The sequence below is a fragment of the Marmota marmota genome, unplaced genomic scaffold (assembly GCF_001458135.2).
Source record: "Marmota marmota marmota unplaced genomic scaffold, marMar, whole genome shotgun sequence".
Classification (NCBI taxonomy): domain Eukaryota; kingdom Metazoa; phylum Chordata; class Mammalia; order Rodentia; family Sciuridae; genus Marmota; species Marmota marmota.
The window spans coordinates 27915-136789 of NW_026000058.1; the positions used below are offsets into that span (position 1 = coordinate 27915).

The following is a 108875-nucleotide window of genomic DNA, read 5'->3' on the forward strand; positions in this document are numbered from 1 at the left end:
GCTCTGGGATCTGTGTAGCACAAGCCTACCTAGACACCCCTGAGGAGTCTGTGTAGTGCAAGACAAAGTTTGCCCTGGCAGTACTCAAAAGGAAGGGGTCTGGGAGCTGCAGGCCCCCAGGGATTCTGGGTAGTATAGTCTTGCCCTCTGCCTCCATAGCCCTCACTGTGGAAGCCTCTGAGAGTTCCAGGCCACGTGGACACAGGGCACCTCCAAGAATTCTAGGTGGTGTAGTTCAGCTCCCTACCCTGCAGCCCTCACTATTGCAGATCCTGGGAACTGCAATTCCCCCTGAAGACTCTGGATAAGGTAATCCAGTGTTTTGCCTGCATGCCCCTACTGCAAGGGCCATGAGAACTGAAGGCCACATGCTTGCCTTGGTACTGAAGACCTCACTGTGGAAGCCTCCTGGATTTGCAGGCAGCACACTAACCAGTGTGTCCCCAGGAATTATAGGTAGTGTAATCTGACCTGCATAATGCACAGCTCTCACTTGGGAGGCCTCTGGGAGTTGCAGGCTGCATACTAACGGGCAACACACCCCACCAAGGATTCTAGATACTGTAGTTAAGCTCTCAGTCCAACAGTCCTCACAACAGAGGATCCTGAGAGCTACTGGCACAGAGATTTGTGGGTAATTTAGTCCTGTGTTTTTCCAACTCACTGCTGAAAATTCTGAAACTAAAATTCCCCCTTAGGATTGTGGGTAATGCAGTTCAATGGTTTGCTCACTCACCACAGAGCATTCTGGGAGCTGTGGTCCCTGAGGGTTCTAGATAATGCAGTCTAGTGTTTTGCCTGCACATTATTGCTGAGGATCACAGGAGCTGAAGTCCCCATGCTTTCCCTGGGACACTGGAGATTCCAGGTAGTGTGCTCTACCAATTCAACCATCACGAGGACCAGAGGAGAGTCCCTGTGTGTGGAAAGGTGTGCTGATGAGAAGGAGTCTTGAGGGAGGACAGTGACATGAATCCTGGGTTGAAAATGCTCTTCCTGTTGTATAAACCATGTATTTATCAGTTGTGGACAAACTGCTGTTGACCCCCATGCCATGATCCCTGGGATGCCTGAGTACAGAATCACAGAGAATCAGGAGAAAGAGCCTTAAATGTCTCACTGACATTGAGGTTTGCTGCTGAAGAGCTAAAGGCCCAAAGGAAGGGCCTTTTGCCCATTGTTTGAAGCTGGAGAACTGCACAGTAAGAGCTAAATCCCAGGTCTCACAAGCAGAAGGCCAGGGTTTCCCATTTCTCCACATTCTCTCAATCCCCCCCACAGCTCTGCAAGCTTTCTATTGGGAGAAGAGGAAAAAGAAAAGCTAATGCCTGTCCTCTCTCTCCCACCATCGTTAGCATGAAAGACAGTCCACTTCTTCTCCCTTCCCTCTGCCCTCCTTCGCACCCCCTGTAGCTAAGAATAGACAAATACTCAGCAGCACCATACTTAGAATTCACCCTGAACTGTAAAATGTTGATGCCAGGTGCCTGAGATTTCCTCACTGGGAACAGGGAAAGGGAACTGATGAGAGATGGGAGGGGAGGGGCCTGCAGATCAGCTGGGTCCTCACAGGCTTGCTTCCCCTGTGCAAGCTTTGCAAAGTCTGATGCCAGCTGTTGGATCGGCCTTGAGTTGTTTGAACTCAGTGGTTGACCATTGATAGAAACAAATACATTAAGCTTATGAGCTTTCACAGTAATATTTTATTATCTTCTATTTATAGACCACACTGGTTTCTATTGATATAAATACACAATCGTAGGACTAAATTAATCGTTGGCCACAGACCTGCACACTAAGACCCACAGACACAGAAGTGTCACTGTGATGAAGCTTAGAAACTACTGCAGGTTCCAGGACCCTGGAGGGTGCCCACTGTGAGAGCTGCAGGTTACCTCTGCCTTGCCCACATTAGAGCAGAGTGAGCAAGTCTTCAGAAGCTGAAGGCTTTGTCAGGATGGGACTGGAATTCTGTGGACTGGATGTGAGCTCTGGAATCAGACGTCTGCATCTAAATCCTGACTGCACTAGTGAAACATGTCCACCTCTTAACATTTCTCTGTACTTTGGTTTCTCAGCTGTGAAACAGGATGGTATGAAGCCTTTGATACGTAACCCTGAGGCTGCTGGTCACTCAGGGAGCCTACTTACTGCAAAGACCTGCAGACAGTCTTGGTCCAGTGACCTTTCTCTGTTCCATCCTGGTACACCTGCCCTTCCTGACCTGCACTCCATCCTCGGGGATACTTCAGAGTCGCCGGGCAGGTGGTGGTCAGGGTGAGACCCAATGAGTATCTCCTTTCTGTTCCTCTGCTCTTTTACATATATATGTATGATATATAAATATATATCATACATATATATGTTATAGGTGGACACAATATCTTTATTTTATTTTTATGTGGTGCTGAGGATCGAATCCAGTGCCTCATGTGTGTTAGCAAGAGCTCTACCACTGAGCCACAACCCCAGCCCAGGCTCCTCCACTCTTTGACCCCAATAACTCTGTGGGTCTCCTGTTTGTCTAGGTCTAAATGTAGGCTTCCTATCTGGGAGACAGCTAGGACCAGAAAACAAATGGCTTTATTGGGTCAGAATAAGAATGACAGTTCTTTCTTCCCACTTGGGGCTTTAGTGACTCAGGAAGGAAGAATGATTTCCTGCTTTGGATTCTGTATGGGATTAGAGTTTTCTCAGGATTAGGAGAGTCCAGGACTTGAGGATGTCAGGGTTCCCTTCACCCTGGCACCTTCTCCTGTGTGGGTTGTGCTCAGGGCAGTCGCGTGGCCCACAGTCACATGGGTCAAGAAAGCCCCAAACAGTAGACCATTTGTCATCTTCTGAAATGGCAGAGATTAAAAAAAAAGAAAGAGTTCAGCTTGAGGCAGGTGCTCTCCAAGATCACTGGCAGATGTGTAACTTAGTGTCACTCACCAGAGGAATTATTTGAAAACATCTTTAACACATTTTTGCTTCATTAATTTTTTTTCTCATTGATCAATTACCAAGTTATTGGAATGGTTACCACTATACTATGTTCATAACAAATATTATATAGCTCTTTAGGATTAAGATTTTGAAGACTATATAATGACATAGATATAAAATCTGGTGGTTCAATATTAGATTAACAAATAAGGAATCAAGTCCATCTATAATGTAGTTGCGCCTAAAATAAACCAAAATGCTCTCAGCTATTATCTCTAATCTGACCAGTGGATTTACTGTTGATTTTGTTGTTGTTGTTTTCCTTATACTTTTTCATACTTCACAAACATTCTACCCTAAAATATGTATTTATTATTTAATTAGAAAATATTATAAAGTGGCGCACACCTGTAATTCCAACGACTTGAGAAGCTGAGACAGGAGGATCTTAAATTCAAGGCCAACCTGGGCAATGTAGTGAGGCCCTAAGCAACTTAGCACTACTCTGTATCTCAAAATTTAAAAAATAAATAAATAAAAAGGACTGAGGGTGTGGCTCAGCATGTAAGCACCCTGGGTTCAATCCCTTGTACCAAAAACAAACAAAAAAATGCAGAAGGAGAATCATAATGGAGACTGGTACTTTTCTTTCTTTCTGATGTGATGAAATTCAAAATGTTTTAGGAAGTTTTTATTTCTATGAAAAATAAAAGTGGAGTGACAGATGGCTTGAAGATTTAAGAAAGTGTTGATGGATGTGTTGATAGTATTGGAATGAACAAGTCCTTTATGAATGAAAAAATTTTAAAATTTGACTTAAAGAAATAAAAAAAAAATGGGGCTGGGGTTGTGGCTCAGTGGTAAGAGTGTTTACCTAACATACGTGAGGCACTGGATTCAATCCTTGGCACCACATAAAAATAAAATAAAGGTTATTGTGTCCACCTTCAATTAAAATAAATATTTTAAAAATAACGTCAATTATAATAAATAAAAAGGGCTGGGGATGTGGTTCAAGCGGTAGCGCGCTCGCCTGGCATGCGTGCGGCCCGGGTTCGATCCTCAGCACCACATACAAACAAAGATGTTGTGTCCGCAGAGAACTAAAGAATAAATATTAAAAATAAAAATTAAAAAAATAATAATAATAATAAATAAAAAAAATTGTAAAAAAGAAATGACTCAAAACAAGTCAAAAGCAAAACCATTGATCCAGGAGAAATTTTGTAGCAAACATAATGGCCAACAGTGTTCTTGATTTACAAAGGATTACCTAAACCACTAAGGAAAATGAGGGATTTACCACTGGAAAACAGGGACAAATCCTTGTCACAGGGGCCTGGCCCTCTGGACTGAAAGCTCACACAGCGGTGGATGGCAGAGGACAAGGTCTGGAGATGGTGTGGTAGAGGTGTGGACCCAAGGAGAGGCTCCCTTCCCCTGGGGTCCTGGCAATCTGCAAAGGGCAGCAGAGAGGTAGGTTTCTGATCAGACAGGACTGCCTGAGAGAAGCTGTGATGCTGGCGTGAGAGAGGAGGAGAGAAACTGGAAAGGCAAGGCTGTGGCCTGGACAGGTATCCACTGTGCTGCCGAAGGAGCACCAGGTGAGGAGGGCCACAGGTAACCTAAGGAGAGCTCTGAAAGACAGAGGCCTCCCTCTCAACAGCAACCTCAGAGTATGGCCCAGGACTTCACTAGCAGAGCAGCAGAGGGTCACAGAGAGTGGAATTCCCAGCCTCGGTTGATGCTTAATGAGTTCAACTTCTTGAACAGAAAGAGGTGGGACCTTGAGTCTCAGGATGGGGACATCTGGTCAATGCACTCAGAGATCTTGACTCTCCAAGCTTTCCTGGATCATCTCCTGTCCAAAGTCAGCACTTTCCCTTACTCAAAGACCCTCATCAACCCATCTTTGAGACCTACCCTCATCCTTTTCTGGGACCAGGTTGGTAGTTAAAGTAAGTCTCAACACCAACTGGCCTGCAGAATGCTGAGTCCACTGGAGGAGTGTCTTCAGGACCCAGCTGTGTATCCAGAAGGAGCTAAAGAGTGCTTAAAGGAGTGGATCCTAAGATGCTAGGCTAAGGGCACAGAACTTAAGAGTTTTTGCTTGCTTTATTTTTTTTTTTTTTGATTGTTGTTTATTTTTGTTTTTTAATAAGGAAAAATACTTCTGTGATTCAGGATTCAGCAAGGACCTTGGAGACAGAACCACATGGTAAGAACAGCTTCTGGAGGCTTGGACAAGTAATAGGCTACACAAAGCAAAGCTGCCAGACAGAAGGCACTAAGAAAGCAGCATGCTGGAGTGGACACGCTGCCACATGCTGCCTGCTCTCAGGAGGGCTCAGCCTAGTACAGTCCATGTAGCAAGCTGATAAAGAACACAGAGGCACTGACCTCTCTGAGAAGTCTGGGGATGGCTCCTCCCATTAGGCTGGGCAGACACAGGAGATGCTGCTGCAGAGTGGGCTGACTGATAGCAAAGGGATCGGCAGGGCCCTGAAGTCAGAGTCCAGACGGCAGCACTACATTGCGAGAAGCAAGATCATCCCCTTTATTGTTATCCCCAGCAAAAACAGACAGGTAGACTGACCAGATTCAGCACTCCCAGAATGAGATATTTGGACAAATTAAAAAAGTGTTTTCAGAGGCCAAGGACACTTGCTCCCATCCCCTACCAGTCTCCAAACCTGTTTTTAAACTTGGAGCCCATGGACCTTGGAGAGGCCAGCTCTGCCTGAATAAGCCCCTTGCGAGGGTAGCAAAGTGCATGATAGTGACTCCCAGACTTTCTGCCGAGGGCTTTTGATCACTTCCTGGAGTAGCTGCACAAGAGACCAAGGTGTCTGAGAACAGAAAATGGACTGAAGTGACGCTCGGGCCTCATGTGGCTCGCTCCCACACTCCCAGTGGAGTGGGTCATGTGGAGTCCGTCATAGACAGTCCTTCAGGCCTGTCAATGGCTGGTAGTGGCTTCTTTGGTGACTAGATGTATGGTTGAGAGGACATATTTGTGGTGCAATGCCCACACTTGATCCTTAGTCAGTGGGGTAAGGGCAAAACTGGCAAGTGAGGGAAGATCATGCATGGGCCCTGCACCTCTCTCTGACCACCACTCCTAACCAGGCCAGTCCAATCACACCATGCTGTGCTCCTGGAGGGATGGCAAAGATGACCATCACTCCAAGGCAGAGGCTGCCTTTTGTCCACATGTGACTCTCCAGCCTGCTCCCTGCAGAAGTCAAATATATGGTGTCCTAACTCAAGCCAGGTTCTACCCAGCAGCCTCCCACTTCCTGGAGGTAGAGCATGGCATTCTTGAGAAAGATGCTTACACACCAAGAATGTGGAAGTCCAGCTTTATGGGCAGCCCTGAGTAGACACAGCTCTGCAGCAAGTCCAGGCTGCAGTCCACCCATCCCAACTTGACAGACTCTGGGCTGGAGGTGTCTATGGTAGGAAAACATGCTGTATGTGTGGTTCATATCATCTCCAACAGCATAGGCCCTTAGGGTTTAGGCACAAGCTGTTGGTACAAAGAAGAGACATCATTTTAGAAGCCGCTTGGGCAGTCTACTAGGCCATGGTAGAGAGGTTACCTCTGACTACAGAAATGCAGCCAGAAATGTCCATGATAGGCTGCAGGTTTGTGGAACATTCTGGTTCACAAGGGGGATGAACCCATGAGCAGCCTTTTGTAAATCGCAAGTGGTCCGCTGGCAGATGGGCATAAAATGGGAACAGGACACATGTAGGCTGCTTGAGGGCACAGATGACCAAAGTGCCCTCTGCTGCTGCATCAGCTCTTCTTCCAGTCACTTCTGTGGCCACTCAGGGGACAGGAGGAGCCTTTTTATTTTCCACTGGTAGAAGAGAATGAAAGATGACCTTGGGTCCTGGATAATGTAGTGGGTTGGGTATGGCCATGTGTGTGTGTGTGTGTGTGTGTGTGCGTGTTTTGTACCAGAAGCATTTGAATATGGCTTAATTTGGAAAAGGGTCTTTGTAGAGACAATGAATTTAAAGATCTTAAGATGAGATCATCTTGGATGCCCCTGGTGGGGCTATGTCCAAGTGCCAGGCTCTGCAGACTGAGCAATGTCCTATGCCTGCGTAGCTTCCAGGTGAGGAGGCCAAGCCCTCCACGTGCACACTTGGTTCATAAGCAGAGGCAACTTTCTGATCAGGGAGCTTACTGCCAGTGTAAGTTGTTATTCTTCGTTCATTAATGGAAATTGCAGGCTTGTATTCATTTTCTAGGAATGCTATAAAAACATTACATAAACCTGATGGTTTGAGCAACAGAAATGTATTTTTTGTTGTTTGCATTCCTCTTTCCTGTATTATTTCATTCTATATAAGATCTTCATATAACTGTTTACAACTGATTTAAATTCTTCTGACAAGGTATGACGTGAATGTCTACATGTGTAGAACTATCTTCATATCCATGTTACAATTAATGAAGAATCTGTGATTCTTTTATAAGAGAAAATATAGCAATTATTACTTTTTACCACAGAGACTTTGGCTGAAGTACTCTGTCAAAATAAGCAGTGCCATATATTTAGTGTGTTCAATCTTAAATTGCTGAAGGGAAATAAAAAGCAAAAACCAAACTATAGTGTGATTGTCTTGCAGACTATGAGTTAGAATGTTCTAATGTATCACATAAAAGGGTATTTGGAAATAATACAAGAAAGTAACATCAATCTGTACCAGTGTACAATATTTAAAGTTAAAACATTCAGTAAAGAAATTTTGTAGTGCCACATTAATTGAATCACATTTGTGCTATATAGTGATATTGATCAATATCTTTAAGAACTATCAGCTGTGTCAGAAATATCTCTTCTGCACTATATATTGCTTAGTCATATCCCTTTCCACATATCAGTACTGAGATTATTTGTATTGTTCAAAAATACTGTTTCAAGGGCTGGGAACGTGGCTCAAGCAGTAGCGCACTTGCCTGGCATGCGCAGGGCACTGGGTTTGATCCTCAACACCACATAAAAATAAAAATAAAGATATTGTGTCCACCTAAAACTAAAAAATGAATATTAAAAAATACTATTTCAATACTTAAATGTTTATATATTCTTAAACAAATTACATTTATTGGATTGTTTTTCACTTTGTGGCCACTCTGGCATAATAAATAAGAATATCCGGTAAATAAAACTTGCAGTACAATTTACTCAGTGGTTAGTTTGGTCCACCCCACCCCTTCTATTATTCATTTTTTTATCCCCAAATGCCCCCATATCCTCAAAATTGAACCATATAATTAAAAACATTATGGTTCACATCATGGAAAAAAGATGTTTTGGGGTGACAATTACCACCAAAAGTAATTATATTCAAATAATCTGACATATCATGCCTTAGCAATTACAAAACCATAGTTTTGACATATGGCAATTTATAAGTTAGGTAAATATGAAATGCTAAAAGATGTGAATAACTGTTCTGTTTAAGAGAGTATTCTTTTTAAGAGTGTTGCAAAACTCAGGTAATGACTATTTCTTTTAGTTAACCACAGTATAGCTTGCTAAATTATAAAGTTCAAATCCAAGGAAAGTAATTATTTTATTAAGTTACAAAACTTTGGCAAATCAATAAAGTACTCTCTAATACAATAAACTATTATATATGTTGGGAGTCATATACTAGATTTAGTGATGGTTTTCACTCCAAAATTATCTTTAAGTACCAAATCAAAACACTGGTTGTTAGCACATCAAGTTATTTTATAGAATTTAATGTCTTTTAAAACTACACAATTTCTCTTTTTAGAGTGAGACTCTTCATGTATGCTGTTCTAGTCTGAATTAGCAAGGTGAGTGTATGTATATAAGGGGAGGCTCTTCATTCTTGGTTCTGAGGTTGGTTCAAAATCAGGTAGAGTTGCAATGTCGGAAAAGTGTTAAAATTGTGGTTTGAGGGGGCTGGGGATGTGGCTCAAGCGGCAGCGCGCTCTCCTGGCATGCGTGCGGCCCGGGTTCGAGCCTCAGCACCACATACAAACAAAGATGCTGTGTCCGCCAAAAACTAAAAAATAAATATTAAAAATTCTCTCTCTTTCTCTCTTTAAAAAAAATTGTGGTTTGAGGAGACTCAACGTCAATACCAATTCCTCCCAAGTACTCTTAAAAAATTGTTAAATTTTTACATAAATATCAGAATCATAAAAATCAGTCAGTTCAAACCACAATACCCTCAGATGATTGCTTGGATTTTAGAAGCACTGTATCTTTTTGTTTTGATCAAAACTCGCATAGCCTTACTCCGGGTTATTTTTTTTTAATTCTACCTAAAATATAGTTGTAGTTTTTAAATAACAAGTAAATACATGTCTGATTGAAGAGACCAGGGACCTGATATCATTTACTGACTTTATTATTTCTCTACAAATGCTGCCATTGCCATCGGTGTCCTTATGCTTCCACTTGCTGAGGCTATCAACAATTTGATCTCAGCAGTTAGTTTATGTATTACCCATTCCATTGCTTCTCAGATTTTTCTACCATTGGAAGATACCATGCTTGCCATTAACCCTTCCAGGTAACTGCTAAGGCTGACTCCCTGCACAGAGATGATGGCTTCCTGAGGCCAAAGTCTTTTCCGGGTCTTGAGGATATGGTTTGTATATAAGTCTGTCATCCACTGAAACCATATTTGTAAAGGAAATATTAGTAGATTTAAGTTCCATTGTTTTCTCTAGAGGATCAACCACAGAATGTTCTTGGAGATATGTTTTGATTTTTGCTGCACCAATAAAAGACTTCAGGGTGGAAGGTTGTCTCCACTTTGTGCTGAGAAGTCTGTGGTGTGCAGCTTTCCAGAGGGATCTCTATGGCTGTCCAACACATTAATTCCAACCACATTCAGGTTCACAGGGTTTGGGCATTTCTGCATTGTAGTTGTAATAGTTTCTCGCAGGTTGAAGATGCACTCCAAGGTCCAGAGCTTCATGGTGCCAGCAGCCCAAGCCCTGTCCTGGCTATGTCAGGGGACAATGAGGCACACAGGCATACTGTCCTGACCTACCAGCACTCAGTGGAACACAGAGCATGCAGGAGTGATCAGCCCCAAGAAAGGATATCCCAAAGTGCATCCCCTAAATGTGTATATTTTTCTAGTTAATGGTTTTCTAATATGTTAAGTCTTTATTTACATATTTAGTGCTTTATTATCTATAGTTTTAAGTTCCTGAATACAAAAATTTTTAATATTGATCACTACTATACATGCTTTTAATGAAACTTGTAACATAATTTATTATGAAAGCATAATTTCATTATAAAATAAAATTATTTACTGTTTCTACCTACAGAGTTTTAAGACTGAGTCCCATAAGTTGTCATTACATGGTAACTCCAGAATATACTCAAAATGATTTACCACTGAAAGAAGACCTACCAGCAAACTTTGTATTAGGCATGTATATAGATCAATTATTTCCATTCTTACCATTCTTGCTGTAATGCACTACATTTGAAGCACTGGGAAACTCTGATGTTTTATTTCCATTTATTTCCTCCATTCCTCCCCCTGCCCTGCAATATCTTGTTCATCTGTTTTAATGCTGCATAAATATGCATTGTCTCATGCCTATTTCCATTGGATGCTGTGCTGAGCTGTAGCAAGTTGATGCTTTTGTTATCTGTATACAGTTGCTTGCTTTAAATTAGTAGATCCTGAAATAGCTTTTCTTGTGTGACTAAAATAAAAGCATTTATGGAAAAATAAAGTAATGGCAGCTATCAAAGTTTTTTTCATGTTGACTAGTTTTAAATCTGGTCTTGCTATTTCTGTCATTATTTATCTCCTTATTTACATGGAATTCACAAAAATTTTACACTTTTGGTACATCTGAATCTGATAACATCTGAAACACAATATTTCACTGTTAAACACTATAGCCTCAATCTAACATTTTTAATCTTATTCTTGGGAAGTATTTAATTCAACAATCAGCCTTTATATATTTCACTTAGCAATGAACTCACAAAGAGGAATGACTTATTCTGTCCTCTTTAGGAAACCACAGCCTTCCAGAATATATAAGCAAACTGAGAAGGACACCTACAGAAAGTATAAATAGTGCTATAAAATTTATCTGCAGAAAGCAGCAAGAGAACACCAGAGAAGCAGTTACTTCCTTGAGAATTGCTATGAAGGAAAGGGGGTCACAAACCTCAGTCGGATAACAAATAATGCAATGTCCATACTCATGCACAGGGAGATTGCTGGTAGAACTCTCTATCCTACTTTTATGAATGCTCCCTACATTATAAGAGAATAGGAAAGAATTGTTCATAAACACAACCAATTATTTCTTTCTAGTGGGTTAATCCATTGATTAGGTTAAGTTTCTCAAATCCCAATCATTTCACCTCTAAACTTTCTTGCATTGTCTCACATAATGAGCTTTTGGGAGACACCTCATAGCTGATAGGTAAGTTTTATTAACTTACCTATCAACACTGTAGAGTGGAACAGAAAGAACAGAGAGAAAGAACCTTAGCTCAACAGGAAGAGGAACAGCAGGGGTATTGACAGCAACTTTTGTATTGGAATCCAGAACCAAATGGTACCTTCTGTGAGATGTCATTGGAAACAGACACATAAGCCTTCAACAAGTGTCATATAGGGTCAAACATTTGGTAACTCTGAGGATCACCCCTATATCAGGCGCAAAGAAAGACATTTACACTGTTTGCCTCCTATTTAAGAGGACACAGAGACACAGAAGGACTTGGAGTTTTATGTGAAAAGAAAAACTTAGGATGCAGGTCTGCCACTAGACAGGATCGTTCTCCCACCCTGCAGTTATTTCAAGGTGAAGGAAAGTCTGAGAGGGAATAATTTTTATTATTAATAATAATAATAATTATTATTATTATTATTAATAAATAAAATTAATTTACCTGCAGATATCTTCACTGAACTTTACTGATTTTTGCTGTAATTGAAATGTCTTCATGACAACCCACCATATTAACCTCTCTTCACCAGGGTTTTATTTGTTAACCTCTAATCAATTACTGTCTCAAAACAGGCATGTACTGACACCAAAGCAAGTCCCACTCACCCAGACTCTGTGAGCAGATTCCTGAGCAGACTCCACATAGACCCAGAGACATCTGTGCAAACTTCACTGCAGGCGTGAACTTAGCTGTCTGCCTCAGTGGTCAGCAATTGTCAATCAGGGCAGGGGTCACACCCAGGGAACATTGGGCCTGTCTATGGGCATTTTGGGTTGTTAAAAATTGTAGGGTACCATGCTAGGGTACCTATTAGACAGGAACCAAGGATGCTACCAAACACATCATCATGTACAGGGAAGCCCCTCAACAAGGGAAGGATCGGGTCTCTCATGTTAACATGCTGAGGCTCAGAAACCCTGGTCTAGATCATAAATGCTACACAGAAAGACACCAGGCCTTCTCCAGTTCATTGTTTTATCCCCAGTGCTTCAAGCACAGTGATTTTCTCATGGTAGGTGAGGAAGGAAAAAAGCGGGGGAGGGAGAGGGAGACACACCGCATATTCTCAGGAGAAACTTAAAGCCTGGGGCAGGGGAACTACTAATTTGAGCCTGATTCTTGTGCTACAGTCTCTCTGTCAAACAGTTTGACCATACTTCTAAAGTTTTCCAGTCCAAGTTTAGTTGTTGATGTCAAGCCAGACGTCCCTCCTTTAATACTCGGCACGATTCCTCCTCAGCAGTGACCTTCCTCTAGTTGAGAAAGTCGTCTTTCCTCCTTCTCTATCCCAAGCATGTACAATGAATGACTCATTGAGCACTTCACCTGCATGTACACACACACACACAAAAAAAAAAAAAACCTAAAAATTAACAAGCAGGGTCACTGGAATTCGCTGCTCCCTGCTGGAGCTGGTGACCTGGGAAGATCTCATCCCAGCTGGAAGGAAAACCTGTTGACTGTTGATCGCAAACATTCCAGAGTGGTCCGTGCAGTGCTCCACTTCCACTTACAAGTTGCCATCAGAGAAAATATAAGCTCCAGTGAGAAACAGTACCTTGCTAAGCCAGTCACTGCCCTCTGCTCTCTGAGAAGCTGTCCTTGTCCCAAGCATGCTGAGCTCTCTCCAGACAGGCATCTCTTGGTGACAGATTGAAGATCAAAGGACAGATTCTTGATAGGCATCTTCATTCTCTGCTCTGCTGGCCAAGCTTTATTTCAAACTGGAAGTTTCTCCATTAAAACAAAGAGTCCTTCTGCTCTGCAGTCACCCAGAAGTCTGTTTGGTGTCTGTGAAGCATGTGATCTGAAAGACCTTAAACACAGGCCCTGGCCTGGAAAGACCAGAGAGCAGGCTTGCTAGGAGCACCTGCAGGTTTCACTTTCTTTCAGGAGATGGAAAGTGCTTACTCTTAACCATGTCATTTACCATTGGTACTCTGTTTATTTGATTTTGGGGCTTTTTGACCCTGAAGGGTCTGCCCTCCTAGGCTGTTTGTGTGTGTGTGTGTGTGTGTGCGCGCACACGCACACACATTGGGTGTGGGTACTCAGCACATTGGGGGTGGTTTCAAAGCCAGGAGCATTCTACAACTCATCCATAATAGAACTAGATGCCTGGCCCCCTTTTAAATTTTATTTTGAGGCAGGGTCTCACTAAATGGCTCAGGTGGCCTCAAACTTGTGATCCTCCTGCCTCAGCCTTTGAGTCCCTTGGATGACAGACATTTACCTGTGCATCCAGGGTATTCCTTCCTGAAGATAGCTAATTCCTAGAGAGTCTGCCCTCTCTCCAGCATGTACCTCCTACCCAAACTGATCCAGTTCTCACACCACCAGTTTCCTCCCTTTTGGGCTCCCACCCTCTGGGACCACTATCCTAGTGCCCTAATCACACCAGGTCCAGATGCCAGAGAACCAGAGATGGGCCTTGTCCCCTATTCTCAACCATAGTGTGACTAAAGCAAGACTGCTTCCTGTTAAATGATAGGGGACAGAGAGATGTGAGTTGTGAGTACATGAAGTTAAGAGAATAATTCTATAAAGTGGTCCCATTTGTGCACCATTCAAAATCACCCTGCACCTGTTGCAGAGTCTTCAGGCTCATTTTGGAAAATTAGAGCTAGCAGGTCACACCAGAACATAAGTGACCTCTGTGCTCCTCTGCCACAAGCCATCTTCAGGCATGCCTGCAGTCTCCCTGCACTCTCAGAGCAAGATGAAGGAAGTCCCAGCTTGTCTCATTGAGGAGGCCAGGATGTTCTACCCCAAATGTGGCCTCATCACCAGGCTCCTGGTTCTGGTCACTGCATTCTTAGTTTCTGACCACATACCCTTGCCAACCTATGATATTCAGGAGCTTTGGCACCTTCTGGCACTTTTTTGCATGAAAATTTAGTCATGTAACTCCCAAATTACATCTTTTGTCATTATTACTTGTTAAGTGTTCTGGGAAGGGTTTGCACAGTGCCCCCAGGAAGCCAGGCAGTACTAGGCTGAGCACAGTCATATCTTTGCCCACTGTCCTTCTGTCCAGCTGCTGTTAAAATGTCTGCCAGAGATCAATCTCCATGGGAAGATAGAGGACCCACCAACTTCAAAGACAAGAAGAGCTTTTGAGAGCATGGGAGAGAGCCAGTACAGAGAAGGAAGCCAAGTCCTGATGGCCCCTGTCTCCCAATCTTGCACAATCATCTGAGACAGATCTGTATTGGATCAATGTCCCCAGACTGCTGGCATAAGTTTATCACTTATTAAAATGACAAAATGTCCAACTCAAATTACATTAAACACATGGTTTCAAGGAAAGAGAGTGCAAACCCCTCACTCTAGAATAACCTAGTCTCTGTGGTATGCCCATGTAGTCACAAAGACATTTTCTCACCTGGGAGATGAACCACATGACTTGATAGACTATAATGATCATATAGAAAAAGAAATCAGAGGCTTGGGTCACCTAAAAAGATCTAAAGAGCGCTACCCCACCCACTCTCATCCTGAAGACTCCGAGACTTCCCATTCTGTGGATGGAGAAGCTCAAACCAGCATATAGATTAAATTTCATTTTTCTTAGAAGAAAGATGGAGTCATCATGACTTAGAGGACTTAGGCTGTGGTGTGGGTCCTTCTCTCACAGGTGGCCACTCTGCTCCCTGCTGCTCAGCCCTTTTCCTCAACTGAGCTTCAGTCTGGCCACCTCTGGCTCCTCTCCCACTGCAGGTGGAGGATGGCATGAGGGGGTACTGCTTCCCACCTGCCCAGATTCAGCACAACTAGACAGGAGGAGAGCTGAGTAGGCACGAGAGACAGAAGGAGTCTAAGGGGACAGGGGTGCGAACAATTTAAGGGCAGAAGTTGTACCAAAGAAACAGAATTCCAAGGAAGGCTGGTCTTGTGGGATAATGATGGGAGAGAACAGAAATCCTCCCTCAACCAAAAATACTTCCTCCACCCTCACTCTTTGGTTTTACTATTTTGGGTAAGCTCTTCATATTTTATAGATTTTTATGATAGCTAAAAACTAGGAGGAACCCAAATATTGAAAAAGGAACAAGATGGCTGAATCAACCATGGTACAGCTGTTCTACAACTTCATTTGCAGACTTATGAACAATGGTTCAAAAATAGGGATGGTTTGAGTGACTCAGGTAATGCTAAATGTAAAAAATAGTAAATTGCATGTATGATGAGATTACTATTGTGTTATTTGATGCTGTATTTCTTGAGCAAAATGCCTGAAGCCTATACAACTGTGGTGGTATTAATGAGCATGTGGGGCAATGTAGAAACATCGAAAGATATAACCCAATTACAGTTCCTGTCCCACTCAGAGCCTCAGAGCTGCCTGGGACACCCAACTCTGCCCTGCATGTCCTACCCAGCTGTCATTGGAACTCAGGCCTAGAAGCTCATCCAGGTGAACCTAGCCTTCCCTGCCTCATGGGAGGTGACATTCAAGATGAATGACACCGAATTTTGCAGAATCCAAATCATCTTGATTGTTTTTCCCCTAAATATTTAGGAAATTGACATTCCTATGGGACTGAATGTGCCAATGTTGCTTAGGCATTGAGCACTGACCCTGATCTCAGTGAGTTTACAATCCAAAGTGAATATTCACAAGTGAATACTTTACTTCTGGCTTCTCCTCTAGCATTGTAATGGAAATCAAGTAACACTATAACCCAGTGTCACCAATGTATGGAGGCCTATATTCATATATAGCTAATCTAGGTATAAAAAATTTCAATGGGAGTGCTCTCTGTGGAGGCAGCCAGGATGACCAGAGTTAATTATTTTCCTACATGTAAAACAATCTCTTTGCAGACTTCTATGCAGATCATCGTGGAGCTACTTATTCATTTTGTCTCCTAGGGAAAGAACAGTGCACTACACAACCGATAATATCTCTGGTCTAAGGTTAGATTAGATTTCTGGAGAAGGATCTCCACAGCCAGGAATTGGAGATAGTCAAGATAGGTCCAGGACAAATACTCAAGTATAGAGACTCCCCTAAACCCTGTACCAGGAATTTACCACTTGAATGACCTCCATTCCAATTTCCAAAGAAATCTAAACTGTATTACTTCCCCTGGCAACCTAATAGGTGTAACTCTCCAGATTACATACTTGTGGAAATAACAGAGAAACTATTTCCACATCATTTTCAATGTTTACTGTGCACTAAATATTTCTTTTCTGATGCTACTGTTTTTGTTTTAGGTACCTGCCCCAGGTAGCCCATGTACCAGTCATCACCATACTTCTACTTCCTTTACAAGGCTTAAAAACTAATTACTTTACCAGGGATGTATTGACACAAAGAAGAGAGAGGATTTCACAAACAAATGAGGTAAAAGGAGTCTACATGTTTTTCATAATTTTACTAAACCACAAAACAATTTTCTATCGTTGAGAGCCACAGTTTAGTGGAATGACGCCTGGCATTTTGCTAGAGGGAATGGTTAAAAGGTGACCCTGCTCTGGGATTAGGGCGGCTCCAGGATGAGGGCGGATCCTGGTGTGGGGGAATAGGGTGGCTCAGATCCTGCTGGGATTAGGGCAGATCCTGCTGCCTCAGGCGCCCAGCTACTTTGGAGTTCCCGTTGAGTTCTCGCGGGGTTCCAGGAGAATTGGCGGGCAGAGCCCGGTGGAGGGAGTGTGTTCCCGGGATGTGTGTGTAGAGTGCTGGTGAGAGTTGGGAAATAAAGAGTTGCTGTTTGAACCTACAAGGCTTTGTGGCGGCTCGGTTATTTGTGCCCAGCCAAACTGCGGCACTCTATAGCACCATCAGATAAGGAATATGTTCTCAGATGCCTTCATAATACTCCAGTAAAAAATGTCATTTCTTGCAGCAGTTTAGCCTTTCCATTGCTGGTGGAATGTGATGTGATTCAATTGTAGCTTCATTCAGCCATGCTGCAGGGACAGAGTATACATGCCCTAGTGGATTGTATCAGTACCATTAGTCTGTCATGGCAATGCAACAGATGAGGTGAAACAGAAATTTATTTGAGCTAATTCCATAGTGTCCATATCAAGGTGCTTGCTGGAATGATTTCCTTTGAGCTCCGCTCTGTGACATGTCTATTGCTATCTTCTGTCTCTATGTTTGCATGACATTTTTCTGTGCTTCTCTGTGTCCTTAGTGTTGCTTTTTATAAGGAGAAAAATTTAATTGGATTAGACTTTACACCAATTAACTGGATTAACATTGTTATGCTCGAATTCGGGACCCCCAAAAGACCACCAGAGACCCAAGATCATCGATGTAAGCAGCAGAGAGGTGTTTATTGCGAGCTAGCTAGGTCCTCCGCACACACAGCAACTGATGACGCTGAGGCCCTGAGCCCAGGGTTTGCAGCAGTTTTATACACTCTCTGGGGAAGGCAGGGACTTCACATACATCATAGCATCTCTTAGCAAATCATCACACACCGCGGGAAAGTCATAAAACAACTCTAAAACATGATTAGCACATTCACTGGTGGGAACAAGTTGGGTGAGGGTGATTGGTTAGTAAAAGAGGGGGATTCCTTTTAACTGATTGTTTTAGGCCACAAGGGGAGGACGTGCTGAACTACAGGTTTCCCAACATGTTATCAACCACCATAAACTACTGGAATCCCAGGTATTTCCCTGTCTCATGCTGATTGGTGGTTGCTAGGGGGTTGCTATGGGCCCTCACCTAGCCTGACTGAGTCAGGGACACCTGGTGCTGCAGATCTCTCCTGTTATTTGTAGATAAACAACTCAGCAGGGTGGGTATGTGCCTAGGAGTGCTCTGTGGGTCTTTTCAAGGACAAGGGTCATGCCCCCTTCCTTGGACAGGCTTTGCTCTGAGGTAGAGGCTGGTTTTTCACATTAATCATGTCTTTAAAAATTATATATTTAAATAGATTCACAGTCTGAGGCACTAGGTATTTGGAACCACACTATATGAGACTTGGGGAGGGGACACAATTCAGCTAAAAACATAAACTAGTCTCCTGCTGAAGGCAGACTTCCTGGAAAGGGAATACTGAGTGAAGGTATATGCACATGTAACATTTTAATAGCTACAACCAGATTACAGCACAGAAGAGCTGCTGAAGTTACATTGCCACAGGAAATCTCTGGTTGTAGCTGCTTCTCTGCAGCCAGGCTTCCCTGGGTGTTGGCATTTAAACAATTATTTTTCTTGGTTAGTCTCTTTTCTCTGTGGCAAATAAATCACACTGTTATATTTTTTTTTCCAATTTCCCAACTGTAAATTTGAGTTACCTCAAGTTGGTAACTTGACTTGAGGTACCTCAAGTTGGTAACTCAACTAAATGATTTATCAACCATTTAGATTTTTTTCTTCCCTGAGTCAATCCAGATTTGGAGGCCTGTGTTGTGCTCTCTTGCAATTTTCCCAATGAGGAACCTGGGTTGACATAGCTCTGATACTAAAGACTTCCCTTAACATGAAAACAGGATAAACCATAGTCTCTCAAGTCAGAGGGACCTCTTAGGACATCCTCACTAGGCTCGCTGTTTAAAATGGAGAAGCAATAATATTTCTCTATATATCAGTAGCAAACCAGACTGAGAAGCTTAGAAAGAATTTCATGCAGTTCTTCCCTGGCCAGCTCTCAGTTCTGACACAAGCTGCTTGCTGAGAAGCCATTTGATACCTAGAAGCCTGTGTTCTCTCATCTCTACAATTGGAATGTTTTAGAGGTCTCAGGTGGATAATGGCTTCATGGGGGCTCTGATATAAGTAGGTGCTGTGCTTCCACAGCTGGCAAAACACCTTGAAGTTGTTGTGTAGATACTGCTTAACCTTCTCTGACACCATATCAATCATCTTTCAGAAGTTTATAACCTATTCATCATGGGCACTCATGTCCTTCACGTGCCCCAATACAATATTTCAAATCTTCCTGGTCTGACCTCCAGATTCCAATTCTCTGATCTTTCGTGTACTGCCAATAATTATATGTCGTCCTTGGTCTCCTTTTGCACTATGCCATCAACAAAAGAAATGTGCTGCAGTCCCTCTTTGCTTTGAAAACATAGAGCTGGGGCTGGGGATGTGGCTCAAGCGGTAGCGCGCTCGCCTGGCATGCATGCGGCCCGGGTTCAATCCTCAGCACCACATACAAAGATGTTGTGTCCGCCGAAAACTAAAAAATAAATATTAAAAAATTCTCTCTCTCTCTCTCTCTCCCTCCCTCTCTCACTCTATCTTTAAAAAAAAAAAAAGAAAAGAAAACATAGAGCTTAGTGGTCCTTTACATCCTTCTAGATCAGACTATTCTATAATTTAAAAACCCTGATTAAACATATCATATGTTCCATATCAACCTATATTTTCATTTGTAAAGGGTGTTGAATTAAATTCTAGCTGGTGTTTGCCTTTGAGGTAAACTGAAACATGATTCCATGGAGCCTGGAATGGGAACCCCAAGATAGCAGAGATCTATGAGAATGTTCTGTTTGTGTGGCACTATGTAATATGCAGGACTGCATTTTATATACATATATCACAAAGCCTGCTCTTTTGAATAATTGTCACTTTCCAAGTCTGATGAGAATAAGGAATGTTGCAAGAGTCTTGTGATCTGTTGGAGGTGTTTCGACTTTGGAATCAGACACAGCTCATCCTGACTCCCGGCCCACTTGCTTATTAGTTATGAGAGTCTGTCCATAGGAGGAAACATATATTAGCTGTAGCCTGGTCACTAGGTATAAACTCAAACTGCTAAATATGTTTGAATTTGATTTATTTAAACAATAGAGTCAAGACTGCTGCAGATTACAGGCTATGGGTTCCTAACCTCCTGTGACCCCATCTTCCTTTTCTTGCTGTCCAATACCTGCAATGGGAAGAACCTGAGACCAGTATGAAGTGGGAAAGAATGATCTACTTTTGGACACTTCCTGGTTGGAGCTTCCTGCTCCCACTCAGGGCATTGTTTCTTCTAATTTTGGGGCTTGAGGAGAAACATTAGTGGGAAACTGTACCGCTCAACTCTAGCATATAAAGAGATAGACCATGCCCATAAAGTCCCTGATATTAGGGGAATTAGGGGACCCATAGCTCTCAAATCTGGAATGTGGTTCCTGTGAACTGAGATATTATGGAAAGAGTCAAACTTGAGGATGTGTTAGAGTCTGTAAACAAGTCAAAATAACACCTGGCATTTTGCCAGGGGAATGTTAAAGTTCGTAAACAAGTCTGGATGGTGCCTGGCAAAATGTCAGAGGGAGTGGTTTGAGAAGTAACAAAACCGAGCCATTAGGTGTAGAGATTCCTGATTGGTTGACTGATGTATCTAGTTTATGCTAATTAGATAAGCTGTGTGGAATGTATAAATACTGCTCCTGTCCTGCAATAAAGGGCTCCTACTCCTGCTGTATCAACGTACACAAGTTATTCGTCCCCCCCCCCCCCCCGATTATTTTGCTGCAGCCGGACTGCGGCAAGGATGTAGTTCCAAAAGCACACATACTTCATTAGTAGTATTCTATTAGGTTAGTCACAGAAAGATAATATTCTGGATATTCTGAATTATGTTATTATATCAATTTCAACTGTCATTTTTAACATTATTAATGTGAATACTAGAAATATTTAAATTACCCTTGTGCCTTACATGTTGTTTTCATTGGACATTGTTATTTTAGGGGGTTTCTTCCCAGTTCAAAGTTCAATCTGTCTCCTAACAAGAACAAAGGGCAGAAAAGTTAAAAGACATTTTATAGTAACTGTCATTGCATTATTTTCATTCATGAATAATATACAGGCATATATAATCCATAAACTGAAATGACTTTACTTGCAAGGTTAGATGCAAATGTTCTGCTGGTTGGTCGAGATCCTACTTTTGAAGGAAATTTTGCCATAAAATAGCAGCAGCCTGAGGCTCTGAGGTCTAATTACCAGACTTCAAAAGGAAAAAGAAAAAAAAAAAACTGCAACCAAGAATCTGTCATTCTGGCCTTATTCGTGACTGGATTGGGTATTATTTCCTTTACTCAAAAAGAAGGTTACTGGGCTCAGACTCCAGGGACCCTCAGGCCTGAAGCCCTGTCCGTCCAGGAGCACTGAGTGAGAACTGTCCAATCCTGTGTGCAGCCAGGGAGGAGGGGGCGGGCTTTCGCAATCGGGTCCTCTGCCCGGTGTCCGAGTCACTTCCGGTTTGCAGCTAGCCGCTAGGAGCCGCTCAGACACCCCACAGGAGCACGTGCAGGAGGGGCGCTCTGCCCTAGCAAGCGGCTTGAGAAACCGCAGGCTCCCTGATTGAGGTCAGCGTTGCCAGGAAACCCAGAGGCCAGGGCTTCAGGGCAGGATCCCCCCAGTCCGGAGGCCCCTTCCCCTAGGGACGGAGATCCTTCCAGACTGCCTCCCGCCGGCTTCCTCCGAGTGAGTCACTTTAACCTAAGACGATTGGCTCCTGGAGGTCGCGAAACCTGCTCCGCTGTGGGACCGGAGGAGGCGCCCTGGATCGGCCGTCCTCGTTCCCCTGACGGAGGGGCCGAGTCCCGGAGTCCGCCATCTCTGCCGTTGTCTCCAGGCTTCGCTCTCCAGCTTCGGAGTCCGGGTTGTCTGCTGTGCAGGTCTGAAGACCCTTAGGGAGCAGCCTGGCTCCTGAGCTCCAGGGAATGGTGAGTGGGCAGGGGCGCCTGGAGCTGGGCCGGGAGGCTGGGCCGGGAGGCTGGGGAGGGAGGCTGGGGCGGGACAGGAGCTGGCAGACGGGACCGGCAGTCTCTGGAGCCGGCAGGCCCGAGCCCCCAGTCCCCCTGGCCTCCTAGGTGGGGAGGTGTCCCCCTGGCCTCCTAGGTGGGGACGTGTCCCCCTGGCCTCCTAGGTGGGGACGTGTCCCCCTGGCCTCCTAGGTGGGGAGGTGTCCCCCTGGCCTCCTAGGTGGGGACGTGTCCCCCTGGCCTCCTAGGTGGGGAGGTGTCCCACTGGCCTCCTAGGTGGGGACGTGTCCCCCTGGCCTCCTAGGTGGGGAGGTGTCCCCCTGGCCTCCTAGGTGGGGACGTGTCCCACTGGCCTCCTAGGTGGGGACGTGTCCCACTGGCCTCCTAGGTGGGGACGTGTCCCACTGGCCTCCTAGGTGGGGAGATGTCCCACGGGCCTCCTAGGTGGGGACATGTCAGTGGCACCTTCTCATCCTCTCTGGGCGTCCGCAGCCCCTGCCTTAGTACTCTCTGGCTGGTGTGCGCCTGCCACCCAGACTCTTGGCGACGCTGATGATTGACGGTGGGAGGTTGTCATAACCACATCTCCATGTTTTCCTGCAGCAGAGAAGCGCCGGTCCACAGGGACCTCGCTTCTTCCTGAGCTAGCTCGTTTTCATTTTTTTTTTTTTTTTAAGTTACCGAAAGTTGGGGATATTATACTAGTGAGCTATATCCCTGGTACTATTGATTGATTGATTGATTGATTGGGACAGGTCTAGCTAAGTTGCTGAGATTGGCCTTTTTATGGTTTGATTTATCTAGACTTTTTCTATTGTAATTAAGTATAAATTTTTACATTATATGGATTCATATATTGATTTTGCTTTCATTGTGATTCCTTGGTATTATGGTAATATAGTATAGTTTTATAATATACATGAATGTCAGGTAATGATAAGTACTTATTTTACTCTTATAATTGAAAAGTTTCTTGGCTAAAGTTATATATAACTTTGTGGATGAATTTTAGAACTTTATGCCTGGGTTACTTATTTCATTAAAAGTAAAGAATGTTGAATTTTTTTGTTATGCATTATAGCTATACATAATATTGGGTTCATTTTGACATAACAATCATACACGTATGGAATATAATTTGCTAGAAGGATCCGATACACACCAATGAGGCCACCTACAGGTGCTGCCTGGTTGGTAAGTGAGAGGTCAAAGTCACAGCAGGGAAAAGGATGCTGCTCAAATTCCTTAAAGGAAAAGGACCTTCATGATTCAGCGCAGGGACAGTAAATGCAAAACGTGGACTATCCTCAGGATGAATTGGAATGGAAAAAAAAAATCTTTAATATCTATAACCAAAACACTTCATTACCCAGATTCCCCTTTCCCTCTTCCCTTCCCTCTCTTCCATTTATTCATAGTTTTAAAATTACTGCTTTATAAATACACATAAAGCTAGAATCTACTGTGATATATTCATATATGTGACAGCAATTTTGGTGGGAATATATTTTGTAGGTTAATTTGGGAAAAATTGTCATCTTTATAATGATGAGTTTTATCATGTACACATGGATGTGCAATTGAGTCTCTGATGTGGTTCTGATGACTTTTGTTTTCTCATAAGTTCTACATACCTGAAGTCCTATCTGAGCACATATGTACCAGCATTCCAGCACCTTCCCAGATGGTGGGGGATTGTGGAGTGGAATGATCATCCAAATCTCAACTCCATGTATTGTTTTCCTGCACGAGGGGAGTGTTTTCTGTAGGGGGTCTCAGTTTTTCTTTCCTGATGAGCTTGCTTTTCTTTCTTTTTTGGGAGGATGGTATTACTGTGGATTGAACCCAGAGGTTCTTTATCATTGAGCTACATCCCTGGTACTTTTTTATTTTTCTTTTTTTATTTTGAGTCAGTTGCTGAGTATGGTCTTGAACTTGTTTCCCAGTCTCCTGAGTTGCTGGGATTACAGTTGAGTTCCATTCTGCCTGTGTCCTCCTGAATGATCTCAATGTATGGAAACAAAATGTCAAATCCAGTACTATAGAAAGAATCAAAAGCAAAGGTTTTTGTTGTTGTTGTTTATGAGCATTTCCCATGATAGAAAAGTAGAGAAGAATCACTTGACCTTTGCAATAATATGTTTGTATTCTCCCTTTGTCTCTCAAGGCCAGACAGCCTGTCAGAATGTCTTTGTGCTGAGTGTCCCCTTTGTGGAATTTATGCCAGAGGGTTCTAATTTCCCCTTCTGGTATTTTCCTGGAACTGTCTGATATGAGGATCCCTCAGCTAACACCTCTAATGTCTCCTGAGAGTCCAGTGAATATGAGTACCTGGGTCTCATCTTGTGAGCGAGCAGTCTAAATTTAGGGAACATACTTTCTCGGGGAAGTAGCTGAGTGCTCTAAAACTGGGAGAAATCCCCCGGTGTACCCTGCATCCAGAAGGCACTTTAGTTGTTTCCTTCTCTTGGCTACTGTGAATACTGCTCCAGTGAAGATGAGAATGCAACCAATTTACAGTCCCACCAGCAATGTGTGAGTGTACCTTTTTCCCTGCATCCTCACCAGCACTTGTTGTTGTTCATAATGGCTGCCATTCTTACTGGAGTGAGATGGTATCTTAGAATAGCTATCTAACATTTATCTAACATACTGACTTCAACTACTGTGGAAATGCACCCAGAATTATTATTATTATGTTAGATTTTAAAGAACTTTCAACTTCCCATGCTTTTTTTTTTTTTTTTTTAAATGGCTCCACTAAATTCATATTCTGGCACACAAGCCTTACCAGTGATCTGTGCCTTACAAGTGTTGCTTTCTTCCAAATTCATATAATTGGAGTACTAGTTATTCTTCAACTTTTTCATATTAGCCATTTTCTGTAGCTGTGCTCAGGCTGCAGAAGGTTTTTTTATTATTATTATTTGTTTAAATTAGTTACATTTGAGAGTACAATGACCTTGACATATCATACATTTGAATCAGATGGGATATAATTTCTCATTTTTCTGAGTGTACGGGTTGCAGAATCACATTGGTCATGCATTCACATACATACACACAGTAATAATAATGTCTAATTCATCCTACTGTCCTTCCTATCTTCCCATCTCCTCCCCTCCCCTCCCATCACTTCTCTTTACCTAATCTAAGGTAACACTATTTTTTTTTCCCTCACATCTTCATACATGTATTCTGTATAACGAAGGGGGTCTCCTTCCCTCTTCCATGCAATTCCCCTTCTCCCTCCCTTTCCCTCCCACCTCTTCCTTATCTAGAGGTAATCTTCTTCACATGCTCTTCCTCCCTACCCCATTTTGAGTCACCCCCCTTATATCAGAGAAGACATTCAGCATTTGTTTTTTGGGATTGGCTAACTTCACTTAGCATAATCTGCTCTAATGCCATCCATTTCCCTGCAAATGCCATGATCTTGTTATTTTTTAGTGCTGAGTCATATTCCATTGTGTATAAATGCCACATTTTTTAAAATCTATTCATCCATTGAAGGGCATCTAGGTTGGCTCCTCCGACTAGCTATTGTGAATTGTGCTGCTATAAACAATGATGTGGCTGTGTCCATGTAGTATGCTGCTTTTAGGTCCTTTGGGTATAGTGTGAGAAGAGGAACAGCTGGTCAAATGGTAGTTCTATTCCCAGCTTTCCCAGGAATCTCCATACTGCTTTCCAAATTGGCTGCACCAATTTACAGTCCCACCAGCAATGTGTTGAGTGTACCTTTTTCCCTGCATCCTCACCAGCACTTGTTGTTGTTCATAATGGCTGCCATTCTTACTGGAGTGAGATGGTATCTTAGAATAGCTTTAATTTGCATTTCTCTGACTGTAGAGATGGTGAGCATTTTTACATATATTTGTTGACTGATTGTATATCCTCTTCTGAGAAGTTTCGGTTCAGATCCTTGGTCCATTTGTTGATTGGGTTATTTATTTTTTTTTTGGTGTTTAGCTTTTTGAGTTCTTTGTATACCCTAGAGATTAGAGCTCTATCTGATGTGTGAGGGATAAAAATTTGTTCCCAGGATGTAGGCTCCCTATTCACCTCACATATTATTTCTCTTGCTGAGAAAAAACTTTTTAGTATGAATTCATCCCATTTGTTGATTCTTGGTTTTAATTCTTGTGCTATAGGTGTCTTATTAAGGATATTGGGGCCTAATCCCACGTGATGGAGATTAGGGCCAACTTTTTCTTCTATTAGACGCAGAGTCTCTGGTTTGATTTCTAGATCCTTTGATCCATTTTGAGTTGAGTTTTGTGCATGGTGAGGGATAGGGATTCAATTTCATTTTGTTGCATATGGATTTCCAGTTTTCCCAGCACCATTTGTAGAAGATGCTATCCTTTCTCCAGTGCATGCTTTTAGCACCTTTGTCTAATATAAGGTAGTTGTAGTTTTGTGGGTTAGTCTCTGTGCCCTCTATTCTGTACCATTGGTCTATCAGCCTGTTTTGGTGCCAGTACCATGCTGTTTTTGTTACTATTGCTCTGTAGTATAGTTTAAGATCTGGTATAGTGATGCCCCCTGCTTCACTCTTCCTGCTAAGGATTTCTTTAGCTATTCTGGGTCTTTTATTTTTCCAGATGAATTTCATAATTGCTCTTTCTATTTCTGTGAGGAATGCCATTGGGATTTTGATTGGAATCGCATTGAATCTGCTACAGAAGGTTTTATAGTTGATTGCTGCACTAAATTCCTGATGCAAGTTTGTTAGAATCCAGGCTGTCGTATACTCACTGAAAGAAAGGTGATGTAAACCTATTTTAGAAATAAATGGGGATCTGTACTTTTAATCTTTTTCTTTTCTCACTCCTGGTGGATGCTTGTACACCAATGTGAAGCCATTCCTTTGTGATCTAGGCAGACATGCACACACACAGTTGCCATTGCTCCCAAAGCTTGAAGGTTTAGGATATAATACATTGAATGGAAAAAGTTGAAATTGTGACAAGTTCCTTAAAGAATTGTTAGGCTTGGAGTTATTAGTGAGGTGAGCAAGGGGGAAGGGCTCAGGAAGTGCTGAACTACCACCTGGGCTGCCAGTGGTCGAATAAATTTCCCCTGTAAACCCTTTGGTGCTGGCTAGATAAAAGCTCAGCTGTTAGCAACAGAGTTTGCAGAGTATGCTGGCAAATCCCTTTTAGGGATAAACCAGGACCCTTGAGATTTAACTCCTCCCCTGAGATTCGGGAATTCTGTCTAGTTAAATGGCACATTGCTCAAGGCAGGCTAATGCCCAAGTATACTCCAACTTTTTCTACTCATCTGATGGTAAATATTTTTTTTTTTTCAGTTGTCCAATGTATGTGCCTATAACTTTAAGAGGGACTCAAAACATGAGTAGATAATTTATTTGGTGTATCCATGAATGGAGGGAGAGTCAGGAGGCTCATATTATGGTGTATTTTTAAAATTATCTCTCTTACTATCTGCTTTTTAATATTTATTTTTTAGTTTTAGGAGGACACAATATCTTTTACCTTGCAACATCAGGCTTGACAAGTCCAATCACTTAACATCTCTGTGAATATTAGTTTTTTTTGTGTGTTTGCTGTTTGTTTGTTTGTTTCTTTAGCATCTTTAAGTAGTATTGCTTTATACTTATATTTTATGTTTGTCATTGGAATGTTTTCTTCTTTGTGAAATCTTTTGAAGTTTCTCATCTGTGCTCTACTCTGTTGAGATGTATTTTGGCTCCAACAAAATGTATATTCATATATTTTGCACTATAAACACTTTATTAGAAATGGTCACTAAAAACATCTCCCACTTTAGATCTTACCTTTGAACATTGGAGATACTTACTTAAAATGACAGAAGTAAAATTCACAGAGGTGAAGTCCTAGAAATTACAGGGTAGCATCTTGGAAAGGAGGAAGTAACACAATCAAGATAACTGAAGTGGATATAAACTCCCAGAGTTTCTAGGTAAATACTAGGGCCCATAAACACTATGGTGAGATGACCGGAAACATGCACAAAGGGTGATCCAAGGCTACATGCAACTGGGTGATTTTCCAGGGGTCTAATCAAAAGTATTGGTCATACCTGCTGTCTAAAAGGGTTGTGTCCTCAGCTCTACTTCTTTGGTTTGACCCTGTTCCAGGAGATTTTGTGGATGTGGATTTCTCTAAATTTTCTCTTAAATATTTTGGAGGCAGTTTTCTACGGAGCTCTGTCCCCATCTCACTATATATTGTGGATCTTTCTCCTGTCTTGCTTCAGTTTTCAGATCTAGGGTCCCCTGTTTTTTCTTCTTTTTCCTGTGCTTGGAGCTGCATTTTCTGAAACACTGGCAAATATTGTTTGCAAGGATAAGCTTATAGGTAATCTGTCATCTTCTGTGCTGTGAGGATAGCTGCTGATGTGCCATCATGTTCTATGCAGGGTGGATTTGTCTATCTTACTTTTGAGGACTATTTAAGCAATTACATTTGTGATCATTCCTTTCAGCAGCAATAGGAAAATTTATTTTCTGTAATTTTAATTAACCATGTGACCAATGGCTAATGTGATAAATGTTAAAGCTAAGTAGTATTTGTCAAAGCTGTGCCAATCTTTAGCAAATTATGATTGAAGATTACTATCTTTTGTTGTTGTTGTTGTTGTTGTAGATGGACACAATATCTTTATTTATTTATTTATATGTGGTGCTGAGGATTGAACCCAGTGCCTCACTCATGTGAGGCAAGTGCCCTAGCACTGAACTGCAACCCCAGCCCAAAGATGATTATCCCATTGTCAGAAACAACAGTACTTTGGTCAGAGAACTTCTTCAATCTGGAGAATTAATATCCTGTCCTTCTTTCCTTAGTTTCAGCTTCTTTGAAATGTTAACTATGTGTTGTGCCCTGGGGAACATTTCCTTCTTTGGTTTAATTATGTCTCATCATTTATGTATAATAAACATTCTAAAGTTAAATGTGACTTTTTTATTTGCAATGATCTACATAAGTGGAGGTTCAATGCTGACATAAATTTCCTGATAACATTTGTTTTTAGTTTTGGAGGTGGGTGGATTTTATTTCTAATTCTATATTTTACTAGATTGAGAAAAGGGGAGTTTGATGGCCAGTTTTTCTATTATCTTTTGTGTCTGATAACATTTATGGAAGTTTGTAGTTTAATTCTCTTGATTTATGACTTATATGAACTAGACTTTTGCTGAGATTCTCGCCAGTATCTTTGACTTTGTCAAACTGAAAGTGTTGCAACTTGCTTATATCTCTTGGTATCTCAGTTTATTTTAAAGTGGATATTTCCAAAGATAGGAATTTACTATCAGAAGCTATAAGTGAGCTTATAAAAGAAGATACAAGATCAATCAGTTGTCTATCTACATAAGAAAATGAATATTAAAATGTGAAATTAAGATAATTCTAGTGAAAATAATATCAAAAGCAAATATTTAGAGACAATATTTAGAAAGATGTGAAACATTGAACATTGAGAACTAGAACACCTGGCTTGTTTATAGAAGATCTAGCATCATCCCTCAGCCCCCTCCTTGTTTTATCTCTGTGGTAATGAAATAGGGCCTAGGTGTTTGTCCAGTGTGCTGTATTGTAAAGATGACCTTAGGCCTTGGCCTGAGCAACTCCATTTTAAAACTCCACTTTGAAACCTGAAGTCTCTCCAGGCATGCCTTTGTAGCCCTCCAATATGATCATCATGAACAAGTCACTTCTTCCCACTCTGACAAGCTCAGAGTGAAGTCTCCTCCTGTTGCCCCACCCCACCATAAAGGGGAGAGGCAAGAATATCTGGGTGGGGACCACCAGACCAGTTGCTTTAACCTCAGGGCAAATGACATCACTGAGAAATCCAGTGGCAGCTGATAGGGATTGGAAGGGTGGTCAGAAGCCCCAAAATTTAGTATAAATGAAGGAGCAAATGAACAGACATTCAGCCAGCTGACAATGGTGCCCTCATGCTGGAGAGCCTGATGAGGACCTGGACTGACATCCTAACTCTTCTCATCTTTTCCTGATCCTCTGCATCTTCTTCACTGCTCTCAAACTGTACAGCCACATCTTGACCCTGGTGAGAACTGCAGCTTCTCCCTATGACCCCCTCTTCAACCAGCTGTCAGCTCCACCTCAGGAGAAGCCTGCCTTGGTTCCTGACCAGATCACCAGTCTGAGTGAGTGGGCATCTGCTGGACTTAGAGCCTAAGGCTTGAGACTGTAGAACTGGCACTTGAGCTTAGCATGCAGAGGGAATGTCTGTCATGATTAAGAATGTTTACAGTGATTAGAATTATTCTAGAATTATTTGCTGTGGCTTGATTATATCTATTGCAGTGCCTAGCACTAAGGATTGTCATTTTATTGATTAAGAACCTATAGAGTGAGATTGTATTGAGTGATATGAGTGATTAAAGCATTGAAAGAAGCATGTGGACATTTTATATATGAATGTCAGCGGAGTGCATTACAATTCTTATTACACATAGAGAGCACAATTTTTCATATCAATTTTTCATATCTCATATATTCAAAGTATATTCACATCAATTTGTGTCTTTATTCCTGTACTTTGTTTTTTTTTTTATAATCTGATATTAATCATCAGATTATTTTTTTTTTGAGAGAGAGAGAGAGAGAGAGAGAGAGAGAGAGAATTTCAATATTTATTTTTCAGTTTTCGGCGGACACAACGTCTTTGTATGTGGTGCTGAGGATCGAACCCGGGCCGCACGCGTGCCAGGTGAGCGCGCTACCTCTTGAGCCACATCCCCAGCCCCTATTCCTGTACTTTGGATAATAATGATCATCACATTCCACCATCATTAATAACACCATGCCCCCTCCCTTCCCCCTAAGTCTTCTGCTCTACCTAGAGTTCGTCTATTCCTCCCATGCTCCCCCTCCTTATCCCACTATGAGTCAGCCTCCTTATATCACAGAAAATATTCAGTGTTTTTGGTTTTTTTGGAGGGGATTGGCTAACTTAGCATTATCTTTTCTAACTCCATCCATTTACCTGCAGATGCCATGATTTTATTCTCTTTATTGTTGAGTAATAATCCATTGTGTATATATGCCACATTTTTAAAATTTATTCATCTATTGCAGGGCATCTAAGTTGGTTCCACAGTTTAGCTATTATGAATTGTGCTGCTATAAACATTGATGTGGCTATATCCCTATAGTATGCTATTTTTAAGTCCTTTTGATGTAGACCAAGGAGAGGAATAGCTGGGTCAAATGGTGGTTCCATTCCTAATTTTCCAAGAAATCTCCATACTGCTTTCTATATTGGCTGCACCAATTTGGAGTTCCACCAGTAGTGTATGAGTGTATCTTTTTTTCCCATATCCTTGCCAACACTTATTGTTGTTTGTCTTCATAATATCTGCCATTCTGACAGGAGTGAGATGAAATCTTAGAGTGATTTTGATTTGCATTTCTCTAGTTGCTAGCGATGATGAACATTTTTTCATTATTTGTTGATTGATTGTATATCATCTTCTGAGAAGTGTATGTTCAGGTCCTTGGCCCATTTATTGAGGTTTTTTTTTTTTTTTTGGTGTTTAGCTTTTTGAGTTTTTTATATACCTAGAAATTAGTGCTCTATCTGATGTGTGAGGGATAAAGATTTGCTCCCAAGATGTAGGCTCTCTATTCACTTCACAAATTGTTTCTTTTGCTGAGAAGAAACTTTTTAGTTTGAGTCTATTCCATTTATTGACTTTTGATTTTAATTCTTGCACTATAGGAGTCTTATTAAGGAAGTTGGGGCCTAATCCCACAAATTAGGGCCTAATTTGTCTTCTATAAGACGCAGGGTCTCTGGTTTTATTTCTAAACTCTTAATCCCTTTTTAGTTGAGTTTTGTGCATGGTGAGAGGTGTTTAATTTTATTTTGTTGCATATGGATTTCCAGTTTTCCCAGTACCATTTGTTGAAGAGGCTATCTTTTCTCCAATGCATGTTTTTGGCAACTTTGTCTAATATAAGGAAATTGTAATTTTGTGGGTTAGTCTCTGTGTCCTCTATTTTGTACCATTGGTCTACCAGTCTGTTTTGGTGCCAATACCATGCTGCTTTTGATACTATTGCTCTATAGTATAGTTTAAAGTCTGGTATAGTGATGCCACCTGCTTCACTCTTCCTGCTAAGGATTGCTTTAGCTATTTTGGGTCTCTTATTTTTCCAGATGAATTTCATGACTGCTTTTTCTATTTCTATGAGAAATGTCATTGGAATTTTGATCAGAATTGCATTAAATCTGTATAATGCTTTTGGAAGTATGTTCATTTTGATAATATTAATTCTGCCTACCCAAGAGCAAGATAGATTTTTTCATCTTCTAAGGTGTTCTTTGGGGTTCTGTAATTTTTATTATATAGATTCTTCATCTCTTTCATTAAGTTGATTCCCAAGGTTTTTTTTTTTTAATGCTATTGAAAATGGGGTAGTTTTTCTCATTTCCCTTTCTGAGGATTTGTCACTGATATATAGAAATGCCTTTGATTTATGGGTGTTGATTTTTATATCCTGCTACTTTGCTGAATTCATTTACTAGTTCTAGAAGTTTTTTGGGTCTTCTAGGTATAGAATTATATCATCAGCAAATAGTGCCAATTTGAGTTTTTCTTTTTCTATGTGTATCCCTTTAATTTCTTTTGTCTGTCTAATTGCCCTGGCCAGTGTTTCAAGAACTATGTTAAATAGAAGTGGTAAAAGAGGGCATCCCTGTCTTTTGCCAATTTTTAGAGGTTAATGCCTTCAATTTTTCTTCATTTAGAATGATGCTGGCCTGGGGCTTAGCATAGATAGCCTTTATGATGTTGAGATATGTTCCTGTTATATCCCTAGTTTTTCTAATGTTTTGAACAAAGAGGAGTGCTGTATTTTGTCAAATGCTTTTTCTGCATCTATTGAGATGATCATATGATTCTTATCTTTAAGTCTATTGATGTGATGAATTACATTTATTGATTTCTGTATTGAGAAAACAGCCTTTACCTCAGAGCAAAGCCTGTCCAAGGAAGGGGGCTTGACCCTTTGTCCTTGGAAAGATCCACAAAGCACTCCTAGGCACATACCCACCCTGCTGAGTTGTTTATCTACAAATAACAGGAGAGATCTGTGGAGCCAGGTGGCCCTGACTCAGTCAGGCTAGATGAGGACCCATAGCAACCCCCTAGTAACCACCAATCAGCATGAGACAGGGAAAATACCTGGGATGTCAAATGACCCTCCCAGTAGTTTATGGTGGTTGATAACATGTTGGGAAACCACGTAATTCAGCACATAATCCCTTGTGGCCTAAACCAATCAGTTCAAATGAATCCCCCTCTTATATTAACCAATCACTCTTACCCTATTTGTTCCCGCCAGTGAATGTGCTAATCATGTTTTAGAGTTGTTTTATGATTTTCCTGCAGTGTGTGATGATTTGCTAAGAGATGCTATGATGTATATGAAGTCCCTGCCTTCCCCAAAGAGTATATAAAACTGCTGCAAACCCTGGGCTCAGGGGCCTCTCAGTGTCACCAGTTGCTGTGCATGCACGGAGGACTGAGCTAGCTTGCAATAAACGCTTCTTTGCTGCTTACATCGATCTTGGTCTCTGGTATTTTGGGGGTCCCGAATTCAAGCATAACAGTATGTTGAACCAACCTTGCATCCCTGGGATGAATCCCAGTTGATCATGGTGCACTATCTTTTTGATATGTTTTTGTATTTGATTTTCCAGAGTTTTATTGGAATTTTTTGCATCTACGTTCATTAGAGATATTGGTCTGAAGTTTTCTTTTTTTGATGTGTCTTTGCCTGGTTTTAGAATCAGAGTTATATTGGCCTCATAGAATGAATTTGGAAGTGCTCCCTCTTTTTCTATTTCCTGAAGTAAATTGAAGAGTATTGGTATTAGTTCTTCTTTAAAGGTCTTGTAGAATTTGGCTGTGTATCTTTCCAGTCCTGGGCTTTTCTTGGTTGGTAGACTTTTGATGGCATCTGCTATTTCATCACTTGAAATTGATCTTTTTAAATTGTGTATATCATCCTGATTTAATTTGGGTAAATTATATGACTCTAGAAATTTGTTGATGCCTTCAATATTTTCTATTTTATTGGAGTACAGGTTTTCAAAATAATTTCTAATTATCTTCTGTATTTCTATAGTGTCTGTTGTGATATTTCCTTTTTCATCATGTATGTTAGTGATTTGAGTTTTCCCTCTCCTTCTCTTCATTGGCATGGCTAAGGGTCTGCCTGTTTTATTTATTTTTTCCAAGAACCAAGTTTTTGTTCTGTCAATTTTTCAATTTTTTTTTTTTTTTTTGGTTTCAATTTCATTGATTTCAGCTCTGATTTTTAATTATTTCCTGTCTTCTGCTGCTTTTGGTACTGATTTGTTCTTCTTTTTCTAGGGCTCTGAGATGTAATGTTGAGTCACTTATTTTTCTTCTTTTAAGGAATGAACTTCATGCAATGAACTTTCCTCTTAGAACTGCTTTCATAGTGTCCCAGAGATTTCAATATATTGTATCTGTGTTCTCATTTACCTCTAAAAATTTTTTAATCTCCTCCTTGATGTCTTTGTTCATTCAGTAGCATATTATTTAGTCTCCAGGTGTTGGAGTAGATTTTATTTCTTATTTTATTATTGATTTCTAATTTTATTCCATTATGATCTGATAGAATGCAGGGTAGCAGGGACACAGCCACATGAATGTTTATAGCAGCACAATTCACAATAGCTAAACTGTGGAGCCAACCTAGATGTCCTTCAGTGGGTGAATGGATAAAAAAAAAAGTGACATTTATACACAATAGAATATTACTCAGCACTAGAAAAGAATAAGATCATGGCATTTGCAGGGAAATGGATGGCATTAGAGAAGATAATGCTAAATGAAATTGGCCAATTCCAAAAAAAAATGCTGAATGTCTTCTCTGATATAAGAGGGTGACTCAAAATGGGGTTGGGAGGGAGAGCAAAGGAGGAAGATTACCTCTAGATAGGGAATAGGGGTAGGAGGGAAAGAGGGGGAGAAGGGGAAGAGCATGGATTGTGGAAGGAGACTGTCATCATTATACAAAATACATGTATGAAGAAGTGAATTTGGCATCAACATACCTTATATACAAACAGAGATATGATAAATTGTGGTATAAAGGTGTATTAAGAATTGTAATGCAAAAAAAAGAGAGAGAGAGTTCACATATAATGGCATAATTTGGTGTGAACATACTTTATATATACAGAGTTATGAAAAATTGTGCTGTGAATGGATAATTATGATTGTAATGCATTCCACTATTGTCATGTATGTAAGAAATAAAAATAAATAAATAAGAATGAAGGGTAGTATCTCTACTTTTTTATGTTTGCTAATAGTTGCTTTGTGGCATATTATATGATCTGTTTTAAAGAAAGATCCATGTGCTGCTGAGAAGAAAGTTTATTCTCTTGTTGAAGGATGAAATTTTCTATATATGTCAGTAAGTCTAAGTTATGGATTGTATTATTGAGTTTTATAGTTTCTTTGTTCAGATTTTGTTTGGAGGATCTATCTAGTGATGAAATAGGTGTGTTAAAGTCACCCAAATTATTGTTTTATGATCTGTTTGACTCTTGAACTTGAGAAGAATTTGTTTGATGAACATAGATGCTCCATTGTTTGGGGCATATATATTTATAATTGTTAAGTCTTTGTTGGTGTATGGTTCCCTTGAGCAGTATGTCGTGTCCTTCTTTATCCTTTTTTTTTTTTTACTTTAGTTTGAAGTCTGCTTTATTTGATAATAAGGATAGAAACCCCTGCTTGCTTCTACAGTCCAAGTGAGTGGTGTGATTTTTCCTTGAAGTCTGCTTTATTTGATATGAGGATAGAAACCCTCTGCTTGCTTCCACAGTCCAAGTGAGTGGTATGATTTTTCCCAACCCTTCACCTTCAGTCTGTGAATATCTTTTTCTATGAGATAAGTCTCTTGGAAGTAGTATATTGTTGGGTCTTTTTTTTTTTTTAATCCAATCTGTTAGTCTATGTCTTTTGATTGGTGAGTTCAGGCCATTAACATTCAGAGTTATTATTGAGACATTATTTATATTCCCAGCCATTTTTGTTTATTTTCGGTATTTAATGTGACTTGGTTTCTCCTCTGATTAGATTTTTCTTTAGTGTAATCCCTCCCTCTGCTAATTTTCATCATTTGTTTTTTTATTTCCTCTTTTTGGAATATTTTGATGAGGATGTTCTGTAGTGTAGGCTTTCTAGTTGTAAATTCTTTTATCTTTTGTTTATCATGGAAAGTTTTTACTTCATCATCAAATCTAAAGCTTACTTTTGCTTGATATAAGCTTCTTGGTTGGCATTCATTTTCTTTCAGAGCTTGATATATTTTGTTCCATGATCTCCTGGTTTTGAGGGTCTGGGTTGAAAAATCTGCTAGATATGAATTGGTCTCCCCCTCTGTGTGATCTGATTCCTCTCTCTTGCAGCTTTTAAGATTCTATCCTTATTCTGTATGCTAGGCATTTTCATTATAATATGCCTTGGTGTTGATCTGTTGTAATTTTGTACATTTGGTGTCCTGTAAGCCTCTTGTATTTGGTTTTCCAATTCATTCTTTTTTTTTTTTTTTAAATATTTATTTATTTAGTTAGTTATCAGCAGACACAACATCTTTGTTGGTATGTGGTGCTGAGGATCGAACCCCGGCTGCACGCATGCCAGACGAGTGCGCTACCGGTTGAGCCACATCCCCAGCCCCCAATTCATTCTTTATGCTTGGGAAATTTTCTGATATTAGCTCATTTAAGAGATTGTGCATTTTTTTGGTTTGAAACTCTGTGCCTTCCTCTATCCCAATAACTCTTAGATTTAGTCTTTTGATGCTGTCCCATAATTCTTGGATGTTCTGTTCATAGTTTCTTACTATCTTACTGTGTGATCAACTTTATTATTTTCCAGATTGTATACTTTGTCTTTATTATCTGACATTCTGTCTTCCAAGTGATCTAGTCTGTTGGTTATGCTTTCTATTGAGTTTTTTATTTGATTTATTGTATCTGTCATTTCAAGGGTTTCTGACCTTTTTTTTCCAGAGTCTCTGTCTCTTGAAGTAATGTTTTGCTACCTGTATTTGCTCTCTTATCTCATTGTTGGAGTTATCAATTTTTGTTCATTTAGGTCATTCTTTAATGCATAGGTCATTTTAATTATGAACCTTCTGAACTCCTTTTCTGAGATTTCATCAACTTATCTGTCTGTGGGTTATGTTATTATAGTGTTACTGCTGTTCACTGGTGAGGAGTCCTTACTTCCCTGATGCTGAAGTATAACACCAGAGAAACATGCCGAGGCAAGTTTAGAGTGGAAAGTTGAAGCTTTATTAAAGGACAGCAGAAAAGACTTCTCCCCAGAGGAACTAGGGGACCCAAGAGGTGGAATCCATGGAAGGGGGAGGTCTTTCCTTTTTTATAGCTATGGTTTTCTTTCAGATTTCCCGCATTCCTGTCCTTTGTTCTGTTATCTTGCAGTGATGAAATGTAGTGGGGAGACCTGAAAGGTGAGGGACAGATGGGCCTAGGAGTAATCTGGGCAGGACCAGCTTTTGGATTAGCATCTCTTTGTTTGCTGGGAGCTGCTTCATTAACATTTCCTTGGGATGGGCTCTGGGCCTTGGGGACTTTTTCAATTCTCCTTTTCCTGGACTCCATTCTCAATATGCCTTCATTCTTGATTTTACTCAATATTAGACCAGATTTACCTAACTACACTAACTACCTATTGAAAGACCCTCCAGGAGTGTCTTCCGTCTGAAGAGACCCGTTCCCCAAGGACCAGCGAAACCACGACGTTCGGATGCAAACAGCAAGAGGTTTATTCAGGTGCACAGGTACCCGGGGCGACAAGCTCTATGTGACTTGCGCGCCCCTGGCTTATCCTGAGGGGTTTATATAGGGCTTGCAAGCAGAAGCGTGGATACAGAAGCGAGATGCATAGTTACAGGATCCCTATTGGAGGATTTAAATGAGGTGGGGGTTATACTTTTTTTTTTTCAGTTCTCGAAAATCAGACAAAGTTGCTGACGTGACCAGTTTCTGTTCCCTTCCGGTATCTTTTGTTCTCTCTTTGACCAGATGTCTGCCCCTATACATCCTGTCCTCGTAGCGACCTCGAGCTAGCCCAAGATATCTGCCTCTGTGCATCCTGTTTTTGTAACGACCTTGAGCAAGCCCAACTGCTGAACTTGCAGACTCAGTTGCCCCACTGACCTCCTTTGACAAGCTATTTTTCAAGCCTTGTTATATCTGGCGTTACTAAGCTAAAGCTATAAGCAGCTGGGTTGGGGAGTCTTTCAGTTGCATCCTGTCCTTTAGTTCCTGTTTGCTCAAGCTTGGCCCTTCCGGGGTTATCTATATGGAACATCCTGTGGCGGCATTGTGCTAGACTTGAAATGCTACGTGCAGCTAGTGGGATTGTGACATGGGGGTGGTGTAAGAGAACATCCTGCAGCTTCAGGGCACAGGGGTTGGATTTCCTAATGTTGGGCCTGGGGCCTTAAGGTTCTTCACCTATCTTTAAATCTGGCTTCAGTAGTGTCCTAGTTTGTTTGGGGCACTTTCCTCTCTTGTTTTTTCATGTTGTCTATGTGTCTTTCTTTCTTGTAGTGTAGATCTGAGATATTATAGTTTCTTCCCTATATTCTTGTAGTACCCATGTAGATTATCTGTACCTCACCTTGATGTTGGGCTTCCAGACACTACTGGTGTCCCTCAATGAATGCTATTGCATCCTGGATCTGGGTCCTGCACAAGTTGGTGTGGGTGGATCTGGGCTGCTGGGCTTGACCTCCCTTGGTGGTCTGCTGGTCAGAAGGGGCAGTCCTGCGCCTGAGGCTAGGTTCTGGTGGGTGTCTGCCCCTCAGCTGGGGGAAGGGTGGTGTGCCCCTGGACCTGCACAGGCCAGTGTGGATGGATCTGGACCACTGGGCTTGATCTCCCACCAGGCTTGACCTCCCTTGGTAGTCTTCTGGTCGGAAGGGGCAGTCCTCTGGTGGATGTCTGCACTGCTGGGGCAGGGGTGGACCAGGCCTGTCATGCGCCTGGGATCTGCACAGGCCAGTGCATGTGTACATTCTTTATCTCTCCCCCTCGACTGCATAAGTCACATCTTTGCCCATCCCAATGTATATCATTATCCCTTTTTATTTTATTTTGGAACAGGGTCTTGCTAAATTACTGAGACTGGACTTAAAGTTGTAATCCTCTGCACTCAGCCTTCAAAGTAGCTCTGATTACATGTGTATGTCACCCCTTCTGGCAGGGATTGCATTCTTTTCTTTTAAAAACAAACAAAACAAAAAACAGGGATTGAACCCAGGGTGCTTAAACACTGATTCACATTACCAGCCCTTTTTATTTTGAGGCAGGCTACCTTTGAATTTGCAATTCTCCTGCCTCTGCCTCTTAAACCATGGGGATTACAGGCATGGATTGCCAGGCAGATTATATTTGCCTTTTATATTATTACAGATTGGTTTAGGATGAAATCTAGACCAGCAAAACTTCCTAAATTACTAAGGTGTCCCTTCAACTTTTGCTACCACTCCCACCAACAACATCCTTTTTTAAAAAGCTGAATGATAAACCAGGTGTGGTGGTACATGCTTTTTGTAATCCCAGGGATTTGGGAGGTTGAGAAAAGAGGTCCATAAGTTTGATGCTGTTACTGCTGTTGACCGGTGACGAGTCCTTGCTTCCCCAATATTGAAGTATAACACCAGAGAAGCACGCCGAGGCAAGGTCAGAGTGGAAATTAGAAGTTTATTAAAGGACAGCAGAAAAGACTTCTCCCAGAGGAAGAAGGGGGTCCCAAGAGGTGGAATCCGTGGAAGTGCGGTTGTCTCCCATTTTTATAGTTCCTTCAGTGATGGAATGTAGGTGGGAAGGCCCGAAGGGTGGGACACAGGTGGGCCAAAGAAATAATCTGGGCAGGAAGGACTTCTGAGTCAGCATCTTCAAGTTTGCTGGGGGCTGTTCATTAACACTTCTTTGGGATGGGCTCTGGGCCTTGGGCTTTTCCCAGACTTCATTCCAAGAGTTGTTCAACTTTTCCCAGAATTCATTCTCAACATGGCCTCCATTTTGGATCTTACTTGATATTAGACCTGATTTACCTAACTACACTGACTACCTAACTTTAAATCTGGCTTCAATGCCAACCTCAGCATCCTAGTGAGACCCTCTACATCTTAAAAACTCTGTCTCCAAATAATTTTTAAAAACTAAAAAAAAAAAAATTATTATATATGTATGTTTATATATTTGTGTGAATATCCACAGTTAAATATATGTGTGTATACATATTTTTATTCTGCTGTGAACATTTAGGTCACTTTTATGGAATGGCTATTCTGGATATTGTTGTAATTGAGAAACTGATGTGACTCCATTTTTGAAAAAACAGCCTCTACCTCAGAGCAGGGCCTGTCCAAAGGGGGTGGGGGAGGGATGACCCTAGTCCTTAGAAAACCCATTCCTAGACACACAGCTACCCTTCTGAGTCATTTGTCCATATCAGATGTCCTTGACTCAGCAAATGCAAGTTCCTGAAAAGACCAAAAGAATGCTTGAGGCCTAACTCGGACCATAGCAACCACCAATCAGCGTGAGACAGGGAAAATACCTGAAATACCAAGCGGCCTTCCCAGTAGTTTTGGTGATTGATTAGGCAACCCTGCAGGTTAGCTTATACACTCTTGCAACCCCTGGGGCCTAAACCAATCAGTTCCAATGTATCCATCACTTGAACTAACCAATCACCTTTACCCAACTTGTTCCTGCCAGTGAATGTGCTAATCAATGTTAAGAGTTGTTTGATTTTCCCTACCGTGTGAAATTATTTGCTGTGTGATGTTGTGACGCATAGAGTATCCCCTCAAAACCTATAAAACCTCACTGAAGTAAGGGCCAGCACTCACTCCTTGGGACGGTTGTGAGTCCAGGCTCCAGCTTGCAATAAAGACTCTTGTGTGATTGCATCAGATTCGGCTCCTGGAGGTCTACTGAGGTCCCATGAATCTGGCATTACACAATGAACTTGGTAGAGTATATATTTCTAAAGGTGTATTTCATCTTCTTTAATTACTGTAATGATTAGTACAACTTGAGTAGATTGAGGTATGTCTAGAAAATTGGTGTAGTGTTAGACCAGGATGCAAGAAAAGACCACTGACTCCAATTAAAATCAAAGCAAGCTATTATTTCGACCATCCAGGCTGCCTCTCCCACCCAAAACCATGGGAACAAGACAGCAGCCACAGCTTTTCTGCAGCCCAGCTTTATAGCCCAGAAAGTTACACAAAGAGGGGTTACAGATAACAAAACCCTTGACAAGCAGAACACTAATGGTAGTTTACTTTTTTGCTGGCCCTGACATCAGAATTTATGAAGGTCATTAGAGCCTCAGAAGGGGTCATTATCTGGCCAGGGAAGGCATCACTTAAGTTTCAGAGAGGGCTGCTATCTGGTCAGAGAGCCAGGCATGGGTGAGTTCAAGGCACGAGCAGGCATTCCAAGCAGGTTCAGAATTTGCAGTAATTTATAGTAAAGCCAAAATTATCTTTTCATGGCTTTGTGGCAAGATGGCTCCCAATTTTAAGAGAAAATCAGGTTGGGTCTATCAGTAGAACACCTGTAAATGTGTCTATTACTGTGTTTCCAGAAGATTGGGTTGGAAATTAGTGGGGAAGACCTGTCATGAATGTGTAGTACCAACCAACAGGTTTATGTTGAAAAAAAGGCAGAAGGGGATCCTATCACTGGCTTGTGATCCAAGCTTCTTGAAAGGGTCCTTTTTTCTGATGTGTCAACTGTGTTAGGACAAACAACACACACAATATGAAGGCTAGAGACAGGAAGCAAACCTCAGATCAGAAAACATTTCTTTATTCAGAATCAATTGGTGGAACCCTGGTGTGACTAATTTTGGGGACAAGAAAGGTGGTTCACTGAAGCAAGAATCTGGGTTATATAGGCTTTGTTTAGGATGGGACAGGAGGGCAGTAGCTGGGGTTTATTGTATTGGGGTCCTGTTGATCCATTAGGATGGGAATGGAGGGCAATTCCTGCTGTCCATTTTATTGGGGTCTTGCTGAACCATTAGGTGAGACAGGAATGTGAATAGGAAATTTGCTGGGGCTTATTATATTGGTTTCAGGTGACCCATTAGGTGGGGGATCAGATGCCAGTCAGGTGGAGTTCATTTTCTGTTCCTTCCCTCTGACTGAATACTGGGATTTTAAATGACAAAAGCTTAGGGAAAATGTGCTTGGACTTATTTTCCATGTCCTTTCACCTGTGAGCATCTGACTTCAGATTTTTTAACTTTTGACTGTGGGCTTGAACCTTTGGCCCCTCAAGTGTCTCTCTAGCCCTTATAGTCTCTTGGACTATAGCTGCTTTATTGACCTCCTTAGATTTCGAGGCTTCCAGTTGCTTGGACTGAACTGTTACAAGTTCCCCAGTTTTACCAGCCTGCAGGCAGAAGTTTGGGGAATTTTATCAAATAATGATGTGAATCAATCTAATAATCCCCTTCTATGTACACTTATACATTTATATATTTTATTAATTTTATTTTTCTGAAAGACCCTGATATGCATATGCTCAGCAGAATATCTGAGTCATATAGTATATCTTGTTTTTATTTTTTGAAAAATACCCATATTGTTTTCCCTGATACTGTCAGTTTATATTCCTGACAAGTGAATCCAGGAGTCTGCTGTTCTGCACATCCTCTGCAGTACACATAATCTACTATGATTTTGCTAACAGCCTTTTCCCCAGATGCTTGCCATTTCTCTAGATGATGCCCATTCTGACTAGAGGAAGATGAAATCACAGTAGAGTTTTGATTTGCATTTTCCTGGTGGCTAAAGATGTTGAAATATTTTACATAACTGTTGGCCATTTGGACTTCTTTGAGAAGTTTCTGTTTATTTGCCAAATTAATGAATGGATAATTTGTTTTTATTTTCATGTTGAGATTTTAAAAATTCACCATATATTTATATATTAATCATTTGTCAGAGTAATAAATGCCAAAACATTCTCATTCAGTATGTTGTCTCTTCATGCTGTTCATTTTTTCCCCCTTTGCCTTGCAGAAGCATTTTTATTTTGCTCCCATGCTATTTGTTCTTGATATTATTTGCTGAGATATATGAGTATTTTTGAGGAAAAGGCTGCCTACTCCTTAATGTTGTGGTGTTACCCTTAGGTTTTATTCTAGCAATTTTTAAGTTTCTGGGATTAGCCTCAGGCCTTTGATACATTTTGGGTTGACATTTACAAATGGATATCCCATTTTCCCATATAATTGGGTAAAGAGGATTTCATCTCATCAATGTATATTTGGGAACCTTTATCACTAATTAGATGAAACAAGGTTCATATGTTTGTGTAGCTCCTATTCTGTTTCATTTTTCTCTGTGTCTGTTTTGTTCCAGAACCACACTGGTTTTGTTATTATACCTCTGTAGTATAAATTGAAGTCAGGTATTGTGAGGCCTTCAGTTTACAGAATTCCTTACTTTTCTGGGTCTTTTATTATTCCATGTAATTTTTAGGATTTTTTTCTAGTTATTGAATAATATGGGTATTTTGATGAAGATTGTATTGATTCTGTAGGTGGATTTAGTTAATCTGATGTCTTGATTTAATCTCCAGATGGCTTTAGTTTATTTAATATAGTTAATGTAGGTGGCTTTAGTTTATATGTAGATGACTTTAAGTTTTTTAGTAATTTTTAAGTAATTTTTCTTGTAGAGATCTTTCCTTTCTTTGGTTAGACTTATTAGACTTGTTACTGAGCATTCTTTTTTTTTTTTTGTACTGGGGACTGAACTCAAGGACACTCAACCATTGAGCCACATCCTTAACCCTATTTTATATTTTTTTATTTAGAGATAGAGTCTCCCTGAGTTGCTTACTGTTGCTAAGGTTGGCTTTCAACTCCTGATCCTCGTGTCTCAGCCTCCGTGTGGCAACATGACTGGCTTACTAAGAATTTTTGTGTTATTTGGAATAAAATGAGTTTTCTGATTTCTTTCCCAATGAATTCATTATTGTGGGCAAAAGCTATTGGTTTTTATATCTTGATTTATTTATTATGCAACTTTGCTGAATTTGTTTATCATCACTAGAAATCTTCTGGTGGAACTTTTAGTATTTTTTAAGTTTAGAATTACATCATCTACAAACAGCGATAATTTGACTCCTTCCTTTTCTATTTGTAACCCTTTCATTTCTGCCTCTTGCCAAATGCTTCAACTAAAGTTGGAGTATTTATTGCATAGGAATAGTGGCAGTGGACATCCTTCTATTGTTCCTCATTTAGAAGAAATGCATTCAGCTCTTCCCTATTCAGTAGGATGTTGGCTTTAGGTTTGTCATATATAGACTTTCTATTGATTTGTGTTTATTGCATTCCTGTAATGAAAACAACTTTATCATGTTTTTGAATTTCATTTGAATTGCTATTATATTGAGGGGGTTTTCATGTAAGTTCATCAGTTATATTGGTGTGTCATTTTCTTTCATCAGAGAAGAGTTCTTGTCGGGATTTTTATTTTATTTTTTTTAAGTAATACTGGGGATTGAACCCAGAACAATTCTAACACTAAGCTAGAATCCCAGTTCTTTTTATTTTATTTGAGAGAAGGTCTTGCTAAGTTACTGAGGCTGGTCTTGAACTTGTGATCCTCCTGGCTCAACCTCCCCAAATTTTGGATCATGTAGGTGTGTGCAACACAGCTGGGCTTTGACTGGTTTTTAATATCATGGTGATACTGGCTTCATAGAATAAATTTGGGACAGTTTTTATTGTTCTATATCAAGGAAGAACTTGAGAAGCATTGTGTTAATTTCTCCTGATTATCTGATAGAATTCAGTATTGAATTTGCTTGTCCAGGAATGTTTGTGTTGGAAGGCTTGGTATTAGTGCTTCTGGTATATTGCTTTTTATTGTTATTTTAGGTTTTCATTATCCACTTTATTCATTTTGGGTAGGTCATAGGTATCTAGAAATTTAACCATTTCTTTTAGATTTTCCAATTATTAGAATATGAGTTTTCAAAATAGTTCCCTGACAATCCTCTAAATTGCATTGGTTTATGTGATAATGTGATCTCTTTCATCTCTAATTTTATGAATTTGAGTTTTCCCTTTTCTTTGAGTTGTTTATCTAAGAGTTTATTCATTTTGTTTAATGTTTCAAAGAACCAACTAGTTTTTTTTTCATTAATCCTTTGTATTCTTTTATTCTTTATTAATTATATCTCTGATTCTCGTTCTTTTCTTGTGCTCATCTGGAGAATAATTTGTTGTTGTTTTTATAAGACTGGGAGATTGACTTCTAGATTATTTGATTTGAATCTTTCTAGTATTTTATTTAGGAACACACAACTGCATTTTCCTTTTAGAACTGCCTTTAGAGTATCCCAGAAATTCTGGTACATTGTATTTCTGTTGTTTGATTCTGAGATTTTTAAAATTTCTCTCCTGATTTTTATGACATACACTTAAAAGTGGGTGATTCAATCTCCATGATTGTGTACTAGCTTCAATTTTTCTTGCTGTGGATTTTAGGCTATAATTATCTGATAAGCTATAAGGCATTGGTTCCACATTTTTCTATTTGTTAGGACTTTATTTATGGTCATAAATATGGTCTATTTTGGAGAGAGTTCCATGAGCAGGTGAAAATAAAGTATGATACACAAAATATCTTATAGATCCTTATTATTTCCATTTTATCTATAGTATGATTGAATGCAAGCCATTTGTTTTCTTTAAAATTAGGACTGATTTTGTAATTGAAAGGTAGATATGCTCGTGTTAAATCAGTTTCATATGATTGTAAGGAAGGCAAATGGATACAGAAGTGAAGTAAAGAGCCAAAAGCAAAAACTGCTCACCTTAGCTGCCAGCTTTATTTATATCAATAGATTACTTTAGGTCATTGGCTTCATTAGTAAATATTGTTCATTGTGTTACTAGTCAGGTTACAGACTTAGCAACATTATATGCAGCTCATTTTTCAGTTACATAATAAGTTGCAATGTGCAATGTTAGGAGCTTTGTGTAGCTCTCAAGAAAATCCATTGTATAAAGTTACTGTTATGTTGACAGGTTTAGGCTCAGTGAAACATTGTGGTGAGATCCTTTATTTCCTGGGGCTGTGTGCCTGAGATCAAGGTCAAGGCTGATAGACTCTAGCACAGAACCTCCTCATAAAGGACATTACCATAGCAGCTAGGCATTGCACATGTATTAGTTATCTTACTAGTTCCAGGGAGTAACTGCAGAGCGTTCTAAGGGTTGGAAACAAGGTGCTTGTTATCCCCCAGGAGTTTGCTCACCAGAGGAATGCTTTTCTGTATATTTCCATGGTCAGAATCCCTACATATGATCATAGTGAACTTGGAACAAAACTGTGGAAAACCTGTGGGAGTTGGATTTTGAAATAGTGAAGTTGGTAATAAAATGATCAGATGACTGTCTAAATTGGATTTTGTCATGAACATATATCTATAATATTCATAAGGACAATCTAAAAATAACATGTTAGATATCTTCTTCATGTTCTACTTATTAGTCACTTTCATTTTTCTGTTATTTATTGTCAATGTGGCTCATTTCTCATGCAGGTGACTGGCCCTTTTGTACAGCTTCTGTATTAGTACAGGAATATCAGATGTAGGTTTTGTTTGTTTTTCCCAGCACAATCTTGTGTCTAGGTGTGGTAGGTGCAAATGTAGGGCTTATGTACTAGTGTAGATTAGAGATATTGTCAATCTTGTGCTGGAGCCAATTCAAGACTGAGGAGACTGTAAAGTCCATAGTACTGAATACATGGTGAGATGGATGACACTGATCATCAGGGAAACAAGGTTTGATTTTGGGTTAGATACACAGGCAATTATAAAAGACATATGTGTAAAATATTACAAGATTGTGGTTGACCACATGGGATTCTTAGCATGTGTATTGAAAATAACTCATAATAAGAATAATAATGATGATGATTATACTAATAGAATATTACTTAATATATGAGAAAATGTCATTTTAACAATAATAATGATATAAAACAGTAAAACAATGAATATGAGAAAGAGTGACAATAGATGATTTAACAGAAAGAAATAATCAAGATTAGAAATACACATTTGTGCTGGAGATGTGTCTCAGTGGTACAGAAGTTGCCTTGCTTGTGCAAGAATCCAGGTTTAATTCCCACCACTACAAAAAAAAATTTTTAAAGAATTTTTTTCATTACAGCATTATAGTTATATGTATTAATTAGGTTTATTTTGAAAAAGTAATACATGGTTCAACTTGATTTGCTCCCTTTCAATTCTCATTACCTTCTTTTATCTCCATCCTCCCTCCCAATATTCTCCTTCCTCTACTAATCATCCTTTCATATATTTATTTATTATCAATTGGTGCTCTCTACATATACATAAAGGTGTAATTTATGGTGTTAAGTTTATATATGCACATAATATTGTTTTGTTAAAATTCTTCTCCTTTCCTGTCCCTTCTCCCTCTCACTCTCTTTCTAATCTTCCCATATCTTTATAATATCTAAGCCTCCACTTTCCCCTTATTTTGTTCTAGCTGCCACATATGAGAGAAAACATTTGATACTTGATTTTTCTGAGTTTGATTTATTTCACTTAGCATTACATTCTCCATTTCCATCCATTTACTGGCAGATGTCATAATTTCATGATCTAAATCTTCTTTATGGCTGAATAAATATCATGTGTATATGTATATGTGTGTGTGTGTGTGTGTGTGTGTGTGACATTTTCTTAATCCATCTATTGATGGGCATCTGAACTGTTTTCATAAAATGGCTATGGTGAATTGTGCTACTATATATATAAAAGTGAGTGTATCAACATATAGGTTTTGTAAATTTATATTTTATTCTAATTTGTTATTTATGACATCAGAATACATTATATTTCATATTACACACATAGAATATCTCTGGTTGTACACAAAATATAGTCACACCATTTGTGTCTTCATACATGTACTTAGGGTAATGATGTCTATCTCATTCCATCATCTTTTCTACCCTATGCCCCTCCCTTCTCCTCAAAATATAGTTTTAATCACATTGAGTTATGTATATATAAGAAACACTTGACAGATACCCAGTATTCAGGGCTATTCAGACATGTTTTTTAATACAAATATAAATAAATCATAAGTAGAAAATAATAACACTTCACTAAGGATCAAATATGTGTATGTGTGTGTATATATATATATATATATATATATATATATATATATCTATCTCCATGGCATGTTAATGTAAATATTTCTTATTATGGAAAAGAAGATTATTTATTTTTTTAATTTTTTTTTAGTTGTATTTGGACAAAATACTTTTATTTTATTTACTTATTTATATGTGGTGCTGAGGATTGAACCCAGTGCTTCACACATGCTAGGCGAGTGCTCTACTGCTAAGCCACAACCCCATCCCAGAAGATTATTTATTTTAAAAATATCACTTATGTTTGTGTTTGCCCTTTTTTACTGGCAGTGGACTTGATTCTTCTGTGCCTACTGTAAAAACTTATTTCTTTTTTATTCTGGTAAAATATACATAAAATTAAATTGACCATTACAATCATCTTTAAGAATACAATTTAGTACTAGATAGTATATTCACAGTGTTGTAAAACAATTACATCTATAAAGTTTCTGACAGTTTATATATAAAAAAGAACCAGTGCCTTCCAACACCCATTCCCAATTTCTTCCCTAAGGCCCTGGAATGACTAAAATGCATTTTTTTCAATGCATTTGCTTTGTCTTAAAAAATTTTACATAATTTGACATATGCAGTGTATGGCAAGTTCTTCTAATTTCTTTCCCTTAACATAATGCTTTCAAGGCCATCTATGTTGCATATTTTAGTATTCTAATTAAACTCTTGATGAATACAATTCTACTGTGTGGACATACCAAATTATAGTTAGCTGTCATGGTTATTATTATGACATCTGCAGTACTGTGGATAAATCCAGGTATACTCTACCACTGAGCAACACTCACAGACTTTTTTCATTTTGAAGCAGGGATTCCATAAACTTGCTCAAACTTGAGGTTTCCCTACCTATCCTCTAGAGTTCCTGGGATTCTAGGTTGCACCACTATGCCTGGCAGTTATCAGTTAATCTTCTATTAGACATATGGGTTGTTTGCAACTTTGGTTATTTTGAATAATTCAACTATAAATATTCATATACAAATTGTTTTCTAAGTACATTTTTACTTATTTTTGTACATGTCTGGGATCAATTCTGTTCATTATGTAATTCTGTGTTAGTTATTTTTTATTATTATTTACATATTTATCATTTAGAATACATGAAGGTGCTTTCCACAATACTTGCACCATTTTGCATTCTCTCAAAGATGTATGGAATATTCAATTTTTCATAGCCTTGATATTTTTTGTTTGTTCAGTTTTAGGTTTTGTATATTTTAATACTTTTTTGTTTACAGTACACAGTATAATATTTAGATTACACCACCTCCCATGTTCTTGGATGGTGAGAATCAATATTGTCATAATGGCCATACTACCAAAAGAGCTATGCAGATTCAAGGAAATCCCCATTAAAATTCCTATGATCTCTTCATAGACATAGAAAAAAAGCAGCCATGAAATTTATTTGGAAAAATAAGAGGCCCAGAATAGCTAAAGCAATCCTTAGTGAGGAGTACAAAGCCTGAAACATTATAATATCAGGCCATAAATTATAATTCAGACCTACAGTAACAACAAAAAAAATCATGATATTGCACAAAAGTACACAAGAAAGCCAATGGAACAGAATAGAAGAAACCAAGACAACCCCACATAAATACAGTTACCTCATATTAGACAAAGATGCTAAAAATGCACACTGGAGAAAAGATTGCCTCTTCAACAAATGGTGCTGGGCAAACTTAAGTCCATATGTAGTAGAATGAAAGTTAATTTGTATTTCTCACCCTGCACAAAAATCAACTCTAAGTGGACCAAAAACCTAGAAATCATACCAGAATGTATTAGAAGAAAACATAGGCCCAGCACTCCAACCCATTGGCACAGGAACTGACTTCCTGAATAAGACTCTAAAATAAATGAATGAATGATTGAATGAATGAATGAATGAATAAACAAACAAACAAATAAATAAATAAATAAGATGGCATCAAACTAAATATCTTCTTCACAGCAAAAGAAAAATAGTGTGAAGATAGAACCTATAGAATGGGAGAAAATCTTTGCCACCTGTATATGTTGTTAATTTCTAGGATATACAAAGAACTCAAAAAGCTTAATACACACACACACACACACACACATGAAAAAAACACAATCAGTAAAGGGGCAAAGGAACTGAATACACCCTTATCAAAAGAATAAATATGAATAATCAATAAATATGTGAAAAAATGTTTAACGTTTCCAGATATTAGAGAAATACAAATTAAAATGACACTGAGATTCCATCTCACTCCAGTCAGAGTGTCAAGTGTCAAGAATACAAGTAACAAATGCTAAAGAGGATGTGGAATGCTTATATACTGTTGGTGGGATTGTAGATTGTTGTAACCTCTCTGGAAAGCAGTATGGAGATTCCTGAAGGAATGGAACCACCATTTAACCCAGTTATCCCACTCCTCAGTATTTATCCAAAGGACTTAAAATCAGCATACCACAGTGACACAGCTACATTAATGTTTATAGCAGCTCAATTTACAATAGCTAAGCTATGAAACTAACTTAGGCATCCTTCAGCAGATGAATGGATAAAGAAATTGTTGCTTAGGGGAACACAATGGAATGTTATTTAGCCATAAATAAGAATGACTTTATGACTTTTGCCTGTAAATGGATGGATCTGGAAAAAATTATGCTAAGTCAAATAAACAAATTTCCCCAAAACAAAAATTCTAATTTTTTTTGCTAATAAGTGAAAGCTAAACCATGTAAAGTGTTGGAGGATAAGAAGAGAAGTTTAGTATATTAGATAATGGTGATCAAAAAGAAGGGATGCGAATAGGAATAGGAAAGACAGTAGAATGAATCTAACATAATTTTCCTATGTACACATATAAAAATAACTAAGTGAATCCCCTCATCATGCCCACCCACAAGAATAGGATCCTAATTAGAATACAATATATCCCATGCTTGTATAATTTCATCACAATGGATTCTACTGTCATATAGAACTAAGAAGAACCAATAAAATTAAATAAAATATGAAATTGTTTGAAGAGCAAGATAAGTTTATCCTGTTAGAAACATTATATAATATATACATGTATCAAAATCTTTATTGCATAAGTATGTACAATTTTTATTTTAATTATTAAAAATAAGTTTAAATTTAAAAAACAAAAATATTCAAGCAGGATTGTTGTTGCTATTTGTTATTTTAATAATATACATAAATACCATAAAACATTTGAACTCAAATTTACTAGTAAATATTTCCTTTAGTTGTCTACCTCATTTCATTTCAAAAGTTTCTCTCATACCACCAGTATTGGATTCACTAGAGAGCTTGCTACATACTCAGAAAACCCAGCTCCATCCCAGAACTATTTATTGAATCACATTCTGCATTTTAGTAAATCTCTGATTCATGGTTGTGCAATTAAAATTTGAGAATTCCCCTTCTTAGTCATCATAACTTTCTCATATGAGAGATATATATATATAATTTAGATTATGATATAAAAATAACAAATGTATAGTCTTGTGTTGATGCCTGAATTTTATATTTTATTTCATAAATGTGGAGTATATACACTCTTTTTGGACTTATGTCACTTTTTCTTCAGAGGTAGATAATGGTAACACTGTGTTTAAAAGTATCTTTATAAATAAGTAAAGTCATCACTTACATGAGAATCCTTTTACAAACTCTCAGCTCAACTTTGTTTTTTAAGAGAGAGTGAGATGAGAGAGGGAGAGAATTTTAATATTTATTTTTTAGTTTTCGGCAGACACAACATCTTTGGTTCTTTTTTATGTGGTGGTGAGGATTGAACCCGGGCCGCACGCATGTCAGGCGAGCACACTACGCTTGAGCCACATCCCCAGCCCTCAGCTCAACTTTAGTTAGATTACAAACTCTGAATTATCATATGGTCAAGTTGCTATTTATTTACCTATTCTTACTTCAGGAACTGTTGACATTCAGGGATGTGGCCATTGATTTCACTGAAGAGGAGTGGGAATGCCTGCAGCCTGCTCAGCAAAAATTATATAGTGATGTAATGTTAGAGAACTACAGAAACATGGTGTTCTTGGGTAAGTATAACTAATTTTTAATTATTGTTATTTAATTTTCTTCCCTTGAAGATATTTCTGGAAGTTCTCTGCAAGAATGAGTTTTAGATTTGTGCTTTCAAGAAAAAGGCATTGTTTGGTACAGATAAATGTTAATGATATTCCTTTGAGTCTTTAATCTCTTCCTTTCTTGGTTAGTTATATATTCTTCACTTTACATAAATGGTACTTAGAGGAATTCAGTGATGTAAAATATTGTGGCCTACATATAGCATTGGACACATTGAGAGCCCCAAATGTCAAGGAGGACGTCAAACTTCAAAGTGTTGATGGAGAAGTTATCCACCAGAAAATATTTTTTAGAAGCTTAGGTTTATTTCTCTTGTTGTCATTGAACACATATGCCCTATGTTTATCATGCTTTCAAATTCTTTAAAGTCTCCTTTTTTCTCCAGTGATGTACCAGTATATTCAAATTAACCACCAAAACCCGCCTTAGCTTATGAGGGTCAGCATGATATTATTTGTGGGCCTTTAGGAAATTGATGCATATTTTTGGAGAACTCTAGGTCAAACCATTGTAATAAATTAATGCTGAGAGCCACAGCTCAGTCGGAATGGCCCCTGGCATTTTGCCAATAGTATTGGTTGAGAGGCAAGCCACTAAGACGATGCTGGATTGATTCGGTTGTATATTAGACCTTTACTGTCCGCCTTGGCCTGCTACTTTGGAGTTCTCGAGCTACTTTGGACTTCTCGTGGGGATTCCCGGAGAGTTCCCATTGGTTGGGGAAGTGCGGGAGGAGGGATTTTGAGAGGAGGGATTTCCGGTTGGTGGTTCCTGGAGGAGCCATGTGGCATTCGGGAGAGTTCCCAGGGAGCCTGTGTGGAGTGTGCTGGTGGAGTTCAGAAATAAAGTTTGTTCCTGCTTCAGTGGCTCGTGATTTGTGCCCAGCCAGACTGCGGCAAATTAATATTATAAAGCAATCTCTCCAATATTATTTATATATTTATTCATTAAAATTTCCTTATCAGAGCTCTTTATAAATACTTGTAATGGATTTTCTGTAAAGTGAAGATCAAGGTTTATAATGAATGCTCTTTTGGGATCTATAGTCACAGTTGCAAATTGTAGTTACATAAAAAGGTTTGTAAAATAGTAAATCTGTGGATATATACAATTTTGTTTGTTAAATTTTCTTTTTCTTCCATTTTATTGAATAGGTCTTATGTTGTGGAGTAGGTTTTCTCACATAATTTAGTACTGTTTTATTTTTAATCCATATTTTATGATTAGATGGCAATTTCCATTATTTCACAAATTAGGACAATGTAAGTTTAAATTAAGATATGCATGATCCTTGTTTCTGTTGCCAATAAAATTACATGTGCTTTTACTTGCTTGCATAAATATTATACCCTTTTAATGACATTTATATTTTATCTGGATTAGTTTTTTATCCTGCCTATGAACAGAGTAGTGTAAATTTTCTATATGTTAATGTACTGGGGATAAAACCAGGCATGCTCTAATAATGAGCTATATGCCCCAGCCCCTTTCTATTTATGTTTGGAGGAAGGTTCTCATTAAGTTACTGAGGATGGCTTTGAAATTGCAATCTTTCTGCCTCAGAATTCCTAGTACCCGGATTACATGCATGCACTTTATTTATATATTTATGAGTTTTTTCTTATGTATTGGGTAAAGAGATTTCAACGATAGCTTTAAAATATTTTGCAATTATTTTTATATTTTATGTGTTATTTGAAATTTTAATTGTAATTAAATCCACAAAACAAAACTTACTGTTCACCATATCAAATATATTGTTCAGTAATGTTAATTCAAATTGTTATGTAATATATCTATAAAAAGTTTACATCTCAAAAATCAATAAATAAATTCTTATGTAAACAAAGGCTCATTTCTATCTTCTCTCCTCAGTAATGCCATTCTCATTTCTGTTCAGAAAGTTTTTGTTTGTCTGTTTGTTTGTGTTTTGTTTTGTTTTGTTTTAGGCATCTTATATAAGTAGAATTCTGCCGTATTTTTCTTTTTGGTAGGGACCTATTTCAGTTAACCTAATATACTGAAGATTTATCCTGATTATAGATTTTACAGAAATTTATGGATTTTTTTTTAACATGAAAAATATTCTGTAGTTTCTATATTACAAATTGCCTCATCCACTTATTTCAAGGAATATTTGGTTTGCTTTCTCATGGTAGCTCTTTTAGATAATACTGTAACAAACAATGGCATGCAAATGTCTTAATTTGCTACATATGCAAGAGATTATTACACTCCCAATTTAATATGCCTATCTGTTTAACTTGATGTCAGTACTACCCATTGAATATTATAGCTTTTAATGTTTTTAAATCATGACACAACATTCTCCCAATTTTGTTTATATTTTGAAATTCTGGGGGCTTTCATACAATTTTGAGATTCCATAAAATTTCTGGAATATGTTTTTCTGTTTGCAAAAAAAAGAAGTGGGAGTTTGATAGAAATTTAGATGGAGTCTCCAGCTAACTGAGGCGTACAAAGGGTTCTTAATTTTATCTTTCAATTCTGGAACAAGACCATGTTCAAGATTGTTCAACCAATTGCCACGTATTTCTGGATTTTTTTAATATTTATTTTTTAGGTGTAGATGGACACAACACAATGCCTTTATTTTTATGTGGTGCTGAGGATTGACCCGGGTCACGCCCATGCTAGGCGAGCGCTCTACCACTGAGCCATAATCCCAGCCCTTATTTCTGGATTTCTGAACATCCCTTCCACTTTTGATTTCTAACTTTATGCTATGATATTTACAAAATAATTTTACTATTTTTATACCTATTAACCTTTGTTTTATTCCTTATCAGGGTCAATCCAGTTTAATATTCCATTTGCTATTGAGAACATTTAGTATATAAGTCAAATTCATTTAATGTATTTTTCAAAGTTTTTGTTTTGTGATTACCATTTTGTTTGACTTTTTTTTTTTTTTTACAGTAAATGGAGATTGGTATCTCCTAGTATTATAGTGTTACTTTCTATTTCTGTATTTACTTTTTCCAATCTTACCTTTTTATGTCTGGAAAGTATGATATGAGTTGAAAACATGTCTATTCTCATGACAGTATTCTAGGGAAAAGTCTTTTTTATCTTTGTATAATCTACTGTGCCTCTTTTTAATTTTTTTTAATTTAAAGTATATTTTATGCCATATAACTTCTTGTTTTAAATGGTTTCTGTATCATAATTTGGCAACCCCAGCTTTTTTTTTTTTTTTGGTCACTTTTGTATGTAACACTCATATTCTTTTGCTTTCATCTACTTCTTTCCTTAGATTTAGAGTTCCCTATAGATTACATTCAGTTGAATTTCTTTCAGATTTATTATTTTTATTTTTAAAAATTTTTAATTGTTCTTTTTAGATATACCATAGTAGATATATGTATTTTGACATATTTTACATACATGGAATATAACTTTCCATTCTTGTGGTTGTATAAAATGTGGAGTTACACTGGTTGTATATTAATATATGAATATAGAAAAGTTATTTCTGATTCACTCTACTTTCTTATTCCCATCCCACTCTCTTCCCTTCATTCCCTTTTATCTAATCCAAAATGAACTTCTATTTTTGCCTACCTTATTGTGTGTAAGCACCTGCATATCAGAGAGAACATCAGCCTTATGAAATAATATTTTACTACCTCTACATTTAGCATACAATAGTCACTTCTAAATAGTCACTTCTATGCAGACTAAATTTTTCAATTACGGACTCAATTTGTCTACTACATACATAACAGTCTTGAATAAACTACACCCATGTACCAATAGTCCTAATTTGAAAATGTCTTCAAAATATAAGCATTTTGGCTCTCACCAACCTTGTGCACTATAATGCTAACATTTTCAGAAGACAATCCTTCCCAATAATTTTAACATAAAATATACAAAAGTGGTTTACTAATTATACTTTTGTCATACACTGGCAACCTCTTTGACATCTAGAAAAGCTAGATGTAGATTAGGACTTGTTGATCCTTTATATACACTAAGTACACAGCACAGTAAAACAAAACCCACAGACATAGGAACAGTGGTTACTCTTGCCTCATTGTAAGCACACTGGCATGGTGCTCCAGAGAATCAGCACACAATATGTATTACTCAACAGGGGTTTTGGCTATTTCCCCACTCCCCCACAAAAAAATTTTATATGAATTTTTTAAAAAATTACACATGTGTTATATATTACCACTTCTACTTTTGACATATATTAAGAACTTTAGAACATCTAGAAAGCTTAGATATTTCTAAAAAGGTATTTAGCATTGTCAACTGTATATATAGTGATGAGGAGTAAAATATGCATACAAAACAATGGTTACAATATGAAGAATTTCTTTTACATATAGCCAGTCTGGCACAGGACAATTTCTTCTTGTGGTCCAAGGCTTCTTCATGTCTTCTAATCCACTCAAAAGATGTGGACAAGTGCCACTCCTAGATATGGTCTAACAACTCCATTTCAAGGTCACTTCCAGAAGATATTTCTGATTTTTTAAAACAAATGGCCATTTACAAGACATTATTTTGTAACTCTATTATATGTTATCAAACATTTACATTTAGAATGTCCAGATGTGGCAAAAGTTTTAAAAGTTTCAGAGCAGCTTTTTCATATTATATACACAGGCCTTGTACAACAGGCCAGTAAATCTACCTGAAATGTGGTAGACATTTTCATCTGATCAAATATGATATGTTACCCTACAGTTTCTGTCTTTGGTAGAATAAACACCAAATACCCAAGGGTGTTCACCCTTCCACCCATCATGCTCCAGGGCTTCATTCACCTTCCAGGATGGATAAGGCCTTTGTTTACCTTGCCAGGACAAGTTGTATTCTCATGGAGCCCTCCTGGAATGGTCACAGAGAGCCCTAGTCTGTGCTGATGGGCTGCTGAATCCATCATCCACTCACCTTCTTGGGCCCTCAAAGCCCCTGCTGGCCTCCAGGCATTGGATTGGCCACCATTCCTCTTGACATGCTATGCCCCCACCACACAAAGTTGCCATTTTCTCAGTGCTCGCTTTGGCTAGGATGGACAGGATTGGGCCAGGAGATTTGGCAACCCAGAGATCCTAGGTCTGAGGTCCTACAGATCAATGCCACCATCAGGTCATCCAGGCAGGGGGAGAGCTCTCAGGTTCTTCACAGCCTTGGCCAACCAGTGGGCAGCAACATTAGGAGCTCCAGGGGTCTGCAGGGCAGAAACTATAGGCTTTCACGAGCTCCCCAGCTCCTCACTAGCCTAGAGCTGGAGCACCCCAGAGCACCTTGGGGAGCAGGCCATGCTCCATTTTTGACCACACTCTGTGGAATTGATTCAGCAATTTCTTTTTCCTCTTTAGATTAATTTTGTTAGTAAAGCTTTTCCTTTTGATTTGTGGTTTGTAATAATGCATTAATAATAAAATAAATTTTTTAAAAGTAAAGAAATTGCTACTGTTACTTTGAAAGTTGTATTCTATAATTCTTATAATTGTTTTTTCTACTTTGCTTAATGGTTTAACTTGTGGTTTATCACTTTTCATAGTGGCATGCTTGAATTTCTCTCCCACTTCCCTTATATATTTTCTATATATATATATTCCACTTCCCTTTATATATTCTATAGGTTTTTAAGTGTTCACAGGGTCTCACTATGTTGCTAAGACTGGACTTCAGCTTATAGTCTTCCTGCTCAGCCTCTCCCAGATGGCTAAGATTATAGTTTTACACACCATGAATGCCTCTTTCAGACATTTTTTTCTTGAGGAATTATTCACATTCACAATTTATGCTTATTTATATTAACAATCTTTGTCTGAATTTAGTTAACCAAATGTCTTCAAATGCTTACTTAGTGTTCTGGGTAATTCATAACTCTCACTATCCTAATGCTCAATTCCTAATATTTTTTGTTTTTGTTGTTGTTACTTTGATTAAACCATGGTTTTCTTTATCTTTATGTGCTGTACTATTGTTAATTGATTTGTCCATTAAAAAAACAGAAAACAGTAGATTATATAGTTCTTGTAGAAACAGTATGGAAATTTTAAAATAAATTATAAAAGGCAAGTATAGTGCTACAAGCTTGTAATCCTAGCTAACTGGGAAGCCAACAAAAGAATTTAATTTTGAGGCAAGTCACAGAAATTTAGGAACATCATGTCTCAAACAATTTTAAAATAGCTGTGTTGTAGTTTAGTGGTATAGCATCCCTGGGCTTAATCCCAAGCACCACACAAAAATAATTAAAAGTAGAATGATGGCTGGGGATATGGCTCAAGTGGTAACGCGCTCACCTGGCATGCGCTGGGCACTGCGTTGGATCCTGAGCACCACATAAAATAAAAAATAATGATGTTGTGTCCACCGAAAACTGAAAAATAAATATTAAAAAGAAATTCTCCCTCTCTCCCTCTCCCTCCCTCTCCTCTCTCTCTCTCTCTCTCTCTCTCTCTCTCTCCCACCCTCCTCTCTCTCTCTTTAAAAAACATAGTAGAATGACCTCATGATACAGAAATGCCAATAGTAAATATGTATCCATAAGAGATGAAATCAGCATGTTGAAGAGATAGCTCCACTATTTTATTCAGTGAAAACATTGATCTCAATATTCAAGATATGGACTCAACCTATGTGTCCATCAATGATCAAATTAGTAAAAGTGTGGTATTTATATGCCATTGCTGTTTAGACATAAAAATATCTTGTCATTTAAAGTAACATAGGATGAATATGCAGGACTTTGCATTAAGTGAAATAAGGCAGATACAGAAAGTCAGCTGCAGGAGAATTTTTTTCACATGTGGAAGTCAGAAATTCAGAGAGTAAAATTGTGGTGACCAGGTACTGTGTTTTGTGGCGTGTTGGCATATTGTGCCGCAGTCTGGCTGGGCACAAAATAACCGAGCCGCCACAAGGCACTTATAGGTTCAAACAGGAACTCCTTTATTGCCCGAACTCCCGCAAACACCACCCACTCGGCCCTTCCAGGAACACCACCCACCAGAAATCCCTCCTCCGGAACTCCCCCAACCAATGCGAACTCCCCAGGAATCCCTGTGAGAACTCCAAAGTAGCGGCTGGCTGCCCAAAGTGGACAGCAGGGGTCTAATATACAGTTGAATACACAGCTTAACATGACCATCATCATCTCTATGGCTCCATGGCTTCACCTCTCAACCACTCCCTTCTGTCAAAAATGCCATGCGTCATTCCGACTCAGCTGTGACTCTCAGAATCTCCCCACTTCTGTTTAATTAAACAACAAGCACGTGGCTTAGGGAACGTGCGTGTCTTAGGTTATCCAATACTACCTATGGTGCTTACCCCTCATCGGATGAGCTGACCTCAAGGCGTCAGCCTCCTGTCTTAGGTTGGTACCATTGCAATTGGAGCTTGCCCGTCATTGACTACCGGTCCAGCCTACTTGTGGATAGGCCTTGGCACCAGTGGGGGGTGAGGTTCTTTGCCTCACCTCTGTTGGCCCCCAAATTTTAGACCATCACAAACAGAAGGGAGGAGGATGCCAAATGCCACAACACCAAGCCAAATGACGGTTCCTTTTGGAACAATTGTACCACCGATGACACCATCAGCAAAGATACCCCAGCACTACCACAATTCGCTGCACCAACAGATAGTTCACAATGCATGCAAGTGATACATAGTCCAGGCAAGTTCTGCCAGCAGTTCAAAGCAGAGGAATCTGTTAATATGTTCATTTCCTCCTAAAGTAAATCGACTCCTTGATTGAGCATCACTTGTTGAGTTACATTATTCATTGATGCATCAGTTTATACAGTTTGTTGTGATAGCTATTGCAGAAGCTGTAGTTTGATTTTATCTTTGTCTTCACCGGCACTGGGATGAAGATAGGAATTCTGGCAATGATGGCTAAAAAAAATTATGTAACATTCCAGCAGGCACTAAAAGAAAGCAATTTTCTAAACAATTTAATATCCTGAATAGAATTAGATGTAACGAAAAGGAAAGGTGAAAGTAAACAAACATATCTGTTAACCTCCTTTTTTGTTCACATTTTAAAACAATCCTCAACAGGTGTTTACCCAATTAATAAACCATTTAAATCACGTGAATAAAAAAAATTGGATCCCTTTTTTCATGAGCGCTCCTCATATATGATATATGGACATACGCACATACAGACATACAACACAAAACAGAAGTGTGCACACATAATAAAATACATACAACACATAACATAATAGTAAAGGCCTTGTAGCTTTTCACAGGTGAAATCTCCATTGCAATGTTTAAAAACTCCACAGTCAAAAAATAGAACTGATCAGAAAAAATTTAACCAAAAAAAAAGGAAAAAGAAAAACATTAACCTAGGTCTGTATGACTCAAAAAATAAAATAGAACTTCATGATGTGGGAAAGGGCAATAATAAAATAGATATTGAAAAAACCATCCTGGGGGCTGGGGATGTGGCTCAAGCGGTAGCACGCTCGTCTGGCATGCGTGCGGCCCGGGTTCGATCCTCAGCACCACATACAAAACAAAGATGTTGTGTCTGCCAATAACTAAAAAATAAATATTAGAAAAAAAGAAAAAAGCATCCTGGTTTCATTAGCCTCCAGGTGTGGGAGAACCACTGTCACAGATGTAAGGATAGACAAACTGGAGTTCTGGATATCAGCTGTTATGGATTTGAACCAAATCATCTTTTTGGTCTGTAGAAATCGCTTTAGTTAATCTCTCTGGTATCCAAATTGGCTGCTGTTCTCCCTGTGGAAACACACAAACAGACCCCCAACTCCAGACAATCACTGGGTCAGGACCTTTCCATTGTCCTGTTAGAATATCCTTCCAAAGTACTTTAGGCTTATGTACATTTTTTGGATACATATGCCTTTCCGCAGCACTAAGTCCTGATGAATCCAAATTTAAAAAGTTTAGAGTAAAAAGGGTTATTTTAAGTTTATCTTTGGGGGATATATACCCCTTTCCAATTCCCTCTTTTTGCTTTAATAAGTACATTTTAATAGTTTGATGAGCTCTTTCAACTATGCCTTGTCCCTGTGGATTGTATGGGATTCCTGTTATATGAGTAATGCCAAATGATGAGCAAAATTGTTTAAAAGAGGTAGAAGTATAACCAGGGGCATTATCTGTTTTTAACTGTTTTGGAACACCCACAGTGGCAAAATTTTGTAAGCAATGAGCTATAACATCTTTAGTTTTTTCTCCGGCATGAAGGGAGCCCATCAAAAATCCAGAAGAAGTATCAACTGTAACATGCAAATATTTTAATTTTCCAAATTCTGGCAAGTGTGTGACGTCCATCTGCCAAATATGGTTAGGTATCAATCCTCTAGGATTGACTCCAAGATTAACTTGTGGTAAAAAGGTCACACAATTTTGACATTGTTTTATTATTTGTCTAGCTTGTTCCTTAGTTATTTTAAAACGCTTTTGTAAAGTATTAGCATTGACATGGAACTTTTTATGAAAATTTATAGCTTCTTCTAGTGTAGAGAAAATATGTATGTCATGTGTAGTTTTATCTGCTAAATCATTGCCCAAACTAAGGGCTCCAGGCAATCCTGTATGTGCCCTGATATGTCCTATAAAGAATGGATCTTTTCTGTCCCAGATTAGACTTTGTATAGTGGAAAGCAAAGAGAAAACAGTAGAAGAAGGGGAAATCCTACCAGCATCTTCAAGAGATACTATAGCATTAACTACATACTGACTATCAGAAAATAAATTAAATACAGAATCTTTAAACATCACAAAAGCTTGTAAAACTGCATTAAGCTCTACCTTTTGAGCTGATTGTTTGGGTACTAAAAATGTAAAAGTTTGATCAGGGGTAACTACTGCTGCTGTACCATTATTTGACCCATCAGTGAATATATTTGGAGCATTCATGATAGGTGTTTTTCTTGTCATTTTTGGAAAAATTACAGGATGCAATGACCAAAAAGACAATAAAGGATTAGATGGTAAGTGGTTATCAAATGAAACATTAGATTTGCACATGATTATTGCCCAAGTATTTAACTCATTAGCTAACTCATCAATTTGATTCATAGTATATGGAGTAATAATTTTATTGGGAGAAATTCCAAACACTCCCTTTGCTGCTTTTATTCCTTTGAGTATTAATTGTCCTACAGCCTCAGGATACCTAGTAAGAATAGTGTTAGGAGAATAAGATAAATGTATCCATAATAATGGACCTTCTTGCCAAAATACTCCTGTAGGAATATTTTTTGTTGGTAGTACAATAAATAATAAAGGCAAACTTATATCAATTCTATCCAAATGCATATTTTCCATATATGTTTCAATGATTTTTAATGCCTTTCTTGCTTCAGGCGTTAACATTCGGGGTGAATTTGGATCTGATGGACCTTTTAGGATATCAAATAAAGGTCCCAACTCTCCTGTTGGTATACCTAAATAAGGCCTTATCCAATTTATGTCTCCTAATAACTTTTGAAAGTCATTAAGTGATTTGAGTTGATCTACTCGTATTTGAATTTTTGGTGGACGGACCATGGTTGAGGATAATAGAACTCCTAAATAATTAATTGGAAAATTTAATTGTACTTTATCTATTGCTATCTCTAGATTATAATTTTTAATAAGTTTGTAAGTGTGGCATAACATTCTAGCAATGTGTTCTTATCTTTGTGTGCTAATAATACATCATCCGTATAGTGAAATATTTGTAGTTCAGGATTTTGATTTCTAAGTGGCTGGATTGCTTTGTTAACATTAATTTGACATATACTTGGGCTGTTAGCCATCCCTTGAGTGAGTACTTTCCATTCATATCTTTGATCAGGAACTTCATGATTCAGTGCAGGGATAGTAAATGCAAAATGTGGACTATCCTCAGGATGAATTGGAATTGAAAAAAAAAACAATCTTTAATATCTATAACTAAAACATACCAGGTTTTTGGCAAAGCACACAATTGGGGAATCCCTGATTGAGCAGGTCCCATAAACATCTCATTATTAGTGGCTCTTAAATCTTGCAATAATCTCCATTTACCAGATTTCTTTTTGATGACAAAAATGGGAGTATTATGGGGAGATACAGAAGGTTGTATATGTCCCTCCGCTAATTGTTGTTTGACCAGGTCATGGGCTGCTTGTGTCTTTTCTTTAGTCAGGGGCCATTGAGGAACCCATACTGGCCTTTCTGATTTCCAAGTAATTTTTATTGTCTCAATGACCCCTCCTGAAAACCCAATCCATGTCTGTCTGTTCCTTGATTTATTTGTATTGGTGCTGCTATACCTTGTTCTTGTTCTCCTAATCTTTTTCCTTTCCTAAAACCTTATCTAGCCATAATAGTGGGCGCATTTGGATTGATGTTATTTGTTAATGTCAAACCTAATTGATCTAGGACATCTCGTCCCCATAAATTTATAGGAAGATGATCCAGTACATATGGCTGTATAGTTCCTTCACATCCTTCAGGATCCTTCCAATCTAATACCATTGTACTTCTATGGGGATTATTTGCCACTCTGAGGCCTCGAAGCGTTTGAGTGGCTGGTTGTAACAGCCAAATTTTGGGCATTCTTGACGAGAGATGATGCTAAGGTCTACACCTGTATCCAGTAGCCCATTAAATTCATGTCCTTGAATATTTAGTTTTAGCATGGGGCGAGAATCTCAATTTAAAGAAAGCATAACCCAATCTACACCTGTGGAGCCTAATCCCCTGGAACCTCTTTCTACAGTATGACTGGAAAATTTATCATGTAGGCTGGGTATTATTAGTAACTGTGGTATTCTATCTCCTGGTGAAATTACTGATATACCCCTTGGAGAACTGGCTATAATTTTTATCATAAGTCCTTTTAGAGTAGAAGAACTTTGTCCCAATAATAAGCCTACTGTTCCTTGGGGAAGAGGTCCTTTTACCTCTGTGGGAATGATTTGAACTTCCATCTCTGGAGTTAGTACTGCTCTGGCAGAGGTGCAGGTGTCCAACCCTGCGCTCCCTCTGGTTTGTCTGATGAGGGATCTAATGGATAATGTGTCCTGGGCACTACCCTGATGGTGTTGCTGAGTTCCTCCATTGCCCCGTATATTTGTGGTTGTGGGCCCCGGAGCATTGGGCCCTCCTGTCCGTTTTTTGGTAATGGAGCCCGATGCTTTTCTCCATGGTATTGTGGGTAAACCCCCGTTTTTTGATAATGGAGTACCCTCTATGGTGGTTTGAGAACAGCATTCATTAGCCCAATATCTGCCTCTACAGCATCGTGGGCAAATACCTGGTATTCTATCCCTTTGATACCTAGTTTTGTTAAACTCTCCTCCTATTTGACAATTCCTTTTAAAATGTCCTGTTTGTTCACAATTGTAGCATGTTTTTGGCCTGGCATCTAAAGCCTGTTGTACTGCAGCTGCCAAGGCTTGCCCTTGTTCATTAATGTCTCTATATAATTTAATATATGTGTTTAAATCTTCATTTTTCCATGGTCTAATGGCCTCCTTGCACCATCAATTTGCTTGCTCAAAGGCTAGCTGTTTAATTAATGGCATTGCTTGTTCTGTGTCCCCAAAAACTCTGGTAGCTGTTTGAATAAGCCTATCTACAAATTCAGCGCAAGGTTCATTAGCTCCTTGTATTACCTTAGATAACTGACCTTGTAAATCTCCATGTCCTTGTAAAGTCTTCCATGCTCTAACTGCATCTGTAGCAATTTGCGAGTATATAGCAGGATCATATGCAGTTTGTTGCTGCTGACCCTCATAAGGTCCTTTTCCTAACAACATATCTAGATTTCTCTGAGGATAACTGGCTGCTGCATTTCGCCTAGCCGTCTCCTTGCAAAATTCCTCATTGGCAACCTTCCATAACAGGTATTGTCCTACATTTAGCACAGCTTTACACATACTAGTCCAATCTGCTTGCGTCATGTTCAAGTTGGTAATGGATTCGACCATGCTTACAGTGAAGGGTGTTTGAGGACCATAGGTTGTTACAGCCTCTTTTAGCTGCTTCACTGTTTTGAAATTTAAAGCATGGTGAATTCACTGCCCTCCTGCCACCTCAAATACAGGGCATGCTAATCTTTGAGGTTGTGTCTCAGGATCCCATCTATCAACTACGCGGGTTGATGGCCACTCAGCATATATTGTCTCTATAGGCGGAGCTGTTGGTTAGACACTTACGCCCTCTGGTGATAGAAAGGTGTTAGTAACAACCTCCCATTGTAATTTCTCTCCTGATAGCCCCTTCTTCTCTAAACTTTTTTCCTCTGACTAACTCGAGAGTCTTCCTCTTTTACTTGATTTAAAATGTCTTCTCCTTGACTAAGCAAAGAAGATTGTAACAACGTCCATATGGTAATATGCCAACTGGCAGAGTTCCTGGGCTTTCCTTTTGTATCTTAAAATCTTCACCATGATGGTTCCATTGTGATATATTTAACAACCCCTCTTTAATGAACCATGGGCTACACCTTTGTATCGTCTTAACGTATGCCCTAACTGTTCTTGATTTTACTGAGATGCCTCCTTCCTCTAGCACTTTATAATGCCCTTTCGGTTTGGTTCTTATTAATTTTTAATTTCATATTTCCATGACGAAGATACCCCTCATTAAGATAATCTAAAACAAAACTGAGACAAAATGAAACAAAAATGGAACAAAAATTCATTATATCAGCCTTTCTATCCTCCTGAAATGTCCATCTGTCCTTTCTCCCCATCTGTTCTTCAGATGCAAATAGTTTTCCTCAGATGTGAGCTGTTTTTCTTCCATCCCACCCATCTCCAGGGACTGGCAACAAAAGTGAAACAAAACAAAAGAAGAATCTTTAAATGGTTATCCATCCTCTCGCACTGCCCCCAGAATCGAGCAGTTTACCTTATCACTTACCCTCAGGCCACCATATGCCGCAGTCTGGCTGGGCACAAAATAACTGAGCCGCCTCGAGGCACTTGTAGGTTCAAACAGGAACTCCTTTATTGCCTGAACTCCCACGAACGCCACCCACTCAACGCCACCCACTCGGCCCTTCCAGGAACACCACCAACCGGAAATCCCTCTTCTGGAACTACCCCAACCAATGCGAACTCCCCAGGAATCCCCAGGAATCCCCTTGAGAACTCCACCTGAAGAGGACAGCAAGGGTCTAATATACAATTGAATACACAGCTTAACATAACCATCATCATCTCAATGGCTCGCTGGTATCACCTCTCAACCACTCCCTTCTGGCAAAAATGCCATGCATCATTCCAACTCATTCCAACTAGGCTGTGGCTCTCAGCAATATTGTTAGTCAAAGTTTACAAATTTTTATTTGAATGGGCATAAGAAGGTCAAGAGTATTTTTGTATCACATGGTGAGTGTAGTATATTATGTTCTTGGTAAATACTAATAGAATGAATGCAATACTTTGTAAGCACAAAACTGATAAATATGTGAAATAATGCATGTATTGGTTCACTTCATTTAGTCATTTCACTTTGTATATATACTTTAAAATACCATGATATACTTAGTAAATACACAAAGTTGAATTTTTCAATGAAACAAATCATCAAATAATACAAATTTAAAAATGTAAAAAACAATTTATTAGTCTTGAAGGTCATATTGGCTTTATCCCGATAATATGGATGTAGGCTCTGTAAGGTTTTTATTCCCTTCCAAACTCATTTTCATGGAGAATTTTTCTAGACATATGTGTGTATTTTTCTTATTAAAAGAGTCCAGAGTCTCTTTACTCTTGTTAAATAACTGTGGTATTATCATCCAAAATCTATCTGTTAATTCCAGGTCTCTGTGTCATGGTAGACAGAAAGCAGTTTTCAAATACTTCAAGAAAGCCCTAAATGCTTGTGTGTATCTTTTATATTTCCCCTATTCTACTGAGAATGAAAGTAGCTGGTGAAGTTTTTTCTAAATGCACAATGCTATATTGTGGAGGAGCAATGGCTGTATTGGGGAAAAGTTACATATTTTCTTCTCTCTATTATTATCCTTAGTAATATACTTCTCTTGGATACTGTGATCTCTACAATAGTTTCTGTAATTTTCACAAGGTAATTTTGTCTGTACATTTTTAACTTATATATTTCTGGGATAATGATGACCTTGGATTTACTAATCTGCTACCTCACTGATTTCTTGACATGGTGATAATTTCATATCTTACTATGAAAATATATTCATTTCAGCCTAGTAAGTAAAATAATTTTTATATTGGTTTATTTCAGGCATGGCTTCTCATCATATCCAAGAATTTTCACAAGACCAGGGCATAAAACATATACTTCAAAAAGTGATAAATGGAAAATATGGAAATTATGAACTTGACTATTCACAACAAAGAAAAATATGGAAAATTGTAAGTGAGAATGAACATCATAAATTATATTATCAAAAGTCAGTCCTTATTCACCACCATAGAATTCGTATTAGAGAGAATCCCTGCAAATTTAGAGAATGTGACAAAGCTTTTAATGAAAAATCTCACCTTATTTGCCATCAGAGAATTTATACTGGAGAGAAGCCCAACCAAAGTAAAGAATGTGGCAAAGATTTCATTAAAAAAACACAGCTTATTCACCACCAGAGAATTCATACAGGAGAGAAGCCGTACAAATGTACAGAATGTGGCAAATCTTTCATTAAAAAAAAGCACATTATTTATCACAGCAGAAATCATACTGGTGAGAAGCCCTACAAATGTACAGGATGTGACAAATCTTTTAGTAAAAAATCAAGACGATTTAGCCACGAGAGAACCCATACTAGAGAGAAGCCCTATCAATGCAAAGTATGTGGCAAAGCTTTTAATCATAAAAGTAGTCTTATTTGCCACAGCAGAGTTCATACTGGAGAGAAGCCCTACAAATGTGAAGAATGTGGCAAAGTTTATACTAAAATATCAGCCCTTAATTACCACAGAAAAATTCATACTGGAGAGAAGCCCTACAAATGTAAAGAATGTGGCAAAGCTTTTCGTAAAAAATCAAGACTTATTAACCACCAGAGAACCCATACTAGAGAGAAGCCCTACCAATGCAAAATATGTGGCAAAGCTTTTAATCAAAAAAGTAGCCTTATTCGCCACAGCAGACTTCATACTGGAGAGAAGCCCTACAAATGTAAAGAATGTGACAAAGCTTTTAATGAAAAATCATACCTTACTTACCATAGCAGAATTCATACTGGTGAGAATCCCTACAAATGTAAAGAATGTGGCAAAGCTTTTATCAAAAAAGCATACCTTATTCCCCATCAGAGGATTCATACTGGAGAGAAGCCCTACAAATGTACAGAATGTGACAAAGCTTTTAATGAAAAATCAAGCCTTGTTTGCCACAGCAGACTTCATACTGTAGAGCAGCTCTACAAATGTACAGAATGTGACAAAGGTTTTAGCAAAAAATCAGGCCTTGTTCGCCATCAGAGAATCCATACTGGAGAGAAACCCTACCAATGCAAAGTATGTGGCAAAGCTTTTAATCGAAAAACTAGCCTTATTTACCACAGCAGACTTCATACTGGAGAGAAGCCCTATGAATGTGAAGAATGTGGCAAAGGTTATATTCAAAAATCAGCCCTTAATTGCCACAGAAATATTCATACTGGAGAGAAGCCCTACAAATGTGAAGGATGTGACAAAGTTTATAGTCAAAAATCAAGCCTTATTAAGCACAGCAGAGTTCATACTGGAGAGAAGACTTAGAAATGCAAAGAATGTGGCTAGCTTTTAATCATCCATCAAACCTTACTAGACATCAGAGAATTCATATTGGAGACAACTTCTACAAATTATTATAGCAGAGAAAAATTATTCAAATGAAAAAACTGTTACAATGTGAAAATGTCTCCCACAATAGGTCACCCCTTACTCAACACCTAGAAAACATACTAGTAGGAGAGGGTCAAGTGGAAAAATTTGTTTCAAAACTCATAGACATTGCTCAAACATTACTGAACTTTGGAGAATTCATAATCGTCAGCAACCTTAAAAAGTTAAATAATGTTTCCAATCCCTTATTTAAATTTCAAATTTATTAAACATCTGAAACCTTATTCCTGTAGTGAAGGTTAAACAGCATTTTTCAAAATATGTGTCATATTTAATAGTGAAATATTTACAATAAAAACCTTGACAAATATAAAGGAAGTATACTAAAGTCCTTATCCATACCTCATAACTTGATGTACTTGAGGGTCAGTAAAAGAGAAAATAATTTAAATATAGAAAATGAGCAACTGGCTTTAATTTTTTATTAAAATGTATTAAATATTATTAGGAGATATGGAGAGATAACAAAATCATTGTAGATATTATACATCCAGAGTGCAGATAGCTCATCTTTGAAAGGATATGCATTTCTTATAAATCAACGATTACTGAATATTTGCACTTTTGAATGTTGGAGAAAATTATAAGAAATATATTTTTAAAAATTTTAATTTTTAAACTTCATTTCTTGTACTGTGGGTTAAATTTAAGGATGCTTAACCACTGAGCCACATTCTCAGTCACACACACACACACACACACACACACCCCTCCCTTCCCCGACTCTTTTAAATTTTGAGGCAAGGTCTGCTAAGTTGCCTAAAATCTCACTAAGTTGCTAAGGCTGACTTTGAACTTGTGAAAGTTTTTCCTCAGCTTGCCAATTTGCATGGATTACAGGCATGGGCCGCCTTGCCCAGTTTACAGTGCCTTTTTACCTATATTCATATTATGCATGCAACATATTAATAAATATAAGTGAATGTTAATATGTTAACACTGTCATGTATTGAATCATGTCATTATCTCAAAGGTATCACAGTTTTCCACTTGACTAAGGGATTTATGTAACAGTAAGACATACTATTGGGTAAATAGTACTGTAACATCTCTTAATTATTGTACACATTAATCAAACTTATTTGGGAAATATAATTTGCATAAATCAAATTGTTATAATTTTTCTGTTTGTATTTGTGGAGATATTAAGACAGTTATGAGAATGATATAGACTGCAGAGAAGACAGACCAAGGCAGACTCAAAGAAAACTATCCAAGCACTCCAATTAGACTTCTCTGTGTACTGAGCAAAAGTCTGCAGGCTTCCAGGTACACCAAATCTTCCTCTACCTCCCCCTTTCACTGTGTGCTCTTTGCCTCAGATGAGATTTCTGCATTCAAAGCCAGCCTTTCAGAAAATAAGGGCCACATATAAAATAAATCTGATACTTGGGAATCCTGAAGTCATCACTGGAGAATTTCTAGGGCCTAAATTTGAAGTTAATATTGAGTTGCTTTTGAAGACTATGCTTTAAGGTAGTGTCTTAATTTTACTAACTTGGCTTAAGTTAAAGATTATTTTTATTTTTGTTTTTAATTCCAATGTCATTTTGCACATGAATTAAGAGTATGTGGCAGGCAGAATAATGTCATTCCCAGGAGATCCTTTTCCCATGATAATAAACATGCCTCATTATCTTGCAAGTGACTTTGCAGATGGTATTATGTTAAAGATTCTGAGAAGGGGAGACCATCCTGGATGGCACAGGATCATCTACACAATCCAAGTAATCCCATGGGTCTTTAAAATGAAAGAAGAGACAAAGAAGTCTGGTGATGGATCAGGCACTCTGCCAGCTGTTGCTGGTTTTGAAGGTGGAGGAAGCAGCCTCCAGCCAAGAAGTGAGGGGTTTCTAGAGCCAGAAAAAGCAAGGAAGCAGGATGTGCCTGAGGTCCTCCATTGGGTGATACAATGATTGTATCCCCCAGTGATTTTAGACCAGTGGGACCCCTGGGGGACTCCTAACCTACAATTCTAACATAATTGGATGTGTTCTCAGCCATGATGTTTGTGGAAAGTTGTTACCACAGCAATGGAAAATCATCACTAGTGCTACTCCCTCTCACTTCAGCATGAGGAGATCTGGGATATGATGAACTTTGTAAATCCTGAAAGTCTTAGGGTGCTGATTTCAACATCATGTGGACATCAACACTTAAAAAATGCTTTATTGATGGTGGCAATGCTGCACAGGCTTCTCTGTGACTCTGATGGAGAATATCTAGTTGGCCTCCTCTACAACAGAGTAGAACTTAGAATGAATCAGGAGACAGGGAAGCAAGGTCCTGGCTAGAATAAGTGAAGATGCAGGCCACAAAAATAAATAATGGAGAAGGAAGTAGAATTAAGAACAAAGGGCACAAAGAAAGGGTGAACCTAAGAGCTGCAGGTGTGACTACCTCTGAGCTCTGAGCTTCAAGGCCCAGGAAGTTGCATGTGGGCCTCAAGAGAGACAGGATCTTTTGGACCAGCTGTTTGCTCTCCCCAATCTGCTCTCTGAGAGCAGTATAGTCATTGATGTGGTCTATGATATGGCAGCCATGCTTGTTGGTGAAGAAGCCACCTGTAGTATCACCCTCCAGCTTGGCAGAGCTCTTCATTCCTGGAGGATCATCTGAATCCAGCTCTGAAAAAGAAAACCACAATAATATAGGATCTGCTGTTATTTATGATAATATTCTCAGTTCCCACCAATGCAAAGAGACAGTGAAAGAGCCCAGGATCAAGAAAGGCAGCCTTCAAAAATTCTGAGTGGGTCAAGTCCATAGAGACCTTTTGGTTTCTTTATTTTTATAAACTTTCTTACATCATTGCATAATGACAAACTTGCCAGAAGACAAATTTTGTCTTCATTGACAAGTGGGCTATTCAGGAAGAATAGCATAAACATGAAAAGTTTTCTGGATAGAAAAGGCACAGACAAGCAAATCAGCTGGACACAGACAGCACATTTAAGAATGTGTACAGGAAAAAAAAAAAGAATGTGTACAGGGCAATGATGCAAAAAGAGCAATAGGACAACTGTGGCAAGAAGAAAAATGAGAAGAAAGGCAGCCACAGAAGAGTCAATGAACAGGACTGAAGGCTTTGTTGCACACAGAAAATTTTCTAAATTCACATAACACTTATAGAGGACTGACAGTTATTTGCATTAATAATTTTCCTTCATTGTGTCCAAGCCTCTTAGATGTCATATTTATACCATTTGTCCTAGTGACAATGACAGTATTTGAGCCAGGAGAAAAGAAAGCAGAGCTGTGAAGGACCAGAGGCAGAAAATTCTTACCAACATCCCAAACTGCAGAGGAAATAACTGAATCTAGGGAGGAAAGACAGCCAGTGTTCAGGACACCTCAAACACCCTGCACCCCAAATCACACACAGTCTAGCCTTCACCACACAAGATCTAAGGCACCAGGACTTCCCTGTCATGTCATCAGCATACATATGCCCCATGGAAAAGCAAAAGTCAACAGATTGATATGTTTATGTTATTTAGAATGAAAAAAGTTTGATGGACAGGTATTCCAAATGAATGTAACTTCTAGTTTAAAAACCTGTTAGGTACAATTTTAAAAACCAACTTTTTTTTCCCTATGTGCTGTCTAGTACAATGCTGTAGTGAAACCTAAATATGCACAAAATCACATGCATATAATATATATATATATATATATATATATATATATATATATATATATGTAAATGTTAAAATATTGATCAAGGGCTGGGGTGCAGTTCAGTGGCAGAATGCTTGCTTAGCATGCAGGAAGGCTTGGGTTCAATTCAATTTTGTAAAACAAAAGTTTACAAAATATAAAGCATCCCAAAAAAGGAGTTCCTGCTAAGAGAAGAGTGGGTCACAGCCAGGTTCCAGTTCAGGCCTCTGGGGGCTGGGAACAAGAGAAAGAGTAGAGACTGAGCCATGGGGCTGCATCTTAGCTGGTGCATGGGAAAACAGTGACAGGGAAGCCTTTTTAGAGGGAAGTGAAGATGTGACTCAACACCACACCGACCAAGGCAGCTCCAAAAGGGGAAGGCAACAATCTAATGTATGCTTAGCAGTTCCTGCCAGATGGATACTGTGCTTGGCAATTCACAGATGCTTCTTACTTAAAGGCCACAATAAAAAGTCCCTGAAATTGTCCAATTTCATTTGAAAATTGAAGTCATTATCTGAAAAAAAAAATGAGTATTTAGCACAACTAGAGAAAATAAGGATTAACATGACCCAAGAATTTATGGCATGAGAATTTGAAATTCTGAGCCTTGAAGGCTCAGACTTAGAGAAGAAACATGAGCAGAAGTGATAAAGGATATGGCCATACAGGCGAATGGAGAGGGTAACTGGATTGGTGCAGCAAAAAAAAGCAAAACAGAAGAAGACATAGAAGTGGAATGATGTGTCAAGAGGTTGGGGAGTGGGCCTCTGTTAACATTCAAATCAAAACTAGGAAAGCAAGATAGAGACTGGATACTGAAGAGAGCCAGAGAAGTCTGGTAAACATGCTTATCTGAAGAGGCAGGCAAGAGACTGGGGCAGAAGTGGATGTCTACCATGTGGAATGAATGTGCCTGCCACCTAGCACTGTCCCACAGCCCTGGTTTCCTTTTGTCACACACTGAGGTCCCCCTAGGTGAAGGAAAGGGAAGCCACTCTAGAGAGTGTGGCAAGGTTTGTGATACTGAGACAGCCTAGTGAGGTAGAAGGAAGACTACCTAAGAAGAAAGCACCTGATTTGGTCTTTAGGCCCTATAAACCCCAGCTTGTCTATTCATGTCTCAATGCCCCATTTGCCAATTGGAGCATGTGAAATATAAAAATATCATAAAACCTGTCCTACTATAAATAAAATTGGGGGGAAAACTGGCTCCAGGATAGTATGTGTCTCCCACTTACAGCCAAACTTCCATAGAATTTTTTTTTTGCGTTTTTTTGATTTTACAATGATTTTCTTACATATATTTCTTTTTTAAAATTAGAACTCTATAGTCATACATTGCCGGGGGCCAGCCTCAGCATGGTGTCTCGGAGGACTTCCTTGATTGGATAACAAGGAGTTGGCGAGGAACAGCGGAAAAACACAGACACAAAAGTGAAGGTGCTGAATCTGAATCTTATGTCTTGAATCATATATACTATTCTTTTTGGAATGATTACAATACTTTGTGGTTACAAGGCAGGAAGCACAGAAATTGTTATTCAAGGAAGTACAGTTTCATTTTTGAGTAAGCCTAATCAGACAAAAATAATCATTAATCCTAAGCAGCAATAAGCACTTTTAACTTTCATTTCGTGTTTTGCCTTGAGCTGTTCCACTTAGCTTAATAGTATTTAACCATGACCCAGACATTTACTCTACCCTCAAGCTGATTTATCGTATTTCAAACCTGGACTGGTGCCACAGTTATAGCAAGTGGTTAACTTGAAAGGTTTGGCTACTATTTTTAATCACTCTAATGGCAAAGAATCATACCATTCAGTCCTGCTAGCTGGTACCTGAATCCAATACCATCTACTTATTTGTTATCTAATGATTAACTTTTCCTCTCTAATTTTTAAGCATCAAGGGGTCCCCCTATGTCTGATTTGTTCCCAGTTAGTTAAATCTCTATAGCGTACCCATTTATTATTAACATTTACTATCAACCCTATATTGGGATCATATTTTCCTGTCCAGGACCAAGGGGGCAAGGTGGGAGTTGACTCTGGTCCGGGTCTACGAGGGGGATACCAAAATCTACCTCCAATCATGTAGGCTGGCCCATAGGGCCCCATGACTGTTGACATAGGCCTATATTTTTTATTATTCTTTTCCTTATGACCTACTTTAGCAGGAAGGACCTTTGGACTTTCAGGAGTAGTTACTTGAGGCTTATTTAGATTAACTTTGACAAGGTTTTCATAAACTTTCTTAACTGTTTTTTCCTTAAGGAGTTTTGCTATAATACTTAACTATTTATGAGAATTGGCTACATTATTGCAGTTGTTGCAAGCTGACCTATTTTCCAGGATTGTTATGTTTACCTGGAGAGTAATGTTAATTCCCATAGACTCAATGGTCATATGAGAGGTGAGTAATATTCCAATTACAATAAAGCCAAACAAAAAACATTCAATTCCCAGAAACATGCTCTGCTGCCCCAGAGGTCAGTCGCCTTGCGCCATCCACCTCAGGAAGGCCTTGTCATTTCCTGTGTCAGGGAAGGGGTGCAGCATTACATAGTAGTGGGTTTATTTGGACAAAATGCATGCAATTTGACTTCAGTTCATGATTCACCCCTTTCCCTCTCTTTTCCCTCCCATCCTCCCTGACCTCTCCCAATTCTCCTTCATCTACTCCACTAGACTTCCTTTTGTTCATCTATTAATTTGTATTTGATTGGTTCTTCCTACCTAAGCATAAAGATGGAGTTCCCTGTGGCATATTTATATGTGCACATAACAACTTTTTAAGAGTTCATTCTGGGGCTGGGGTTGTGGCTCAGTGGAGAGTGCTTTCCTCACATGCCTGAGTCCCTAGATTTGATCCTCAGCACCAGGTAAAAATAAATATATTGTGTCCATTTAGAATGAAAAAAAAAATCACTCTGCATTGCCTCCCCTTACCCATTCCTGCACTCTGTCTCTCGGTCTTCTCTAATACTGCTCTTTCCTTTATCTGGATGATATTCTTTTTTTTTTTTTTTTTTTTTAATATTTATTTATTTTTTTTTTTTTAGTTTTTGGCAGACACAACATCTTTGTTTGTATGTGGTGCTGAGGATCGAACCCAGGCCTCACTCATGCCAGGCAAGCGCGCTACCGCTTGAGCCACATTCCCAGCCCTCTGGATGATATTCTATCATGCCCTATTGGAATAACTTTCAGCCTCAGCTAGCAGCTACTAGCAGCTCGGAAGTGCCTGAAATATCCACCTTCCTTCAGGCCTGACAGAAGCGCCTGCAGGATGGGGTGAAACCACATCCTCAGCACTTGTGGTTAGCATTGCCAAACTGCCCCGCCAGGAAACTGAGAGTCAGGGGCTTCAGAGCATGAAACCCCTGACTCAGTAAGGGCTAAAGACCCTTCTAGATTGCTTTCTGCCATGACAGCAATATTTAGAGTTTCCTCACAGTGTGGTTACGTAAGGCAGAAGATGATTGGCTTATGGATGTTGTCTGGCTTATGTATGATTGATAGGCATGCCCCACTCAAACCCTATAACAGTTGTGTGCATTCCAAAAATAAACTGAGCTACTGGACAATGACCTGAGGTGGGTCTCCAGCCAGTTCTCTCACCAGCTCCCAGAGTCTGTGTGTTGATTCCGCATCTCTACCCCCCACCCCCACCCCGCAACAAGGTAGCCGAGTGACTGTCGACCATGAAGGGACTAGGAACACATTCACTGCCCTCCCCATTTCCTTTGTTTTACTCTAGTTTCTGCATGAGAATAAACATTCAAGCTTTGCGTTTTGTGTTTGGCTTATTTCACGTAGCATGATATTCTCATTTCTATCCATTTACCTGCAAACACCATAATTTCAATCTCTTTTATGGCTTTGTAGAACCCCAGTGTGTGTGTGTGTGTGTGTGTGTGTGTGTGAATAAACACACACATGTCATATATATGATATATATGTCAGAATTTTTAAATTTATTTATCTATTGAGGGGGATCTAGGGTTGATTCCATAATTTAGCCATTGTGAAATGTGCTGCTATAAACATTGAGGTAGCTGTCACTGTAGTATGCTGATTTTAGAAGTTTTGGCAAAATACCTAGGAATGGGCTGATGCTCATAGGATGCTTACATCTCTAGTTTTTTGATGAATCTCGATACTGCTTTCTGGAGTTATACTAGTCTGCAGTCCCACTAACAATGTACAAGTGTACCTTTTCTTCCACAACCTTGCCTGCATTTTTTGTTGTGTGTATTCTTGATCATTGCCATTCTGGAGTGAGATGAAATTTTAGTGTTGTTTTCATTTTGCATTTCCCTGATGGCTAGTGACGTTGAACCTTTTCTCATATAGCTGGCCATTTGTGTTTCTTTTGTTAAGAAGTTTCTGTTTAGTTCTATTGCTCATTTATTGATTGGGTTCTTTGGGATATTTTTGTATGAAGTATTTTGAGTTATGTATATATTCTGGGTATTAATATTGATCCCTTATCAGATGAGAAGCTGGCCAAGATTCTTTCCCATTCTGTAGGCTCTCTCTTCACACTCTTATTTCTTTCCTTCACTGGGAAGAAGTTTTGGAGTCTGACGGCATCTCATTTATTTATTCCTAGTTTTAGTTCATGCACTTTGAGTGTCCTATTAAGGAAGTAGGTGCCAGCAATTATATGATGGAGTGTTGGCCCTATGTTCTCTTGTAGCAGTTGTAAGGTTTCTGGTCTAATTCCTAAGTCTTTGGTCCATTTTGATTTGAGTTTTGTGCAGGGTGAAAAGTAGGGTTTTAGTTTCTACATATAGTTATCCAGTTGTCCCAGCACCATTTATTTAAAAGGCTCTTTATTCCAATATATATTTTAGGCACCTTTGTTAAGTATCAGAAGAATCTAAGTATGTGGCTTTGTCTCTGTCTTTTATTCTGTCCTATTGACTTTGGGTCTATTTTGGTGACAATATCATGCTGTTTTTGTTACTACAGTTCTGCAGCACTATTTATTGTCTAGTATTTGTGTTCAGCAATGGTACCAACAATAAAAATAAAATGAAACAAAAAACTAGTTCAGGAATTGGATAGTAGGAGTCAGCTATGTGAGCTAATATAGTAACACCTCAACTTGAAGTCATGGGAATTACAAGTATAATTCTTTTAAATTTAGGAATACAGTTTGTGTATGTGTATATAGCTATTTTTTAATGCCTTTATTTTATTTATTTTTATTTTTATGTGGCAATGAGGATTGAACCCAGTGCCTCACACATGCTAGGAAAGTACTCCGCCACTGAGCTACAACCCTAGCCCTAGGAATACAGTATTATTATTGAATATTTTTTTAAAAACATTTTTATTTTTACATGATAGTAGAGTATATTTTGACATATTATACATATATAGAATAAGTATAACTTGTTGAAAATAGGATCCCCCATTATTATGGTTTTACATGATGGGGAGCTACATTGTTGTGTATTTAAGGATGAAGATAGGAAAGATGTGTCCTATTCATTCTCCTGTCTTTCCTATTACCAGGCCCCCCTCCATTCTCTTCATTCCCCTTTGTCTATTCCAATGAACCTCTAATTTTCCACTCCCTTCTTGTGAGTTAGCATCCACATTCTGCCTTTGGGTTTTGAGACTGGCTTATTTCACATAGCATAAAAGCCTCCAGTTCCATCCATTTACTGGAAAATGATATAATTTCATTCTTCTTTATGGCTGAGTAGTATTCCACTGTGTATGTATACCACATTCTTCATCCATTTATCTTTTGTAGGGCACCTAGGTTGGTTCCATAGCTTGACTATTGTGAATTGAGCTGCTATTAAATACTGAAGTGGCTGGCTGTGTCACTGTAGTATGCTGATTTTAAGCCCTTTGTGTTTAAAGTGAGGAGTGGGATAATGGGGTCAAATGGTGTTTCCATTCCAAGTTTTCTGAGGAATCACCATACTGCTTTCCAGAGTGGTTGCACCAATTTGCTGTCCCACTAGAAATGTATTAAGTGAACCTCTTACCTCACATCCTTGCCATCATTTATTGTTGCTTTTATTTTTAATATTTGCCATTCTGAGTGGGGGTGAGATGAATTCTCAGTATAGTATTGATTTATATTTCTCTAATTGCTAGAGATTTTAAACAGTGCAGCCTTTGGATCAACCAAGTTCAGGCAGCTTTTCTGATCTCAGGTTTTTCTGTACTAAATCTGTGTTTCTCTGTGTCCTCCCTTCCTTTGTGGGGAATCTTTTCTGCTTTCGGTACCCATGTAGCAGGTGGGCTGGCTTCTATGTATTCTTTTTCTTTGTTTTTGTACTCAAATTTCTGATTCCCTAATCCAATTAAATGTCTAATATTATATTCTGTGAAATTCCTCTTTCATCAACCCGAGTAGCTGTACTCCTGCTGCTGTGCTCATGAGTCAAGGCTGAAATGGAATGCAGCTTTCCACCATCTCACCATCTTCTGGTCTTGCAATACAGCTTTTTATCCAGGATGATTGCTCACCAATTTTAATACTTCTGAGGTTAATGCCATCCCATCTGTGGATGTTTGATTTTATTTCTTGCACTTTAGGAGTGTACTTAAAGAATTCAGTTCCTGAGCCTGGATGTTATAGTGTTGGGCCTACATTTTCTTCTAGTAGAAGCAGGGTTTCTGGTCTACTTCCAAGGTCTTTGATATGCTTTGAGTTCAGTTTTAAGGGTTAAATTTCATTTGACTACATAAGGATTTCCAGTTTTTCTAGCACCATTTGTTGAAGAGGCTATCCTCAGCACACTACAGTGATGCAGTCACATCAATATTTTCAGCAGCACAATTCACAATAGCTAAGCTATGGAGTCAACCTGGGTTTTGGTATAATACTCAGCCATAAAGAAGAATGTCTTTATGATATTTGCCAGTAAATGGATGGATCTGGAAACTACCATGCTAAGTGAAATAAGTCAATCCCCCAAAAAACAAAGATTAAATGTTTTCTCTGATATTTGGAAGCTAACCTACACTAAGGAGGGAGAAGGGGAAGAATACAAGTTCCAAGTATTAGAAAAAGGGGAATGAAGGAAAAAGAGGAGCAATAAGGAAAGAAAATGAATGGTAAGAAAAGGAATGAGCCTTACTGTTGTGTGTATTCTTGATTATTGCCATTCTGAAGTGAGATAAGATTTTAGTGTTGTTTTCCTATGTACATATAGGAATACAACACAGAGAATCTCACCATTGTGTACATCCTCAACATATGGTCCTAATTAGAATAAGATATATTCCATGGTTGTATATGATATCAAAATGGGCTCTACCCTCATGTATAACTAAAAAAAAAAAAAAATCTAATAAAAAATTGACACTTTTTATTTGCATGTCCAAGATAACAATCCAGGTTTGAGTTAGACTTGTCCCCCATGAACACCTCAAGAAAGATCCATGTGCTAGTAACTTACAAAGGCCACATTCCCATCAGAAAGAGTCTATAGCATGGACTCAAGACAGAAGTGAGGAGGTAGGGCTGAGTGCGCTAGGTAACAGTCTAACAGAATCAGGAGGTTGGAGAGTCATGGAATGTGGGGAGTTCCTACCTTCTAATAGCCTCATGCTGGCTGAACAATTGGTTTCTTCAGAAGGTCATCACTGATGTAGACCACCACTCATCGGGCAGTTTCAGTAGTTGTGTACTCTCATGTCAATATTACCAACTTCTCTTTGCTCCCTCCTCCAAACTTAGCATATTTCACATTTCTCCTAAGCATGTATGTTGAGAATCCTCAAAGTAAAAATGGTTACCTCATTATTTCCTTAATATTAAAGTGGATCTTAAGGTTTTTCCTCAAATGATAAATGCAAAACTGCCAATCTAAAACAGTCATAATGTTCTTCTCTGAATATCCAGCCATTATTTCAAAATCCATTAAAAATACAAAACAAAGAGCACTCTATAACAGTAAAAAGTAAACCATGAGTGTTTGAAATTGTTTTCTGCATTTTATTAATGTTATTTTGTTATACTCCATTTTTACTGTGGCCTCTTTTCTCTCACTAAGACATCTGTTGTTGTACAAGACTCTGAAGGAATTCCTCACTTCCATTACAAAAGTTCCTGTTGGCCCAGGAAAATACAGGATAAATTTGGTAGAGAATGGCTGCAGATCATAGACTACATATTTAGAGTCCAAAGTTTTGCTGTACTTCTTTTCTAAGAAATAATGCTAATTTGAGCCAGCTCATGTGCTCTTTCAGAAGTTCCAAGTTCTTTCTCTACTACCACCTGGCCATTGTACAAACTCTCCCTCCTCCTCTGTCTCCTAACCTGGGATGTCTTTCCTTTCTTGGTCCCAGAGTCACAGTCATTCTTCTAGCTTATTAAGAGCAGGAGGGGCCTCAGGTTTATGTGAGGTCGGGGGAAGTCTTTGCCATTTGGTATAGGGCCACCACTTGGATCACTTGGAAACATATTTTCTCCTGAAGTTGTTAGGAGTTCTAAGTGCAATAAATATTCTCTCACAACAGGACAGTTAACCCCCCTAATGCATTGAATTCATTTGGCTTCACTTTCTGGGCAGGATCTTAACCTTGTTGGAGAATCACTGCACAAACTCATGGTTGTTAGGCTTATCCACTCTTTCTCTGTGAGGCTTCTCTTGATTTTGCTACCATCTAAATATGATCTGTGAATGGAAACATGGAGGGGAGCCATGCCTAGTATTTGTGAGCCCTCAACTGTGGGACACTCATTGGAGGAGATTTCCCAGACCCTTCTTACTATGTCCTCAGCAGATAAAGTCCAGTGCTGACTCTGCTCTTCATGGCAATCTTCCCTTCAGCAGGTTGGGCTACTGGTGTGTGCTATCAATGTACTCACCTACTGAGAACCATGGCTGAATTTGGAGCAGATATTTTAAGTTCCTTTTAGTAAGGAGTAGATACCCTTCCTAGCATTCCCCAGTGAAATGAGCACAATGCTTTACCTGTAGGAGCTCAGCAATGCATTCATTGGACTTAACACACTTATCATGCAAGTTCTCTAGATACATGGAGATCTTACATTTTATACACATGATAGAGTAAACTGAGGAGCAAAGCAGGGGAGTTAGTTTATTCTGCTTCTATGAACACAAGAGTCATCAACTGTCATCCACTTGAATGTCAGAAAGCCAGGCTTTTAGCCCCACCTTTCTCCATTTGGATTGCAAACCTGAAAATTACTTCAATTTTTTCCCCACATTTGAAATGAAGTTTGAGTAAAAACAAGAGTTTCACTTTGGGGAATGACCAATATTAGTTTGCTTTGAAGTGGATAGAGAATGCTGAGGTCTAGAGAAAAAATCACGATAATTTTCTCAAGGATGAACTGATGTGTCTTACTTTACTTGCCTCTTTCTTCCTCCAGCTTGCCAGAACCCACTCAGTATTTACTGATGTTATCAGAGCCATCTTCAGACCTTGAGAGTTTGGATTTCTATGAGCCAAACTGGAGAGAAGGTGTTGGTCTGAGAAACCACCCAGTAGGGGGATCAACCTGACTACCAACATTTTTTTGATACAGCACTGGCTATGTTCACCAATTAGCCCACTATCAATTCTTTGACTTGCTATATACCAGAATTACACTTCTGTGAAAGCTAAGACTATGTTCTACCCATCTCTGTGTTAATAGTTTCCAGTGAGGCCCAAGCACTGAGGCACCTGGCAGGGTACACTAAATGAATGCATAAAAGTGGTTGCATACCACTGTTATTAGAATGGAGTCCTTTTACAGTGTCATCTAAAGCCTTCCGGTTAGTGTCCCCTTTAATGAGTCCATGAGTGCCACATACAGAGTCCTGCACATCACTCTGCATATGTGATGAAGAGAAAACTGAAATCAGAACAGTTTGTGTTTCCCACCTATAATCCACACTGCACTTTAAGGTCTGTAACTGGGGTTCCTGTCAGTTTAAAATTTTTAATTTGTATAAAAGTTAAAGGCTGACTGAAAAAAAAAGGCTTATGGGTTGACTTACTCTTGTTCTAAAAGATAGGTCTTAGAAAAGCATCCATGTGAGGCTGGGATTGTCACTCGGGGGTGGAGCTCTCACCTAGCATGGGCGGGACCCAGGTTCAATCCTCAGCACCACATAAAAATAAAGGCATATTTTTTAAAAAGAAAGAAAGAAAGAAAAGCATCCATGATTTATGAAGACCATGTCTCCCAGAAGAAAGAGGCAGTGGAGGTGAGGGAGCTGGGGAGAAGGAAAAGCAGCTACAAAGAGGGCGATTTCAGGGACAGCACCATGTGTTTAAAAGATAATTTTCATAATATTTGGACAATGAGTTGGCTCTGCTTCAGTGTGGCAGTTACAGAGAAGAGCAGGACAGCAGCTTTGGGAACAGAAAAGTGTTCAGAGTGAAAACCACAGGAGTGGGTCAACCTCATGCATAACCAAAGTTGGATTTTACACCTCCTATCCAGTGAATACAGCCTCCTGCATTGGAAAGTTCCAGAGAACTTCTGCCTTCTAGGCCTCTTCCTATCAATATTTTGATATATTGTTGTCGTTAGTGTAGCTGCTGTTTTTGCTATGGCAGGACTGTCCATGATCTTGGGATAACACTGCAGAAAGAAGTTATTCATGTCATTCTCATTTTAGTGCTTACAAAGGAACAAGTGACTTTTTTTAAGGGGAAAAAGTCCCCAAGACTACTTAGATGATGAAATGCCCAACAGAAAACAGGCGATACAGACCAGTTTAGGCAAAGTAACCCAGCGACACCAGCAGATGGTTTTTACACTTGCAGCTATTTTGGCCTGTTGTGTGCTCCTTTTTGTCTGATAATTACCCTCCCTGAATATTCCCTGGGGGCCAGTGATTCAAGTGATGCTTTTTTCTTCATCATGATGCTCTTCACTATTTCCTACAACCAAATTTATAAAAGCGCCTTTAGATATTAGGCAGTGCTATCTACTCGGTAGCACTGGTTAAAAACACAGTGGCCTATCATGGCACAGAGAAATTCTCAGTATGAATTTAGAAAGGTTCATGCATTTTTTTAACGAAATAGCCTGCCCAGGTATCCATGAAATAAAGTGGCCCCCATCAAATGGATCTCCATAGCAGCAGCATGCTATTTGTTTAACTGGGCAAAGGGAAAAATGTCTTTTTCTCCCCACATGAACAGAAACTGGAGACAACTGGTGAACACTGGGAAGCTCCAGCTGTACCTACCTCCTGCCACATGGCTGCTTCCAAGGTTCAGTGATGTACCTCCCAAGATGACTTTCATAAAAAACCTACTCATTCCTCTTCAGGGAAGAAAGACAACCCTGTCCCATGACACTCCATACATCTGGGAACTTCACAAGACCTTCTATGCCTTCTTCTATCACTTAATCAGGAAAAATTCTCTCCATGTCACCTCTTAAGTATTCCAGTGTACCCTACACCCATCCCCCAATTCTACCACTTCAACTCCCTAAACCAAACCCTGGGAGTGACTGTATTCTATAGAAAGTACACTCATAAACATTCCCCGTTTGAATGCTACAGCTATCATGCAATGTGCATTTTAAACAATCTTTTCAGAAGAGAAAACCTAGAGAAAGGATAAATCTCCCTTGGCCCACAATTAAATCAGCCTGCAAATACTGAAAAGTCTCCTTTCTTAGGCTCTTTTCAATCTCACAAACTTGCACATGTCACACTCTCCTTCCTGAAAGTATGATAGGTACATGCTGCCTGCCATCTAAATGGCACATGCCTTCAGGTAGGAACAGTGTTGGGAAAGTATGACCTCTACCCAGTGGACGTATCTAGTGTCCTCCCACTGAGGCAGTCCTCATCATTCAAAACTACAAATAAAATGCAGACACCAGGAGATCAGGTACAAAGATCACTTGCCTAATGGAGTCTCCCATGAGCTGGGCACCTTGGAGCAGCTTCCTGTGAGCAGGGCCCCTGCCTGCTTACCTCTGCCTGCCACCTTTCAGAATGCTCTGCCAGCTTGCACTCTTCAGCCAGCGGCTCTCGATGGCCCTCAGGGTCATGCTGGGTGAGGAGGTCCTTGAGATGCCTATTGAGGAAGAAAGAAGCATCTTTCCTTCCTACAGCCTTAAGTGGGCCACTTCTGGGACCTGAACTTCAGTCAGAAAGTTAAAATCTCTAAGGTAGGGTACAAAGGGAAATTTATAATTAGAACTCAATGAACGATGGGATATTAGGATTCTGACTGAGATTTCCATGACAATATCCCTTTGAAACTTTCAAACCAGAATTCTGGTACACTTTTGAGCAAATGTGCATATATTTTTGCAATTGCCAACTCACCTCCTGCAGACTAGTAGTAAATACCCAATGTTGGTATTTCATGTACTTTCTGGGTCCTTTCCTTTTGATACTATGAAAAAATACATTTATGCATATGTGCATATCTATACATTTAATTACATATATATGTATACACACGTACTATGTATAGATAAAGCATACATTAGTATAGATATACATCTAACTGCCTTCCTTGTTATGAGATCCCTACTACAAAAGATAAAGTGGAAGGATGTCTGAATTTAACCCTGCCTTTAGACGATACATGAGAAGGTGGACGGGACCTACAAGTACAGAAAATCCCGAGACTGATTTATTCAGAGTAACTCTTCAAGTACCAGAAGGAAAACATACAAACTTATGTGGGCAATGGCATTGTTGTTTGGGTGAATGGAATTGGTAAAAATCAGCAGTTTGTGTGTATCTCTGTTACAGATGTGGCCACGTTTTTCTCTCTCATTGAGTTTAGAGACAAAGTGCTGTGCCAGCCTGCTCCCATCAACAACTTGCTCTCAGAGGATCTGCCCCAGGTGAATGTCAGAGTCTTCTTTGGTGAGGAGGTCCTTGAGATGCTGACTGAGGGAGGAGGAGGCATCCCTCCCTTCCAATACTGCTGGAGTAACTGGGTGCCAGATCACAAGCCTGAGCGTGATTTTCCTGATGCAGGGAGAAGGAACACATCAGAATGCATGCCATATTGATAAGTGATAAGGATTTGAGGGAGGTGTTTCCGAAGGTATCATGGGGAGTCCTTCAGGGCAATGCTGACTCATTTAATGCCAGAAGTCCATGAGCATTTATAGTTTACTTGAACTCTATTTTAGTGAGTTAAGAAACTAATAAGTTTTGGCACTTAATACAAGAATTTTGAAGAAAGCAAGTGGCATCCTTTGAAAACACACTTGAAATGGTGTGCGATAGGTATGTAAATACAGCAGACCAATTTTTCCCTGGATCTGGAGGGAAGATGATATATAATCAACATATCACATTAATTAGCTCAGCACCCCTCAATGATCAGAATTACCAGGGGCATTTGGCTCTTGTCCTTCATCCTTACTATCTTGTTTATTTTCTGCCAATAAAACCAGACTGGGCCAGCCATATTACACCACTCCTGCTTTACACACTGCAAACACAAGCATATAAATGTTCTCTAGATACACTGGGATATCCTGGAGAAGAACACTGAAGGAGAACTTAAACATAGGAAAAACTGGCCTTGTTTGGGGGACCAAGTGAGTAGGCAGTCTTGTTCTGATAAATTATTGATCCAGATCCCCTGTCTGAACTCTGGCAGGTCAAGCATGCACTTTTTTCCCCCAGACATCCTGTTAAAAGTGCCTAGCTGCCTTCTAAAAACATGGGTAACTTGCCTCAGCAGATACTTTGTGTGATGTTGGTTAAGATTAGAAAAGACACTGAAAGTAGATTTAGATGGAATATGCAAACTCTCACAAGGGAAAGAATTATTGGTGCTCCATGGGCACAGGATTCTTGGCCATTCATGGATGTTGCAAGTGACGGGGTGCAGCCTTCCCTTCAGAGAAAATGCCATACGTGGGCAATGAGAATTTCAGACCAGAGCTTAGAGCCAAGCAAAGATAGTACCATCTCTAAAAATATAGTGATTTTGTCATCCTTCTTGGATAGCCACAAATGTTCAAGCAATATTATTGAGAATCGACATTTAACAGGACAAGTAGAGGAGAGACAAGAGGACCCACTGCAAAAGAATTTTCTGAATAGATGATGAGGCATCTGCATGTTGAAGAACTGTCTGAGTTTCTTTGGATACATTCACTCTCCTCACCCCTGCCTGCAATGTTCCATAACTTGCATTTGGAGGTGAGTGCCAGGTGTGGCTAAAAGTAGGAAGGGTGCAAGTTACCTGACCCACCCAACGTCTGGGCTTCAGACCTGGTCCTAGTGTTTGACTCAAACCAATGAGTAGCCATGGGGCCTGCCTGCAAGGAGATCTCTCTAACCACCTAGAGGGCTGAAGTTAAAGAAAGGGAGCCTACCTGGGAAGCCACCAGGAGCTGTATTTTTCTTTTCTTTTTAGATGGACAGCTTTCTTTATTTATTTTTATGCCTTTATTTGTTTAGTCTTTTATGCAGTGCTAAGGATCGAACCCAATGCCTCACACACACTAGGCAAGCATTGTGCCACTGAGCTACAGCCCCAGTCCATTGCCTTTTACCATGTACTCACTGGCCACATCCAGAGTACAGTAAACCACATGTTCCTCAGAGAGGGAGGCTGGACTCTTGGAAGTCCTGCAGAGTTAGACAAATCATGACAGTTGGAATGAGCCCAAAACACATCTTTCAATGAGCCCATCAGCACTTCATTCATGTCCTCCACTTGCAGCTCTGTGCTGAGACCTTTATATAAGGAGAGCAGAATGCTAAAACAGGAAACACTGAACTTTACAATTACTCACCTGGTCTTGATTAAAACCTTCAAGGAAAAGCTCCAGAAGGCAGAGTGGTTATCCCTCCAAAGTGGAGGAACCAATCAGACCCCTTTGATTTTTACAAAGAGTGTGACTTCTGTGGGAGTTTGAGAAGGAAGGTGGAGTGTGAGAGGGCTTCAGGTGCTCAGTTCTCTGGTTAGGTAACATTGCTGATGAGGAAGGAGACTCCTCTTTCCCCGCATGGTTCACGCATGTCATACCACAATGACAGCCATAACAGTACAACCCCAGTGTCTTTTGCTCCACATTCCTTGAATGGTTCTGGTAAATGAAAGTTCCTAAGGCGTTATTGATTCCAAAAGATGTTGGGCATTCAGGCCTTGTTTTTTAATATTTTGATTTAATATGACTCTGGTTTGGTCTGGTCACATTTCTTGCTATGGAATTCAACAAAGCCAACAAACTCAGGCCAAACCTGTAGAAAATAACATGTCTCCTCCTCACTACCCTGCACAGGAGAGTGCAGTAGTTCACTGTGAGTGAAGGAAATCTGACTTTAACACCATGGGAAAGACTGTCTCTAGGTTACTAAGGTAAAACTAATGGAAGGTAGAAACCAAGAAAAGAACCACCAAGGGAAAATAATGGATCCCAATCCTGGTTATCAGAATGGATGGACTAAGTACATCCCACACTTTTGATTTTCCTTGGGACCTGTGATGTCATTCAAGGTGTCACCATTACATTAATTATCCATGATTTTCACATTTACCTGGAGTCCACCGGCTCTTTTGCTCCAGATTGTCTTGAGTTTCTGCAAATATATTCAGACAGAAACTTATCCTTATGTCCTGTTACCAACCCTGTACCAATTTATTCACAGGGTGAGTGTATTCTTTATGTGATGAAAGGAAACTCTGAGGAGTACACTCAAGTAAGTCTTGGGCTGTATCTTCTGAGAAATGGAAAGGTGTCCCTTTCCTTGTCACTGGTCAGATATCCCCTATTTGGTCAATTAATGGCATCATATTCTATTTTCTATTCATTATCCCAGTGATTAAGAAAAACTTGAAGACTGGCTTCTAGAAAATTTTCTTCAAGACTCAGACCTTACTCCAGAAGCTGGTGCTTCTGGGTACATTTCAGATTATATACAGGAACTGAAATGATGTGTGGGATCTATAGACCTTCCATGAGGAAAGATCTTTTGTGCTACTGAGAAAACAGGATGATTTCTCTTAAAGGGAGTGGCATATGTCAGGGTCCAGTACAGGCCTTCAGGAATAATTCTAACACATTCATGAGGGACCATACAAACAATATCTCCCATGATGCAATCTAGAGTACTAACCTATTTGTACACTCACCAATCCTCAAAGTAGACTTACTGTTCAGGATCAAAAACTAGCAAGAACATTATGGAGAGATCATCTGTTACAGCTTGGAGGAAAGAGGCCATGCAGATCTCTGCTCTGCATATGCATCAGTGGTGCCTGTGGGGCTGTTGCAGTCTCCACAACCACCCCACTTTGGTTATTCCTGTGTTCACCATCCTGAATTTTCACTGAATCCCCCAGAAATATGACTAATACAAGTATAATTCTCTTTTAATGGACTGCTCCCAAGCTGCATCCAGAGAAGAGACTTCATACTCACCCAACAGGTGAACACTGGAGCAGGGAGGTTGGTGGATGTCAGGCATTTCACAGTAACTGGAGGATGTCTTATGGCCTCATGATTGAGTCCTTCAGGGCTTCTTCCACTTCCTCCTTTTCCTTCTGTTCCTCTTTGTTTAGCCTGGTGTGATAAAGTGTATGATCAAACCAAGAAAGATTGGATGCAAGAGTCCCAGGTGGTCCTGAAAGAGGCCTAAGGGAGGGGTCACAGAAGGCAGGGGAACTACCTTCTAGGAGAAAGAAACTGGTCCACATAGGATAATGGCAGAGTGCTGCTGCTTTCAAGGCAGGACATAAAAGAAGATGCACTGACTAGAAAATGAGCTGAGGATGACGGATTCTCACGCTCCCTGTTTGATACAAGCATGACCCACAGCACATACAGAGAACACAACAGGGGCTCCAACTTTTCTAAAAATTGCATCAATTTTTACATACATCAGCAGTCAATGCCCTAGAGACATTCCAGAATTCTAGAGATTTTGTGCATTCTAGGATTCTTTTTCTACGTATTGTGAATAGATATCTTTTTTTTTCTGATTCCTTGGTATAAAATCCCTGCCAATATGCTACAGCCAACCATGCATAAACCAGATATACATCTCATCCTCAATTTATCCATACAAGAGTGTAGACAGAGATTCTGAGTTTAAAAACTTTAGGGAAGCTGATTATTTCTACCCTCATGAAGCCCAGGATAGGAAGCTCCAGAAAAGAAATGCTTGTCAAATAAATGGGTGAATTTATCATCTGTGTTACTGTAAAGCTGAAGAGGACAACTTGGGCTGCAGCCATAAAAAAGACTTGGTAAATCTAATAAGAGCAGGGAAAATCTAGCAAATTGTTGGAAATTGGCCTTTAAATTAGAAGTAATAATGTGTTATCTTTCCTATGTCAGTCAGTCAATATATCTATCTTTATATATCTGTGTGAGTGTATACATACACACACACACATCAACACAGGTATTATTTTTATATGATATTGTATAATTTGTTTTCAAACATGAATTGAAGCCAAATTTTATAGATTTTTGTTATTAAAAATGGAATTGTATTTTTGATTTCTCATTTGAAAGAACAAACAGAATTAAGTCGTATTAGTTTACACATTATTCTTTACTTACAATCTGCCAATACCAAATGAACTATTAGGTAGTAACCAAAACATCTTTATTACACTTTCCTAATTTTTCAACCATTATCTGTAAGGAAGACATTATACAGAACATAGCTACAAAAATGGAAGTTATATAAGTGAAATATTGATTAATTACATTAAAAATTAGCAAATTTATCTATGCATAGTTATTCAAAATAACTGTTTAATAATTTCTTCACTTTTTTACATCTTTTTATTAGTTACTGATGGATCTTTATTCATTTATTTGTTTATATGTGGTGCTGAGAATCAAACCCAGTGCCTCACACATGGTAGGCAAGCACACTACCAATGAGCCACAACCCCAGCCACTAATTCCTTCATTTTATATATATATATGGTTGTCCTTGATGTGTACAGAATGGTTTCTGGAATTTGCTTCAGGTACTAAAGTGCACTGATGCTCCAATCCCTTAAATCCCATGGTACAGTATTTCCATATAATATACACACACACTTCCTGGTACTTTCAGACATCTATAGATTCTGCATAAACCTAATACAAAGTAAATAGTATCTGAAGAGTTTGCATACTACATTGTTTATGGAATGACAAATAAGCCCGTACATGTTTAGTACAGCTGCAACCATGAGAGGCCCAACTACATACATAGTAAATGATCTGCAGTTGATTGAAGCCACAGATGTGAAAGCTGCAGATACAAAGGACTCAAGTTGCTTTAAGACCATTTTATGTATCTGCATTTGCTTTCATAAAAAAGAAAAGCTTTAGTTTAAGATTTTGGGGAAGTGTTACTATTTCATTATTCTAGGTCCAATGAAAATGTAAAACTAGTTTCTGGTAAAGTAGGATTGTTTTCACAATCCTTATTTTAAAATCAAAAGAAACTGATGATTTTACACTAAGATTGCTTAATGTTATTAACTACATTTGCTATCACTATATGCACCTATGAAAAAAATCCAAAAATGTGTTTAAGTAGGTTAGTTATCAGCTAGATTAAACCTTTCATTATTTTTTTTGTCTTGTCTTGACAATGTGTCTTTATATATTATTTAATGACATTAACAATCATGTTATATCTAGAAAGAAATAGTCTGGGCTTAAGCCACTTCATGAAGGTTAAGAAGACATTTTTGACATAGCAACTTGAATAAAATTGGTACTGAGATAATGAAAAAATAGTGTAGGCAGATCTTAAACAGGAGAGAAATTATAGACTATTCATGAACTATATGCAATTATAGTATATATAACCAACTTACCTGGCATAAAATTCTGAAGATGATAAACAGTAAGTAGTGTGATTACACACCAAGGGGGAAATAGGAATGAAGTTTTGCTTCATAATTAATAACTGACTGCAACAGAATCTTTAGAGCTCATAATACTATTCCCATTTTGAAAACAGAATTCAACTATTCTGTTGGGGGAGATTAATTAAGCATTGTGAAATATATAGAGCACCTATACTTAGAGTTTTAAATAAGTATTACTGATTTGATGTTTACCTGGTGAACTTCCAAGTACAAACTCCAGGAAAATGAGGAATTTGCCAATAAAATCTTAAACAACTTAATGTACACAATGTGGGGGAAATTATGAAATATAATCTAATGGGCTAATTGAGAATTTTGGTTATTGCACTGATAAAATACATACAAATTTTTTGGCTCAATTTAAAATAATTTGGCAAAAATTAGAGCAGAGGTGAAAACAAGTTGCTTTACAAGTCCTCAATAAACACTGTGACTCTGAGACAAAAGAGTAAATAATTCAAAATTATTTAGAATTTATCAAGGAGATAAATTCTAAATAAATGTCAAAGATGGTACTTTTTAAGTTTTCCAGAAATTATAATTCTAGGTCAGGAGTTTTGGACGTTTTTCCTCTACCAGAGACAACTGACTAAATATCTTTAATGAACATTTTGCTATGCTTTGGGCAGGGCATTATGCTTGGGAGTCAAAAGAGGAGAATTAATGATGGTAAATTATTTATATTTCAGAGAGAAAACCTGCCACTTATGTTGTAACTAAGAGATAAACAGCATAAAGATTTTAAATTTATGAATTTAGAATATTCCTAAGTTGCCAAACAGCAAGAAGAATTTAGGTTTAACCTTTGCCCATTTTAAGAAACTGCCAAAAACTACTGCTCCCTCTGAAACAAACATTTTTGTAGTCCTGTACATTACAAATGTATGAGCTCGACGCTTGATCAAACAGAATGTTAATCTGGTTTAATTTTACTGCTTTAAAAACTAAAATGAAAACAAATAATTGTCATTCAATCAGAGATCTACTCCTTTTTGTAAATAATTTTTGTTTTAGTATGTAGATAGATGTGTATATGTGTCACACTCACATACACACACATATGTGTATGTGTGTGTATGTGTGTGTGTGTATAGGCCTATATAAATATAAGTGTGCATCTATATTATCACACTAGTAATATATTTACTTATACATATTGTGTCCATGATGGCTCTGTACTGGCTTGGTCTGTCTCTCATCTTTCATTCACTGTTGTATTGAGATGTACAGATATCTGGGCAGGATTACTGCAATGGTTCTCAGGAAGAGAGTAAAAGTAAACTACCTGAATCAAAAAAGAACACAATTCTATGACCCTGATGATTTTATCTTAGTTCTGGAATGAAATCAATGAAGAACCTTTACATAAATTTATCAAGTACATGATATTTTGCCTTCAGCCCTTTATTGAATTACTTACAGCTCCTCTAACAATTTTATCTTTTATTAAACTATCAAATTCAGAAAGTCAAATTATTCTGCAGTAGAAATTATTGAAAATTTCAATTATATTTAGAAAAAAATGTGGCTACCTGGAGTCTTTACATTATTCTAATAGCTTTTTTCAACTCTTACATTCTAAGTTTTATGTCAGAAATCTGCCAAATTGAGAAAAAAAATGTTTGGGCTCAAATCATTCAAGTCAATTTAATGTTCTGTATTCATTATTGACAGATTGTATATCCATGTATTTGGAAGACTGAAAGCTCTTGAGAAAGTTTTCACCTGTGATAACTTCAAATGCTTTAGAAATGAGGTCCCTTTCAGTCATAATTTAAGAATTTCTAGTTGATATCACAACCGAGAAGCAAGAACATAGAAAGAACAATGAAGGAACAGAATCAGAAAGTGGGAATTAAAATTTCTTTAAATGACCATTTCAATTATATCTCACAATTTAAAGGTGGTTTAAGAAATTTGTGACAAAAATTTACTGTGTATGGCATGAAGTCTTCACTTTCTTTCTTTTTTTTATTTTTGAGAGAGAATTTTTTAATATTTATTTTTTTGGTTTTTGGTGGACACAACATCTTTTTTTATTTTTATGTGGTGCTGAGGATCAAACCCAGCGAGCGTGTTACTGCTTGAGCCACATCCCCAGCCCTTCACTTTCATACTTCAACTAGTACTTCCTGGACTTGACTCAAATTATTCCTTCCCATCTAAGTCTTTCTGATGTGGAGGTTTGAAAAAAAATCAATCATTGAGTTGCTGCTGAGACTAATAGCTACAAATCTGTGGAGAAATGAATAATTTATTCCTTTAGATGATGCAAAATTGATTTAGGGAATAATGAAACAGCAGCAGAGGCAACCCCGGATAAGGGGCAAAAATGGAATGTAGAGAAATGAGCCTTAATTCTAAATGTATTCCTAGCCTCCAATTCTTGAAACACAATGACACTAAACTCTGGAAGCTTTAAATTAATCAGAATCTAGTACAGTTGCTAATGACTAGGGCAACAACTGATCCTGGGAGAAAGCCACCATACGCATTTCACATCACTTCCAAAGTGTCCCTTATGTTTAGGGTAAACACTGCTAAATTAAACTAGACAAAATTCCAATACTTTTAGATGCTTTTGAACAATTCTCATGAAATAAGAAAACTAAGGCTGTCAGTAGACAAAAAAAAAAAAAACTACAGAAACTGAGAAAAGGCCTTTCCAGATGAATATTATCTGTAAACAATTGTGAGTATGCTATGGTTTAGATAGCTGGTGTTCCCCCAAAAGCTCATGTGCAAGACAATGCAAGAATTTTCAGAGGTGAAATGATTTAATTGTGAGAGCTTCCTGATCAGTGGATTATTCCACTGATATGGATTAATTAGGTGATAACTATAGGCAGGTAGGATGTGCCTGGAAGTGGGGTGTGCCCCTAGGGTTTATGTTTGTCCCTGGTGAGCAGAGCTCTCTTGAGATCTCCTCTTCCTGATTGCCATGTCCTGAGCTGCTTCTTGCCACCATACCCTCCACCATGATGTTCTGTTTCACCTCACTCCCAGAGATGTGGAGTCAGCTGACCATGGACTGAACCTCTGAAACCACCAGCTAAAACAAACTTTTCTACCTCTGTTCTGTTTTTGTCAGGTCAAGGTGGCACAAAGCTGACTAAAACAGAGCATAAGAAGGTAAAAGATATTTTTCATCAACAAACTATATCCTAGGGAGTTACTGGATACAAATGATTGAGATTTCTACTTGCTGAAATAGGGATATAAGTAAAGCAATCCATTTCTTTTACCCTCCATAACTACTGATGTTGGGCTCCAAGATCAGTATATCTGCAAAATATTTCTTTCTAGACAGTGAACATACAAACCAATTCTAGAAACTGCCATGGAATATCATGACTATAGCTTGTTTTGGAGACTCATTTATCAAATTTGAATGTATCATTTATTTTATAAATGATCAATAGAAAAAACTAGTTTCATATAAATAATTTCATGAGGACAAATTCAGTGGCATGAAAAATTTTCTAACCACTTTGAAAATTCAAGTAACATTACCCTTTTGTCACTTTAGCAAAACTAGGACTGTGACAAGGTAAATGAACTTTTCCTCAGACCCCAATTAAAAATGTTTTTTAGGTTTAATGATGAACCAACCTCTTATTAATTATTGAGATAATAAACTAGATAGAATTAAATACTTCAGTAGTCTTCATGCATTTAAAAGTGTCTTATTTTGATACATTATATTACATTTGGTGAAAACATAAAACATAAAAATATTACATTTATATTTGCAAAAATGTTTCCTGATAATATAGGAAAAGGATAAGTTAAGACTCTATGCTATACATTTAAAAACAAACTAGAATTGAAAGACATTGCTCAAATATGAGGAAAATAAAGGTATGAAAAACTTATTTACATGAACACAACAGAGGTGACTTCAAAAATCAAAATATCCATTGCCTGTGGAGCCTATTAAGAAGATAGATACTAGCAATTTGAAGAACAATGTGTGTTTATTTAAGGAAATATGTCCAGCTCTTCATCTAAGGCAGTTTCAAGTGCAACAGGGGTCAAAAGAATCATATAATATAAAATATAACACTTTCTTATAATAAATAGCCAGAGGTATAAAAATTACAAAAGTGCATGCCACACACTCTAAAAGGAATTTAAGGAACTTGATGAGGATTTCATATTTATTTTTTAAAAAAAAACAAGATTTAATAAAGGGATGGACTCAAACTAAAAAGCTTCTTCTCAGCAAAAGAAACAATCAGTGAAGTGAAGACAGAGCCTACATTTGGGGAACAAATTTTTGCCACAGGAATAATCTCCAGGGTGCATAAAGGACTCAAAAACCTTAATACCAAAAAATAAAAAAACAAACAATAAATGGACTAATGAGTTGAACAGATACTTCTCAGAAGAAGATATACATTTGATCAACAAATATATGAAAAATATATGAAAAAAAGTTCAACATCAACATTAAAGAAATGCAAATCAAAACTACTCTAAGATTTCATCTCACACCAGTCAGAATGGTAGTTATAAAGAATACAGACAACAATAAATGTTGGAGAGGATATGGGGGAAAAGGCACACTCATACTTTGCTGGTGGGACTGCAAATTGATCAACCAATCTGGAAAGCAGCATGGAGATTCCTTTGAAAACTTGGAATGAAACCACTATTTGACCCAGCCATCCCACTTCTCAGTCTATACAGAGCAGGAAGTCCTGAGAGCTGTAAACCAATTCATAATAGCTAACCTGTGGAAGCAACCTAGATGTCCTTCAATAGATGAATGGAAAAGAAACTGTGGTATATACACACAACAAAATATTCTTCAGCATTAAAAGAGAACAAAATTATGGCATTTGCAGGTAATTGGATTGAGAATACCAATTGGATGGAGAATACCATGCTAAGTGAAGTAAGCCAATTCCCCAAAACCAAAGGCTGAATGTTCTCTCTGATAAGTGAATGCTGTTCCATAATGGCTGGGTGGGGAGACATGGGAAAAAATGGAGGAACTTTGATGGGACAAAGGGGAGGGAGGAGTGGGGAGGAAGCTTGGGGGCAGGAAAGATGGTGGAATGAGATGGACATCATTACCCCAGGTACATGTATGACTGCACATGTGGTGCAACGGCTACATCGGCTTCATCCTGTACATCTAGAGAAATGAAAAGTCGTGCTGCAACTGTGTACAATGAATCAAAGTGCATTCTGCTCTCATATATTTAAATTAATAAAAATACAAATGAAGTTCTAGATGCAACAGAATATCAATAAGAGACTGTAAAGAGCTTGAGTCAATGTTAACATATATATAATGTAGCCCTCTAGAACTAGAGCTGTCAGACATTCCATACTTAGAAAGAAAGTGTAATTCTGTAAATCATGGTTAAAAACTAATAACTAGAAAAAGCAAAATGAATCAAAAGTTATGCCCAATAATTTAGCTTTCTAAACCAAGATGCATGTAACAATTCACAAGAATTGCTAAAATCACTGCAGTACTCTTTACTTTCCTAAGTCCTAGAAACCTTTCATCCTTTTGCAGAAAAAAATTGCACATGCAGCAACTGCATACATTTGTGTGTAGTTTCTTTGCATATAAGTATATAAAATTTTGACCAGGATATTTATTTCTGTTTTTATAGGATTCAAACAATAGGGACATTGGTCAAACATCACATTTTGACTTTTAAAGCTAATTTCTTATTTTCTTTTGGGGATATTTAAAGTTGTTTCTCAGCCTAGTCAGTGTTCACATTTTTGTTTAATTTTGGGTGTTTAATTTCCTAGAGATTAGATCTCAAGATTACAAATTACAGGCACAAATTGCAATGAAAATGAAGTCTCATGGATTTATTGAATTATTATTTTGTTACGTTTGCTTATTGTTGCTATACATATCATATCAGTCATATATAACAAAGTCCTTAAAATAGTACATATAGTAAGAATTTGATATGTCAAATGTTATTTATGTCATTTATTACTACTAATTCATTTATAATTACCCCATTGTCAATTAATTAAAATGATGTTCAAATGATAGTTATGTAACATTAGAATTTAAGTCTTGAAATAAATATTTTAGTAGTGGATAGACAGCTTCTGGAAAAGTTCCAATGATTTTCAAATCTCAGATACATGGTTCATAGAAGAAATTTGATTCATCTGTGTGGACAAGACTTTCCATTTCTTTCTGGGAGACTTAACTTTGTATAATCTTCAGAACAATGATAAATATATTCCCTATTTAATTTTATATATATATATATATATATATATTAGTATATCAAGTGGTCAATCTCAGGTTAACTACAAATACCTTTGACATTTTTTGTTGTTTTTGTTAACTTTTTTTGTAGTTGCAGATGGACAGAATGCCTTTATTTGTTTATTTTTTTGTGGTGCATAGTTTTGAACCCAGTGCCTCACACATGCTAGGTAAGTGCTCTGCCACTGAGCTACAGTGCCAGCCCTGCTTTTGACTTTTAATGCTAATTTATTCTGGAGTAATGAGCTTTTGTACACCTGTCCCTCCTTTTATTGTCCACTGGTATTTAGATACAGGCATATGAAATTGTCATGTATTTGACTTGCAAAAATGGCAACTTCATATGGATTTCTCAGACAGATAGATTTTTCCCAAAACACAATTACATCAGATCATGGTTTGTTTTTTTGTTGTTTTTTTTTTTTTTTTTAATTTTTTTAACATTTATTTTTTAGTTCTCGGCGGACACAACATCTTTGTTTGTATGTGGTGCTGAGGATTGAACCCCGGCCGCATGCATGCCAGGCGAGCGCGCTACCGCTTGAGCCACATCCCCAGCCCCGGGAGATCATGGTTTTTAAGAAAGTTTTTTCTGATCCTCCAAAGATGGGACATCATAGTCTAAGAAAAGAGTACTTCCTAACTCACTTCCTAGTGATGCTCATGAATGATCATCTTTTCTTATAATCATATCAAAGTACTTATGATTATGACACAATTTCATTTGATTTGTTTTTACTTTTTTTTGGTGGGGGAGGTGTACTGGGGATTGAACTCAAGGACACTCAACCACTAAGCCACATCCCCAGCCCTATTTTGTATTTTATTTAGAGACAGGGTCTCACTGAGTTGCTCAGAGCCTCACCGTTGCTGAGGCTGGTTTTGACTCACTGTCCTCCTGCTGCAGCCTCCGAGCTGCTGGTATTACAGGTGAGTGTCACTGCACCCAGATAGCATAGGGGTTTTTGCCTTTGAGAGGGACACATCAGAAGGCAAAAGTATGTGTGACATCATGAAGGGTAAGGTCCTGGAAATAGCCTGTGTTCTCAAAGATGAGCAACTTGCAAAGTTGACTCTGCAGCCAGAGGGAAATGTCCAGAGGGAACAGGCAAAATGATGGCAGATGACTGCATACAACCAGGTTTATAAACCCTTCCAAGGGGCTCAGAGAAAAGGTTGATGGCCAGCCACTGCTAGAAGTTAGATGGTGTCTGGGAGAAGGCACAAGACAGAGCGGGAGGTCCTGAGAGCTAGAAACCAGTGAAACTGGAGTTGTTTTTGAGACAACCGCTTCAAAGGTTGTGCTCATTGTACGCTAGGCTCTTACACTCCAGAGTAAAAAATCAGGTCAAGGAAGTGTCCTTTTCCTTTTCTCTTTCCCTCCCCTACCTCTTTCATGATTTGGTCATGAGTCAGGGTTCAGGACTTTTGAAGAGGATCCATGTAATCAGGTAACCAATCAAGGATGTGTCAGATGACATCAACCAATGTTCTTACTGATCTTTTATTTTTCACTGCCACACAGAAGGAACAAATGTCAACTAAATGGTCTCCTTTTGACTTCATCTCAATCTCTTTGATTTCATTTCAACTCTCCGAAAATCAGTGATTTTATAATCAGTGTTTTTTTCTATTGTTCAAGGGTACTTTATTTCTTGCTTAGCAAACGGTGTCCACAAAATTGACGGGTTACTTGAATTCTGGAAGTGGAATTTCAACAGTGCAAACTCAAATAATACTAAAACATCCTAATTCTAAATAAATGGTTAAATTGTTGTGAGTTCCTCAAATAAGATAGTAATATTTTTTTCAGGATTTTGGTTTTTGGCCCTGATCAACTAAAAGTGACTTAATTTGACTGTGAGTAAAAATAATACCAAGATTGGGGCTGTGGCTCAGCAGTAGAGCACTCACCTAGCATGTGTGAGGCCCTGGGTTCAATCTTCAGCACCATGTAAAAATAAATAAATAAAATAAAGATATTGTGTCCAACAGAACTAAAAAATAAATATAGAAAAATACAATGCAGGGGCTGGGGATGTGGCTCAAGCGGTAGTGCGCTCATCTGGCATGCGTGCGGCCCGGGTTCGATCCTCAGCCCACATACCAACAAAGATGTTGTGTCTGCCGATAACTAACTAAATAAATAAATATTTTTAAAAAAAAAGAAAAGAAAAATACAATGCAGATTTTTTCAGGAGAGTACTTCATATTGAATCTACATGGCTGAGTTTGGGCACTTGGAAGCCACTTAGGCTTTGGGAGGATGTGAAGAGGGATAGAGGAGGAACAAAGTCCCCTGGATCATGTGGGCCAAAGACTTGATAGGATGGCAATATAACTCTGGGTGCCAGTGAAGCCAGATTTAAAGTTAGGTAGTCAGTGTAGTTAGGTAAATCGGGTCTAATATCAAGTAAGATCCAAAATGGAGGCCATGTTTAGAATGAATTCTGGGAAAAGTTAAACAACTCTTGGAATGTTAATGAAGTCCAGGAAAAAGCCCAAGGCCAGAGCCCATCCCAAAGAAGTGTTAATGAACAGCCCCCAGCAAACATGAAGATAGCCCATCCCAAAGAAGTATTAATAAACAGCCCCCAGCAAACTTGAAGGTGCTGACTCAGAAGTCCTTCCTGACCAGATTACTTCTTTGGCCCACCTGTGTCCCACCCCTCGGGCCTTCCCACCTACATTCCATCACTGAAAGAACTATAAAAAGGGAAGCAACCGCACTTCCACGGATTCCATCTCTTGGGTCCCCTTCTTCCTCCAGGAGAAGTCTTTTCTGCTGTCCTTTAATAAACTTCCATTTTCCACTCTAAACTTACCTCGGCGTGCTTCTCTGGTATTATACTTCAACAATGGGGAAGCAAGGACTCATCACTGGTCAACAGCGGTAACACCAGGCCCCTGAGAACATCCTGACAGGAAGGAAGCCTCCTGTTTGCAATTTTCAGTGCCTGCCTGTATTTATTTCAACAGGCTCTATTTTTCATTATTATTTTATATTTAAGAGTGATAGATTTTACTTATGGTTAGTAATACTTACCTGCTTTTATTACATTTGCATAGCCTGGGCTCCATGTGGCTCTCAGCTTCTCAAATTGACATAGAATTTCCTGCCATGAGAAAAGAAAGAAAAGTAAAGCTCTGCTATTCAAGGTTCTCCCAACCTTGTCAGCTGATGACCACAGTCATACATCCCCTAACCCAACAGGCGATGGAATGGACACCTCACATATCCACCGTATTCCTTTCCCTGCTCCCCAGGGCCTCACCTCACCTTCTTCCCACCAGCATCCTGGGACTATGGCCCTGATGGAGACAGGAGAAACCCCTGCAGCTTCTGAAGCTTCACTTCATCTTCTGTGATTGTGGGAACCACAATCAGCTCACAGTGTCCTTTCTGGGGAGGGCAGTGGGATCTCCAAGCCAAGGGGGAGGGAGGAGTAACTGTCATGATGACCTCCTACAGCCATATCAGTAGTGGCTCCAAGGCTTGAGCAGATATGGAGTGAGGAGAGATGAGTCAACAATGCAGTGTGTGCCTCCAAGGACGCTCCAGATGCCAACAAGTGACTCTGCCTGTGGCCAGTGAGAATGTGTGCTTTGTGCATATGTGTGACTGCATGTGCTTGTGTGTGCCTGTGTGTGCACAGGTGCAGGTGTGCATGTCTGTGCATATGTGTGTGTACCTGTGCATGCATTTTTGCATTTATGTGCATGCATGTGTGCAGGCATGTATCTGTGTGCACACTTGTGCATGTGTGTCTATATCCATGCATGTTTGTGTGCAGATGCATGTGTATATGTGCATATGTTCACCTGTGTGTGTTTGAAGGGGAGATGCAAATGTGTTTCTTGTGGTACAAAAGAAAATGAAACTTCAGTCAAACTAAAGTTGTCTTCTTTCATGGGAAAATGGTTTTAATTCACCTTTAAAGGTCTGATTATTGTGGAAGGGTCTGGATTTATTGGCCGAGTGTGTTGCAGTTTATCAGATTAAACTGTGACACTTTTCAGTGACAAACTGGCCCAGAAAAAAAGGGCAGGAAATTCTCCATGTAGCAGCTTGGAAATGCTAATCTTCTGTTGACCTGCAGTGAATATTTGTACCCAGGACAGGGAGAAGAGGGGAGTGATAATGAGGGAGAAAACAAGTCAAATCCAAGGGAAGCTCTGCACCCTCCCATCTGTTAGGAGCACTGACTCTGCCCAGGTGGCTCTGTCAGCTTGCTGTGGGCTTTAGCAGACTCTTAGAGATAGATTAGTGGAATTCAGAGTGGAGGCTTTCAGTGTTGACCATTTGTTCAATGGTTTGGAAAACACTTGTTGAGCACAGGAAGTGCTGTGGGCTTGGGGGTCATTGGAGGGGATGACTCTGATCAACAGGCATCTCTATCTCATCAAGCTTGCTTTCTGGGGTTGTGGCTGCACTTGAACAATAAATATGAAAAATTTCAGGTGGACTACAGAAAGGCAAGAGTTCTGGAAAGCAGCAAAGCCTGGAGGAAGGGCAGGGAGTGGGAAGAGGCCTTAAGTCATCAACAGATCATCAGCCAAGTCACCAGTGAACAAAGAGCACCCGAGCAAAGGCTCATGGAGGGAGGGTTGTTCCCAGCAGAAGGATCCCCAGCACAGGGCTCTGAGGTGGGAAAAGCAGGCCACCAAAGAATGAGGTGAGGAAAGGATCAGAAGAGCATGAGGCTGATGCCACCATAAGCCAGGGTGACCATCCAGGGCCTGCAGCCCATGTAAGAGTCTGACTTTAGTCCTAAGTGAGACTGAGCATTATTGGAAGCTTTCAAGCAGAGAAATGGCATGATGTGGTTTACATTTAATAGGATCATTCTGTCTTCTATGTTGAAAGGAGACAGTAGGAACTGTACTATTTAAAAAAAGAAAAGAAGCCCTGAGTCCATCTAAAAGTACATCTGTTGAGAGCCATAGCTGAAGGGGCCCCAGCAAACTTCCAGCTGCCAGCAAACTTCCAGCTGCCAGCTGATGATTGGCTCACAGCAGCCCCAGCAAACTTCTAGCTGCCAACTGATTGGCTCCTCTGTGGTGATGCTCATTGGGGGACTTTTTTTGGCTCTGCCCACGTGACCCAGCCAATCAGCCTCAAGAGCAGGAGGAGTGGGGGAGGTGGAGAGGCCTGTGGGAAGCCGGTGGTGGCAGTTGGGCTCTGAAGGTTTTTCCTGAGGAGCTGTGTGGTTTGGTGTGTGTGTTCTAAAAATAAAGTTCGTTTCTTTTGACAAGTAGCTCCTGAATTGTGCCGAGCCAGACTGCGGCATTTGGTGGCTCACATGGGGAACAACTGAAGGTAAGTGATAAGGTAAACTGCTAGCCTCTGAGGGCAGGGCAAGAGGATGGGTAGCCAGTTTAAGATTCTTCTTTTGTTTTGCTTCACTTTTGTTTTAAGTTGCCTGTCCCTGGAGATGTGTAAGATGAAGAAAAACCACTCACATCTGAGGAACAGATAGGGAGAAAGGACGGATGGACATTTCAGGAGGATAGAAAGGCTATAATGATTTTCTGTTGCTCCACTTTTGTTTCATTCTGTTTCAGTTTTGTTTGGCGTTATCTTCTTGGGTTGTATTATAATTATAGTATAAATATTCAAGTAAAAGAGAAGGTCTCTCGAGCTAGTCAGAGAAAAAAATTCAAGTAAAAAAGAAGGTCTCTCGAGCTTGTCACACAGAGGGAAAAATTCAAGTAAAAGAGAAGGCCTCATGAGCTACTCAGACAGAGGAAAAATTTCAAGTAAAAGATAAGGTCTCTTGAACTAGTCAGACAGAGGAATAAATTCAAGTAAAAGAGAAGGCCTCTCAAGCTAGTCAGACAGAGAAAGAAATTGTAGAGCAGAAAAAGCCATCAGGGGGAAAGTTACAACAGGAGACTGCTACTAACACCTTTCTATCACCAGAGGGCATAAGTGTCCAACCAACAACACCACCTCCATATGCTGGGAGGCTCCCAACCCCCACAGTTGATAGATGGGATCCTGAGACGAGATCTCAAATATTAACATGCCCTGTATTTGAGGCAGGAGGGCAGCGATTTTACCAAGTTTTAAATTTCAAAACAGTGAAGCAGCTAAAAGAGGCTGTAACAACCTATGGTCCTCAAGCACCCTTCACTGTAAGCATGGTCGAATCCATTAACAACTTGAACATGACGCCAGCAGATTGGGCTAATATGTGTAAAGCTGTGCTAAATGGAGGACAATACCTGTTATGGAAGGTTGCCAATGAGGAATTTTGCAAGGAGACGGCTAGGCGAAATGCAGCAGCTGGTTATCCTCAGAGAAATCTAGATATGTTGTTAGGAAAGGGACCTTATGAGGATCAGCAGCAACAAATTGCATATGATCCTGGTGTATACGCACAAATTGCTGCAGATGCAATTAAGGCATGGAAGACTTTACAAGGACATGGAGGTTTACAAGGTCAATTATCTAAGGTAATACAAGGAGCTAATGAACCTTATGCTGAATTTGTAGATAGGCTTATTCAAACAGCTACCAGAGTTTTTGGGAATACAGAACAAGCAATGCCATTACTAAAACACCTGGCTTATGAGCAAGCGAATCGTTGGTGCAGAGATATCATTAGACCATGGAAACATGAAGATTTAAACACATATATTAAATTATGTAGAGACATTAATGAACAAGAGCAAGTCGTGGCAGCTGCAGTAAAACAGGCTTTAGATGCCAGAGACATTAATGAACAAGGGCAAATTGTGGCAGCTGCAGTAAAACAGGCTTTAGATGCCAGGCCAAGAACATGCTACAATTGTGAACAAACAGGACATTTTAAAAGGAATTGCCCCATTGGAGGAGGGTTTAACAAAACTAGGTATCAAAGGAGTAGAATACCAGGTATTTGCCCACGATGCCGTAGAGGGAGACATTGGGCTAATGAATGCCGTTCTCAAACCACCATAGAGGGTACTCCATTATCAAAAAACGAACAAGGACCAGGTGTTTATCCACGATATCGTGGAGAAAGGCATCGGGCTCCATTGCCAAAAAATGGACAGGGGGGCCCAATGCTCCGGGGCCCAAAACCACAAATATACGGAGCACTGGAGGAACCCAGCAACCCCATCAGGGTAGTGCCCAGGACACATTGTCCATCAGATCCCTCATCAGACAAACCAGAGGGAGCGCAGGGTTGGACATCTGCGCCTCCGCCAGAGCAGTACTAACTCCAGAGATGGGAGTTCAAATCATTCCCACAGGGGTGAAAGGACCTCTTCCCAAAGGAACAGTAGGCTTATTATTGGGACGCAGCTCTTCTACTCTAAAAGGACTTATGATAAGTCCTGGGGTAATTGATCCCGATTATGAAGGTGAAATAAAAATTATAGCCAGTTCTCCAAAGGGTATATCAGTAATTTCACCAGGAGATAGAATAGCACAGTTACTAATAATACCCAGCCTACATGATAAATTTTCCAGTCGTACTGTAGAAAGAGGTTCCAAGGGATTAGGCTCCACAGGTGTAGATTGGGCTATGCTTTCTTTAAATTTAGATTCTCGCCCCATGCTAAAACTAAATATTCAAGGACATGAATTTAATGGGCTACTGGATACAGGTGCAGACCTTAGCATCATCTCTCGTCAAGAATGGCCAAAACATTGGCCATTACAACAAGCCACTCAAACGCTTCGAGGCCTAGGAGTGGCGACTAATCCCCATAGAAGTGCAATGGTATTAGATTGGAAGGATCCTGAAGGATGTGAAGGAACTATACAGCCATATGTATTGGATCATCTTCCCGTAAATTTATGGGGACGAGATGTCCTAGATCAATTAGGTTTGACATTAACAAATAACATCAACCAAAATGCACCCACTATTATGACTAGACAAGGTTTTAGGAAAGGAAAAAGATTAGAAAAACAAGAACAAGGTATAGCAGCACCAATACAAATAGATCAAGGAACAGACAGACATGGGTTGGATTTTCAGAAAGGGCCACTGAGACAATAAAAATTACTTGGAAATCAGAAAGACCAGTATGGGTTCCTCAGTGGCCCCTGACTAAAGAAAAGATACAAGCAGCCCATGACCTGGTCAAACAACAATTAGCAGAAGGACATATACAACCTTCTGTATCTCCCCATAATACTCCCATTTTTGTCATCAAAAAGAAATCTGGTAAATGGAGATTATTGCAAGATTTAAGAGCCATTAATAATGAGATGGTTATTATGGGACCTGCTCAATCAGGGATTCCTCAATTGTCTGCTTTGCCAAAAACCTGGTATGTTTTAGTTATAGATATTAAAGATTGTTTTTTTTCAATTCCAATTCATCCTGAGGATAGTCCACGTTTTGCATTTACTATCCCTGCACTGAATCATGAAGGTCCTGATCAGAGATATGAATGGAAAGTACTCCCTCAAGGGATGGCTAACAGCCCAACTATGTGTCAAATTTATGTTAACAAAGTAATCCAGCCACTTAGAAATCAAAATCCTGAACTACAAATATTTCACTATATGGATGATGTATTATTAGCACACAAAGATAAAAACACATTGCTAGAATGTTATGCCACACTTACAAACTTATTAAAAAATTATAATCTAGAGATAGCAATAGATAAAGTACAATTAAATTTTCCAATTAATTATTTAGGAGTTCTATTATCCTCAACCATGGTCCGTCCACCAAAAATTCAAATACGAGTAGATCAACTCAAATCACTTAATGACTTTCAAAAGTTATTAGGAGACATAAATTGGATAAGGCCTTATTTAGGTATACCAACAGGAGAGTTGGGACCTTTATTTGATATCCTAAAAGGTCCATCAGATCCAAATTCACCCCGAATGTTAACGCCTGAAGCAAGAAAGGCATTAAAAATCATTGAAACATATATGGAAAATATGCATTTGGATAGAATTGATATAAGTTTGCCTTTATTATTTATTGTACTACCAACAAAAAATATTCCTACAGGAGTATTTTGGCAAGAAGGTCCATTATTATGGATACATTTATCTTATTCTCCTAACACTATTCTTACTAGGTATCCTGAGGCTGTAGGACAATTAATACTCAAAGGAATAAAAGCAGCAAAGGGAGTGTTTGGAATTTCTCCCAATAAAATTATTACTCCATATACTATGAATCAAATTGATGAGTTAGCTAATGAGTTAAATACTTGGGCAATAATCATGTGCAAATCTAATGTTTCATTTGATAACCACTTACCATCTAATCCTTTATTGTCTTTTTGGTCATTGCATCCTGTAATTTTTCCAAAAATGACAAGAAAAACACCTATCATGAATGCTCCAAATATATTCACTGATGGGTCAAATAATGGTACAGCAGCAGTAGTTACCCCTGATCAAACTTTTACATTTTTAGTACCCAAACAATCAGCTCAAAAGGTAGAGCTTAATGCAGTTTTACAAGCTTTTGTGATGTTTAAAGATTCTGTATTTAATTTATTTTCTGATAGTCAGTATGTAGTTAATGCTATAGTATCTCTTGAAGATGCTGGTAGGATTTCCCCTTCTTCTACTGTTTTCTCTTTGCTTTCCACTATACAAAGTCTAATCTGGGACAGAAAAGATCCATTCTTTATAGGACATATCAGGGCACATACAGGATTGCCTGGAGCCCTTAGTTTGGGCAATGATTTAGCAGATAAAACTACACATGACATACATATTTTCTCTACACTAGAAGAAGCTATAAATTTTCATAAAAAGTTCCATGTCAATGCTAATACTTTACAAAAGCGTTTTAAAATAACTAAGGAACAAGCTAGACAAATAATAAAACAATGTCAAAATTGTGTGACCTTTTTACCACAAGTTAATCTTGGAGTCAATCCTAGAGGATTGATACCTAACCATATTTGGCAGATGGACGTCACACACTTGCCAGAATTTGGAAAATTAAAATATTTGCATGTTACAGTTGATACTTCTACTGGATTTTTGATGGGTTCCCTTCATGCCGGAGAAAAAACTAAAGATATTATAGCTCATTGCTTACAAAATTTTGCCACGGTGGGCGTTCCAAAACAGTTAAAAACAGATAATGCCCCTGGTTATACTTCTACCTCTTTTAAACAATTTTGCTCATCATTTGGCATTACTCATATAACAGGAATCCCATACAATCCACAGGGACAAGGCAAGTTGAAAGAGCTCATCAAACTATTAAAATGTACTTATTAAAGCAAAAAGAGGGAATTGGGAAGGGGTGTATATTCCCCAAATATAAACTTAAAAAATAACTCTTTTTACTCTAAACTTTTAAAATTTGGATTCATCAGGACTTAGTGCTGTGGAAATGCATATGTGTCCAAAAAATGTACATAAGCCCAAGGTACTTTGGAAGGATATTCTAACAGGACAATGGAAAGGTCCTGACCCAGTAATTGGCTGGAGTTGGGGGACTGTTTGTCTGTTTCCACAGGGAGAACAGCAGCCAATTTGGATTCCAGAGAGATTAACTAAAGCAATTGCTACAGACCAAAAAGAAGATGATTTGGCTCAAATCCATAACAGCTGATATCCAGAATTACAGTTTGGCTATCCTTACATCTGTGACAGAACCAGATATCTATTTTATTATTATTCTTTCCGATATCATGAAGTTCTATTTTGTTTTTTGAGCTCATACAGACCTAGGTTAATGTTTTGCTGATCAGTTCTATTTTTTGACTATAGAGTTTTTAAACATTGCAATGGAGATTTCACCTGTAAAAAGTTATAAGG

At 38.8% G+C, this 108875-nt stretch overlaps 1 protein-coding gene, 1 long non-coding RNA gene and 1 pseudogene across 2 annotated transcripts; 1 reads left to right on the forward strand and 2 right to left on the reverse strand.

The window, feature by feature from the left end:
• Window positions 1–9333: 9333 nt before the first annotated feature.
• On the reverse strand, window positions 9334–10196 carry LOC107160401 (annotated as a pseudogene).
• An 11391-nt stretch (window positions 10197–21587) lies between these two features.
• On the forward strand, window positions 21588–73678 carry LOC107160409 (zinc finger protein OZF-like). The gene is made up of 4 exons (XM_048813865.1): window positions 21588–22061; window positions 30768–30833; window positions 52372–52498; window positions 67773–73678. The coding sequence occupies exons 1-4, from the start codon at window positions 22059–22061 to the stop codon at window positions 69248–69250; spliced, it is 1674 nt and encodes a 557-aa protein (XP_048669822.1). The 5' UTR covers window positions 21588–22058; the 3' UTR covers window positions 69251–73678.
• LOC125619914 lies at window positions 31665–38658 on the reverse strand. The gene is made up of 3 exons (XR_007351472.1): window positions 37870–38658; window positions 37496–37497; window positions 31665–31684 (listed from the first exon to the last, which is right to left on the reverse strand). It is a non-coding gene; the product is annotated as an uncharacterized LOC125619914 (long non-coding RNA).
• Window positions 73679–108875: the final 35197 nt, after the last annotated feature.

Excerpts from the sequence above, each read along its gene's own strand:
- LOC107160409 (XM_048813865.1), top strand. Across the intron at positions 30,834-52,371 it reads CCGGGCCGCACGCGTGCCAG|GAACTGTTGACATTCAGGGA; the intron begins GTGAGCGCGCTA and ends TTCTTACTTCAG. Across the intron at positions 52,499-67,772 it reads CAGAAACATGGTGTTCTTGG|GCATGGCTTCTCATCATATC; the intron begins GTAAGTATAACT and ends GGTTTATTTCAG.